This window comes from Stegodyphus dumicola, chromosome X1 (assembly GCF_044657685.1).
Source record: "Stegodyphus dumicola isolate Sdum_Otavi_A_Nest chromosome X1, ASM4465768v1".
Taxonomy (NCBI): domain Eukaryota; kingdom Metazoa; phylum Arthropoda; class Arachnida; order Araneae; family Eresidae; genus Stegodyphus; species Stegodyphus dumicola.
In genome coordinates this window covers 50,604,657-50,718,116 of record NC_140780.1, presented here as the reverse complement: position 1 = coordinate 50,718,116, position 113,460 = coordinate 50,604,657, and the positions used below count along the sequence as shown (strand labels likewise).

Below are 113,460 nucleotides of genomic sequence, written 5' to 3'. Positions count from 1 at the left end.
CATGTTATATTTAAAAAAAAATACAGAACAAAATTAAAAGTGGATTCTAATTTACGGTTAAAGCTAAGTGAAATATGACCAGACATAAAGAAATTAATCTCTCTTAAACAGGCACCAAATTTCCCAAATTTCAAAATAAATTTTAGAATTAAACATTGTAACTTAAATTTTGATAAAATAGTAAACAATTTTTAATCTAATATTTTTATGTGTGCACATTTAATACAAATAACCTACAAGTTGTGCAAATGGCAAAATATATTTTGATTTAATATTTCTATTGAGAACTTGAAAAATAGTCATTGTAAAATGTAGTAATGGTACTAAAGTTTTCAATTTTTGTTTAGATGATCCGCGTTAGTCAAAAGGTTGAGAACCGCTGCCTAGACAATTTCTTAAGAAAAATCCAACAACACCACCAACCTACTGACGTGTCTGTTAACAAGACCCCATTATGAAACATGATTAAAAAGACCAACAACACCACCAACCTGCTGACGTGTCTGTTAACAAGACCCCATTATGAAACATGATTAAAAAGACCAACAACACCACCAACCAGCTGACGTGTCTGTTAACAAGACCCCATTATGAAACATGATTAAAAAGACCAACAACACCACCAACCAGCTGACGTGTCTGTTAACAAGACCCCATTATGAAACATGATTAAAAAGACCAACAACACCACCAACCAGCTGACGTGTCTGTTAACAAGACCCCATTATGAAATATGATTAAAGATTAAATCCTTTGAGACCAACTGGTATAATGACAGAAGCATTTTTTTTCTACAATTGCTCAGTGGGTACTGCAGTTATAGAAAGATATCCCTGAGGAAATTAACAAAAAAAATTATTCTTAAAATGTTCGTTACTAATGATTTAAATGGCTTTAAAAGAAGGGCTCTGATGAAACTGTGATGATTAGAATTCAACTTCTGGCCAGTAAAGCTCCGTTCACACGGTGGTATAAATGTGAACTTGTTTAAGCCGAGCTTCGTTGCTAGGTAACCAGACCTTGCAAAGTCGCAAGAACTGGTTTAAGGATTTTCGCATAAAGTTCGAAATTTTCAACTCTCTGCCAACTTAGCATAAGAATAGACCAATCAGAGCGAACGCACGAAACTTATTGAGCTGGGAAACAAAGCGGGAAAGTTGTTCACACATCTGCGCATGCGCAAATTTAACCTCTCAGATTGTCTACGGTTTAGACTACGGTCTTGCATGTGTAGGCATTACAAGAGTCATAACTTCATGACCAGTGTCAGGGAATTTTAGCAATCAGTCTGTGCCTCTCGAATGCAAGGGGCTGAAGATGGTTCTTCAGCTCTTCTGATATCGTATTAATTACAACTCCCGCATTTTATACCTTATGACTATGTCTCTATGTCATTTATACCACCGTCTGAACGGAGTCTGATGACGCCACTTGGCAATACAAGAGTCATAACTTCACTACCAGTCTTACGAGATTTTAGAGATCGGCGCTGTGTTTGTCATCAAGGCCTCTTGAATGCAAGAGGCCGAAGAACCAACGACTCTTCAGTTCTTCTAATATCGTCTGCGAATATAACGATTCAGACGACTCAAAATACAACCGAAAAATTAAGGAGGTGTGACTGATTTAGTCTGTAGATTCTTTCAGAGAAACAGGTTAGAATGTTCTTGGATTCTCGATTAGAGAAACTTCCCAGTAGCAATATCCTCACATAATATGGACAATATTTATCTGCTTACGCATTCAGTGTTAATTGTCGTTACGTATTGTTAATAGACACAAAAATAGATGTATAATAAACGTGTTTTAGTTCTGTTTTCAGTAAATAATACGCAACGTAACTCAATGCAAAAACTTAGTTACCAATCTTTACACGGAGTCGCCCTGTTGGCGCAGCACACCAGAGACTATCATCACCCCAATTTGCGGCAGACCACACAAAGATAAAAAATTTGCGTGTGCGGTCCCCCTCAAGTCGTTATCGCCGAGCTGTTACAAGGTATGAGACGATATGTTCTGATATTTCAGAAGCAATAACTTGTTCAGTAATGCCCGCATTCGACATTACAAGAGTCATAACTTCATGACCAGTGTCAGGGAATTTAAGCAATCAGTCTGTGCCTCTCAAATGCAAGGGGCTGAAGATGGTTCTTCAGCTCCTCTGATATCGTCTTAAATTACAACGAATCAGAAGTTGTAAAATATAACCAAAAAATTAAAAAGGCGTGACAAATTCAGTCTGCAGTCTGTTTCAAACAGAGCAGCATACCAGAACGATGAGGACAATACTTATCTCTTCAATGCATTCAATAATAATTTTCAATTGTCATTATTGTATTGTTAATAGAGATTCTCTTAGATCTAAAATAAATGTAATTTTAGTTCTATAAGCAGTAAGTAATACGCAACCTAACAAATCAGTATATGGAGTAGTCTCCATCTGCGCAACGCATAGTCGCCCCCCCCCCAGTCGAAAGCATGGAGGTAGGAAGTAAGATGGAGTTGCCCTAAACAAGTTTCTCCCGTACCCTGCTCTGAAGCACCGGCGATCCCTACGTGGTGACCAAAACATTGGGTCATTTACCATTGAGTTCAATAGGATTTGAAGCGTTCGGATGTAAATATTTTGTAATTACGTCGTAAATATACATATAAATGTATATATTTTCTTTTTCTACAACACTTCAGAGTCCTAAGTATGTGAAAACAACATATTTTTAAACATTTCATTCTGAACGGAATTAAATGCTATACTTTTCACAGGACAGTTTTCTCAGAATGGTTTAATTTGAATGAAATATTTTCACAAGTTTTCGTTAATTACATTAGAAAAAAAAATTAAGGTAATTCGATTTTATTCCGTTAAGGTACAAAAATTAAGATCAAAGTTTATTGTATTATTAATATTAAAATTATGCATTATTTCTTTTCTATTTATAGAGCTTCTTCCTAAAATACTTTCTTAAATATGACATGATTTTTTGGCTTCTGGGGCATCTTTTAAATCGAAAAATGTAAGTCTATTTATAATTAATGCTCTGTTCAGTTCATTTTAAATTAGAGAATTATTAGGAATTAGCGAAATACTTTAAATAGTACTTGACTTTCTCTGAACATTTCTGAACGGAATGAAATAAGTTTTTTTTTTTTTTTTTTTAAAGTATTATTTAAAACTTGTAACTTGGTTATTATAAAATGTAAGGGGAATAATTCTTTTAATTATACTTATCAGATTTTTTTTACCCTTCATTTCAACAATACATATTCCAAAACTCTTTATTACTTTCTTAAGTGCGCATCTCATAGCATTTGCTTTACAATACCTTTTAAAAGATTGCTTTCCAATACGAACAATTCTTGCTTAAATAGTTTTATAACGTATTTGTCAACAGGATTTCAATTTATGTTTACTACTCAATATTAAGGTTATTATATATTTAGATAACATTTATAATCATTATAAATTAGATACATTTAATAATTAGATTTCTTGACAGTACTTTCACAGTTGTTTATAAGTGAATAAATTCTTCATTTCAAATACATTTATAAATAATTTAATGAATATTTATGTATTTTGTCAAAGGCAGATACATGCTTTTTGCAATAATATGCAACAATAACATATGGATGTGAAAAAAATTTGTTTTATTTAAAACATTTTGGCATTTGGAAAATAAAATAAAAGTAGCAAATACTCTATCAAGAGTATCGAAAGACGTATACAATTTTAAATGTACCGTAAGGTATTTTTCATTCTTTTAAGCATAACATTTTTCTTAAAATCTATATTTTTGTAGTTCAACAGCTTAGAATTTTATAAAACAAACTCATAATCAAAATCGCGCTGTTGTTAGTTATCGAAAAATAACCAAGATGTGATTTTTGCGTAAATGTCACTAAACTATACAAATTGCTATTATCCATCACACTATGAATGTTTCTTTCATGCGAAAGGGTCCCTTTTTCGATTTGTATGGAACTGTCGTGTGTCGAAATACTATCAGAACCGTGTCAAGCGAGCTTCTGAATGTAAACAAAGAACACCCCATATGGTGACCCAAGCTTCAAAGTAGTGCTTCACTTCTAGTGCCGACTGGCCCCTCCTTCCTTTCCTACCTCCATGGTCGAAAGTGACAGTAAAGCTGAAGAAGATAATTCAATAAATTAGTTTGCAAATAATATTTTATTATTACAAAATTAAATAACTAAAAGTGTTTTTCTATACTTATTATAAAATCATATTTTTTTTACCATTTTTTTAGTTTTCCAATTTTAAAATCCTGCTGTGTTTAAATACAAGGTTGGCCCTATTTTATTAATTTTTTTTTTTTTTTTTCAATTTTAAAACCTTACTTTGGTTTAAATTCGAAATAATATCGCATTTGTGTTCAGATAAAATATTAAGTAGCGAGATTTCCAATTAAAAGTTATAGGCCTTTAATTTGTTTGTGACTAGAGTTTAATGAGTGCCTAATTTAACTTAAAGATTAAAAGGCTCTCTTCAAAATATGAAAACAAGATAATTGGGAGCAATTTTAAGAAAATGTCGGGGAACGGGAAAGATAGACATAACTGCATATCGGATAATGTACTTTATTCTGAAAAAATTGTATACGCCTAAAAAAATTGTCCGAAAATCCAGAACTTTAGTATGCAAATAACAGAAAATTCACAGCTAGTGGAATGCATAGAGCGGTCCAAAGAGCACAGGAAACATGCATTCCAAAACACACATAAAATACATTCCTCGGCCGGTTGGTCATTTAATATCAAATGTTTCAACACAGCATCCATATAACTAAACGGGGGGCAGTGACAAACAACTTGTTGAGATATTCCTGCTTTATCTAGAGCTTCACTAAGTGCGGCGATGTTATCCGCCATTCAGCACCATTTGTCCTCCACTAAAGCATTTCTATTCCTCAGGCAAATAACCCGCGCCTGCTTTGCCACAATCCAAATAGTCCAGTCTAATTCAAGGCCATTTACCGTGATTTCTTCGACGTGTAATGTCACGAAATATTGTTATAATATGGCTGGTAGTCACTAAACTATATTGTCCTCGTCTGTTATCATTACTAAGTCCTAATCCCGACCAGGAAGTTTGGAATACATTGGATTGGAACCACATCATTTTTAAGAAGAACAGCGACTTTTGCTTATATTGGAGGCTTGCAGAATTCATCTGCGGAGGCAGCTTATTTAGTACTTCTTCTCCTGCGTCAGTGCAAATCGGCATACGACCATCATATATTTTGCGAAATCAATGGAATATGATACCTGGTTCAGAGCCGAAGCGCTATGGTTTTCAATGCACGAAGACAACTTGAAGATTTCGCGCCCTCGCCTGGTTGCCAAAATGTAGTAGAGAAGGTAAGGAAAATGCCTTTTGGATGCCGCGCTCGAGAGCAATTCTTTCTTCGCAAACACGCACGATATTTATCAGTCGTAAATTTGTAGTCTGATCTGTGGTCGTATGCCACCACTGTGTGTAACCGGAAGGCGAGTTGAGCTCGTTGATCACCACCAAAGGGTTAACAGCACTTTACCGCCCGCGAATACATCGACTACATTCTGCCACTTTATGACGCGTGTTGGGGCTGTCTTTCAAACAGATAACAGCCGTTCAAAACAAACATTCCCAGGAAATGTCTACGTAATGTCATATCTCTCCCTCAGCCTGCTAGATTTTCAGACTTTTGCTCAGTTCAACCAGATATGCGATCTATGCAAGGAGGTTAGAAAGCTTCCTTAAAATATTCTAACCTCCTTGGATCTATTACTATGCCGGTTACAACCACCTCGCAACGTATATTAATTGCTGAGCAATTACAGAATACCTGGCAGCAAATTTGGCAGGATAGCGTTCGCTATTTGAATAAGTCTGTGCTAGACCAAATATCCTCATGCATATGTAAAAATTCTAGGAGTATGTTTACTGAATAAATGGATCCATTACTATTCAGTTTAACCATTTCTTCTTCTATGCCTCCTCATTGGTCACGTCGAGTTGCATCATGATCGAGAACTTTTGCTATGGGAATTGATTTCTTAGATACAAAGTGTATTTAAATATAAAAGATATAGATGCTGAGAGAGCAGCAATTGAAATCAATAAAAAATGTGAAAAAGAAAGTACGAATAAAAAATAAGTCATTTCGTATCCAAAACACAAATTCTGCTATTGCTCTGAGAGGAAGGATGCAGTAATTTTCTGAAATGAGCACTGAAATTAAAGATAAATCTTTGGCGTGGACAAAATGTCTGATGTTTTGTTCTTGGAGTTTCTTCTGAGATTCTTTGTACTCTCGTTGCTACAAATAAGGATCATTCGTTTATAGTAAACTATACTAGAAGTGCCTTTGAGGGGAACGTTATAAAGGAAACAGCTTTTTTTTTTTTTTTTTTTTTTGTCACACAAAAACTTTATGCAGCTAGCCCCTTGAACGGCCGGAAATTGAACCCAGAGTGAACTCTTAGATTTTTAACGCTTTTGTTAACAGGAAACTATTATTCCAAATTTGCTGTTAAATAAGCATTCCGTTAAAAGCAGTGCCTACCCCTCTTCAGGAAGAACATCCTTCTATGTTAAGATTTTGAATTTAATTCTGGTTTCCCACTCTCCCAGTTAGTAAAACATCATGAGTTGAAATTTTTATAAATATTCATCTGTCAGATTAAAAATGTATTTTGATAAATCTAAACGAAATGGTTAAATCATGTAAGAAATTAATATCCAACAATGAAAAGTATCTAAAAATCTAGTAACGCCAAAGATTTATCACTGATCATACAAATTAAATATGCATCATATTAAAATAAACCCGCATACTCTCTGACTAAAACGAAGTGTATTATGAGAAATTAAAATTTTCATGTATCTGCTAAATGCCTATAGGCTAATTTGGAAAATTTTTAATTAATACTTTCTGAAGTAAATGAATCAGCATGCCATAAGACCATTTTCCTTACACTGAAGTATTTTTAAATACCTTAAATCTTCCTTTAAGCAAAATATTTTTTAAAGTTGCGAAAATCTGTAAGCATTTAAAAAAATTATAAAACTAATAAAATGCATAAGTACACCAGGCTTTCTTTTTAGCAAATTTTGAAAAAGAATAACTGAAAAAGTACTGTATCACATTACATTTTGCTCATATTATAAATCAAATCTAATTAATTGAATACAGTTTCAGCTTATAAATAAGAAAATATGTTAGAAAGATATCCGTTAGAAGCAACTCGCATCTAAAGAATAGTGTCCTTAGACCATGCTTCTGTGGTTATTCAAGTCTTCTAAATTTAATTATGAAACGTCTTACACAGTTTCAGGAAGAGATTAAGATACAATATGTGTTACAAGTTTGAAGATCATCATTACTGCAGATTTTATTTATTTATTAGCACAGAAGGGCTATTAATTTCGTTTTCGCATTGAACACTTTAAACGTCGGTTCACTTTTCAAATTGTTGCCACCAAATATTATCGCCTTGTGTTACATTTAAAGAAATTAAATAGTGGAAAATCTGCATAAATGTATGCAAGTTTCTCACATTGTGATAAAGCAACGGTATCTAAAGCCAACAAATTTTAAATACCGTAATCTTCCACCGAATATGGTCATCTGGAAGCCCTAATTTGGAATTTAAAATTCGTACATATTAATTCGTTTTACATATTTTGTAACTCTTCAACGGATTTTTGATTAACAAACTCAAGGATTTCAAAGCGAGCAATGGCAAAACTGTACAGAAAAAAAAAAAAAAAAGAAGAAGAAGAAGAAGTTTTATCTCCAGCGCGCGAGTCTGTGAATCGAAAATTCTAAAGATATGCTCATTTAAAAATTATTTTGCGATATTGCTGTTGAATTGAATTTTATGTTTTAAGTGTGAAGAACGTGATATTTAATAAATAAAGGCAACACACAAAACGTTTAAAAAAAAAACGCAACTTTGGGCGTAATGTAAAATCTGAAAGCTTTCAGATTTTATTTAATTTAATTTATTCAGGAATTTTTCGAAGCTTTTTTCTCTTTTGTCGTAAGTCTCGGTGCTCTGGTACTCAGAAGTAGGAAACGATACTCTTTTAGCAATACAAAACATGGAAGGAATGGCACATTTTAAATTCTCAAGTTCTGAAGGTGGAGCAGTCAGATAAGCTACAGCTTTTAGTTTCTGAAGAAGAGTAAAAATTTTCTTTTTTCGAACCACGCGATTATTGTTAAAGAAAATTATCTTGATGCAGAGACCGGAATTGCCTCGAAGATCGCCTCGGGTTTATCAGATAACGATAACTTGCTGAACGAAAGTAAAAGGAAATGAAAAGTTTAAAAAAAAAAAAAAAAGAAAGAAAAGAACTTAAGGATGTTGAAGAAAAAGCCATCATCAAAAGATAAGAAGTAGTTGACAAAGGATATTTCATACATTACGCATGCTCACAATATCAATAAATCATTGAATTTCAAACTATTTCTCCTTTGTTGTTGTTCGTCATAGCATTAACTTAATTTCGATCGGAGATACTTTAAGGTGGTAAATGGAAAAAAAAAACCCATTCAGAGGCCACTTTCAAAGGGTGGCCTTCTTGCAATTGTGGGGCCTTTTAGGGGATCTTCCCTAGCTGTTATTATTTTCCTTCTCCCAGGTTTTCGAAGTTGTAAAATGAAAAAAGAGTGGTATCATAAATAATCATCTGTTATCAAAGATTTCTTTTCTCTCTCTCTCTTCTTCTTTTTTTTAAGAATGCTTGTTTGAGTGCATTTTAGAGCAGCATTTCATAATGCCTTGAAGGACATTTAACGTTATATCATGTCAATCATTGTCTTAAACAAAACTCACTAGATCTTTAAAAAAATAATTGTATTACGTGCTTATTACGTAGTAATAAAAAATATTTCAATTAACATTTGTTTTCTTTCTTTCCACTTAATTACAACAATGTTTAGGTTTGTTTAAATTAGAATATGAATGAGCCCCTGAATATGATTCCCGATTTCTATAACAAATATATCGGTCAATTTTTGTTGTACGGGAGTTAGTCAAACATTTTTTCGTGTATTACTTTCTATAACGAGTACAAAATTTTTCTAAACATAAGTATAGGGATCGGAGGAATTTATAAAAAGTTAGATTTCTTGATTTTTGCAAAATTGATCTCTTTTTTTTCTTTAAATTTAAAAATACCAAAATAGAAATCTATGCATCATCTAAAACAATTTTGTAACTGAAAGTATATGTCTGAGACCAACGGTTGAGAAAATAAGCGCTGGGTGATGACTTTTATGAAAACGGGTGTGTATTAGGTGGAGTTGCAAATGCGGTCAAGAACGGGAGAATGACACTAATTACGAAAGGAAAAATAAACAGGTGCGTTAGGGATCATAAGGAGAGATATATTGTAAAAGAAATGTGTTTTTGGGTGTCATTCGGTATCAGTATATCAAGAATAAAAACTTAAATGGAGCTACAGAGTTCTCCTCTGTTCTTCACTGTAAGTCGGTAATGCGTAGAAGGATATATACATGGTACCAGAATGCAGACAAATTATATAGGATTCGAAAAGTTTTGAAGTGCACTTTTATGTATTATTAAGCAGGTTAATAATATTAGTATGCACTTTTTTGGATTATTAATAACATATATCTCCTTATAATTGCAAATTAAATTATAATTATCAAATTAATTTAATGATTATAGTGTTACGAATTTGGTATTTAAAAAGCTAATGTTAGTTCAATTATAAATTAAATGGTTTTATTTCTCGCGCAGTGCAGCGCGTGACGAATAAAACCATTTAATTTATTTGTTTATTAACATTTCATTATTATATTATTTTCGGCTAGGAATTTCCTTTTTTTTTTTTTTTTCCTTCTTTGAGCAATACACACATGTAAGTCACAAGGCTGAAAAGCACTGCTATAAATAAATAATCCGATCCAATTGCAGTTGAACAGAATTAATTAGCACTAATTGTTTTCGAAAAAGTTTATTCTAGTTTTTGAAAAGCTTCGCATCATCTAACATGAAATTAATTACTTATTCATCTTAAGAATGATTTTATGTGCTTATTTAATTGAATATGACAAAGCATATGAGGGTTGCCTAGGCATATTTCATTGAGAATTTTCTAGGGAAAATGGGCTTATATTTACATTACCTTAAGGAAATCCACGAAAATGCTTACACACAGTGGTAGGAAGCAGGAGGACTTGTTTAATCCATTTGTTAAATTTGCATCTAACTTTCAAGTCACCCTCCCCTTTTTTTTGGTTAGTTGATTCATTCAAAGGAAAATACATGTTACTCATTGAACTTCCCACGCTAGCCTGAATAAACGTTAAAACCCGATTAACAGTATATTTCTGTGACAAAGAGAGCTTTCTGACTGCACAATCTATTTTACATTTAGTGAGCTTGTGCAGAATAAATTTATTCACTACTTTATCTAATTTTTGCAATATTTTGTAATTATTATATTTTTGTAAATTTAAATTTAAATTTTATTTTTTCAAAGATATTTTCTTTTTATTCACAAATATTTGTATTTTCTATTTTTATAAGAAGTGAAACATTTAATTAGATTCTGATACTTTGTTTTCATAAGATAAAATACGAACCCTTTGTTGAAATTTTCATAGCTCACCGTAGCTTACACTGCAAGTCTATTCATCCGATTTGAAACTAGGAATGAATTAACAAATCGATCTTTCCCTTCATTGGTCCTAGCGACTTAAATACAGTGAGCCTGAATAAAAAGGGAAACATCTTTCGTAAATATAAAATCCATTATAAATGCATTTCTAAATAATAATTTTAAAATATGACGTTCCTTTCAAAAGATTTACACACTCATGTCCATAAATTAAGGATAATTCGGAGTCACGCGGAAATCGAACTCTAAAATAAATATATCACCTGTAAAATCACTACACACATCTTCAAGAATCATATGCAAATTTAAGGAAGTAACCAGATGACACCGATGGTACGTCACAATGACGAGAGTGTAAGAGAGTGATATATATAGAATACAGGCAAAGAAGTAAAATTGTTCGCAGGCGCTTTATAAGCATTTCAGTGCAATAACCGAATAGTTATGACACAAAGGACGCATTTGGATGATTTTTTACGTGGTAGAATTATCGGCCGTCTGGAATGTGGGCGTACCCAACTGGAAGCATCAGACGAACTTGGAATTGCCCAGAGTGTCATCTCCAGGCTTTGGCAACGATTCCAAGATGATGGTAATGTGAGTAGACGTTACAGCACAGGTGGCCTCAGAGTTACAACGCCGAATGAGGACCGGTATTTGGCAGTTACTGCCAAAAGAAACAGGCGGAGCACAGCCTCAGACCTGTCTCTTCAGCTCTATTCAGCCACTGGTACGACAATTTCAAGGCAGACCGTGTACAGACGCATAGGGCAGATTGGTCTATATGCTCGTAGACCTGTCAGATGCGTTCCACTTACTGCAACTCACTGTCGCCTGCGGTTAGCCTGGAGTAGAGAGCATGCATTGTGGACACCGCAGCAGTGGGCTTGTGTGATGTTTTCCGACGAGTCCAAGTTTAGCTTGCAGTCTGATTCTCGCCAGACTTTCATATGGAGATCTCCAGGTACCCGTTACCACCAAGAAAACATCATTGAACGACACCGTTACGGTGGTGCAGGGATGCTCGTTTGGGGTGAAATTATTCTGGGTTCCAGAACAGACCTGCATGTTCAAATTGGAACCATGACAAGCCAAATCTATCGGGAAGTCATTCTGAAACAACATGTACGTTTGTTTCGGGGCGCCATGGGCACACAATTTGTGTTTATGGATGACAACGCCCGTCCTCACCATGCAAACATAGTAAGCGAATGCCTTCAATCGGAGGATATCACCCGTATGGACTGGCCAGCATTCTCACCGAACTTGAATCCAGTAGAGCATGTGTGGGACATGCTTGGCCGACGAGTTGCAGCCCGTGAACCTCCTCCTATATGCCTACCGGAACTTCGGATAGCATTGCTTTTTGAGTGGTGTAATATCCCCCAACATCAGAGCAATAATTTGATACTCAGCATGCCTAGGCGTTGTACGGACTGTATTGCATCGTCTGGGAGACATACAATGTATTAACAATCATACCAACCATGTAATATTGGTTTTTTGTAAATAGGTTTTTTTTTAATTTGCTCCAGGGAGTAAACATCGTTAATTTTTTTTTAATAATATCAAACATATAGCATTTTTTTTTCTCTCTTTACCTTTTGTTTAATAAATAAGCTTTACAAATAAGTCAAATTTGTTTTGCTTCTAACTCTTCCTTTGCCTGATTTTGCATTATCCTTAATTTATGGACATGAGTGTAAATTACAAATATAAATATATATATATATATTGAAAACTACGAAGGAAATAACATATACGTATCTGTAATTACGAGAATAAGTATTTTCTATGCAATAGGGCTTGAAAAATTTGGATACATAAATATTTTTTCTTCAACTAATTATCAGAATTTATTTACTATCAGCTTTTCATCGACTGCCGGTATCTATTGCCATCAGCAAATGATGATATCCTGGGTTCAAATGAACGCCGAACAAAAGCTGATGGACTGCTGTTGAACTCTGAAGAGGGGTTTATTAGAGGGAAAATGACAATTAAAATGAATTAAAATTCCATTTAATTTTATTAAATTATTCATTTACTATATTGATTTATTACTAATTATAATGGATTGGAATATTTGAACATACATTAGCTGAATATTTAAGAAAAATATTGTGACTGCGAGAAAGAAAATATTTTTTGGGGGGGGGGCATGTTTAGTTTCTTGTGGAATGCAGATGACTTCATTTTTACTCAAGAAGAATTTTCTGCAATCTAGTTTGTGTTATTTTATTCATAAGTTTCAAATGAAAAACAATTTAATGTTTGTATGGCATTAGAAAATTAACCATAAAGCAGCGACCCCAATGTAGTTGAAAAACAGTTTCTTAGATGTGAAAAGGTTGAAGGCCATTTCAGTTAAGACTATTTTCTCAGATACTCAGATACTTCGCATACATGTAACATAGCATTCGAAATGCAAAACTGAATATTTACTATAGATTCATTGATGTAATAAATACTGTCTTTCTACACCTATGGCTTTAAAAAAACAAGATGTTATTTGCCTTTCAGTTTATCGTTCAATAATATATTTTCGTTGTACAAAATTGCATTCATTCGAAGAATGTTTATTTATTTATTTATTTATTTATTTATTTATTTTTATTTCAATGTGTTTCAGTTTGTATATAACTGAATGCAGAGAAATTTGATGTTTAAACGATCCCTACATTTTTCCACGACTTCGAACGAGATTATCCCCTCTTTTTCAGCTTCCGCCATGAAAAAAGGGGTTCAAAATTTATGACTTGACCGCATATAGGCAGCATTCGTGTATTAGGCTAAAGTCAAGGTATTAAATGTTGTTTAAAATTTAAGTTAGTAAATTTAAATAGTTAAAAATTGTTCCTTTGTACAGAATATTTTTCACAGTGTTTGCGTTGATCATTCAAGTACTATTTGTAAAGCATTATGCTTTACGATTGTCAGTATTAACTCTGAAACATCTAGATTTAAAGCCTAAATACTGCATCCTGGTTAATAATCTCATAAATTTCCTTCAGACTAACTGTATACAATTTTAGTTCTCACATAGATTTGCTTAAAGCTCTCTATTTTTGAAATAATTAAATTCTTTGATAAATACCTAGTGCATTTACTTAAAATAAATGGAAGTAACAGTATAAATTAATTCAAAATCTTGAAGGCTATGTTGTGTATTCTGGATGGTTTAATGTCTTAAAATTAGATTTCACTGATTGGAAACTTTAGTGGAAGACGATATCTGACTAAGAGAAATGATTTATTATAAATACTACGACTTACATTTGGATATTCTTATGTACAGAAAAAAATTTATGATAATAATAATAATAATGAGAAAAGTGTATTTTCTTTTTTTGGCTGTTGCACTAAGAATATTTTAATCAATTTAATTCCACTTATAAGGCCAAGTAGTAAACGGTTTAATTTTTAACTCAAATGCATTTTTATATGCAATTCCATAACATCTAGAGTTAAGATAGAATTTGGCCGGGCGAATGGTATTATAGCCATCATCAAATTTGTTTTGAACAATGCTTTAACCTGCCATCAAAAATTAAACAATTATCGTTAATTTATAGAAATGAAAAGGATTTGATAGAATTTTTTTCATAATCTCTTAATTGAAAGTTCTATCTCATAGTTATGTAAAAGTCATAAAGGTTATGTTACATTTAGATTTTGTATGACTTCCATTGCAAAACAATATATGTTTTATTTCTTCTATTGCAGTTTTATTTTTAAAAAGGATCAGATCATTAGTTTTTTCCCCCTCCAAATAGCTGGAAGCATAGTTTAATCTATATATATACTCGTATATATAAAGAAGAAAGGTATGTGTGTTTGCGCGCTAATAACTCAGTCGTTACAATAGCTATCGCCTTCTACCATTCCTTTCTGTGTCCTGTTATTTATAAAAACAAGATGTTATTTGCCTTTCAGTTTATCGTTCAATAATATATTTTCATTGTACAAAATTGCATTCATTCGAAGAATGTTTTTTTTTTTTTTATTATTATTTATTTATTTATTTATTTATTTTATTTCAATGTGTTTCAGTTTGTATATAACTGAATGCAGAGAAATTTGATATTTAAACGACCCCTACATTTTTCCACGACTTCGAACGGGATTATCCCCTCTTTTACGGGATTTCTGGGTCCTGTTATGGAAAAGGTCGACGTCCACTTTTTTCAAAAAAAAAAAAAAAAAAAGGCTAAAATCAGAGATATTAATTAAAAACTCTTAAAACGCTAATTTTCGCTCTCATTTTTCTGAGTGACAACAGTGCTGATATCAGCAACAATGGCTACAATGATTGTTGCTGATATAATGAGAGAAAACTGGTCTTGCCATTTTCCATCAAAATTTTTATGTGGGTTCCATATCACTCAAAATAATTCATTTTGCTCAAAATAATGATTTTTTTTTAAATTTATTTATTTTTTTTTATTTTTGCTGACCCAAATGGCAATTCCATGTGTCATATGGGTGTATATACCATATGATTTCTATGATTACGTAGTCAACTGTGGTACATGTATTGCATATTACTTTGTTTATTTGGCATTTTTTATGCATTACAATGGCGCATCATATTCCTTATGACGTGTAATATGGTAATATACGAATTTTCAAATGATATCATGAGTAAAACAGTACATTACTCTCAATCTAACTTAACTGGCATCAGGTATTTCCGCGAATTAATCTATAATGAGCACAAGTACTTGAATAGTTTGCTTTTCTTTATTCAGACACAAGAAAGATTGTGTACTACTTAATAATTACTGTTCATTCATTAAATGAATCAAAATTTATTAAATTTTTAATCATTGTTCATTTAATTAAAAGTTTATTTATTACTTCATAATTTCCTGAAAAAATTAATTTATTACTTTAATTTAATTAATCACATCCCGTTCAATATTTAAAAATTATAATTAGGATTTTTTGCTCTTATTATCATATGTGAGTATTTTTCACTCTTTGAATGAAAATTTTAAATGCATATTAACTAAACTGTAGCTCAGAAATATCCTCACTTTATAATAAACATATTACCATTTTAATAAATTTTGCTTCAATTAATAATCAGTTTGTTCTCTTTACACTTTTTCCCCACATCTATTTATACAATTTTTAGCAAAACTACAATCTTTATAAGTGAACTTTCCACATTAGTTTGATTCAAACTTATCTTACAGTTTTGCAAAGTTTCCATCAGCGGCCGAGTGGTTAAGCCCGCTGAATGCTGTCATTTTGTCCGTGGTTTGGTTTGGTTTATTTGATTATAGCAAGCATTCGAGGACTATCTGCCTAAGGAAAGAGGTGCCTTTGTGAAGGGCTTTCTAGCAGAAACTGTCTCGTATACACGTTAAACATGTCGTTCAGGGTTAGAGCTCATGTGAAATGGCAGACTGCATGTATACACACATTTACATTCGTACTTTCACATATACATTGCAAACATGAACACATACATCCATACATATATGCATACATACAGCTCTGAATCCGGTCCTGATGAAAGAACAGTACGCTTGTCCACGAGCGGTCGAGCGGTAAAAGCCGCTGAACATTGGTAGTTAGGTCCGGGGTTCAAGTCCTGACGAAAGGGCTGTCTGCATGGGCATTTTCGTGGTTTTCCCCATGTGTAACGTGGATACGAGACAGTTTCCTTAAAAAAAAAATGCCCTTTACTGGGCATCCCTTCCCTTTTGTGCAGTGCCTAGCGGCGAAGCACATAATAAAAAAATAATGATACGATACTTACGTATTAGAGCAACAATCTTGCCTCAGTTTGGCGATTTTTAAGAAAGGGGGTTGATGACAGAAGGAATAGGATGATGACTTTAACAGAGAGAAAAAAATTCTTCTGTATCTATTACATATGTATTTTATGTTTTATCTAGAAAATCAAGCAATAAACCTACTGACAAGCATGTCTATTGTTTCTTTTTTCTCATGAAAATGTCGTGGTGATCTGTTTAAAAACAGATCAAAGCCATTGTTTCCTTCAGCGATTTTGCATCAAAATACTTCATTCCTCCAAACATTTTATCGCATTTTCTCACGAAAATTTTATAATTGCATATTTAAAAACTGAGTTTAAGACAAAGTATAGTAATCTGAGTGTTAAAACCAATGGAACTTGGAAGTACAACAAAAAGGATGCGTATCAAAATAGGGATGCTACTTGTTAAAACTGAAGAACTGATAGCGCATGGTTGCCAGAGTTTGGCCCATTCTGAAAGTTTGGCGACTTCTACGAAAATGTTTACACTAATAGGGAAAGTACCCGTAACACATTTTCAATCTTGGATAAAGGTTTGAGAGTGTCTCTAAAAACATAATAGGGAAAATGGGATTAAATTTCTGATTACTTTTGAGTCGCGAATATTGAACACAAATAAAATTAGGAATGGTATTTAAAAATTTTGAAAAAAATTTCATAAGCTGAATGCCTAATTTATGAAAATGACTGCCTTTTGACGATGTTTTAGATAAATCCAAACAAAGAAAAAAAAAGAGCTAAGTTTCAAAGAAAGATAAAGCAATCATAACTTCCATAAAATCCAAGAAACAAGGTATAAGTAAGACTAAACGAGAGTAGAATACAAAGTACGATTAAAGTGAACCAGTGTAATTAGAATACCAATAACCTACTTAAAATTCTATACATCGTTTCAAACCCAAACTATTACTCCTATCGAAAGCCCATTTAAATTCAGGAAATTTCAGAACACAAAAAGAAACAATGAATTATTTAATTACTCATCATGTTAATTTCAATAATAAGTCGTTCAACTCTAATTTTAATAAAAAAAAAAGGATTTAAGGTAAATTCGTTTCAATCCAAACTTTTTATTTTCAAAGCTGATGTACTGAAAGAAAGCAGGTAAAATTTGTGCTTTTTTAGCGTATTTAGCTGAATACGGGAAGTGGTGCAAAGGCTGACTCATATTTCTGTCACGAACAAAAATATATATGCTGATGAAGTCACGAAACTCTTGAGTGATACTGTTGCATCTCTAAAATTCGTTCAGCTTCCGTTTATGTATACAAGGACTCAAATGAAAAGTTTTGGGATTTTTTATGTTTTTCTTTCCAGGTATTATACGTAGCAACCTCGTACTGGGTTTTGTGAAGGTCATGGATATGCTTGAATCTGCTGTTGGGCAGCTATGACCTTCACTGTTTGGTCACAATGTGTGGAAGTATAGATACGGATATGAATTATGATGTTGCTTTTGTGGGTTCAAACAAAGCCTTAATAAGCTATATAAGAAAATTAAGCCACTGAGGGCATATGAGCTAGCAGGTGAAACTCCGAGAACGATCATGAAAAAGTGTGGTAAAAATGGAGAGACCATAGTCTCTTATACTGCAAGCTTGTTAGTCAGGTAGAAAGCGATGAGAGATGAAAGAAATTTCAACAAAGCTAATTCCACTGTTGAAAAGATGCTCATTAAATTTTAGAAATTACTCTCATTAAGTTTCAGAAATTGATGAATTTTCAAGACATCATGGATCAGTTTGTTTCTAATCAGGTACTGAGCATTTATAGTTCTACTCAGAATCTTATATTGCACTATGGTATTCCGCATTTTGAGGCACTTATGGTATTCCGCATTTTGAGGCACTTATGGTATTCCGCATTTTGAGGCTGAGGCTCAGATGGAGATGTGTAGCATAGAATTGGTTTTGTAATGCATTGAAATTCTTCTCTTTTTGTTAAGTCCAGAGTAATTTCCGAGTAGTACAGAAAGGCGTGCTTAACATAAGTCGATGTGAGCCTATGGTTAATGATAAGCCCCAGATAACTTGCATTATTTACTTCGTTCACAATTTTTCCAAATAGGTAGAGGTTGCGTGCCTCTACCAAATAGGTAGAGGCACGCATTCAGAGGTGACAGCATCATGGTGGAGACTGGAATTTCAATGGGATATCACATCCAGCTGTACATCTTTAAAGATGTCCTGTGACGACAGCGCGGTATCAGGACGAACTCCTACACCTCCAGATTGAAACTCTACGATGCGGCAGTTGGTCTCGATTTTCTGTCTCTGCACGTTTACCTCTTTCCAATCAGTCTGAAAGAATTGAAAACTGGTGGATTACCTCATTAAAAGCATCGGAATTTACTATAAATTTTGTATGAAGGTCCGGTGTGGTCATGCAACTTATTAATATTTATTCGTTTGTTTCGAGTCTTAAACGTCATGTTATTAATGACTCAAATGTGACGTCATTATGTCCTATCGTCCAGACAAGGGGAGGCAGAAGGTACGGACCAAGGAACTGGTCTCCAACAACGCTGGCCCAAACATTGACAGAGAAACGACTTTGAACTGCACGTGTTCATCCAAAGTCACAAATGGACGTTATGTTGATTAAAGCCTCCCTCTCTTGTGAAAAAAGCCTCATCCGTGAATAATAATAAGCTATCTGCCGCACTTTGTTGAAGATACCAAGTAGCAAAATTCCTCCGGAGTGGCTAATCCGCAGGCTCCAATACGATCGCTGTTAACACGACCTCCCATTCAACACCCTCTACTCCATGACGAAGGTACTTCTGACCCTGCAGTGCTGTATAATTCCGAATCATCTTTGTGCCCTTACATCTCCTCTTAAGTTTGTCATATCGGTAGCGAATCACCCTGTATAACAGGGGTGACTAAATTTCATGCCGGTAAAAGGCACATGACTACATGAAAGTTCAAAAATGGTTCAAGTGAATTAATAACATTTCGAAATAAAGATCACTTATTCTTTGTTACTATCTCTTTCTGTTTCCCGCTTTTCGTCACTTTTTGGCCACTCCATCTTGGTGTTGTATTTTCAATGTCGGGTAGTGTACATCGTTTAAAAAATAATATGAGACAGGTGAGCTTTTGAAGTAAATTAATGAGAATTTCGAATTTTTTATGTAATTAACATGGTTACATATACAATAAATAAATAAATAGTATATCTCTTGCTGTATGTTCAGAAAAGTGCGTGCCAACAAAATATAAATTTGAAACTGCTGTACTAAGCAGTTAGGCTTTCTTTTCTTCAGACTGAAATACCAAGCATACTCTTCTGGTTTCCTTTATCCCCCTCTGTTTATAATCGTTGTTTGGTTTTACTAGAAGTAAATTGAAATCGGAAGAATATTCATTGGTCTTTATGAATATGATGATATGAAAAGCTTTTTATTTGAGTAAAGAATAAATCTCAAATTTAAAAAAGAAATCCAGTGTTTTTTTTTTTTTTTTTTATCTTTCTCTCCCCCTTTCCTTTTTTTTTCTTTTTTAATTTTAGCTTATAAGCAGTCTTTTAGAAAGAATACAGTAAGTGATACAGACAGCGCGCAATGCAGAGAAACTGTTACTTAGAAACAAAAAATAATTTTAAAATAAGCTATTAACTTTTTTAGGCTTTTGCATCAAAATTAATAATTTTGCTTTCTCACACATTTAACATAAGGACCAACATACTAAGATCAAATCTAACGTTGGATAGTTAAATTTATTCATTAGATGCGAACTGGATTATGAGTTATGTTGTGTAATTGATATTTAATTTTTGTGACGGATTGGCTTTCATTTAAAATGATTTAACAATAAGTTTTGATTTGAGCTAGAATTGTTTTATTCAATTTTAATTATTGGTAGCGACTTTTACTCAATTTTGAGTATTGGTGAAATTTGTAGCGATCAGGGATAGGATCGTAGTACAATTTAAGTTGTGGTACTGTGCTTTTGTGAAGGATGTGTAAAATGTACATGATGATTGAAGATTAGGAAGACCAAAAATATCAACAAATTAAAGAAGTGTAGTGCTGGCACCAGAGCCGGTGCGAACGATGCAGCTGCACTAAGCGGTAGAACTAAGGAACGAAACATTTTAGAGATAAAGGGTAACCAAAAGGCCTAGCCGACTCTAACCTAGTACGATATTTGTGTGGAGTTAGAGATTAAGAAGTTCATCAAGCAACAAACGAGAAAGTCGGAGGATAAAGCGATTTCACCAGCATCAGCATGCCGTATTTTGACAGATTTATTATTATTATTATTATTATTATTATTTGGTTGCATTGAAAAATTTGTGTCTAGTTTACTTTTCATTGCGTGATGCAACGTTCTTGAAACGAGGATTTGATGATGACAGGGAAGGATTTCCATATCGAATAAGGGCAACTGACAAAGCATGAATTAAAATGTTTGGCCAGTATTGGAATCGTTGTCAGTCCAGTAGAGAAGTCCATTCTTCCTGCGACCTCAAAAATTTCAAGATGCTGACCCCCCACTGATGAAATAAATGCAGATTTCTACCTAGGATTATTTGGGAAATTATAACGAAAGTTAAAGTTTCACGCGAAAAATGTGTTAACTACAGCATATTACTGTGATTGATTGCAAAAATTGTGACAAAATTGCATAAAAAATTACCTGACTTACTCAAAGATTCAATGACTGAATAAAAGTGGTACTCCACAAGAGATAACAAATTTTCCAAGCTGATCATGGCTGTTGCGAAGCAAAGGGAAATACTACGCAGAAGCAGAAACTGCCTGAAATAATAATTAGCCTGAGAGAAAAAAGCAGCGACCATTACTTTTTAAGGTACCTTCGCATTTGTATATTTATTTTGTGCTATTTTGATGGCTATTATCTACCTTAAAAGCAATATGGCGATGTCAGCAACTTGCGGAAATGGAATTTATTTGCTTTTTTTCTTCCCCCCCCCTTTTTTTTTTTTTTTTTTTTTTTTTCTTTTGGTTACTCTGGCGATAAATTTGCGGCGGACAGTTTGAAATCGATTGAATGATTGCGTACGCAACCTAGCTTAAGAAATTAAATATGTGTTTCACAAAGAAATGCGTCATTGTCTGATTTATGTTTCGATATGAATTTGTATTCTGAAGAGCAAACGAAACGTTTGATGCAAGCGAATCGCATTTAAGAGGCCAAAGTCCGCAAGTATCACGTGAGCCGCAATTAAGATACCGGATAGCTGCATGCAGCTCGCCAGCTGCACTTTGTCTAACCAAAGAACCCTTACGAATTCTTTAGTCGAACGTTCACCCAAGAACAGCGAATTTTATACTCTATTGTTAAACACGCCCTGCTGCGTTGCTACATGCTTGTACGTTACCTGTTTCTAATCATTTGAGTGTATAAGCCGCATCCCTGCCTTTCATCTCCTTTTTGAGGGAAAAAAAATGCGGCACGAAACTCGGTTTAAACACGAGATAATCCGGTAACATCTAATTTATTTCGTTTTTATTTTTTGAATAATGATTTACACTTTTTTCTAAACATAAAATTCAAATTGCAAAAATTTTGATTAAAGTTATTGATTAACAAAATCTATTGCAGTTAACATTAGTTTTGTTTCACTAAAGAGGACTGAACGTAGAACGTAATGTAATCAGAATAAGCGGAGGTAAAAAATATCTGGCACAGGCAGTTGAAAGTACATTTCTGTAAACATTAAAATATGAGTCTCCTTAATTACTGACATACTACGCCTTTAAAGTGCTTATTAAGTCACAGGTGATATCGATTTTTTTTCCCTGTCCTAAACAATAGCCACGCTGAAGCGCTCATTTGAAGAGGTGAAAACAAAATCGGATCCAGAAAATTTGTGTAGACATGAATAAATCGCGTCATTTGGAAGAATTTTATAAATCCATTTTCATAGACAAAGCTTGCGTTGAAGATTGTCGCGTAGTAATTATTGTAAAAGTTTCCTCATGAGCATAATTCAGGCAATAGGTGTTTAAATTGCCTTTTAATTTGGTCGTTGTCCCTCTCTATTCTAAAAGTATGCTTGTAATCAATCTCTCTGCAGTACATCATTTCAAAATTAATTCCAGTCATGTGATTCATATATGACGCTCACGACACATGTTCGTACCTAATGACAAAAGGTCTCTCAATCAGTAATAATATTAAAATCAATTCCAGTTACATTGTTGATCCTAATCACATAAATCTTATATAATGCTAACAAAACATGTTCTTAATAATGATAAAAGTTCTTTCATACAATAATTTTATTATAATTTGCAAACCAGAACCTTAAGTAACCAATGCAATTAAAACGAAATCATAACTTCAGTGTTTTTTATCTATTATTTTATGTAATCTATGCTCTTTTTTTTCCGCTTCCTGTATATAGCTGTGGTGGTATTGTTTGATGTCGCTCATATGATAATAACTGGGTAATTTTCAGATTGCGCGAAAAGTAAACTAAAGATCTTAAGTTTCGCACAATAGCAACACTTGCCAAGTAGCATGGACGATAAATGCATGATAGTGTAACGTAACGCAACGAATGTAATGAGCTAGAAATTTTGGAAAAACTTCTTTAAACTATTTCAAAAGCATTATGTTAATTTTATTAACAGTGAAATTTTGAGTTAAACTTCTTTCCTGTCAAATTCTTAACTTCAACTTACTACTTCCGGCCAGAACGTAGTTTTAGAGACCCACCAGCGGCCGAGCGGTAAAAGCCGCTGAACACTGGTAGTTCGGTCCGGGGTTCGAGTCCCGGCGAATGGGCATGGCTGCATGGGCGTTTTCGTGGTTTTCCCCATGTGTAACGTGGATACGAGCCAGTTTCCCTTAAAAAGACCTCCACGGGGCATCCCTCCCTTTTTGTGTAGTGCCTAAAGGCGGAGCACGTAATAAGAAAAAAAAAAAAAAGTAGTTTTAGATTCACGGCTGAATACATAATGATTTAAATCGCGAAGTTCTTCGGTCTAAACGAGAGAGTTACCAGGTATTCTGTCTGCACGCGTCGGCCTTTTTAGGCTTCTCTCTCTCGTAAGCTATTATTACGCTAGGCCGTACTTAAGTCCTTGATACCTTCGCAGTAAATTAGCGTATATATCTCTTTTAGTTTAGATTAGTTTTAGTTTACTTCTTAGCCTCTTAAGTTCAAGCCCAAGTGTCGGCTTTTATTGTACACTCCAAGACGGAGTTCTGTTAAATCTTATCTGAATAATAAAAAGTTGTTTACCCTTCCATCTTGTTGTTTCTTGTTGCTCAAACTCAAGCGATTAATCGCTTATCAGTTCTTAAGATTCTTCACGTTTAACTGTAAATTAGCATTCACGAAGTGAGGAACTCTACAACGTTAAAAAACATGAAATAAAAAAAAAAATGTTTGGTGGATAACGAAACCTTAGCTTTTTGCCAGAGAAAAATGCTATGAGAATTTCGGGCAGAAACACCTTTCCCCTCTCCCTAAATTAATCATACTTTTCTTTTTTCCTCTTGCCTATAATAATTCTGCTTTTAAAATATTGCGACTGGAAAAAAAAAAAAAAAAAAAAAAAAAAAAAAAGTGGATATTTTATTCTGAATCTTAATTTTACTGTAAAAAGCCTAATATACATCAGAAGTGGATATCTTCCGGTACTTTCCTGTACATACAGCAGTTAAAACGTGTCTTGAAGTTTTGTACAATACAACATTTTGTTTGGCTTCTATTTGGAAAGTGCGTCCGATAGTAATAAAAGGTTACTTAAAAAATGTAGTTATAATTATTCAAATTATCTCTGTTAATGGGTATGTAATTAAAATAGCACTGAACTTAAGTATAAGATTACATATACAAGAAATTTTTAATGCCAATTTAAATACACATTTTGAAAAATATTAATGTTCTTAAATACTAGGGCTTAAAATGAACTATTAATTACAGAAAATCCTTCTCGAACGCAGACTTGCAGAACGTGATTTTACGTATACGCATTATCTTAATTGCCCCCATTTAATTTGCCGAACGCGGTAATTTCGATTATACGCAGTACGTTGCAGAGCATCTGTTGCATCCCGATAGTCTCTATAATAGTTGATTTGAAAATTAATTTATTAAAGAAGTCGGATATTGCCTAGAAAAGCAAAACCTGAGCTTTAAAGTTCCCAAAATTCTCGATAATGCTCCAGCATACGGAACTGAAGCCCTTACAACATTGCATCCAATATTCAGAGTTTTTAATACCTTCCATCAAGCAACACTTCTTTAATCCAACCGATGGATCAAGGAATAAAAACATTCAAATCCTATTATGTCAGTCATGTTTACATTTTTGTAAATAAAGCACTAGAAGGAGGAAAGCATAACACACTAATGGCAGTTATGAAGTAATTCTACATAAAACATGCACACAAACGATTAAACTCACAGGGGAACAAGTGAATTCATCAACAGTGAATGCTTACTAGCCTCATCTCTGGCCACAAGTTGTCAACAATTTTAAAGGATTTCGATTGGAATGAAGCCAGAGAAATTGTACAAATTGCAAAAGCAGCAGGAGGCAAAGGATTTTCGGATATGGAAAAAAGAGAAATGAAAGAATTAGCAGAGGATGATCATCGCGAAGTGATAAATGAAGAATTGGATGATCTTATAATACTAGTAGACGGTGAAAGCATCGGTAGTTAAGAAGATAGAGAGCCTTTAACGTACGAGAAAAGTTAAACGAATCGTTGAAAAAAGGAAGTGTCTGATTTTGTAATGGAGATTGACCGAAATAAAGGAAGAAGAGGATATTTTATAAGAGGTTTTGAAAAACTTTGCACTCCTTACCGCGAAACGTTTAATGACTTGAGTCAGACATTGTCCCAAGCAAAAATCACCAGCTATTAAAAAAAATAATTGCATCATGTACCTACTTATTAAGACGTTTTAGATATCTATTCAATTCAGATTTGTTTTACTTTCCCTTTTTAATTACAATAATATTTAGGTTTATATAAAGTATACATACTTTATTAATCTGAACTACACTTAACTCGCGTTTTTCATAGAAAGTTAACTTCGCGGAACTCGATTTTGCAGTACGTGCAAGGTGTTAATGACGTCTCCTGCTTTCGGCAAGGAATTAACTTAATATTTCAGTTTTCGGGACTACGCAGAGCTTAAATTGCTTCGAAGCTCCGGTATATCTCAATTTTTGAGATAAATCGTAGTCTAGATGGAGCATAACGAAGCCCTCAACGAAAGCGGCTCCGGCACTTATTTAATTTTAATGGAAAAGGTCTTTTGATATTTGAAATTTAACCTTAATTTTAATGGAAAAGGTCTTTTGATATTATAAAATTTTATATTAATGATAAGTTATATCAAGCCTTGATTCTAACTTCTGAATGCATACCTAGGGAAACAAACCCTTAGACGCAGTTGAGATTAGAACTTCTGAATGTTGAGTTGAGATTAGAACTTCTATGTTTCCCTGGGAAACAAACCCTTAGACGCAGTTGAGATTAGAATGTTGAGTTGAGATTAGAACTTCTGAATGTTGAGTTGAGATTAGAACTTCTGAATGTTGAGTTGAGATTAGAACTTCTGAATGTTGAGTTGAGATTAGAACTTCTGAATGTTGAGTTGAGATTAGAACTTCTGAATGTTGAGTTGAGATTAGAACTTCTATGTTTCCCTGGGAAACAAACCCTTAGACGCAGTTGAGATTTTAAGAAAAGGAAAACCCCCTACTCACATGTCAAAATCTTTTAATCCAGGAGCGCAATAAATTTATGAGAAATTATTTAAGAACGGGCAAATATTTCTTTCCTGGAAATATTTCTAGAAGTGATCATCCTGATCGTGCCGTCATATACGCTGACTCGGTTTCCCCATTTTCAGTTACTCGCGATTTACAATAAGAAAAGAAAATCATTTAGTATTCTAGTAAATGCGCTCCAAATTATATTTAGTTCAACATAGTGAAATACTAAGATAAACGGCTCAAACACGTCTAATACTAGTGATTTCTCATGGTAAACCATGTAAAATATAGGGGATAAAAATGATCATTTGTAGAGAACCTTTCTTTTGTCATCAGCTTGCAGATCATCTCTTGTGATTCAGGGGCAATTTTCTCTCCTGTCATATTTTGCTTGGAAGCTAGATTTATATTGGCAAGTGGTTAGAAAGCGTTAGATTTTTCTTTGTTTTCATACCTACACTTCTCAGTTAAAATGTCCTTCTCTACCTCTCATATTATTTTTAGCATTCTCTCTACTCTCATTAGTGACGCTGTAACCGTTTTACCTTTTGTCACTAGTGTGATGGTAAAGAAACATCTTTGTTTCTGTCATCCCTTCAAATAGTATTATATTATACTGTATATTCAGCGCTTATATTCAGCCGGAGCCGTAAATAAGATGAGATTCGGTATTTATCTTATTATTAAATTTTTATCATTAATTTAATTTATTGAATTTTCATTTATCTCTTTTCATTTTATTAAATTCTAATTAAAATTATTTCATTCTTTTAAACATTAATTATTAGTACAAAGGGGCTTTGTCCTTGAAGGACTATTGTTTTCGTTTTGCGATTTTGCGTTGAATCACTATAAATGCCCGTTTCACTTTTCCAACAGTTGCCACCAAATGTTAGAATCCTGCATTATATTTGAAGAAATTAAATCATGAAAAATCTGCATAAATGTATGTATATTTCTCGCATTATGATAAAACAACGGTACATAGAGCCATCGAATTTTGAATGACGTAATATCCTCCTACGAATATGAGCATGTGGAAGACCAAATTTGAAATTTGTTTTATTATAGATTTCATATTTTGTAAAACTTTAACGAATTTTTTTATTAACAAACTCAAGGATTTCAAAGTGAGCGATGGCAACAACTCTACGAGAAAAAAAAAAAAACTTTTTATCTCCAGAGCGCGGAACTGTGTATCGGATATTCTAAAGATATTCTCATTTTAAAATTATTTTGCGACATTGCTATTGAACTGAATTTTATGGTTTAAGGGCAAAGAATATGATATTTAATAAATAAAGGTAAAATACAAAATGTTAAAAAAACGCTCCTTTGGACGTAACTTAAAATCTGAAACCTGCAAACTTTTTTATTCAAATTTTATTTTATTAGTTACTTTATTTATTTATTTCTGTTTATCTTTCCTAACAGCCTTCTATAGGGCTTCCACACTTAATAAGTTTTTTAGAAATTCAACCCTACGACGATGGTTAATATTTTCAACCATTCCTGAAGATAGTCAAAAGAATGAAAATTAGGCAATCAGGCTACCATAAATGTTAACAACAAAAACTATTCACCGTCATACCGACCGCAAAAAGGAATTTTAAGTGCTGCATGTGACCTTTGGGCCACCAGTGGGCCATCGAAAGCATAGTTTTCGGAGCCCTGGATTTACCCAGCTAAGACAGAAAAGTAATAAAAATCATGCTTCCAATGCAATATTCATGTGCCGTAAGTCTCTACCTGTCATTTGACCAACACCACTGAGTCCAACCATAGCTCCGGTCTCCGTGTTTAGAAAATCACGGGGGGAAGGCAGAGAGAGAGAAAGGGAAAAGCATAATCTCAACGAAGTTTTTTTTTAAAGCCGCTGCAATCTTATAATTCTTTAACCTAGCCTCCCCAAATTTTCATTTGCCCTTCTGTGAACTTTCTTACGTGCTATGAATGCATTATCATTTATTATGAAAAGAAAAAAGAGCCATCGGCAACAAACGCAAAAATTGATGAACAGCTAAAGGCATGTTGAAAAAAAAAAGGGCGATGTATTGTAGCAATCCGGTTCGTTCGAGTCAAAGATCAAGGACGGTCAAATTACTATGCAATAAGGTCAACAGCCGCATAGTAACTGGATTTGCAATTAAAGAAAAAAAGGCTACCTTTTTCCAATAAAGCATTTTAGACTATAAGTTAATCAAAATTCAAATGTTTTAAAGCTGAATTTCACCGTAGATGGGGTTTAATTACAGCAATGAGTATATAATAAAGCTTTTTCAGAATTAAACATTTTGTTGTCAAGGCATTTTTTTCACTACGTGCGCCGGCTCTTTTTTTGCTGCCGAATATATTGTGAGACCAAATTTGGAAGTGCCTGTTGGCCGCAGAGAGTGGAGATCAAAGTTGCTGGGAGTAACAAACGTCACGAATGCCTCAATCAAAAAAGAAAGTAACATGTACACACAGTAAACAAGATACAATTTGCTGCGGCTAAAAAAAAATGCACAGAAATGTTCTGACAGAATATGAAACGTCTCCCCCCCCCTTGGAAGGGCGTATGTATTGAGTGTGTGAAAAATCTCCCCACCTCTTCGCCTTCCCAAAAAAATAGAAATAAGAAGAAAAAAAAAAGGAAATAAGAAGGCAGATAAATTATAATTTAAGTACACTTAATTAAATTTATCTAACAAAATATAACTTTGAGAAATTTAATGGATGAAATTAAAACAGCCTAATGCGCGATTATAATAAAATTTATCAGAATTTTAACAATTCAAAAATTGTTTTATGAGTCTTTTTTTTTAATTGTTGTAACATATTAATGAATGAGTACTAGACTGGTGTGATAAAATTTTAAAACCTTTTATAAGAAATGAAATTATAATTAAGTTACTCTTTCTACTTAAGCCTACTTAGTTTCTCTCTCTTCATAATTAAAATTACAGTTGAATTTTAAGCCTAAAGTGTTTTGCTAAAGATGACATTCTACTCAGCACTTGTAATAGTTATTAAATTCAATAATGTTATAAGGTACTTCTTCCTAGCGTGCCTTCGTGGTGTAGTGGTTCTGCACGCTGGGCCGGTATTCCAGAGTTCCGTGGTTCGATTCCTGGCGAAGGCGTTGCTAATTTTTCATCTCTTCTGCTTCCAAAAAATTACCTAATGTCTCTACAATGTTTCTGATCTTAATCTTTTATTAATAGAAACATGAATATATTTTCAGGTTATTATCAATATATGATAAAGAAATGTATTTAGCTTTTAGCGATATAATACAATCAGGTGTATATCTGGCATGAATGAGAACAAAGGAACGAAGACCTCAGTATATTTCTTTTGGGATTTAACTTAAACACCCTCTTCCTCAAAAAAATTCTGAGCTATAAATTATTACTACCATATTGTAAGAAATTAAAGACATTTCTCCTCTGCGAAGCCAGAATATAGTTGCTAAAGGGAAGAATTTTATTTTACTAGTTGCTACTTTGAGAGAAATTTGTATACATCGTGAGGAGGCTTGCAAAATATTTTTGCTGTTTTCAGCTTTTCGGAGTGCTCTGAGTTTCATTCATAAATAAAAAGTGCAAATTTGAATTACTTTAATTAAATTTTTAATAGTTTTTTAAGGGAAATAAATCAGCTTATAAAGTTTATAAGGAATTATCACACCCACACACCCAGCAAAAGATCCATGGCTCGAGTTGCAGTGAGAGCATAATTAATTTTTCAAGTTTCCTGACTCCGAAAAAATATACAAATAAGCTACAGTGGCATTCGATCTAAAATGTGTTGGACGATAATTCATCCCCACCTGAATTTGGTCGACTGGGTTTCGTTCTCTCCTCAGTTGGCCTTTAACTGGGAGAGAATGTGTAGACTTATCGCATTTCCCAGTGCGTGCTGTCGGGTATAACTGGTAACACTAAAAGGTATTTCTCCCACCTTCTTGGCGTGCCTTCGTGGTGTGGTGGTCTTCACGCTGAGCGCGTATTCCAGAGGTCCGCGGTTCGATTCCCGGCGAAGGCGTTGCTAATTTCAATTCTCCTGCTTCCAAAAAAAATACCTAATGTCTCTACAGTTGCGCCCGAACTAAAAGGGTGTTGGATGATGGTTCTCCACACCCAGGATTTGGCGAATGAGTTCCCTAAGAAGCCCAGTCGACCTTTAAACGGGGAGTATATAAGGTATTTCTCCAGCCTTCTTCGTATGCCTCCGTGATGTGGTGGTCTTCTCGCTAGGCGCGTATTCCAGAGGTCCGCGGTTCGATTCCCGGCGAAGGGGTTTGCACATTTTTCATCTCTCCAGCTTTTCCAGTTAACCTAATGTCTCAACAGTGGCGCCCGAACTAAAAGGGTGCTGGATGATGGTTCTCCACACCCAAGATTTGGCGATTGGGTACCTTAAAAATCCCAGTTGCCCTTTAAAAGGTGGAGTATATAAGGTAGTCCCCCCATCTTCTTGGCGTGCCTTCGTGGTGTGGTGGTCTGCACGCTGGGCGCGTATAATGAGAAACGCAGAACTGATATTTCTTCCAATTTCTGACTCTGAAAAAATATAGAAAATAGACTCTAATGAGTTAATCTAAATTAACTTACATTAATTTGAGCACTGAAAATGTTCACTGACAGAGTCGCGAATCTTTCTGGCATAACTTTATAACTTTTAGCCAGTCGTAATATACTGACCATCTAGGATGAAGTAGTAACAACTAAAATTAAAACAAGTAAAAAATAGCAAAAGAACAATTGGCAAATGAGGAATAACTATTGAAATAATTCCAAGAATTAGCAAGTGAAGGAAAACAGTAGAAATGATTAAACAATCAGTAAATGGGGAAAAACAATGGATATAATGGACACAGTTACCAAATAAGGAAAAACATTGAAACAGCCACCATACGAGGAAATTAATGCAGGAGAGAAAAAAGTGCGAGACACAGCAGCAACCTTCGATTTATTCCAGAGGCGCTAATAAAGACAAAATGGGGTTACATGAATCGACGTAAACTAAAGCGGCTTCCCAATATAAATCAGTGAGAAGTTAATGACGTTCGTTCCTACACCCAAGCATTGATAAATAACATTAGACGTTTTCACTTTGAAGCAACACAAATATAATGCGATGAAAGAGAAAAAAATAGCGCGAAATCTATTAATCTTCTTCATTAAGTGTAATTCTTTCAGGTGATTGACTTTAACGCGCAGCATCTACTAAAACGCAATGTTTCATTCATTGACACGTAGAAAATCGCGTTATAAAAAGTATTCCGAGCCTTCCGCAAAGTTTTGCAAATTAATAACTGTTACAGTGCTGAGTAAGAAATCATGTCAGAATAAACTAGCATTGCCGCAAAGTTTTGCAAATTAATAAGTGTTACAGTGCTGAGTAAGAAATCATGTCAGAATAAACTAGCATTGCCGCAAAGTTTTGCAAATTAATAACTGTTACAGTGCTGAGTAAGAAATCATGTCAGAATAAACTAGCATTGCCGCAAAGTTTTGCAAATTAATAACTGTTACAGTGCTGAGTAAGAAATCATGTCAGAATAAACTAGCATTGCCGCAAAGTTTTGCAAATTAATAAATTTCGAGTAAACTCTGTATATTGCACAGATTAAATAAAGTTTTAACATCAAAGCTTCATTTACTAATTTTTTCACAATAATATTTATAGCACGTGTAAGGTTATTATAATTTGATGTAACCAGTTATTTTATGATTTAGATTTTTACTGTCTCTTCTCCTTTCCGTTTCGCTACCGAAATGCAAAGCTAATTGCAGAGTACTTAAGATGCGGTTTTGTGGATTGTAAGGTAAAGCGTGTTTCTGCCTTTCGAGGCCACGTTACTAGGTTTAGGTAGCTCTGATAAGATTTAATTCTTAGGTTTTGCATTATAGTTAGTGACATTTAAATTCTTACCCCGATGAGAAGTTTTTGAGCCAACTTCGCGTTAAATAAATTGTGTAGTCCTTGACTATTAGGCTTAGTTTTACATCGCTATAAGTGGTTGGCTGATTTGTCGCATTTATGTTCTAGTTCTGGTTTAATAAAAAGATTTGGACTTAGTTTATGCTACCAAACTCTGTACATGTTTTTAAAAATGCCGTTATTAGAAATAATAAAGTTACATTCATTGGTGCCGTTATAGGCAAGTGCCCGCAATTGGGGAAGGAATACATATTACTGTTATAAGGTATTTCTCCCGCCTTCTTAGCGTGCCTTCGTGGTGTAGTGGTCTGCATGGTGGGCGCATATTCCAGAGGTCCGTGGTTCGATTCCCGGCGAAGGCGTTGCTCATTTTTCATTTCATCTGCTTCCAAAAAATACCTAATGTCTCTACATTGTAATGTAATTAGTGCGTCAGAATTCTAGCTATGCGGATTTCAGACATTTGTAATTCCATTATCTGGATCCGTTGTTCTTTTTACTAGCTTCTTCTAATAAAAATTACACTTGTGGCGGTTAACCGTACTAGAGTTTTGAAGTATTATTTACTTTTGAACTGGCTATTTAACTGCATTATTTCATGTACCTAAAATTGTGCCTTTAACTGTAAATATGCAACTATAACTATATCTCAGCGAATAATGTAGTTTCGCGTCCCATGCAGGCGTATGCTTCTTGTATCGTTTTTTGATTGTAAAAGTTGTTAATACTCAATAGTTGACTGGTGATTTGATTTTTTTAAGGCTCAATTGAACCTCAATTTATTTTACCAAGTCTCAAAGAACTAACTAATTAGTCTCTGTAATCAATTAGTTGTCTTTCAGTTTAATGACATGTGTAGTGATCGGTTACCCGATACACTACAAACTAATATTTGATGCATTTATGTGTTTCTAGGTTTTTCATCGCTTTAACTAATATAAAACAATAATAAAGTGCGCTACGAATTTTTTTAAAATGTTAAGTTAATTTAACTGCATGTGGATCAGATACATAGAATAACTTGCAGTGTTGGCAAAACAAAACAGACAATCTCTTTGACCTAAATTGCTCACAAACAAGTAAGTTCAAATATTTAATAATAGTATTATTATATCATTTGTTATTTCACTTTATTAAAAAACTAATTCATTAGTTTCTTCGCCTTTGCCATAAATTGCTCGCAAACAAAGTAAATTCAAATACTTAATAATAGTATTATTATTACATTTATGATTTCACTTAATTAAAAAATAATTCATTAGTTTAATTTTAATTGAACAGCAATGGATTATATATTTTGTTTTGTGTAAATTGAAATTAAGCTATTCCATTAATTTTTTAAACAGTTAAAGCAAAGGCAATATTATATATTTGCCTTTAGATCCTGCATAAATAAAATTATTTCTTTATTTTATTTTAGATATTATGAGACTAGGCTGAGTGTTTATTTGAAAAGTGTTTTCTGTTTCCGAGAAATAAAAATATTCTAAATTTATGAGTGTGTAATCGTGTTAAAACGATGAATGAAAAAAACTCCTTCCCACGTATTGCCGTAAATGCGTATTTAGCTTACAGAGATAAGACAACCCATTTATCCAAATTTTTCATCCAGATGGTCTGTGCTCCTATTTAGCCTGAAAATACGGTTTCTACTGTGTTTCCCTTTAGACTGCATTTAGCATAGTTAGCAGTAAATTATTATTGAATGTAATTTAATTTAATTGCGTTTTATGTATTCTTTTTCCTTTCACCGCAATTTATTGCATTATTCGTAATATTCTGTTCCAAATTTAAATCTCTGCCTTTAATTCAGTAGTTTTTATTGGCAATATTTTGTATAGTACTTACTCTAAAAAGGAAATTTCGGAAAGCATGAAAATAGCGTTGAGATTTATTGTGCTATTATGGTTGGTCAGCTAAGGATTTAAATCAGTTTCAAGCATGGCAATCGTCACAGTGCTTCCAAGATTATGAGTTTACCGTATTAATGTGTTTTCTACAAATAGTAAAAGATAAGTAAAGACTTTATTTTATTTTATTTTATTTTATTTTATTTTTTTTTGAAGTCCTTTTTTTCTTTCTTTTTTTTTTTTTTTTTTTTCTTATTTAATTTTGAAATTGTAGAGTTGGGGTGCATTTTGCGCTAAAATGATTTGTAGGTCTGTTTTACAAGGGGGATACATGATTTGCCTTTGTGACAGGCAAAGGGTTTCTTGAATTGAATAAACTGTTTTTAGTACTATTATGATTACAATCCTTACTGCCGATATGGTATAGCCTCTTATAAAAATTAAAACTAAATATTTTTCTTCTACCCTCCCCCCTCCAAAAAAAAGACCAGTTCTTATGATTCATTCTCATACAGACTATAATCTTTTTATACCAACTGACATTTTATTGCGTGATATGTTAATAACTTTACAAAAGTCAACAAGCAGTTGCACATGTAGCTTAAAGGGAACGCTAATATCAAGCAGCAATTGAATGTTTATGAACGCAGGAGCATATCAGAACAGTACAAAAGTCGTCTGGTGGGGGTTTAATACAACGGAAGAGGTTATGTAGCTATCCTCTAATACCGTCTTTCTGGTACACCTAGCTGAGAGAACATTTGAGAGCGAAGTATACTCGTATTTTTAAATACGAGTACTCAGAACTCAGTATTAAATACTCAGAACAGCTGCACCAGCTTTGCACTGGCGCTGACTATAACTGGTAATCTATAGGATAGATTCAGTGCCCATGTTCTGCCTTAACCTACTCGTTTAATTAAATATTCAACTGAAATTTGCTAAATTACAGAAAGTACTTATTGCAGCAACTTTGCCTTTAACGAAGATGAGAACTAGATTTATTGACAAAAAAAATTGATGTTTTATGTTTTGAAAGGAATTATTATTAAAATACACTGAAAGTCCTTTCGATTACCAATTTGACTTGATACTTTTTAACTTAATTTGATACCTTTTTCTTTTAGAGAACTATTTTGATATAAATAAAAATAATTTGAAAAAAGAAAGAAATTCAGTTTTTGATTATTTTATCAGGAAAAAAATTTTTTTCGTATGAAAGAAATGAAATATTAATTCTTTGCTTGTTTAAAGTATCTGATTTTTTATTTAAAAAAGCAAAACAAAAACAAGATTTTCTAAACTAAGCCCTACACAGCTAAAGTCTATTCATGAGGAATCTAATCCAGGACGATTTATCAGTGTTCAGCGGTCTTATCCCCTGTGGAAACTCTGGGAAGGAATGCCATGCATGACAGAAAAATAAATAAATAAATAAAATTAATAAAATTATTTTTGCTTCTAAAAAATGGAAAATAGAAGATCTGTTCGTAAAAGTAATTCAAACATATGTACTATTGTCACCAATTCAGTTTCTCATTCAGATCTGGCAAATATTAGAACCGATTTTCCAACTATTATGTTACCTTTGAGAGCGTAACGTAGGTGCCCATACTATCCATATAACATTGCAGAAGACTAGATAAACTTAACAAGTACTATTAACACACTGTAACACTGGCGCAAACCTCAGGGCCATTAACCTCGTTTTGCTGCTTTGTTCAGTTAGTTTTACCTACAAGTTCAAAGTACGCTTCCGTACAGGTATCGCCCAGAGCCAGGTGGCCCATCTTCCTAAATTGGGGTCAGCGAAAGCTCGAGGCATATTCTGATACTTTCTCTGCATAGTTGTAAATTTAGAATGACGGCCGTCAAAAGAAGAGGTTAAATATGAGTGATTCAGGATTTGATTTTCCTCGATGAAGTTCATCTATATTAATGAAATATAGGTAGAACAAAAATATGGAAAAGAACCTCTGCAGGATATAAGGAAAGGCATAAACAGGTTTGCTACTAATACAGTCACTTCGGTGTCAAGTATTCATACATGCTCTGAGGAAACGTTTTCTAAGAGGAATACTAAAGTTCACAAATTAAGCCCATCTATTAAAATCACTCCTTGATGCAGTCATATTTCAAGAAATGAGATTTCATTCATATTTCAAAGAATGAAATGAAGACGAGTATGGATAAACTTTGAAGGAAAGTAGGTACAAAATACACTCATTTAAATAGCGACATAACTCGCAATTTAACTGCGATTAAAGACTACAAAGATTTGTTGTTTGATGGCATTAATTGCAGTTTCACAGCGAGTGTTCTGAGAAGCAAAGGATCATCATAGAAAAATAAAAAGGCTCAGGAATGACTTTCGAGTACAATAATTAAATATCAGGAATTATATATATTCTGATTTTTATAAAGAACGAACCAAAGCAAAGTAGCCATGTTAAGTTTCCCTTTGTTTCCTCTTTGCGTAACATAGTTATGAATAGCATTTCTTTAAAACCTCTTTCCCAGGTAGGTAGTATTCGTGAGTTATGTTCTAATGAAATTCAAAGATAAGTACTGTGGGAGTGCAGTTTCAGTCAGTTCGTCGTGTGCTTATACATTTAAATTACATCTTCAAGGGAAAAATCAAGTGCACCGAGTTTCGGAGAATTTCTTAACCAATGTGTAAGTTATATATTAAGAAGACTGTTAAAACAAAATTTATCTATACTTGGATTGGAAAAAATTAATTGTCTTAAAATCTTTAGAAACCTTTTTTAAAAAAAATTACTGATAAAACATGTTTTTTTAATGCAAGGCTACAAGATTATATTATGTGTACGCACAAGGTTAGCTTAATACTCAGAATGTTATTTCTCTTTATAGGCATACTATCAAAATAAGCGTGCGTTTCAAAGGAACTTAAAATAAGACTTAAAATAATCCTAAATATGCTTTAAAAAATAGCTAAGGTTTCTATACGAAACTTCAAAATCTACTAAACGTACGGTTTTAAACAATAATTACAGTCCTGAAGGGGGACTTAATTTTTAAAATGAAAAGTACCTGATCCCCTAATACAAGTAGAAGGCAATCAGGAACCTTGATTAAAACAATTAAAAAAAAAGGAAATAGGTAACGTCTGAACGATGCTACTGAATTAAAATACATTCTTAGGTTTAAACTCAAGTATGTAAAATAGAATTAACAATAATAAAAACAACTATGCTAATTAACGAAAAACAAATATATATTTTAAATCTCTTCATTTCATTTAATGAACCCACAGTCTATGCTTTTTTACTTAAATATTACAGCATAAATATTACCTTTTCGTATAAAGCGCAAATTTGACAATAAAATAGCTGAATTTAATTATTATGTTTGTTGAATGAAAATTATAATCCCTTTTATTTATAGCTTATCTTTTGATCCAGCATTCTTACCTAAATTTCGGTTTTTCTTTTGTTGTGCTTTTATCTATTTTATTCAGAAGCAATGTTTTTTAAAAATCTTTAAAGCTGATATTTTTCATCTAAAATTAGATTTTGAGTTTTACGATTAGGTTCCGTTTTCCAGTTTAATATGACATTAAGTTATTCATTAGAAGGAAATGGTAAGGACTTTCTTTTTCTGAAGTTTTTTCTTCTGTTTGTTTTCTGTCTGAAGCAAAGAAATGAAGAGTGAAGAAGTTATGAAACTCGGTTCATACGCACTAGGGTTGAAATTAAGAGTATGTCCAATGTTCTGAAAGCTGTCTCAAATATCTAATAAACATTATCAAATGCTGCAACATTAAAATTAATAGCGGCAGTTTCAGTACACCATTATCAGCATTATCAGGTGCCGTTTTTAAAGAAATCAAATACATTTTGTAGTATAATATTACGTTCTTTAATGTCAAAATGGGCTCGAAAATTCATCGAAATTGCTAAACGTAAGAATGGCAATTATTTAAATGACACGTAACGTAAGAATGACGATTATCTCAAACATCTTCATATATATTTACATGATAGATATTTATGTACGAAGGGGAAATAGCTATAATGACAAAAAAAAATATAAAGTCTTCGTCTTATAATAATAAAAATATTGTGTTAAAGTAAACATTATAAAAGCTCTAATTTTAAGCTTACCACAGCACGTCTTTAGAGATAAGCAAAATAAAAGACAAAAGTTTCGAGTGTATTATTTTTTCAGTCTCTTTTATAGCCCTATCAAATGTTTAACACGAATATTTCATTGTAAGAGTGCAATAATTATTTTATGCAGAAGGTAATGCAAGACTCACAAACTTCGGGCTTAATACTTTACATTTTGTCTTTAAAACAATTGTGATATAATTGTGATATAATGGTGCACATCAGTTATGACCACTTCACCAGAGAGCATGCGGATATTAGTATTGTCAGTGCGGCCCTCTTCTGTATTTAAATGTCCCTTCTCTTCTCTAAAACAAAGAAGAAAACGTATGGTCATAATTATTTGATCCAGCAGAAACAAATCTTTCTATCTCAGTTAATTCTTTCGATAAATGTGCTTTGTCACAGAAACGTCTTTTAAAAATGTGCGGCTAGGTGCGATTTACCTCTGGAATTCCAAACCAAACTATGATGATACTACCTCTGAATGATCGATGATGTCCTGTACCTAATTCTGTGTAACATTCTGTGTGTGCCTCGTTCTCTCCAAACTCTTACACTCTTAACTATTGTTTCCAGGGCAAATCCGGACTCTTCTGTGAGCAAGACATTTGCACTAATCTGAAACAGTCCAATTGAGATATTGACAACACTAATTTAATCTTACTTCTCTAGTCTGGGCGGTTAGCGGAACACAAACATTAGTATTCGGGTGTACAATCCCTTCAAATAAAGCCTTCGCACAGTACTGGTATATATCGTCTTACCAGACGAAATAATAGTCATAAATGTAAGTTGCGGAGGTCAATTTTGTTACAGTAGCAACATACCTGTCTTCGGAAGGGGTGATAACCCTTAGATATATCGGGCGTAGGTCTTCGAACAACTGTTCCCAACAGCACGGCGACGTCGTTATGACATTACTAACATGTTGCACTATGACAATCAAAACATCACAGAGACGTTGTAGGTATATCTTTATGTCCGCTTTTTGTGATGTCTCATTGCAACGTTCACTTGATGTCACACGCGACGTTTATGTGACATAATATTGTCATGTTAATGTGAAGTCAAATTGTGAAATTGTTTTAAAGCCACAGTGTGACGTTGATGTGTAGTCACACTGCGACGTTGTTGTGAAGTTACTCTATGACGTTGCTGTGAAGTCACACTGCGACAATGATAAAACGTCACACTGCAGCTTTGATACAATATCATAGACTAACATGAATGTAACATGAGAAAGTGGCATGAATGTACATTAACGATGTGAATGGATGTCCCGCAACACTGCATTATTTTTTAAATGACTAGTATAATGTCGCAGTACTCGTATTTCAGAGAGTTCCTTCAGTAACATGGATAACTACAACAATGTTTTATTAATCATAATCAGACAAGAAGTTATACTCTTTAAGGTAGTAAAATATTTCCGGAATATTAGAAATTTTTATATTATTGAAAACATTCAGTATACTCATGTGAAATTTTCTCATTGTACTAAGGTTATATCTCATCGCATTAAGGTTATATAGCTGTGATTCATTTATGACTTATTTACGTATCTGTATAAAACATAGTGTTTGCTCAGTGTGACAACTTGAAGTACAGGCACAGTGAAATTAAATCAGATTTCCTCTAATTTATCAATTTAATGTTGTGGTTATTGTTTCTTGTTTTATATTTAAATATTTTAATTGACTTTAGGTTATGGGCTTGTGCCCACAGTACTGTTGTAAAGTTTAAACAAACAATTCCTGTCATCCAGGAATGAATTATTCCACTTTGCATTAGTTCCTACAAAGAAAATTGTTTCGGTTTACGAACATTTTTGAATAACGAACGGCTTTCAGGAACAAATTAAATTCGTGCACCAAGGTTTCACTGTATTAGATTCTGTGGAAGAGCTTGCAGATCACTTTCTATTGTACCCGCTTGAAGCCTAACAGAAGGTAGTTATAGCAACGTACGGGATCTATATCAGTGTAGAATCCGAAATGCAAGCTGCCAAACTAAACTAAAGACCAGGAAATTTCAAGAAGATCCACGCGACTTTGCTACCAGCAATACCAGAAGTAGAAGAAGCGACAAGACAGCCCAGAGTCTAGGAAATTCTTGATAGATCTTAAAAACTCCGAGACATGCCGTGCCAAGAGATGGACAGCAACAAGCTAAGAAGTAGCCAACAAGCCCCAGGCCAGCTTTCCAAATGAAATAACAGAGGCAAATGAAACTGTAGATTGGGGCCAATGCGAATCTAAGAGACTTGCGAGAGCAAAAAAGACTGAGGAAATAACCTCCGAGCATGAACGCCACGAGAATGAGCCAGGCTAGAAGCCAAGATGCTGGATACAAATTAACAAACTGCGATGGCCTATCAAAGATAAGTTCGCAACCAAGCGAATGTCTCAGTGCAGCATTTGTAATGAAAGTAGCTACAAAAGAAAGATCAGTGAAAATTTATTTTTTCAATCAAATGAATCTTTATTTATTTTATGCATGTACTTCAAGTTGCTAGTTTATGTCTTACTTTAAGTGAGGATTTCTGAATTTTAGGTAGCAGTTAAAATGCATTTTATTCACAAGCTTTAACGTTTTCTCTAAAACTTACTTTATGTGTCGCCACAAACCTGAGTTTTCGTAATATTAATAACACTAAACAGTCAGAAATCTTATAATAATGCGAATAATAGCAATTTATTGTATGTAATGTTTGCACTGTACATGTGAAATTAGAAATTGGGTAAATGTAATGAAACACTTAAGTAAAATTGAAGTAAATTAGAAGGCTAATATGTTTAAATGAAAACATGTTAGAAATTTTGTGTTAGTGTAAATGAAAAGGCATTAAAATTTTAGTAGAATGCTCTTCAGAAAAATTTTGATATGATATTAAATTAAATTAAAATATGAAAATTATCCTAGATTTTAAGTAGTGTGTCAAGTTAGTTAAGCATGTAAGTTTTGAAATAAGTAGTGGAAGTTGTTTATGCAACTTTCTACTATGGTCCAGGATCCATAGAAGTCTGGGACTGAGTAAGTTTACACGGCTTTTCAAGAAACTGGAGAATGGAAAGAATTAAATTGCGCTAAAGTAAATTGTTACACACTTGTGTGCGCATAACTATCAGTGTGATTGAAATGGTTTATATACTGTAAAGACATTAGGTATTTTTTTTGGAAGCAGGCAAGATGAAAAATATGCAACGCCTTCGCCGGGAATCGAACCGCGGACCTCTCAACTACGCGCTAAGCGCGCAGACCACTACACCACGAAGGTTCGCTAAGAAGGCGGGAGAAATACCTTATAATACTTCACTAAAGTATTTTTATTTCCATGAAACCTGGAGGGGAATCCAGATATATCAGACTGAACCCTATAATTTAAAGAAAACAATCCTCCCCTGCCAATAGATGTAAACGCTCTGTGAAAGTTTTGGCTCATTCTGAATTTAGAATTATAAAACTCTCTACCAAGGCCACTAATACCTAAAATCTCGAATTATTCAAATTCCGTTACGAGCGATTGTAGGGTTTTGTGTCTATTAATCAACTGTTCTATTGTTTCTGCCTTATTAATATTTCGTTGGCTCTCAATAGCATGTAAATTAATTATTTATGTATTTAAAAGTCCTTGAACATAACTCTTGAGAACTGAGAGCTTGTGCCAGCTGTCACTGTCCACCTCACTATTATTTCGGCCAATGTTTAAATTAGTTAAATCGGTTTTAGTCTTGTCAGCTGTTATTGCTCCCATAAATTAAAATTCCCATACGGGCTTGAGCCAAAACTTATAGCTGCGCTTTGTCTTGTAAATCTTATGTTTTAATGCTTTAAATTTACACTGCCCTCCAAAAGTTAATGAACAGTATGTTTTTCGTGTCTAATTTGAGAATGAAGCAACACAGAAAGCAGAAATTTAGAGGACATTTTCGCTAAACAGTTCTTTAATGAATGCGACGTAGAGTATTTCTAAAGTTCAACACGAATATGAATTACAACAAAAAAATTGCACTCTTGCCGGAGAAATCCAGTCTTGGAGAAACAGTATATCACAGATTTTTAAGGAAAAATGGGGTGGTAACATTACAAAAAAATAGGTTCTAACAAGGAATACTTCCACCCCTAGCTGCAATACATTGGAGGCAGCGACGTTCCATGCTGTCAATTAAATTGCCGGTTAGTGTAATGGGAAGCAATGACCAGACACGGAGTAATCCGGAGGCACAGTGATGTTACTCCTCCTTCGGGCCGAAAGAGCTAAATAACGGTCTGTCGCAGGTGTTGTAACTCTAGGTCTGCCTGGAACATGTCTTCTAGACACAGAATCATCGGATTCAAACTGATTCCACAGTCGGTGGACTACGCTAAGCGAGATATTGTGACGTCTAGCAGCTTCAGCTTGTGACATCCCCATTTCCAGCCATCCGATCGTCCGCCACCTCAACGATTCGGGCAAACGACTTATCCTGGACATTGATAGATTCTCCCTGATATTGTCAAGGAAACTGCTAATAACAATTGAAGATCAACACTCATGAACAAAACTTACACTTTTTATTCAACTCCTATATAAGTATTCCTTTGTATAAAATAAAAGTGGTAGCTATAAGTATCATTCTTAACAGATTTTATTTTTGCATATATTTTCTTGAAGTTCGTTGCTATCATGCATATGAACTGTGAATTTAATTGTTACTAACATTTTTGTAATGGTGAGCCTTCAAAAACATGCTGTTCCTTAACTTTTGGAGGGCAGTGTACTTTAACTTTTGTTTCTGTTATTTCCGAAAGTTGCAGATTTAAATTACACAAGTTGTGTGCTGCTAGGCTAAAGAACTAATAAAAAGGTTTCTTTTAAACGTTCTTTACTGTTAGAGTGTTACTAAGAGATTAAGCCGGGCAAGAGGAGTGAAGTATATAAGTCGCCTGTCTTTCATGGACCCAGAGAATACCATTTAAAGAAGTTAGGTTTACTACAAGTGGACTCTTTGAAATAGAGTATGACGCTAAAGTTGCGATGTGTGTTACTAACAAGATTTCATTCATGCAAACTTAGAAAACGGAAAGTTATGAAGTCTTAAATTTTTGGACAAAATACGCAAAAATTTTTTTACCAACCTGCATCCCGCCAGCAGAAAATGACAGATTATTTTTGTACTCGGATGTTAAGTAAAATATGAAGCTAAATTCGTCAATATTTGACTTTTAATGTTTTTATATTTTTTACTGATAAAATGATTATTCTTAATTTTAAATGTGTATTTTAGAGGAAGATTTATGTGGGAGGTTCTGAACAATGCGTTTTATGTTAAGTAAAACTATTAACATATAGTGAAACAAATATTACAGTCGCACATAATAATAGTTGTAATTAATCCTTAATGTTAATTTTTAATTAGATACATTTTAATTAGATGAATTTTGTATTAATTATTCATGGTAGACCTGAAAACGTAATTTTTTCGTTGTGTATGTGAGATTCATCAGCCAGTTTTTACATTCTTCTTAAACGTAATCTATTTTTCTTATCGGATCGGATCTAGTGAACCAAGCTTTCGGCCCCATGAATTACATTGTGACTGGATTTGTCTGTATTTCAGAATCAAAGTCATATAAAAGGGAAGGAATATCTCGAAGGGCATATTTCAAACGAAAATTTTAGCTGAGCACTGACGCATATAGTACTATTTCAAAATAACACCTTAGTTAACTCCGAAGAAAGTTTACGCGCATCCTATTTTACAGTATTTTATCAAAAATAAGACCTAATCAGAAAATAACTCTTAACATGATTTTCCAGAATAAGCCCTACACAACAAGTCTAATTCAGATCAATACACAATAAGTCTAATTCAGATACACAATAAGTCTAATTCAGATACACAATAAGTCTAATTCAGATCGTCAGATAAATGGCTGCCAAATTTATTGCCGAATGGCCAATCGAAGTGGTGAGACAACACACATACCTGCTTGATAACAGATAATGTGCGCAGTTGTGACTAATTAGAACCTACATAATTCAGTGCGTCGTATATTGCGATCAGAGGCGTAGCTAGGTTTTCAGCGCCCGGGGACAACTGAAGGTCTTGAGCCTCTTTCTGTATGTCAAGAATGAAAAATGTTTCATTCTAAAATTTCGTAACATCAATTTGGCGAACCTGAATGCTGTGCCTGGGGACAGATGTCCCTCCTCCTTGCCCCACCCTAAATACGCAGCTGCTTGCAATGGATTTACTTCATGTGCTCGCGTGATATAGAAAGGTTAAATACCTCTACAATTTTTCATCGCTTTCCTATGGCCGATCATTCTTAGCCAGATTTTATTGCTTTCATAAGTGTTCAATTAACACTTGATCAGATAATAAATTTCAAGAGGTTAATTTTTGGATTCCCATACAAAATGAATAAAAAAAAAGGAGGAACTATTTCGTCGAGTATATAAAAGGAAGTCAGGAGGATTCCTTAGCACGAATCTTACAGTTTTCCGAAGACAAAAGTTTAATCTTCGAATGATTCGAAAACAACGGAAATAATGTATAATAACCTCAATGAACAGGTAGACGAAAGAAACGTTAAGAAGCTCGAGTGGAAATCAATTTGGCAACCAGTATATTCTGAATTGAAAGTTATCCTTTGTGAAAGATTTCATCACTTGTGGATGGATGAATAAGAATATTTCTGCTGACAGAAAAGCATGTTGCATTTCTGGATTGTATAACTTGGTTACAGATATAAACTGAAACTAATATTTTGTACTATACAAAAGATATTATCACACAAATGATCGATGGCACATAAAAACGAAGCTCCATTAATATCTGTTCTTGTTTTGACAATTGGGTGTAGCTTCAAAAGATCTTCAGGTCTTCTAATGCAGTTTGATGCCAAACAGATGAGCTGCAAAGGGCTTCACACTTTCAACATGGTCTGACCACTTTGGGCTATATATGCCATGGAGAGAATAGCTAGCATGATTTTGCAAAATTTTCCATCTCGTTGCCAACTGGAGCTAAACAAGTTGTAAACAATTTGCACAGAAAATCTACAAATTCTAATTGAAGTTCAGCTGGAACACTTTCGATATCTACCGAGGTAGGCGAGGAGAATGTTCTCATGAAAATTTCATTATCACAGAAATTGAAAACTCTGCTTTTGAATTCTATTCTGAGATTTGAAAGACACTGTACGTAATCGTCCGAGTTCTATGTTGTAGTTTTATTCGCCATTACTATCAAGTTTGGAAAGTAAATGGAATTCTTATTTAGCAACTGACTTTATCATAAGAATAATTTTGTTTCAAAAGCTTTCACAGAGTCATAAAGATTATGAACAAGTAAACATTTCCCCAGTGAGTGTATAAGGTATTTTCTCTTTACTTTCTGCATGCCATCGTGGTGCCAGCTCACTCGGTGCGTATTCGAGAGGTCCGATGTTTGAGTCCCGGCGAGGGCATCATTGCACATATCTTTAGTTTTTTACATCGAAAAAATCCTAATGACTATACAAGAGGTAGTTCAGATCATTGAGATGGCCAGTAATATTGATAAGAAATGCAAAGTGTTTTAACCCCTTCTCATCACGGAACTCGCAGATGGATTTCCTTTTGTATTCCATGGATTGTTGAGTTTCATTCCTCAAGGAAAACACTCGCTGAAGCATCTTCCCTCAGCTCAATCAAAATACTTCCACGTAATACACAACGTCACTGTATTCAGCTCTTAAATCACTTAACAACTGTTGAAAGTACCTAATTTCATTTTTCTATGCAATGTTGATGGACGGGATTTCCAAGGACTTGCTTATTACACCTTCCGCCTGAGAAAGGACATTTGTTCATACATTTAGACTTTTGGAAGCATCAGTTGTTGAACTTTTCAAGGACAGTCTTTTCTCAGTATGATTTCTGTACACTATTAATACCAAAAATCAGTTATCTCAGAAAGTCCTCTCAAGGGGTTGATGGTAAAAAAGAGGGGCAGGAGATCCTCGGACTAACCCCCCCCGGGGTGTTCTCCCTCAAAATTGGGGTGGAAAGTTTAACAGTTAGCTAGGTTCAGCAATACCTCAATTACCTGTGGTACTACGGAGGTGCTAGCCTAGTTTCTACCTGTACCTGGTGAAAGTGCCTACGATTAAGTCCTCTGAACCGGATGATATTAATCCCTTTTACAACAACAGTCACCACATGTTTAAAGTTTAAGAAGGACTTCCTGCACAAAAGTTCTTTGTGAATGATGCAGTGGAAAACAATTATAGTACCACATGCCCTCACACAGATTTAAGTAGCATTATTACTCCTATTTTTCTGTCCAGTCAATAGAAGAAGCACCGCCTCTGTTATGGCAGATATTTTGCTCAGGTCTAACTCACATTTAGCCAATGTTTTTGTCAGACTCGAATACAAATCTGATCACCGTGTTTTACCTTTAAATGCAACACCACTGATTTTTTCCTCTACAATCGTGATGTTTCTATCAACGCCACCAATAAAAATGACTCCTTGTGCAGTATATGTTGCATCCGTTGATTCATCCATCGCTACAGTATAAAACACAAAGTTCTTGCGTTTGGATTTTAACTTATAGAATGTATCTGCTGCCAAATTCTCCGCGTGGCTCGCTACTGTCACGCCAGACAAGCTAATGCTCAAATTAGCTTGAGCTTGTGACAGACAAAGCACATGAACTGCACGCTGAAGATATTTTTTTACAAACTCTCCATCAATAAAAGGTTTTCTATGTTTAGCAATTTTTCTGCTATCGTGTGGCTAACGTGAACACTATTTTCAGATTCTTTATCAGCTCTGTAGAAAAAGAATGTTGACAATTTAGCTTTAATTTTAATTCACTGACTTTATGACTTCTAAAATTTCCTTCAAATGCAGAATATTTCCCATTGCGCTTAGTATCATAATGCCTTTTGATGTTACATTCTTTCACTATAGTTGCACTCAAGTAAGACAAACTCCCTTACTTTTGTGCTCAAGGAAAAGTAAAGCGCTGACCATTTTTCTTAAAAAAGTGACACTTTTTTTCCTATCAGGCTTGGCATTGTGAACGCATTTTAAGACCAAAAACGCTTCTGTATTTCAGAATATGACACGAATATGAGTAATCTGGCTTAAGTCATCTGTACAAACTCTGCTTATCGCCAACCAGTTCCGATATTTACATCCAATGGTTCCTTTGCCAACATTTGAGAATGGTGGTTCCCAGCCTTTTTTCTTTCACATACCCCTTAATGAAACTTAATTAGTTCGCGTACCCCTGAATAAGACAGTCTGTAAATTATAAAGTATTAGCCTTCTTCTTAAGAACATATAACAACCCTGTATGCAGTGTTCTCGCGACATATCTTATAATGCTTATAATTAAATAGCATAAAGTTAATAAACTGCAAAGAATAAAGTCAAAAAAGTATGATCTGTTGCTCTTTTTCAAAGAATGTTAATTTTGAGGCTGTTTTAAACGAATTTTCATTAATAGGATCTGAAATCCAATTGACCTTCTCATTTCTTCTAGGCAAGTAATGTTTGAACGAAATCAGCCTATATGCGGTCAAGTCGTAAATTTACAAACCCTTTTTTCACGCGGAGGAGCTGAAAAGGAGGGATAATCTTGCTCGGGATCTTGAGAAAATATGGGGGTCGTTTAAACATCTAACTTATCTACATTCAGTGTTATACAGAGAAAGTACAAATTGGATTCCTCGAATGAATGCAATTTTGTACAATGAAAATGTATTATTGAACGATAAACTCTAAGGCAAATAGCATCTTTTTTTAAAGCCATAGGAGTAGAAAGGCAGATATTTGTCACATCAATGAATTTGTAGTAAATATTGAGTTTTTCATTTCGAATGCTATGTTACATGTATTAGGGCTTAATTTCTAAAATCAGAAGTACCGGATTCCTATTAAGTTCTAAAATTGGAAGCATCGGAGCCCTATAGAAGACCTCGAGGAAAGAAGGTCGAAGAATCAATAAATAAAATGACTAATGAAATCATTAATAATTAAAAAATTAAATCATTCATTATTAATATAATTAAATAATTAATAGTTAAAGTAATTAAATAATTAAAATTAAAATTTAATAAAATGCAAAGAGATAAATGAAAATTTAATAAGCAATTTTTAATATAATTTTATTACTAAAAATAAAATTTTCAAGATCACATTTCTTCAGAAATTGTTGTTCAGGTACATAAAAGTGCCAGGGCCTGCTTATTTAGGGCTCCAGCTAGAATTATGAAAAAGTACCGGTGAAACTAAGAAGTACCGGAGCCGGCTCTGGTGGGCTCCGGTGCAATTTAAGCTCTGACATGTATGCAAAGTAGCTGAGTATCTGAGAAAATAGTCATAACCCAAATGGCTTTCAACCTTTTCACGTCTAAAGGACCGTTTTTCAATTACATTGTGGTCGCTGCCTTTTGGTAACATTTCTAATGACATATAAACAATAATTGTTTTTATTTCAGACTTATGAATAAAATAACGCAAACTAGACTGCGGAAAATTCTTCAGAATGAAGTTAAATAATAATGAAAAATACATTATTGATGCACTTTTGGGTTTTATCTGTAGTAGTTAAATGGAATCCTTAAATTATATACATATATCTATGTATATGCATATATAAACGAAACAAAATATAGAACAAGGTATAAAATACCAAAGAAAAATATCTTTATTATACAATGTTTATTACCATACGTATATTTACGTAATATCAATATAAATGGTTAGATAGGCTTCGTACACATATAATTTATTTTTATATTTTGTATTTTTTGTATTATATTCAGTATTGTATACGTATCTGAAGTTTATTTTATTTGTTCTCCTTTTGGGTTACGACTTTACGTGATAAAGAATTGTTAGGGTCTTCATAGGGACTAAATTATATACAATCAATTAAGATCCGACTTTTCCTTCCTTTTAATAATCATATATATTTATATACTATTTTATAAATATACATAAAATGTAGCAGTTTGTTAAGCTACATATTTATATATCTATTGTTTGGTCTGGTTTGTTTGATTATAGCAAAGCATTCGACGGCTATTTGCCTAAGGGTAAGGATGCTTCGTGGAGAACTTTCTAAGCAAAAACTGACTCGTATGCACGTTACACATGGGGAAAAACCATGAAAACGCCAATACAGCCATCCCCGTTCACCAGGATTTCAACCCCGGATCGACATACCAGGGTTCAACGACTTTACCGCTCATCCGCTAGTGAGCCACACACACATCCACACATATACATTAAATCATATTTACATGTCGTTTATAAAGTATAATTGAGTGCAATTGAATCATAAAGAGTTAGAAAATATTCTACGGAATTACTTCGTTTCGTAGACTTTTTGTTTAAGCTTCAGCATATTTCTTAAAGAGAATATCAGTGCTAGTTCCATTTCCAAGCCGTTTATGTACCTTATTTTTTATGCTTTGAATTATATTTAGAGAATTATTACACCTGATTATAGCTGAAAATGCAGTTTTTGTAGTAAAGAATTTAAGGATAAGAAGAGAATTAAGTCGTTTTATAATTATTCTTGAAGCATTTAAATTAAAAAAAAAAAAAAAAAAATGGCACATTAACAGGGATCACTGAACTGAGGTGCTCGATAGAAGACAGATTAATTAGCCACTAAATTTTGATTTTCATCGTGTAAAAATGAATTCATCTGCATTCTATAAGAAAGCAAATATTCAAAAAATGTTTTTTATATTCTCGTAGTCATAATATTTTTCTTAAATATTCAAGTGATTCATATTCAAATATTCCAATCCATTTTAATTAGTAATAAATCGATATAATAAATAAAAAATTAAAATAAATTAAATGGAATTTTAACTTCAAAACTTTTCGCATCCCATATAATTTGTTTCCATTCTAGTACCATGTGCATCCTTGTATACTCGTACATTACTGACTTACAGTGAAGAATAGAAAACTCTGTAGAATACTGAATGAGACCTAAAAATTATTTTCTTTTACAATATATCTCCTCGTATGATCCCTAACGTACCTGCTTATTTTCCCCTTCGCAATTAAAGTCCCCCCATCTTGACCGCATTCGAGACGCCACCATTTAGATGCACCTTCCTTCTCCTTTGCTTAGCATCAAAGTGTAGCTACTGACGACATTCGCAGTTAAAATCTTGTCCTAAGGTCAAAGTGCATACAGTGAAGTAAACAGCACAAAGAATCTCCAGGTGAGGAGAAATCACTCAGCTAAGGTTATTGTTATACTTGGCATAAGAAAAGCAGATTTTGGTCTCTATCGATGTGAAAGTGTTAAACACATTTCGGATAGTAGTATTCATATCGAAATTAGTCAAAATGATTCGCTTTCAAAATCAATCCTCAGATTTAAATTTTCTGAATACTCAGGCTGATCGGCATTTATTATAACACTTTTATTTTCTGCTAATTACTGATAAATTTTTCTCTTACCCCTGCCCATGATATCACGTACCCCCTCCCCGTACCCAGGGATTACGCGTAACACAGGTTAAGAACTGTTGTACTAGAACAGTGGTCGGCAAACTTTGGAAGCTTCTGCGAGATACCATACCCTTTTTAAATCCTACTGTTGCGCTACCCCAAAAACTACCGTCTTCTTTTTAAAAAAAATATTTTATTTGTTTATTGCTTATAAACTAACATTTCTAGTAAATTTGAAATCAATTTTAATTAACATGTATATAACAAAAAGAAATTGAAATTGAATTGTAAATAAGAAACAAATTGAAGTGTAGTTAGTAATAAATAACAAATGTAATAACAGACTTTTGTCCAAATGTTCATCAGTGAGTCTATTATGTACTTATTTTTAATAAATTTCATACTGGAAAAACATAGAGATGAACATTGCCTTCACTTCGAGACAAACCTGGACCAAAATTGGGTACTTTTCATATGGAAAGAGGCCGAATATTTTCATGGCTTGAAGAAAGGATTTTTATAGATAAATCATTTTGAAAATCAATCACTTCTAACTCCACTGCAGCAGTGTCTTCTTTTCATCGTCAGCTCAGTGGAGGAATCAAGGTTAGACACCGAAGATGTCACCGAACCGAAGATAAGGTATATGACCGAACATAGCTGACGCGATCTACCGAAGTCTATGTCCTCGCAAGCAGAGATCAACGGTTTGGCGATCACTGACCTAGAATATGCAGAAAGAGTAAGATTTGCTGCCATCTACTGGCAGTATTTGATACGATAAACGCAAAATTTGATTAAAATGTTGTAATCTAAAAGCAAAGGAATGAAACCTTTTACTCTCACGATGGCTTTTAAATTTAGCCAAGTGCTCAAATACAATCAAATTCCGATTATCTAATATAAATAGACTATTCAGTCCTACTGTGGTTGAAAAATACGGAAATAATGAAAATAGGTTATTACGATAGTCCCGCTAAGCAAAAAATATTTTATTACGAACTTGAAGCAATTAGAAATAGATATAATTCTACACATTGCATTCAGTACATATTTTTATCTTTGCATGCTTGGAGTAGTAAAATTATATCATTGGAAAACTGAAGCGATGTGATTAAGAAACAAAATATCCCAAATAATTTTCCGTGTCCATCAGAGCAACAAATTACAATTTTTATATACATGTAAACATAAAAAGTAATAAGAAATTTAATGGAACCTCATTATAAAGATCACAAAGCACACAAGCGCAAGCTAACAGCAGGAATAATCGCTTCAGGCGCGTCCGTTTCGATATACGATGTTTTATATAAAAACCAAGAGAAAAGAAATATATCGTAATAATAAATAATAGACAATAAAAGCAAAATAAATAAAAAATTTAATAAAGGAATAAGCATTCCATAAAGCTGCTTTTCAAAAAATCCCATTGCAGATTTAAAAAACTGGTTCCTTCTTTTTAAAAGTTTTGAAGTTATTTATTTATTAAAGGATTTAAATTTTTCTTTTAAGTTAGCTTTATTACTAATGATAACAATATTAACGTTTAGTATGAATTAAATTTCCACAATATATCAGATAAAATTGAGCGTAGGACAATCGGCACTATTCCTCTGCTGGACTTCGTAGATGAAATAGGAGGCCTTTTTAGGAGTTTAAATCCACACAACGACTGAAAATAGAACTGAAAGCATTTTACATCACTTATTTATCGAAAGTGAATTTGTTACAGAGATGAATTGAATCAATGGGCACGCATGCATTTATACATACGTACCAGCACAGTTTAATACCTGAAGTAAATCTCAGAACTGCGCATTTAAAATACAGTTTTAGCACTGTCAGCTGTGTCAAGCTAGTCTATTTTAATTTTGACCCCCCGTCCCCTTTTAATTTTTTTATCTGAAGCAAGTGCTGCAGTTATCTGAAATTCCTTATGGCTCTGTTAATATCAAGATTTGAGTAAACATTTCATCTCGCGGTGAATTGCGGTGATGACGAGTCTTCGACACCTAAGGCCTTTACCCCACAATTAATGTCCCTACGGGGGAACGTCGTAGTGAAAAATAAAGTCCACTTTAAATAAAAGTGGAAAATTATTGAGTTCTAGTTGCTTGCTAAACTTCCACAGTGAAGATAGATGTGGCGCCATCTACTGAACATGGCTAAAACTATTGTAGAAGAAGTCAGCTATTGAGTCGCCATCTGTTGGTAGGTAGGATAAGCATAATTTTGAAGAAGCTGAGCAATTGATGTATGACATAATCTAAATGAAGATAAAAGCAAAATACATAAAATAAAACAATATTAATGTTGAAAGAAGTCCTAAATAAATTGTAGAGTCTTTGAAATAAAGGGTAAAAATCTGTTGCAGTCCGGCCAATCGAAAAGTGCAGAGAAGTCACGTGCCTCGTATTCAAAGTTCGTCGCAAATGCTACTAACAATTAAACTAAAATCTGAACATTTGAAAATAAAGAAATAAACATACATAAAGAAAATAAACTTAATTTTCTTCAGCAAATTTCAACATAATTTCAACTGTTCTAAATGCTAATAACATTTTTTTGAGTGGTACTACGTGAGCTACGAATTTTCTGTGCTGTTTCAGTGAGAGTATTGACGAGTCGAAAAACTTTGCGGTCTTGAAAAATTTGAAAGTTATCTTTAAGTTGATCTTCAGGTCTTCAGGATTAAATTTACTTTGCAGTGTAGCATTGTAGTTAGATTTAGGAGTCTTGAAGGATTTACTATTTTTTGAAGAGGTTTTAGGAAGTGTAGATGGAAAATCTTCTACTGTGGGTGGCGGTGGGACAAATTTAACATCTGTTTTTCTCAAATCTTTTCTTGCAGATCTTATACCCACGATAGGAACTGACGTGTTCTTCCGAACAAAATAGACACTTGGGTTTCTGATTATCTTTGAGAGTACAAGTATTGCTTCTGTGGTTTCCTGCACATTTAACACATTTTACTTGCTTAAAACATTTAGCTTGAGAATGTCCAAACTCTTGGAAGTTAAAACATTGTATGGGGAGCTTTCTGGGTGTATATTTTTCTATGATGATATTAAAATCGAATATATTATTGAGCTTGTGAATAAAGCTGTTCAAATACTAGTTTGTATTCAGAAAGTAGTAAATGTACAGTGCATAAGCAAGTGTAGATTCTACCATCAAAATAATAATTTTAATCAGGGCTTATCGAGGCTTCGGAGACCAGTGGACAACGGCTTCATTACTTCAGGGTTCTTTGGTTAATTTTAAGTCTAGCCAGAGCTCACCGAGGACCGAAGGGAAACGAGCTCCAATACTTTCTTGTTCATAACTGAGTAGCAATTTTAGCAGAAAATTCTTTTATTATTGCAGCATTTTATGTAACTGTTAATGAATTGATATTGTGGGGAACTCTTTCTTATTATTATTATTTGTCCGCTGCCCCGAGAGAGGGCGCTACCAGCTTTCTCCCTCTTCCTCTCTGGAGGAAAATTCGAACTGGTTATTCGGTTCCTGGCTGCCGTCGGTGAAGCACGCACTCACCTCTCTTTCCCTCCGTGATGTTATCGTAGCTGTAATATGACTTTCTTGATTTCTACTCATGCGGACTTGCGAACTGAAAAATGCTCATCTTGTAACTACATGCAATGTGATTGTGTATAAGTGAATATATGTTAAAATATATATCATCCTAGAATTAAATATAAATGTTAATATTACCGAGTCATATTTTGTTAACATTCAACGTGCAATCAAAAATGGCATCCATCAACAACAGCCATAAATGGTGACTCGTCAAGTTAGTGAACACGTGCCTCCTGTGACCTGCTTGCATCCTCAAGTTCTGTGATTATGATGTGCTATGAAGTGAAAATTATTTCTGTTCATGCAAACTACTAGCGTAATCCATCATTATTTTCGTGTCATTAGCAATATAGTGTGAAAAACAGTTGTGCCTGCTTAACAACGTGCTTGTGAATTATCATGTGTCTCATGCAAATCGTCAAAGTGCTTTGAAGTGATCTCCATATAAATCGTACAACGCGGTTACATATCATAAAATAAGTTTTTTCGGAATATTTTTTCTATAAGTGAATTGTGTTGTGCTGACTCAGCAAATATTTCTCGTATAATTCGGAGGTAAGCCACGCAAATTCTTAGTATTACTTATGCTTATATTCGGATAGCTTACCTGCAAAATTGTTTCTCTCACGTTAATGTTTACATTAACTTAATTTATTTTGCACTAGTGTCGTATGTGACTGATTATTGTGTATTTATTTGTGTCATATTGGCAATATATATTTGTTTTTGTGAATCATGGCTCCACCACAACCCATCGCAGACGATCTTAATATTTCACATGTTTCCGTCAAACCTCCCCCATTTTGGAAGGTCAACCCTACTTTGTGGTTTGCACAACTAGAGGCCCAGTTTGATATCGCCGGAATCACTGTTGACTCCACGAAATTCAATCATGGGATATCTGAAATCGAGTCTTATATTCTCAATAGCGTTTGTGATATCGTTTTACACCCACCTGTGACTGGCAAATATGATACACTAAAAAACGCTTAATTGAATTGTATTCTGAAAGTGAGGAGTCAAAGATACATACACTTCTTCAAGGGCTAGAACTTGGCGATCAACGCCCATCACAATTATTTTGCCGTATGCCAAACCTCGCTGGAGAGACCGTTGGAGAACCTTTGTTGAAATCCCTATGGATATCTCGTCTCCCGCAAAATACACAAAGTATTCTTGCTGCCTTAAGTGATGATCTTCCAAAACTAGCAGTTGTAGCTGATAAAATTACAGATCTCACAACTCTCCCGCACATAAATAGTGCTGCTACGGCATCTACCTCTCCCATTGAACAGCAAGTTGCAGAGCTGACAAAGCAGGTAAATGAACTTTCGCTAGCCCTCAAAAACAGCCGTGAGCGTTCCTGTGAACGAAGAGACTATTCCCAACGCAACGGTAGGCGTCATAGATCTAGTGGACGCTATCGACAGTATAAAGAACCGTGCAACAACATCTGTTTCTACCATACTAATTTTGGTTCCAAGGCACGAAAATGTGTTTCTCCGTGCAATTTCCGGCAGTCGGAACACTAGATCGGCGATCGTTTGGCGGCCAACGTTGCGACCGCCACATCAATCGAATTCTTTTGGCCGATTCATCCTCAAAGCTGACTTTTTTAATTGACACCGGAGCCGATTTATCTGTCATTCCCAAGAGTTACAGTCAGCATGCGAAAATACCAGCTGCATTGGAACTCTTTGCCGCTAACCGCACTAAAATTGCAACGTATGGCACCAAACTTTTGACCATCAATTTAAACTTACGTCGCTCATTTACTTGGCCTTTTATCCTGGCAGACGTCAATCAACCCATCATAGATGTTGACTTTCTCACAAAGTTCAACTTACTCATAGACGTTAAAAACAACCGTTTAATTGATGGACAAACAAAACTATATTCTTGCGGTAGACTTCCTAATGTGAACCCGCTCAGTACTAGCATTCATATTTTGATGGGTAACTTAAATTTTAACAAAATTCTTGCCGAATTCTTACCCTAGCTTGATGAATCCTTCACAAACTTTTGAGAGGCCACCAATGTCAACGATTTTCCATCACATTGAAACTAAAGGACCTGCTATTTTCTCCAAACTTAGAAGATTATCTCCAGAATTACTTCAAGCTGCACGTCAAGAGTTTGATTTTCTCCTATCAAGGCATCATTCAGCCTTCAAAAAGTCTTGGGCAAGCATTCTTACATGGTTCGTAAGGCGACTGGCGACCGTGCGGGGATTATCGTCGCTTAAATGCCGTTACAATTCCGGATCGCTATCCCGTACCCCATATTCAGGATTGCACTCAAATGTTTTCAGGAAAGAACATATTCTCAACACTTGATTTAGCACGTGCCTATCCTCAAATTCCTGTTAACCCTGCAGACATTCCGAAAACTGCCGTCACAACCCCTTTTGGTCTTTTTGACTTTTTGGCTATGCCGTTTGGTTTACGAAATTCAGGCCAAACTTTCCAACGTTTTATACATGAAGTTTTATTTGGATTGGATTTTTGCATCCCTTATTTTGACGACATCCTTATTGCATCGACTAGCGAAGAAGAGCACATCCGTCATCTTCGTCAAGTGTTTGATCGTTTGAATAAACATGGTTTGACATTAAACCCTAACAAATGTGTACTCGGAAAACCATCTGTTTCATTTTTAGGTTGCCTCATTACTGCCTCAGGTGTAAAACCCCTGCCTGAGAAAACAAAAGCAATTGCCAACTTCCCAAAACCTACCACTATTGTCGAGCTCAGACATTTTTTACCCATGGTAAACTTACCAAAGGCAGCCGAGACCTTTGCTAAGACTTCTTACCAAAGGCAGCCGAGACCCAAGCTTCACTGAATGAACTCTTAAAAGACTCATGTAAAAATGATAAACGCCCTGTTCCTTGGAACGACGAACTTAATCAGGCATTTGAAAAACGTAAACACGACCTTAGTAATGCTGCAACTCTCTCCTATCACTCTCCTAACCAAAAGCTGAGTGCTGTGGTCGACGGTTAAACCAAAAGCTGAGTGTATGGTTAAATTATATAGCTCAATTCAGCACTGATATTCAGCATATATCAGGTTCCAGCAATGTCGTCGCGGATACTCTCTCACGTATTCAGGGCATCGATGCCAATGCACCACTGGATTTCACGCTTATTGCTCACTCGGACGCCACTGATGAGGAGCTAAAACGTCTGAGTGAAGACCCAAACTGCTCGCTGAAATTCCAGTCATTACAACTTACTCGGAACCTCCAACTATTGTGCGATACCTCCAACAACAGACTTCGACCTTATGTACCACTTGAGTTCAGGAAAAAGGTTTTTGACTGTTTTCACAACCTATCGCACCCAGGTATCCGGGCTTCCAAAAAGCTCATACAAGAAAGATTCGTTTGGCCATCCATGCTAAAGGATATTGCCAACTGGACTCGTTCCTGCATCATGTGCCAACGTTCAAAAGTTACCCGGCACACACATAGCCCTTTGAAAAAAATTGCGATGCCATCCGAACGATTCGACCATGTCCATATAGACATCGTCGGTCTTCTGCCACCATCTGACGGTTATCGATATCTACTCACCTGCATTGACAGATTTACTCGTTGGCCTGAAGCTTTTCCCATTCAGGACATCTCTGCTGACTCTGTGGCTCGACAATTCATCACCGGTTGGATTGCACGATTTGGTGTACCATCAGTTGTGACTACTGATCAAGGTCGACAATTCCAGTCACACCTTTTCGCTTTTCTGACATCTATGCTTAGAATACGCCGAATTCGCACTTCACCATACCATCCTTCCGCCAACGGCTTAGTGGAACGCTTACATCGCGACCTGAAAGCAGCCCTGAAGTGCCGTAATGACACCCGTTGGACTACTTCACTTCCTCTTGTGCTTCTTGGTTTGCGTTCTTCTTTCAAGCAAGACCTCGCAGGTACATCCGCTGAACTTGTCTACGGCACACCCCTTCGATTACCATCTGAGTTCTTTCAGCCATCCTCTGCTCCAGTCGATCCAGCATCCTTTGTCCAGACTTTCCGAGAGGCGATGAAGAAGCTGTCTCCGACTCCTACTTCGTGCCACAACAAATCTGCCCCTTTCGTGCACCACGCACTGAGCACTTGCACTCACGTGTTTGTGCGAAACGACGCGGTCAAACCACCACTCACTCCTCCATACGATGGACCCTTCAAGGTCTGTGCACGTAACAATAAGCATTTCACCGTTCTCGTGCGCGACAAAGAAACCGTCCTGAGCATAGATTGTCTGAAGCCTGCTTTCTTCGAAGCTTCAAACACTCAGGTTCCTGTGACCAGCGATCCTCCTGACTCCCCGGATCCAACTGCTACTCCGGATACTCCTCCTTCGACCGACCTTACGCTTCCTCCCAGTGCTCCACCAGTCGTCACACGATCGGAAAGACGTGTGCGCTTCAACACCTGATATTTGTGAGCTGATTTTCTTCATCGTACCTTTGGTACTCGGGGGGAATACTGTGGAGAACTCTTTATTATTATTATTATTTGTTCGCTGCCCCGAGAGAGGGCGCTACCAGCTTTCTCCCTCTTCCTCTCTGGAGGAAAATTCGAACTGGTTACTCGGTTCCTGGCTGCCGTCGGTGAAGCACGCACTCACCTCTCTTTCCCTCCGTGATGTTATCGTAGCTGTAATATGACTTCCTTGATTTCTACTCATGCGGACTTGCGAACTGAAAAATGCTCATCTTGTAACTACATGCAATGTGATTGTGTATAAGTGAACATATGTTAAAATATATATCATCCTAGAATTAAATATAAATGTTAATATTACCAAGTCAGATTTTGTTAACATTCAACGTGCAATCAAAGATGGCATCCATCAACAACAGCCATAATATTTATACGAGATACTGAATGTATCTCTCAATTTCCCTGAAAGCGGGCTTTATTTTTTAAATAAGAAATGCTAGAGTCCTATAGAAGGTGATCAGGAAAGGAAAATAAAATATAATAACAATTAATAATTAAAATAAAGCGTGAGGAGATTTAAAAAATAATTAACTATATTAAAACTAATTAATTATGGTATCATAACAAATGAAAGTACCAGAACTCGCCTTTTGGGTGGCTCCGGCGTGAGCTGCAGTTTCAAACAAAAATTCAAAACTGCCTGATTCCGGCTAATTTGGTTGGTTTTGTAGATTATGGCAAAGCTCACTAGGGCTATCTGTTTATGGAGAGGGATATCTTCGTGCAGGACTTTCTAAGGAAAACTGGCTCGTATGCACGTTACACATGATTCTGGCTGAATGTAAACCTCTCTGGGAAGAGGAAAGTCTACGGAAAATGTTGAGTAACAGGGGAAGAAACACCTATTCGAAATGCCATCCCTTTTAGATAGAGTTCTTTTAAGCTTTATCCATTTGGTTAAAAAGACGGGCTATACTCCTCTGATCAAAAAGGCTTTAAATTGATAAGAAATAAATTTTAAAAAATTAAAAAATTATCTGGTCTCAAAGTATACTCAAATGCTTACTTATCTTATTCTATGTACCATACCTTGTGACTAAACTTACACAGCTGATACAGACACATTTGTTTTACATTCCATTTAATTTTGTTGATATCTTTTTAATTCATTGTTAATTTACTCACTTATTTTCATTCGCTCTGTTGTTTTATTTAATTTTCATGGTATTTTAATTTAATTTTCACATGCTCATTATTAACTTAATTCAACTTTTTTATATTTACCTATTTAATTTTAATTATGTATTGTTTATTATTTTTATCGATTATTATTTTATTTATTTATTTATGTTCACCTTTCCTGATAATCTTTCAGGGGGATCTAGCGTTTTGAATAAAGTAATTCTAGATTTTAATTGTAAAAAGATTAATATAAATGCATTTTTACAATAAAAGACACATTGTATGTTTTCGTTTACTTACTCTATTCTAAAAAAAGGTATGTAGAAAAGAATTGCCTACCAAATACATATACTCTAGTAAAGAAAAGCTGTACACATGAACTGTCATTAACCTTTAACAGTTTTATTTTCATTAGCTCTACACCGTTCATGACCACTCGCCGCCATGAATTATCTAAAAAAAAATAGCACAAACAATTCTCATATAACAAGACTATCCAAGTAGCTCTTGACACGTGCGCACACGGAACATACCGCCTGCCTTGACATGATATAATCATTCAAAATTCCAAACTTTACAATAACAAATTTTACGCAGTGTCACAAAGGCCTGCCTGTGGCTAATTGGATAAAGCCGCTGAATATTTTAGCTTGACCCGGCTTCGAATCCGTGTGAACGGCTGGCTACATGGGTATTTTCATACCTTATACCTATGTGTAAGGTTAATTTAAAATAAACAAGTTTAAAAAAAAAAATCTGAAAGGTTTCAGATTTTTAATTACATCCAAATAGTCAGTTTTGTTAACGTTTTGCGTGTTACCTTTATTTATTAAATATGTTCTTTGCACTTAAACCATAATATTCAGTTCAACAGCAATGTCGCAAAATAATTTTAAAATGAGCCTATCTTTAGAATTTCCGATACACAGTTCCGCGCGCTGGAGAAAAAAAGTCCCCCCCCCCAACCGGTAGAGTGTTGCCATTGCTCGCTTATAAATCGTTGAATTTGTTAATCAAAAATTCGTTAAAAATTTTACAAAATATGAAATCAATAATAAAAACAAATTCTAAATTTGGGCCTTCAGATGCCCATATTCGCGGTTGTCATTCAAAATTGGATGGCTCTAGGTACCGTTGTTTCATCACAATGCGAGAAACATACATACATTTATGCAGATTCTTCATTATTTAATTTCTTCAAATATAATACAAGACGATAGTATTTGGTGGCAACGATTTGAAAAGTGATACAGCCTTTTAAAGCTTTCAACGCAAAACGAAAACAATATTCCTTCAGGGACAAAGCCCCTCTGGACTAATAATAATTTTAAAAAATATATATATATCTGAAAGGTTTCAGATTTTACATTACGCCCAAATGAGCGTTTTTTTAACGTTTTCTGTGTTACATTTATTTATTAAATATCATGTTCTTCTCCCTTAAAGCCTAAAATTAAATTCAACAGCAATATCACAAAATAATTTTAATCTTAAAATTTCCGATCTCGCGCGCTGAAGATAAAATAAGTATGTTAAATTTATGGGTGATTGTATGTTAAGTATAGTGTATGATGAGGGTGTACTGGTTCCTTCAACAGAGGCCTGTAATTACCTCTGTACCAGTTGTTCCTTTTACTCTCTTCATGCAAGATAATGTTGGAGGCTCTCATTTTATGAATGCATGTAAATTTTTTATATTATTATTATTATATTTTTTTATTATGGAATGTATTAGTGCAGTTCTCAAAGGCCAGTTACCTTAATGCAAGGAACGGAGGCCTTTTCAAGCAACTGCCTAGGCACCCTGGGCCACCAGTGCATAGAACACACTGGTTGGCTCAAGAGGACAGCCCTATTGATGGATATGTTTGTTTAGAAGTATTGCGAGGCTTCCAGTTTGGTAAAATCAGGAATTGTAAATGAAAGATGATAACAGTGAAACTATAAATTCTGAAAATCTTAATCCTATTATATGGTATTAAAATATAATTTATCAATATGAAAATTAATATCATAAATATTTATGTGTATTACATTAAATTATAAGTAATGATTATGTAAAAGTTTATTTTGTGATATTCTGCGATAACAAGAACCTTCCCCGAAGAATTATGATTATGTGAACTCTCAAACAAAAAGACTTTTGGACTGAAATGTTGAAAAATTCAATAGGACTCTAAAAATTAAGAATTTATTTTAAAAAAATTGATATTTATGAATAATACTTTACAGGATCAAAATTTTATTATTTATTTATATTTTTTTTTTAATTTGCTAGTGTTTTAACTCTTTCTCTTTAAAAAGGCTTCTCTGTCGCTACGCCTTTTTCTTTTTGAAGGGGGGAATATGTAAGATAAAAATATATGAATCAAAATTAGAGATTAAACTATAAACATTAATTCTTCCTCTCTATTCTAAAATCGTAATAGCTTCTCTGCATTGCGTCATTCAAATTAATCATGCGATCTTACGTAACCGTTAATACCAGATGCCTCTTGACAACCAATCACCGAATTGTAAACCAAAACTTTTCTCTTCGCGTGCTTCTATCTTTCATAACTACGCACTTCAGCTTTTGCCCTCTACTCTGCTAAGATGTAATTTCGCTGGCTTGCTTTCTATCTTAACAATATATAAAAATGTAAATCTTCTGTGGAAAGGCACGACTAGAGTGCCAAGTGATTGTGGCCACAAATATCAATTGGAAATAAAAATGGAATTAAAACTGCCTCGACTGCCAAGTTCTTTAGATGTTACCAAGTTAGCATTACTAGCATACTATGCAATCAAAATCTTCTTCGATATGGATGTAAGCACGCATCTACAGTGTTCCGTCGTTTCCTGTGGTTTTATTATGGCAATTATGACAATTATTCTACACTGCTCCGGCTTTTCCTTTCCTTGTGCTTTTAATATTACATATATATATCTGAAACCTTTCAGATTTTACATTACGCCCAAATGAGCGTTTTTTTAACGTTTTCTGTGTTACATTTATTTATTAAATATCATGTTCTTCTCCCTTAAAGCCTAAAATTAAATTCAACAGCAATATCACAAAATAATTTTAATCTTAAAATTTCCGATACGCAGTCTCGCGCGCTGAAGATAATTCCCCCCCACACACCTTACAGTGTTGCCATTGCTCGCTTTGAAATCGTTGAGTTTTTTAATCAAAAACTCATAAATGCTTTACAAAATATGAAACAGATAATAAATTCCAAACTTGGGGTTCCAGATGCCCATATTCAAGATTTGATAACTCTAGGTACCGTTGTTTTATCACAATGCGAGAAACATACATACATTTCTGCAGATTCTTTACTATTTAATTTCTTTAAATATGACACAGGACGATAATATTCGATGGCAACAGTGTGAAAAGTGAATCAAAGCAGAAAGTGAATCGACGTAAAATGCCAAAACGAAATTAATAACCCTTCTGAGCTAATGCTCCTTTGGGCTAAAAAAGCCAATTTCATCAGAAAGCCCCCCCCCCAAGAAGGTATCATTTATTTTAGTCACATAGCCCTGTACGCATGCTTTGAGGTTTTCAACGGAATCGTTATTGTCCCCTTGGAGGTCTATGGAATTTTAAAGGGGGGGGGTCATTGATAATCAAAGGAGTCAATAGCTGAATATGCACCGGCAATTTATCAGCATAATTAAGATTCCACTAATTACAAAAAATATTAATAAAATTGATAATCAATTGTGATTGATATAAAGCTGTATCATACAATGAGAAAGAAATTGTATAAAATAAATGTACCCAAAAAGTACTTAACATATTTTAAAACCCAATAATATTTTTTTTAATGTATACACGTTTTATGCAGTAAGTACAACATTAAAAAAAATCATAGAAAGGAATTCAAGAAAATACAACCCAAAATTATTAAGAAGGACGCGAAACATGCTCAGGAGATATTCTGTTATATACAAGGCACTTGCAAAATTTAAAAGAAAATTTTAATCGTCCGCTTTCACGACATTGAAAATTTGAATTTGCTAGTATGGCTCATAAAACTGCTAAACTGCGATATATTTGAACTTGATATTATGATTCAAAAATGGTTGATTGCACTGAAGGAGGCTGTTCAAACAAAAATCTTATTCAAAGCACATAGGTACGCTAAGTTTTATAATTTAAAAGACACCAGAGGCAAATATCCCAGAATGAAAGTTGTTACCGAACCAATATTATTGATTTTTCCCTTTTCTTTACCTAGTTAGAAGATGCAGGTTTTCGCTAAATCAGTAGTCTGAATTTTTTTTGAACGAGGGGATTAAACAAATGTTTGCGAAATATTAAAAAAAATTTCATCAATACATCAAGCTAATGTGAAGTTAAAAATCTGTGATTTTATTTCTGAAAATATTATTTATATCCGCAAAATTAAGAAAAATAATAAAACATAAATCTAATAAACCATTTTTTTCGAAACTTTCGTTCATATTCTTAGTCTCCTTATCTTTAAGTTATTTATGCGCAATTATTTGTATTACAATTATGTTGTGTTCTGCATATTATAGAGAAAATTGTAAAGAGTTTTCGATGCAAATTACTATTCTTTTAAAAAGGGGTCGATGTAAGAAAAGGGTTGGAACCCTCTGGACTAAACACGTCCTGCATCCACTCGCACCACGGCAGAACAGAACAGTGAGCGATCGTGATCAGATGTCACGGAGGACTGTCTGTAGATTTTACGAAATCGTTTTAAAAAAAACGGAATTTTTTGTTTTTTAATTCGAAAAAAATATTTAGTGGACATCTTAAAAATACTTTTTTGTAGAATATGTAGCTCACAAAAAGATTTAATAACATGCGTCATTCATTAGTTACAAGTTCGATGAAATTTATGAACTATAAGCATGAATTACTATGAATTTTTAAAACAGTATGAATCATACAAAATACAGTTAAATATACCTCACTGTTTGTAAGTTCCTTTTATATATATTATAGTCACCTAAACATTAAATGATTAAAAAAATTTCTCTATTTAATGCATACGATACCAGTAACTAATAAATCAGAATTATTTAGTTTCCTGTTCCGAATGTGCAGCCGGTTTAAGATTATGATTGAATAGACACCGCCCTAATTGCGAAACTGAAAGACATTAGCATTTTATCAGAGGTACTGTATCTTTCACTTGCACACTTCCTGCTCCTGCTTCCCATAAGGAGTGGAAAATCGAACGAGGACGTTATTTCACGTACGTCACCAGGCCAAGGAGAGAAAGAAGAGAAAAACCAATTATATGTTGTTCTCACTTCACTCTTTGAGTCTCAGAGAAAAACATTTCACAGGGTTGTCACAACTACCTTTTATCGCCCTTAGCATTACTTCTTCCTTGTCATGTACAACATGCAGCCTTCTCAGTTCGCTTGAAGAAACTAAGCATTCTAACCGAAAAATTATTGCTATATCTCGATATTATGCATGATTTATTTATGTAAAGAAAATCAAAGTTGAACAAAATTTTTCTAAAACTTATATTTTTAAACTTATATTTAGTTATGGACCTATATAGTTATTTTAATATAGAAGTTCATAAAAAAGTGTATTTATTGCAGGAGAGAAATTTTTGTGGTTTTGGGTTAAAATACATCTAAATTAAAAGTTTAATTTTTTTGCAGAGGAAGTATAATTACTATTTCATCCTTTTTCGTGGTGCATTTCGTGGTGTCCTACATATGTACTGTGTGCATCAAAAATTGACATAGTTTTATTAAATTATAATTATGTTATTAGGTCCCTTATCTCACGTATTGTTAAAAAGTACAAAAACGATCAACATATACATTTTAATCAGTGTTATCCCTATCCGCCATTTTGCCCAATCTGATAAGACACTAATCCAATGTGCTTGTCATAATCAAGTCTACATGTTGTATTATTTTTATATGTCAGATAAGTACTCAGTGATGATTACAAGGTGTACACAAACATCGTTTATTCTACATTGCTAATCTACTATTCTATATTACAGTTATGACATACAGTTACATATATAACATCTCCCTTTTTTTAACAGAAATAATGATAATAATAAAATTATACATATTCTTTTAAATAATGAGGTTTTTTTTTAACAGTCCTACCAAATCGAGTAACGTAGTTATATCCACTTGAAAAATTTGGTGATACTATACCTCTTTCAGTATTTGGTGGCACAGCACTTCTGTTAGGTTTTGAAGAACTTACAGGTACATCTAAATTTAAAGTGCTCCTGCTATTCTCAAGTATCGCGGGTTCATCTATAACTTCATTCTCATGACTTTTCATTTTCATAGTTGTTTTGTATTGCATACTCTTTCTGACTAGTTCCTTTAAGAATGTCTCTTCTGTTCCTTCCTACAATTCTACCATCTGTTCTTATAATCCTGTATTCATGTGATATTTTTATATGTTAGTTAAGTGGTCAGTGATGATTACAAGATGTACACAAACATCATTTATTCTACATTGCTATTCTACTATTCTATATTACAGTTATGATAAATAATAATAGATACAGTTGCATACATAACACATGTGTAGAATTTCTGCATGTCGTTTCTTAACACTTTTAGGAGTAATATTTTAATAAAATTGTTATATAATATTTTTATTTCTAAATAGTCTCATATTTTCTTTGCATATGAAGACTAAAATACATTAAAACTGCATAAAACATTTAATATTTTTGGGGGGAAAAATGTAAAACATCAAACTACTAAAATGTTTCATGGAATATTTTTAAATTAAAATAACTGATTATTAAATTATTAGATGACTATTAAGTAAAATGTTTCATAGCTTGTCATATGTTTTCCCTGGACAAAGTTTTATTTCTCTTCCAAATTTTGTTAAAAAGCGAGCAATACCTATTGCTCCAAATATGGTGCTACATATTCTTCGATCAGTTAAACTCTAAAAACCTTTATTTTGCATCACCGCTTGGCAATACGTACCTTATAACTAATATAAGTTGATCAATGTGTGGAATGCTAGATATAGAGTCGAGTATAAGGCAAAAGTAAGTTGCCGATTCAGCTTCTTCTGTAATATACACTATTAAATATTTCTGAATGAAGCTGTTAAATGTCTCACAAGTCTCATGAGACAAATAACTTACATTTGGAATTCCTTAATTACCCGTTCTTCTAAATGGAGATATAAAAAACTGTCATATTCACTGAGATACTAACCATGTAGAAATAGTTTTGTTTAATGTTTGAAGTCTGACTTTTATAATTTGCTAACCTTAATCCAATTAATAATTTTATAGCTGATATAATTTATAATTCTTTTCAATACTTCTTTTTAATACTTTTCTTCATATTCTGTCTCTTGCAATAAATCAGAATCAACCCTGCTTGGAATTTCCTTAGAGAAGTTAAGGTTATAGATTTCCAGTTTTGAAAACCACTAATTAATTTAGATTTTGATATAGAAGATATTTTGTAAGCGTAGTAATATAAATATTTGCTTGTTTCTAAAAATATGAGCCAGTGTCTTTCCTTTGTGATTCCATCCGCTTTTATATGGTAAAGGATGAGCCCTCTATATAATTCTGATCCTTATACATCGATCATATATATAGTAATAATATGTAGTCATAAATAAAGAAATAATACTTATAATCTCTAGAAAAGACGTAGTAATAATATCGTATGTACCCATAATATATTTACGAACTACGTTTTGCTAAGGTTCTGAATGCTAAGCAATAAACTTAATTTAACTACAAACTTATTGGTAAATCATACATATATTATGCCCCGCCCCCTCTTAAAAATACCCTAGTTTTGCCATTTAAAAAAGCAAGATCTTATTATTAAAATGCACTTAAAAAGGAACGAAATATATAAATCAGTGATAGCCAAATAGTTTTCTGCTGATTCCAGAGGTTTGAAAAACACTTTTACTCATTCAGATTAAACTATTGACAGTTCCTTTCACATCTGGTGGCCAGAATAATATTACAATCAAATTGTTGTACCGTATGCATAACGTTGGGTGCTAAAATATTTTTATATTCCCGAATTAACGCATCCTATCTTCCGACTATTCTTGTCTTCCCCAAAATTGCTAGAAAACAACCCGTAGAAGTGATTAATTGTGTGACTTATCAGATGGGGCAAAATAGGGGTGGGGGCTCATACTAAGCTTACTAAAATGTATGTTAGTGTTTCTTGCACTTTTAACATTACAAGTAATAAAGGATCTTATACCATTACTATAATTTAACAAGATTAAAACTATTATTTAGTTTTAAATTTTGATAGACGCATATACAAGTAGATAGTATTTACATATAATTTATATATTGTAAGGATTATGTTAATTTTATTAACAGTTAAATTTTAAGTTAAAGTTCCTTTCCTGTCAAATTCTTAACTTCAACTTACTACTTCCGGCCAGAACGTAGTTTTGGAATTTCCTGAATATTTAATGAGAAGGAGCGGTATTTAAACCACGAAGTTACTTACTGAGAGAGAGAGAGAGAATCAGAGTTTCTGAACTACGCGCGTCTGCCTTTTTAGCCGCTCTCCCTCTCAAAGCTGTTTTACGCTCGGCCGTACTCAGGCCCTTGCTAAGCTTCGTAGTAAAATAAGTTAAGGGGCCAACTCTCATTGGACCTTGATAGCTTTGGCTATACTTAGTTAATCTTAGTTTTAGTTTAATTCTTAGTCTTTTAAGTTCAAGTCCAAAGTGCGGACTTTATTTGTTCACTCCCAGGTGGAGTTTTGTTAAATCTTATAGAAATAATAAAGGGTTATTTACCCTTCTCTCTTGTTGTTTCCTGTCTTCGAACTCTAGCGATTATTCGCTTATCAGTTCCTAGGTTCCTCACTTCCAACATTAACTTAGAATTTCAAGTGAGGGACCTTACAATTGGCGCCCGAAAAGAATTCTAAACGGACCATGTCGTTAGAGTCCGGGAAGTTTACGTTGACCCCTCCGACCTTTCAGATCTCTACAACATCCACGAATCCAGTAGAAGGGTTTGGATTCCTCGTGGAAACGCTGCATGCAGCCATGAAACCGACAGCCACTTTCGATGGCAAGGGCTCAGTCCTGACATTTTTGGAGCAACTAGACCTACATTTCACCTTACACCCTGTGAATTAGCTACAAAAAGTGATCATCGATCGGCAGCCTTAAAAGGTCAAGCCCTTAGCTGGCAGAAGAGTATAGGAAAGTTCTTGTTGGGGGACCCAGGATCTGAATCATATAACTGGGAAAATTTCAAATCTGCATTAATAAAAGCATTTCCAGTGGTTAAAGACCATGCGAAGCTTGAATCAGAATTGTATAGTAAATACCAAGGCGGTTTCGAGGATTTGACAGAGTTCATTTTAAGAAAAGTACATATTTTTAATCTATTATACGGGGAAAAGGCCCGATAAAGAAATTATCGAACTAATTCTACCGCGTCTTCTACCGTCAGCGCAAGATTTTTTCGAAGTGCGTAATCCGCAAACGTTGGAAATTCTGTTCCAGCTTGCAATGAAATTTCAAAGTAGAAGAAACGCAGAGAAAGCGCGTGCAAGTCCGTTTGGCCAGTACTCAAGATTTACTCCCCAAAAGAAACCACAAGTTCAGTACAAGGCATATCGGCAGACGGGAAAAAGGTGAAAAGTTTAATAGCAAGAGCGCAGATAAATCTAAGGGCGGTGGATATAAAAATCAGCGAAAAGAGGTGACAGGAAACCAGACTTTAAACGCAAACCGGTGATCGAGAAGGGGCAACGGTCACCGAGTGGGACAGAAGACCCCTCAGAAATTTGTCTAAATACAGTCGTAGTACAAAATCTTGCTATGCCGGAGATACAGATTTTGGTAAATAATGTACCAACCACTGCACTTCTGGACACAGGGGCACAATGTTCATTCCTATCGGAAAATTTTTTCAAAAAACATTTTCGTCGTTACAGACTGTTTAAAGCCACGGGACAGAAAGTAATTGCCGCCCAAGGCAAACAGTGCGTATGTTTGGGGAAAACCGCACTGCATATTCAGATTGAAAACGAGGTCCTAAAAATTAATTTTTTAGTCGTGAAAAATTTACTCACATCAGTGATATTGGGGATCGATTTTTTACACGCATCCGGCGCAAATCTTAATTTTCAGAATTCTACGTTTCAGGTGCACATGGACCCGGTACAAGAAGGTGAAGTTTCCATGCCGGAATTGAATCTAGAACATTTGAAGTTAGAAGAGAAAAAGAAGATTGAAGAATTGGTAAGAAAATTTAATTCTTTGTTTAACGAAAAAACTGGGTTTTGTCAGGTAATTAGTCATTCCATAGACACTGGGAATGCCCCTCCAGTCCGGTCAAAACCTTACCGGTACGATAAAGTAAATGAAGAAATTTTGGAAACCCATATAAAAACTATGTTAAAGAATAAAATAATTGTACCAAGCACGAGCCCTTACGCAAGTCCGGTGGTCCTTTGTAGAAAAAAGAACGGGCTACCGCCTGAACACTCGGACGCGTATAGGTTTGCAGTTATGATCGTAAGTTAAACAGTATAACAAAATATCCCACATATCCCCTACCAATAATTGATGAAATCATCAGAAACATTCGCTCGACTAAATTCATGACAACCCTAGACCTCACGTCGGGTTACTTTCAAATAGCCGTGAAGCCGGAGGATGTCCAGAAGACCGCGTTTATAACAAAGTCAGGCGTCCATGCCTTTTTAAGAATGCCCTTTGGTTTGAGCGGTTTGGCGCCAGCTACGTTCCAAAAAGCTATGGACATAGTCTTAAAGCCAGTTTTAGGTAAAAGTACAATAATTTATCTCGACGATATCATAGTTACCAGCGAAACATTAGAGGAACATTTGAAACATCTGGAAGAAGTTTTTTCTTTACTTAACGAGGCCGGTTTCAAAATAAATGCAAGAAAATGCAAGTTTGCGGCGAAGGAATTACGATACCTCGGGTACAAAATCTCGAATAAGGGAATAGAGACTGATGATTCAAAAATTAAGTCAATTAAAAGTTATCCTCCCCCAAATACGGCTAAGAAATTGTCTTCATTTTTGGGCTTATGTTCCTATTATAGAATGTTTATAAAAGACTTTGCGAAAATAGTTGAGCCTCTTCTAGTGCTAAAAAGAAAGAAAAATAGATTTTCTTGGACAGCCGAAGCAAACACCGCGTTTCAACAATTAAAGAATGCCCTAATCAATGCCCCAGTCCTTAAATTCCCAGAAGGCGAGCAAGGTCTAGAAATTTCAGCGGATGCATCCGATTATGCAGTTGGAGCGGTGCTCTCCCAAAATGGGCAACCTATAGCTTTCTTTTCGAAAACCTTGAATGCTACGCAAAGGAACTATTCCGCTACTGAGCGAGAAACGCTCGCTGTGTTATTAGCAGTTCAGAAGTTCGGGTCTACTTCGGAAGTTCATCGATAACGGTCTACTCAGATCATGCGGCAGTGGGTCGCTTGTATTCAGGAAAAAATTTATCGCCTCGCTTGATACGTTGGACTTTAAAATTACAAGAGTTCAACTTAATTATAAAACATACTCCGGGAAAGGAAAACTTGGTCGCCGATGCCCTTTCGCGAATAAAAATTGATGAAGAGGGAAACACAATCAAGTGTGCCATGCTCACCTCAAGAGTTATTGAGTCCCGTGAAACGATAATCGAAGAATTAAAAAAGGACCCAGAGTTTAAAGACATTTACGCATACTTGGAAGACCCTGAAAAATTTGAACATATAGATTTAACAGCTATTCGCAATAGGGCACAGCATTACGAAGTAATCGACAAATTGTTATTTTACACAAAGGTAACTAACGAAAATCAGGAAAACAGACCAGTAATCCCAGCGAGTCTACGTTTAAGTATCTTAGAGGAGTTGCACGATCTACCTTCTGCAGCACATTTCGGGATACGCAAAATACTAAAGAGGGTACGCGAAGCGGTTTATTTTCCGCAATTACAGAAAGTTGTTACGGCGTATGTTAAGTCGTGCCATATGTGCCAATTAATAAACGAGGTTAATTACAGCCCGGCCGGGTATTTAAAAAACATAAAGACCACTTTTCCAAACGAAATAGTTGGAATAGATTTGTCAAATTCTTAACTTCAACTTACTACTTCCGGCCAGAACGTAGTTTTGGAATTTGCTGAATATTTAATAAGAAAGAGCGGTATTTAAACCACGAAGTTACTTACTGAGAGAGACATCACGTGACATTGGTCACACCCCCTGCATCTGCTATCCTGTCTCCACGAGAACTACGTTCGGCATTTCCTTACCTGCAGCGCTCCTAGAAGCACCAAAGTTCGATAGCCGGAACACAACCTGCGATTTAGCAGGTTAATCGCGGCAAATAAAGCAAGTTGGAGTTGGAGACTGAGAGAGAGAGAGAGAGAATCAGAGTTTCTGAACTACGCGCGTCTGCCTTTTTGACCGCTCTCTCTCTCAAAGCTGTTTTACGCTCGGCCGTACTCAGGCCCTTGCTAAGCTTCGTAGTAAAATAAGTTAAGGGGCCAACTCTCATTGAACCTTGATAGCTTTGGCTATACTTAGTTAGTTAATCTTAGTTTTAGTTTAATTCTTAGTCTTTTAAGTTCAAGTCCAAAGTGCGGACTTTATTTGTTCACTCCCAGATGGAGTTTTGTTAAATCTTATAGAAATAATAAAGGGTTATTTACCCTTCTCTCTTGTTGTTTCCTGTCTTCGAACTCTAGCGATTATTCGCTTATCAGTTCCTAGGTTCCTCACTTCCAACATTAACTTAGAATTTCAAGTGAGGGACCTTACAATATAAATGTACTATTTCTATATAAAGTGAGTAAACATTATCTAAAACGTTAAAGACGCACAACAGCATTCTGATTTATAATAGTCAGTACCTTTAAGTTAAAAAATGAGGAAGGTCATTTACTATGTAATGGTCCAACGATAGCTGTTAATGAAAGACTTTCGGTGATTCTGTCAAACCACCAATCGTTTAGAAACCTTTCACAGAGGCTACGTCCGTATTATCTGAGACTGACTATCTGAGACCATTATTTCTCTGAACACGAACTAGTAAATAGATTAAGCGCGTCAATTGTAGTCATTTTCTCTAAGGCAATCATCTCCATGGGAGCCCAAAATTGCTTGGAACTACACGTGGCCTATTTGCGAGAAATTTTAATGCATAATTTCTAAGAACAGAGAAAGAGATATCAGAAAGTCACAAAATTTAGAATTTCACTATCTTTCTCGACTTGTTACTTTTACTAAAATGGATTGATACATGTATTATTTTATTGAACTAACTGTAGTAACAATTTTGACTGACTGTCATTCGTTAATCAGAAAAAGCTTATACTGCCAGACTACTATATGTGTTCAGGGAGCCTCTTCGGAATTCAGGGCCCTGACGACCGCCAGGTCCGCCAGCTGCTTACCCCACTCTGGGCACCAAAAGATTTCTCATCGCATTCCCGTAGAATGCATCGTCAGAACTTCTAAGATGCATATTCCTTGGCATGATGCAGCTAAACGAAAACCGAGAGAGAGAAGAAATAAAAAAATGAATAATAGTAATAAAAAAAAAACTGGTGAAAACATATGTGGGAGCACCAAAATTTTTCTATTGCTTAGAGCTTCTAACAGTCTTAATCCGACTCTGTCTGCTTGGTCCGGAATATTTATAACTTTAGTACCTACGGCTTGCATACGGTAAAAATAACTCTACTGCAATATTGTTCTTCCCAGATATAAATATGAAAGTAACCGTGCGTCACGTGTGAAAGTAACTGAATATATTTTGTTTTCAATGCGTAAAATGCTTTTTAAATCTTTGGGAATTAGTAGAAAGCTATTTGGCAGTAGCCGGTTTATGCATTCTTTTTAATTAATATGAGCAACAAAAGCTTGGTTTTTGTCAAATGGCAAACATGGATATAATCAAATGTATTTTTCTTTCTTTTATTTTTCTTTTTAATGTTTTATTTTTAAGAGTAAAAAAATATTTGTGCGGTTTTCCTGTAGGTCTGTATTTTAAGAAAATAAATCGCTTAAAACTCAATATTTTAGCAATACCTACTTAGTTTAAAATTTCTGCGTTTTTAGTTAAACTTAGTTTAAACTTCTGGAATTAATATACTATATTCCTAAAAGAAAAAATAAATTTTTGTTTAATTAATTAATTATTTTTATGCATAAAAAGACACGAGTTAAGATATCTAATTATAATATATTACTTGGGACATTTCAATGGACTCACACATTTCACATTGCAAAGAAAACAGCTTATGACAAATACTAGAATTTGAAATATTAGATTACAAGTTTTTTCCCTTACATGTGGAAACATATATGCTTTTACAAATAGTATATTCATTCGCATAAACTACATCTACATAATATCAGTTTGTTTGTTGTATTGAAAAGCGTTAATATAAGCATGCATAGAGCAAATACGTTAAGCTTCACTTTTTCCTGCTAAATATGCCCCATAGAAACCAATAAAAATTTGTATGGGTACTCATAGAATTCTATGGGTTTCTAATGGTTTTTATTGATCTTTACTGGTTTTTCTTATTAGTATCAAAATTTCCCATAGAAACCAGTGAAACTTACTACTGGTTACCTATAGACTTCTTCTGGTTTCTACTCATTTTTACTGGTTTGTACTCACTTCTGTGGTTTCTGTTAGCCTCTGCGAGTTTTTTTGCTGGTATCAATTGACACCCATATAATCTGCATCAATATCAACAGTTTCTTCTGGTTTGTATTGGTTTATATTGATTTTTACTGATTTTCTTATTGGTATCAATAAAATTATATTGAAATGAATAAAATGATTGAATAAAGTTATATCAAAATGAATGTCACTATACCTCCTATTGGTTCATATGGATTTATACGAATTTTCTAACTGATATCAACAGACCTCTTGTAAATAATGAAAGCCAAGGGAAATTACTACTGGTACCAGGCAACCAAAATTCATTGATATTCATTTCGTCTACTGATTATTTTAAATTATTAATTTATTTTTATTTTATTTATTTATTTACTTATTTGCTTCTGTTGAGATAAGGTTATTCCTCTTTTGTAACCAAAAGGAACGTTTAAAGTTTAAAAAAATATAATGAACCTTCTCGTCCCGACCACTTCTCTAAGACGACCGCCTTTGGAAAGTGATCAGCATCTCTACGAATATAAATAAACATGAGCAATATATATATGAGCTCTTTAAAACGATCACTATAACCTGGAAAAGTAAGCAGTTGTCTTAGATACTCGTTTTCATCTTTATCTTTTATGAACTTTTATCGAAAACAATAAACAATCGATTCTTATATAATTGTATATACGACCGCATACAATGAGATCGTTCTAATGTGACAGGCCACAGGCCCAGAATTTTTCCTTTGTGGGTGGTCGCCTTAGAGAGGGGATGTTTAGTACCAGTATACGCTTATGTTCACAAAAATACTGGTCTCTTTTAGGGGCGGTCGTTTTAGGGAGGGGTTCGTCCCGAGTTGGTTCCCTGAATACGCACACACATATGTTATATACGGATATATCAACACTTTTAAAAACACAAATAAACACTAATATTGAACATCATCTCTCTAACTCGACCACTTTCACAGAAAACCAAAATTAGCTATAATTTATGTCTTCTGGGAGTTGCCTCATTACAGAGGCCTTAAAGAAGTGATATTCAATGCTAATGTTTATGTTCTCAGTAATACTAAACCCCTTTAAATTTGGTCATCTTAGAGATGTGATCGCCATGAGAGGGTTGGGTGTCTGTATAGTGAATACTTCCTAAGACGACCCCCCATGATTTTAGACACTTTTTATCAATAGTGGAAGTGGTCAGGGACCACCTTTTCTTTATTCCTTTTCGGATAAAAAAATTATATTGTAAGGCATTTGGTCTTTCTCTGTTTTAATGTGTGATCGAACCTCAATAAGACTGTAAACGACTTATCGCTATATCTTCAAAGTACTACAAAGATTTGAGAAGGGTGTAAAAGACCCTTTATTTTAAAACTACGTAAGATGAACAGAAGGCACACCTGGTACTTACAAATCAGATAACATTTATGGCGAGAACCCAGAATAGAAATTAAGTGTAAATCTAAATAGCTAATAGGCAAAGGCTACGCAGAGTAAATTGATAGCGAATTCGGCTCTTAAAACTTCACCGGGGTGAGATACTTTGAGCAACTATAATACACGGCCTAATTAATACTCTTATATTAGAATAGCACACCTAGCAACGTGGCCTTCACTAGGTGGAACAGGCTGACTTTACAATTTAAAACTTTCACTTAAATACACACGAGCTTAATTTACATTCTGGTGGGAAAACGGAAAGAGAGATGTGACAGTAAAGATTCAAAACATTAAAAAAAAAAAAAAAAAAAAAAAAAAAAAAATTGATTAAACAAATTAAATAAACCCTACAGTATATTCAGTCTCTTTAAGAGTGACGGTTTCAATTTTGTCACCGAAGTGGAAAATGTCCTGAGAGTAAAACAATTTTTTCCCGTTTTAACGCTGAAGTGAGGAAAACAATTCCCCTTTCCCCCTTCTTTCAGAAATAGAAGTTGGAAATAAACAACATGAAGTGGTTCTTGTTAACGTTTTTATGGGACCTTTCTATTATTGTCTTCAAGGAGATAGTATGCTGCAGCAATGCAATAAATAATATTTTTAATATGTTGTACTGTTTTATACGTTTATAATGAAAAATCAAATTCCAGCATTGCATGTGAATGAGAAATAATATGCAAGGGAGTGGCAACACAGCCCTGCATGTGTAATTGAGTCTAATGTTTGAGTGAACTTCGATTCTTCGGTGATCTTCTGTTACACAGAAATTATTATTATTATTATTATTATTATTATTATTATTATTATTATTATTATTATTATTATTATTATTATTATTTGCTGACAGTTGAATAGTTCTGAAACGGAGTTTCGCCAATAAGAAGAAACTAATGCTTGAACTTGATTTTCCATCTTTACTTTTATCATAAGAAACAGTATGTTTTAAGACTGAAAAATATTTCAAACTTGATAATTTGAATCAATATGCTTACAGCAGATGCACAAATGTATATATATATATATTTTCTGTTTTATTCAAATTCTATTTTTGAAAATTTGTTTTCTGATTATGATTTAGAAATCCTTTTAAATGCGTTGTTGATGTAGATGTTTTATCATTTGAATATTATGTACTAATAAATTTGGGTATACTTGACCTGAAATTAGAAAAGTTCTTTCATGATTCAGTTTTTTTAATTTTTCGGTTAGTACTAACGAGATGTGATGGGGCAACAGAGCTTAAATTGCGCCGGAGTCCACTGCAGCCCGGGTCCGGTATTTCTCAGTAAAGATAAACCTTATTTCTAGCTGGAGCACACCACAGCCCTTAAGTAAGAGGGTTCCGGCACTTCTTTTACGTAACTAAAGCACAAGTTCAGCAGAAAACGGCTCTGGAAGGCTCTGGAAAACAAATGGCTCTGGAAAACAAGCCCTTTGATGATCAAGTTGAGAGAACAGAAAAGCCCCCATCCACATGTTAAAGACTTTTTCTCCAGGAATTTACAATGAATGAGAGCGGAATTTTAGTTCCTAAAAGTGCTAGAAGTAGAACTTTTGGAAGGATTAATTAAAAACTAGGACGAAAATTTTCTGTTACACTTACTTTTATTCTCAGCTTACGTCTCAGCCCTGTCACATTCTTCTTTACAGCTAGAATTAAATCGGCGGGGTTCATGTTCGAAAAGTGTTGCATTCTTCTTTCTTTGTTTTCACACCTATATATTTGCGTTCAAATTTCCTGTGGCCATGCTGTTTCGCCCCCACCCCCGATTCTTCCCCATCTCTGGTAATACATTGCGTATCCTGCACCAAAAAGCCTTGGCACCAACCTAAAAAAAAGCCCTGACACCAACCTCCTTCTCGCGATTCTCTCTTTCCTTTTAGCTTCTAGCACTGCTTCCCTCAAATCCTCCATACCCAGGTCGCATATAAGCATTCTGTACCGCGCTAAGCACATAGGGGAAAATCCATACTTGTGATTGGACATACTTTCCGATACCACCGTTTTCTCTTGGCGTAATGACGTTTAGGCGGGGTTCTTACGGTTTTCGTTGAATAACGCGCATGAGTGAAACTGAAGCGCAAAAATTATCGTTTGTTTTCTTTGAAACAAAAAAATTTAGCTGCAGCGTTCTACAGATGGTTTCCTGTTTCATGGAATAATAAAATTATAAAATCTTTCAAAGATGATGTTAATATCAGAAGCAATCTTACATGCTCAAATTATATAAATAGCTGAATGAATTTAGTGCAAAAACCAAAACAAGACGATCTGGATCCAACTGTAAAGGCATTGTGTGCTAGTAAGTATATTATTATTATTGCACTTTTGTTGCATTCTGTTTCCTTCACATTGCAGAAAATAGTTTCTTTGTAAATTTTATGTTATTTTCATGTTAATGTCCATGCCATTCTAATATATCTGTTGCTTTAAATGAAAGAAAAAAGTGCATTCAGTACTGTCGCTAAATTTAATACACGTATATAAGAATATAAGAAAAGAAACCTCCTTCTCTGACAAACACTATTTTTATGCAAAGCTACAAAAGATGTTACACATTAAAAAACGGCAATATTCATAAGGTAATATTATTCAATTTAAAATATTTCTATTTCTGTGTTCCAAATCTATATTAGTCTAACCTAAAAAAAAAAAAAAAAAAAAAAAAAAAAAAAAAAAAAAAAACTTTTTTTCAAAGTGATTATAAATATTGTGAATTTATTGTGTACCTGTATAATGTTAGCTCCCAACGTCGTTTTTGCTATTTCTGAAAACTGACCTAGCTCATGCTTTCGCAGATTACATCGCCCACCAGCGGCCGAGCGGTAAAGTCGCTGAACACTGGTAGTTCGGTCCGAGGTTCGAATCCCGCGAACGGGCTGGCTGCATGGGTGTTTTCGTGGTTTTCCCCATGTGTAACGTGTATACGAGCCAGTTTCCCTTAGAAAGTCCTCCACGAAGGCATCCCTCCCCTTAGGCAGATAGCCCTAGTGTGCTTTGCCGTAATTAAATACACCACCAACACCACCGCAGATTGCATCAGCAGAGAATGGATATATAATGAACATGAAATAATTAATTAATAATCACAGCATCTTTTTTTGAGGTGATCATCAACAAAAGGTATGGAGATTAAGGGTTTTAAATTAAGAATACGCTTATTAAAAATCTCTGCACTTAATACTAATACCCATTTAAGGGTTAGCACAAGAAGAAATACTAATACTTTTTCTCTCTAGGGAAAAAAAAAAAAAAAAAAAATCACTACAGTTTTTATATCAAATTCACCAATCTACTGTGTTGTATGAAGTGTAATCTCATAATAACAAAAATACAACGCACGTAATAATATTTTGGGTACTGTTATCAAAATGTAAACAAAAGGTATGGAGGTGTACCCTCGAGCCCAAGCAAAGTGAAGAGGAAATGATGTCATCGGAAGCCGTATCCAATCACGCGCAGGGATCTTTCTCTATGTGAGTGGCGCGGTACAAAATGCTTATATGCATCCAGGTCCAAAGTCGTAGCTAGGGTTTTCAGCGCCCAGAGACAACTGATGATTTCTTGCCCCCTACTGCTTGCCAGGGATGGAAAACATTTAATTCTAAAATGTCGTAACATCAGTTTGGCGCCCCTTGGATTCTGCGCCCGGGGACAGATCCCCCCTTGCCCCCTCTAGCTACGCCCCTGCCCAGGTCACTTTTAATTTCCCCTCTCCCTAACGTAAGGGATATATCTCAGATAGTACTCACTAAAGCTGCTTCTACTATACATACAGCTTTGATACTAACCATTCTAACCTCCTTGGTACTAACACCGTCTCGAACTATCTACAAAGAAGGTGTTGGCTCAGGCCTTGTGACTATCTAGAAGGAGTTGCTTTGTCACCAATTCTTGAATTCGAGAGTATCTGCTTAGTTTTCTTAGAACTTTTTCGCATAAATTGTTGTACATAATAACACAAACCAAATAACTGTATTCTATATCGTATTATTATGCGCTGATTATGACTATTGCACTGGGTTATGACTAACCCAGGGCTTAATTTCTAAGATTAGAAGTGAAAGGAGCCCTATGGGAGACAGTCAGCAAAGAGGAACAAAAGTAAATAAATAAATAAAGTGACTATTAAAATCATTAATAATTTTTAAATTAAATAGTTAATTATTATCAAATTAATTAATAATCATTTAATTAAATAAAAATTATTTATTTATTTAAATAATTAAAGATTAAAATAATTAAATAATTAAAATTAAACAAAATGTAAAGAGATAAACTAAAATTTAATAAACGATATTTAATGTAATTTTATTGCAAAAAAATAAAATTTTATTTTAATAGTTATTTTATTTATTTATTTACAACTTTCTACTGAAATTGTTGTTCAGTTACATAAAAGAAGTGTTGGATCATTCTTATTTAAGGCTCCCGTGCGCTCCGGCTAGAATAATGATTTATCCCAAAAAACTAAGAAGTACCGGAATTTAAGCTCTGGACTGACCTCTATAAACATGAGCAATGTTTTAAAATTTTAAGTTATTTGATAATTATCTGCTTGTATAAAGCATTTATACGACTTTAGGAAATAAAGTAGTATTATACGATGTTTAATTAGAAATTTACACGTTATATTAATAATAAGAAATGCTTTAAAAATGTCAAAGTTGAAACCTTCCATAGAAATTAAACTTCTGTTTTTGATAAAATACCGGGTTTACATTATAGCTGTAAACAAGGGGTTTTAAATTGTTATTCTTTTAAGATTCGCGTCTTCTCCTTATCTCTTAAATATATATAGTTTTTTAATATAAATTTTAATTAAGTAGAGTCAAGCTAATGTATAGCAGGAGGACCCCAATAACCTGGATAATATTAAATCGTACTAGTAAAAGTGTATATGACCCAAACAGTTGCATAGGGTAATGAAGGCAGGATTTCCATTTAAATTAAATAAATAAAACTATTAGAGTACTGTTTAAAATTTTCGAAATATATTTATTACCAAAACATATTTAATTTTTGCAAAGCAAAGTCATTCTTTCAAAAATAATTCATTATCAGCTAATTTAATTGAGAATTAACTATATAAATTTTGGAAGAAGTGATTTAAAAGAAATGTATTTTTTATTTGGTCTGGAGTGCTGATATTTTTAATCCGTTTATTCCCCTCTCCCTTTTTAATCCTTTAAAAGAATTGCAATGAAATAAATTATAGCAGACCTTTCTAGTTGGCCTCGAGATTGATAAGCATTTTTGATTCCTGCTGAAAATTCTTCATACCTGTTTTATTCAAAAGAAAGAAAAGTACCGTCTCTTTCTAAAAAGAAGGGAGCAAAGATACATGCCGCCAGAAACTGTTTTCCCTTATTAATAAATAAAATCCATACACTACGCATAATCTGTTAATTGACTTTCATGTATTTACAACATCTTCAAAAGAAAAAACTCGAATGATAATCAGGGGCGTTAATCTATTACTGAATTTTGGGAAGTTCAAACCATTAGTGGGAAAAAGGCCGCCAAGAGTTTCATCTCCGGCTCGTTAAAACGAATGCAGTAACCATGGAAAAACTTGCAACCTCGTGACTTCGTATCTTTCCAGTTCTGTGATTGGTACAAAGGCATTAACCGTATTTTTGAAGTTCTTTAGCTCTTTCGAAGGTGTGCATTGAGCACGTTGGATATTTCGAATACGTCCTTATTTTATTTGTTTAAACGTTATTGAATTTGAAACATAATTTTGAAATAATGAGAGAAATTGTTCACATTCAAGCAGGCCAGTGCGGTAATCAAATTGGCGCGAAGGTGAGATATTTTTCATTTTTTAAAAACGTGGAAGCAAAGAACCCAAAAATGATCCGTTTTCATTAAGCCTATTAAAATCTACTAATAAGATATTTTTTTAATAAAATAAATTAAACATATATATCTAAGCATGCTATATTTAGTAACTATGTTGTATCTATATTCGAATTGATCGCTAGTTTCCTTTATTTTACCTAATTTTTCTGTCAGTATCAGATTTCTCAGTTGATTTGTATATTACCATAGGCCAAATCTTGTCACCTCTTTTAAGGACCTGCGGATTAATTTCATATTATTTTTCTTAGTGGTATAATAGCAGTGCTTTATAAAATGCTAAAATACAACTGCAGAAATGTTCCTAAAAATTCTCGGCATTACATTACAAAATTGTAGTGAAATTTTTTTAAAGTTTATCTGTTAATGGTTATGGATATATAATTACAAATGTTTTTATAGCGTTATTTTGCAATGTTTTTTAAAAATCATATTCTGTTGAAATTAATAAGTGTTTTTAATGTATGTATGTATTATGATTTTTTCACTGAAGAAGCATTGCAGCATTTCTCAATAAAAGAGTATGGGAACTGAAATATTTTTCATAAGTTTCATTATCTTTTTGCATTTAATATAAAATTATTTTGTGCAATTAAAAATAGAAGCATTTTTAATTACATGGATGTGAAATTTTAAGTGACCCATTTTCAAATTTTGCTTACATATGGTATTCCAGAAGAAAAGAAGGAAAATTCAAAATAAATTAATATTTAAAGTTTAATTTGAGCAATGCATTGCATAAAATGACTATAAATCTATTTCTACAATTTAAAATATAAAAAAATCAGATGAAAATTTTTAGTTAAAAATTTAGCAAATCAATAAAAATAATTTGTCTTCCACTTCATGTCAAGTCTGTTACCTTGAGAATATTTTACCCCCAATTACTTTGTAAATCAGCCTAAAGAGGGGCAGTACATATTCAAGTAGTCAAACTTAGCTTGACTAATCTATATCACTGAATATGTACTGCTCCTTTTAGAGAGATTTACAAACTAATTTTGGATAAAATAATCTCAATGTAACGGTCTTGACATAAAATGGAAGGCAAATTATTTTTCTATTGATTTGTTAAAGAAAAAAAAAAATTTTTTTTTATGTTTTAAATTGCAGAAATATATTTATAGCCATCTTTATGCAATATAAAACTTTAAACATAATTTAACTTGAATTTTTTTTCTGGGACAGCAAACGTAAGCAGAATATAAGAATGGGCCAAATTTTAATAATGTACACCAGAATAACTATTTTACTTAATTAAAATTGCGATTTTATTATGTTATATAAAATATTCATATTTTTCATTAATATGCCTAAAATGTGTAGTATAGCTAGTTTTTGAGCAATGATAAAAAAGAAATATCATACAAACATGTTAGTGCAAATTCTGTTATTAGTATTTACATATACTGATTTAAAAAGCTTGAATTAATGCTTACATTATTTATATTACTGCCAACTAAGCTAGCTGAAATTAGATAGTTATAAATTGATATACTGGTATTTATTAATGTTACTAAGATTTTTCGAGCTTGTCACGATTTGGTATCTGATTTGATTTGATTTGAAGTAAATATCTAAAATTATTAATTAAATGTTGCATGATTATGACCAACTTTCACATGAATTATGGATTTTGCATTTCATGGCACCTTCCATTACTGAAGCTATCTAAGTTGCCAAAATGGGCTTTGACCTCAAAATATATTTCATTTTGTGTAATTTTGAATGTATTCTATTTTATAATATAACTGGTTTAACAAAAGGAACAAAATATTTTTTCTATAAACAAAGAAGAAAAATATTTTTATATCATTGGAAAATATATATTAATAAAATATTAAGTGTAAAATGATTTTCATATACGAAGCAAACATATTGTTGTAAAATATATATACACACCGTATATTCTGGTGCATAATGTGCACTTTTAATACAAAAAGTAAGGTCACAATTTATGAGTGCGTGTTATACGCCAGATAGAAAAATGGTAGATTAAAAATAAGGACCAAAACAGCACACAAAAATTAGATTTTTACATGTACCTAAATGCTGTTTATTTAAAAGAAATGACATATCTTATGAAGCTAAAAATTTTTATTATCGGATAACATGGCGTCATGTTCATCTACTGCTATATCTTAAGGCACATCATCTAATTCAAATTCATCTTCACCATCATTGTAACTCTGATACATAAATAAATAGTCATAATTTGTTTCATCTTTCACCAATACCACACACCCTTGCTGTTGCCCAGACGCTATAGTGGTTAGGGGGGCCTTACTTTGGTACCAAAGGACCCGGGTTCAAATACTGGAGAAGATGTAGATGTTTGTAAGTGTATAGTGTAGGTGCAGTATGGTGCCACTGTAAATACGTGACGAGCCAAAAGTCTTCTCATGTGGATTGGTGATAGTGGAGAGGGGTATAAGATCCCTGGATCCCTCCTTCAAAATTGGGGGTGGAAAATAGAATTTCAACCTCTCTTTGGAGTAGGCTCCGGCAACCATTGTTCCACATAATATGGACAAGACAACTACAAACACCCTTGCTACTGCATGATTTCCGTTTTCTTTTGCAAACTAAATAGCTTTGCATTTGCAACCACCATAGTGTTAATATGGCTGGAGCCTTATTTAATACTAAAAGCAACACTAAATCAACTATTTCAAATGAAGCAAATGCATTTATTAAAGCCTTCGATGCTCATTTTAATATCACGGCTTCAAACGACTACAGAAAGAGGAAACATCTGAATTTTAATTCTGTGAATTCGTTCAGGTCGGAAGATCATTCTTATCCTGAATTTTTTTCCCCTTTTCTCAAAAACGAATCATAATTCTTGTGCCCAGCTGCACTGAATACAACCTCCACCCTCTTTGCAGAATTATTTTCTCCCTTAAGCATTTACTAGTACACACATATTCCTCTTATCGCTTGTCATTTTAGTACATCATAGTTCGAATGAATGGTTTCAAAAAATAAAAGCATCACACACACGTTTCTTTGCAAGAAAAGAGTGTGCCTTATATGGAGAATATACCTAAAAATTAATGAATGCAGTTTGAACTTATAGGTGCTCGTTATACGCCGGAATATACAGTAGTTAAAAAAGTCTTAAGCGTAAAGCGATTTCTATATACAGAGCAAACAGTGATTATAGGGTATTTTAAATGGATAATAGCTATTTGATATGTTTTCTAGACGCATGATAGTTGAAAACAAATTTAACAAGTAAAAGCAGCATTAAAAGTTTTGTCTAATCTTTGGAATATGGTAACTGGTAGTTTGGCGACATTTTGGTAAGGCGATAGAGGTTACTAGCTAGGACTTTAGCAGTGTACATGGATAAAGTCAAGAGTGTGCACAATGCCATTTTTGTGCAATTCTGGGATTTTTTTTAAGTAAAAATAGGTCGACGTGTACATGGATACCGTGTATAGTCAATTCTTAAAACCGCGGCATGCAGTTTGCGATTCTGCACTTTCTCCCAATTTCGCACCTAATCTTCATCATGATTAAGCACCATAAAAGTACTAGCATAAGCATAATTCGGCTAGCAGATTGTTGGAAAAAAATTGCCGTCGAAACAAAAACTAGCAGGTTGCTGTAGCAGGGTTGGTCGCCAAAAAATTGCCAAGTTACCATAATCCAAAGGTTAAACCAAGGTTTCATTTTTATAAAAAAAAATATGAAAAGTTATACCGGTAAAAGTATAGTTTATGGTACCCTTGGCGATTTTTGGCGGTACATAGATACCGATTTTGTGCAATTTTTTGACTCGTTATTTTGGCTTGCAAATCGCTGCTACACAAAGCCAAAATAACAAGACAAACAATTGCACAAACTCGGTATCCATGTACATATCGACTTATTTTCACTTAAAAAAAAAATCCTCGAATTGCACAAAAATGGCATTGCGCATTCCTTTGACTTTATCCATGTGCACGTCGACCTATTTTCACTTAAAAAAAAATCCCCGCATTGCACAAAAATGGCATTGCGCACTCTTTTAACTTTATCCATGTACACGTCGACCTATTTTCACTTTAAAAAGAATCCCAGAATTGCACAAACTTGCATTGCGCACTCCCTTTGTCCATGTACACATCAATATATTTTCACTTACAAAGTCAAAGGAGCACCAAATTCTACAATATAGGCAAACAAAAATACATAATTTCAATAAAAACATTTTAAACCAAACAATAAAATAACATAAAAAAGGAAAACCACGTTATACATTTAAACACTACCAAAAGCAAATATTCACTTACCGTGATTTTCGAATTCGCTTTGTACACCCAGATCCACGTAAAAATCAAAATATCAATCATACTCAAATGACGTTTTTCAAACGAGGTACTCTTTCTGATTGAATGCTTCACAGAGTGACCATCTGAACCTTTCTTCCTACAAACCCATTCAAATCCATCTAAACAGTTTTTATGTTCGACTAGACGCATATCCTTCCTACATACAGGACACTTATAATGGCTACTAAGTAAACCTTCATTTACACACCAGTCAATTAAAGCTCTTTTTCCCTTTCGCTCCAAATCTTACAGAAACTTCAAATTAATCTTACTACACTTGGCCATTCTACCGTCTAAAGAATCAAATCAACATACACCACAAAAATACTTACAACACATCCCATGATTCAAAATTTCCAGAATCATGCACCTGATTATGTCACAATAGGGTTTCCATAGCATTGAACTATTCAGGCTACCATAAATGAAACAACAACTTCACCATAATGCAAGGGGTACCTTAAAGTCTACTCTACCCAGGTATACCTTTTGGAAAGGTAGATAATTAGCAGTGATTTTAATCAAATTTTAAAGGAAATTCGATGAAAATGCATAATACCCGGCTTTTAAAGTGACTAAAAGCACAAAAACTGTATGTATTCATTAGAAATGATTTAAAGAATACTTTTTATATTGATTCAAAAATTAATGTTAAATTTGCAGAAAAAATTACCTCTGTTAGTCCTGAAATACTTAGTATACTTACTGAAGCATAGGTTTTTAGCTAATTCTCTTTTTCTCTAAAATCTATAATGGTTCAAATAAAAAAATTTAACTTACAAAATATCTGTCAAGAGATTGTCATCATTTTCAAGTATCAGAATAGTGTTATACTATTGTGTGTTTTATCGTCATTCATAGCTGCCAATCAGAAAGTACCCTTTTTAATTTTTAACAACTTATGTCTGTACCACATTTTACTGGGAGACCTGTAGGAGTGGCAAAACTCGTATAGAAGATTTTTTTTAATGTTTAATAATAAATTGCATGTAATATGTAAGGGCCTAATAAAATGATTGAAAGCTGTTATAATTCAATTAAAATCTGTGTAATCTCACCAGGACTATGTAAATCTTGATTGTAATTGATGAACAAAAAATTATGATCAGAATAAATAACAGAAAAAATTAATGCTTGTGTTTAACCACAAACTTTTGATATACTGACCAAAGAATAAATTTACTGAGCTGTCTGTCATAGACATGTTTTATCTGACCGAAGAGGAGAATACAAAAGACGGAATGTTTGCGCTATAGGTCTTCCACTTCACACCATTTAGCAGCTGTCAGTTGCACTGCGATATGCCTTGATCCATATCCTAGTTAACACGTTGCAGCACTATATTGAATCCTTGTCAGCCATTTAATAGCTGTCTGTAATGCACATAATGGTTAAATTCCAGTTATCCAAATTGGCTAAATCTTTTAAAATTAAGCTTGTTATTAATTCAGAGTTGCCAACCTGATTTGTAATATATTTCTCCAGACTTTCTTTTACTCTAAAATTTCTCATGATTTTTACGTAGCTTAATACTTTGTTATTTTGCACCCCAAAAAGTGATGCTTGTTTTTCTCTAGATGCATATAAAATAACAATGTCATTTCATTGGCAAGATATGGTGCGTTTCTGCTTTGTGTATGAGATTCCAAAAATATTGTGTTCCAGTTCTCTAATGAGAATCGAGCGCTGCTGTAGGCTATCTGGCATATATTAACAATGAGCAGAAAGCAAGATCGAGGTTGTTTATTTCCTTTGTCTCACCAGTGGGCAGCATAAGTTTCACATGCTTCCCAGAAACAGTTTAAAAAACTGCAATCGTTTGTCTTAGTTATGTCTGCAAAAAATGTAAAATACAGTCAAAAGTCGTTAATCCGGACTCGTCGGGACTTCGGCGATTCCGGATTATAGATCATCAGTTTAAATCTGGTAAGATGGCATGCAGAAATTATAAAATTAAAAATATGAAACCGTAATTTATGAAATAAAGAACAATTATGATCTAAAGGGTATCAAAATTTACAAAAAAAAAGCTTAATATTTATTTGTTTACTTTATTAAACATTTCTTTCAATGTAAGTTGTTTAAGTTGCTTCATTTTTTATGTGATAATACTTTCTCTTTAATTCTATAAACAGACATAATTTTTTGTTCAGTTACAAAGTTCCGCTGTTCAAGTCCTATAATTGCTGTGTCGAGAATACCTACTAATTTGTCAATCGAAATTTTTTCGTTTTCAATAACATCTGTGTCACTTTCTTCGCCATCAGAAGCGAATTATAATGACGAGGAATTTGATTTAAATCATATCAAAGACGGAGTACATCGAGATGAAATACTACATTTAGTAAGGAATTATAAGCCAAATAAAATAAAAACATCTGCCTTAAAGATAAGGATAGTGCTGACAGATCAACTTCGAATTCCAATCTGTTTGTTTAATAGACTTCGAAACATACTTTTGCTTTGTAGATCCTTGCAAAAAATAATAAGCCGGATCCATTTCGAAGATTAAGGAACAACGCAATCTGCAACATTAACTGAATTGGATAATTCTTAGCTTAAACTGTCCGTTACACATTAAATGCATATTCGTAAATGTATTTTGCACATGCGCACACACATATTCGCAGCCGTAAAGGTCTGCGTATATGCGTGTGCGCATGCGTCAACGCGACACATGTGCAGAAAGTTTGTAGCTTTGAGGTCCGGATTATGGGTATCCGAATTAACGACTTTTGACTGTACTCATGTACTTTTTAAAAATAGTACACAGATGACGACTTTCCTTCTATTATTTGTCAGGGAATTGCTGTGTGTATTGTTTGTCATTGCAATTTTTTTTATTTCACAGGGTGGAAAGGTCGGATGTTCTTAAACATTTGCGTTAATGTGAGTTATACTGGAAAAAATTTTTTCTCCGTGGAAACAAAAGACCAAAATGTTACTTATGCAGAAAGTTTTCTGCCTTTTTACTGCAGCACAACCTGCCACTGAATGCATTGAATCATCCTGCAGGTTTTTAGAAAGATATTTCCCGGCAGTAACATCACTAAGAAATACTCAAGTGGCAAGAACAAAAACGGCTGCAATTGCAGAAAAAATTGGTATGAAAAATACTAAATCTTCAGTTACTGATTGCATTTAAGCAGTTCCATTCCATCTGTCTGTAGATAGAAGCAGTAATACTGAATCAAAACTGTATAAGTTTTTTCTAGTCTAAAGGGGCTTTGTCCGTGAAGGGCTGTTGTTTTTGTTTTGCGATTTTGCGTCAAATCATTATAAATGGCATATCACTCTTCAAATTGTTGCCACCAAATGCATTTGCATTATTATTTGAAGATATTAAATAATGAAGAATCTGCATAAATGCATATGTTTCTCGCATTGTGATAAAACAACGATATCTAGAGCCATCCAATTTTTAATGATGTAATCCTACTGCAAATATGGGCATCTGAAAGTCCAAATTTGAAATTAGGAATTTGTTTTATTAACGATTTCATATTTTGTAAGACAGTAACGAAATTTTGATTAACACACTCAACGATTTAAAAGCGAGCAATGGCAACACTCTCTACAGGGGAAAAAACTTTTTATCTCCAGCGCACGGAACTGTGTGTCGAAAATTCATTCCTCATTTTAAAATTATTTTGCGACATTGCTGTTGAACTGAATCTTAGGTTTAAGTGCAAAGAACATGATATTTAATAAATAAAGTTAACACAAAACATTAAAAAAACACCTCTTTGGACGTAATTTAAAATCTGAAACCTTTCAGATTTTTTTAATTCAAAATCTTCTGAAATTGAGTTTAATTTACTTTCTGTTCCCTCAATTTAGAAGGAGATTCGAAGTGCACCAGTAATTGTAGGTATGAAGACTGAAGGCATCTTAAAGAAAAGGAAATTCATATTTTAAATTATGAAATGAATCTTTCACCTCTTAAATTTAGCAGTGAAAAAGGGTCAGCTTCTGTATTAGTAAGTGTGGTTGAATGCATTGTTGATATTTATTATCTTGGATAAATTGCTAAAAGGAAGGAGAAATTGAAACATTTCCAATGGCTGCATAATACTGAAATAAGAAAAACTCTGAAATATGTGTTACATGCTTGGTTATCTTTAGAGAAATGTTTATCTAGAATCCTCGATCAGCGGAACTCGCGTCTTACATTTTTAAAGGTAGAAGTAAATGCTTGTAGAGTTAAAATAAAAGGCTCTGTTGAAAATTATAAAATAGCTTAAGTAAATGGAGATGTAGTTATTATTCGACTATTAAAAATAGATCTGAGAAAAATTAAGTAATTTCTGTACCTGCGAGCAATTTAATTGGCAATTTTCAAAATAGTCTAAAATATAAGCGTAAAGCTCTCCCAAAATAAAAAATGGGACACATTTTTTTATTATTGTAAGTTTATTTTGTGAAGAATGAATGTTTGGTTTTGTCTTTGAATTATAACAAAGCTTTTTCCCCTTTTGTATGCTCCATTTTGCCATCGTTCGATATTCTTAACGCAATTTTACAGTGCAGAATTATTAATTCATGTTTTGCAAGCAATGATTAATGATTAGAGTATTTTTATGTTATTAGAAGGTACATGTAATAAAACTTAAAAAAACAATGTAGATATTTTTGCATTTAAGAAATAATAATTGAACTTTCAAATATTAATTAGCTACTATTTAAAGTTAATTCATTATTAAAAATATAATTTCATTCTTTTCATTTCATATTCACTTATATCATTTCATATTCACTTATATCATTTCATTTCATATTTTTATTACATTATTTATTTTTATTATTTATTGTTTTTCATTAAGAAAATTCTCCTGATTTCTTAGAAAAATCTGATTTTTGAGTGTCATAGGTTGGCAGGTATGCTAATTTATTTATTAAATAAAGTTTGCTTGCTATTTAACCCTTTGACGCGTGCGATATTATTTTTATAATTTTTTTAACTAAAAACTCTAGAAATTGAATATTATGATCCTAGAGACAAATAATATATGAATTAAAAAAAAATCTACTCTTGCCCATTGTTCTGTGGGTGGTGGTCGCACTGTGAAACCACCGCGTGTGTAGGACTTTGAAACTTACTGATGTAGTAGGGGAAAAAACTTACCATTTTCCGTGCGCGTTTCCATCAAACGACGAAATTTACGGATTCTTAAAAAAAAAAAATGTATGTAAGAATTGTATTATATATAATTTTTTTTTACATTATTTTACGAAGTAAATCGTCAGAAAAAATTAAAAATTAAACATTTATGTAACTTTACTATAACAGTGAAAATATAAGTACCTACATAATAAGGATATTTGGATAAATGGATTAAAAAAACTCAATAAAATAAGGATAAAAAAGAACTCAGTGCTTTTTATTTTAATTTCAAAGAAAAATTGTTTTTTTTGTGACATTGTTCAAAGCATGTTTTGTCTTTTTGGCACATGCATAGACCCACACTGCACGTTTCGCACATACATCTTGTTCTATGAGGTTTCTTCCTTGTGCTACAAAAATGTACGCTGCCTGGATTTAAATTTCACTGGTATATGTTGAGCGTTATTTAGTTTCTTTTCATCTGGCACATGAAATTTGTGTTTTTTTGTTAATGGGTGGGGGGCTTGGTCTTTTTGGCTTTGTACGGATCGTTCGTTTCCCATTCATACTTATTTTATTCGTATTTCGTCCCAAAATATTCAGAAAATATTTTAAATTTAAATAAAACTTTTACGCAATTTCTATTTTTAATTATAGCAAAGTATATTTACATTAAATTTAAATCACAGGAAATAATTTATAAAATCACAATACTAGCTTGGGGGTAAGTGTGTTGATGTCAGAGAAAGATATTTGGAAAAGAAAGACCCTTTTTCCTGGGCAGGTGCATGTATTGTTTAGTAATAAAATAACTCTGTGGTTTCAAAGCCCTTTATCTATATCCGGGTAAAAATAAACATTCCTATTTGAAAAGCAAGCGAACGCCATTGAGAAGCAAACGCCTGTGGTTTTCAAGGCGCGACCACCGAGCCTCTAGAGGATTGTAAGCATTGTTACACAATGCTCTAGTGGCGCAGTGGTCGCGCCCTGAACCCACATAGCAAATGCCATACATATAGAGGTTTTTTTTTATATATGCAGTTTAATTACTGCAATTTTTTATTGCTTATGATAGAAATCCTGATGTGCGATGACTAACTTTTGAAATTTAAAGTTGTTTATATTAATAAAGGAAGTTATTTTGTCTCATCGAAAACGAATTTTAAAAGGCATCAGATCTGAAGTATTAATACCTAAAACATATATGATTCTACAGTCATTTTGTGTTATTTAGATGTAAAAGATGAGTAATCAATTCATTTTCATTAAAAAATTTCCAAAAAAAGAGGAGAAAAAAAAATTCGGAAAATGGTGGTTTCAGGGCGCGACCACCGCACGTCAAAGGGTTAACAAACAAATACATACTGCACAGTTTAGTGATAAAATTGTGCAGTATATATTTTTAAGAATTATTAGATTTTAAACGAGTGACATGTTTATTGTCTTAGAATAAAAAGTAAGTCTAAGCCAGTAAGCATATCATACATATTCATCTCCTTTAATTCAATAATGAGTTGTAAATGTGTAAGATACACATTTCAAAAATGTGTATCTTAAAAGGGTCCTGTTCTATTATTGGGGGCCAGATTCAGAAATTTATGAATGTATGCACGTGTGCATGTATGTGTAAATGCATACATTCATACTCCCATATATACATGCAAATATGAACACATACATACATGCATGTATGCATACATTTCTGAATCCGGTCCTGATAACAGAACAGTACCCTTAACAGCATTAATGGAAAAGTATTTGTATACTTAATGTTTTTGTGTTATCTAATCAAATAATTATTAAATATCCATAGCAAGTACTTTTCCCAAAACATTAAACATCATGGTGACATTACATGTTCTCTCTCCTGGTGAGAAAAACAAGATTATATGCTTAGTTTTAGAACCTACATAATCAAAAATTAATATATTTGTTTATTTGAAACAGAAAAGATTTGAGTGCATGGGCAAGTAAACTATGTCATGGATCAGTTTTGTCAAAATAAGTGTGGTGGATTTTGCTTAGCAGAAATAACAATATTTTTTTCTTTTCAACTGCTTAAGCTCTTTTCAAGGAGGATAAACAAACAAAAACAAAAAAAGATTTGCTTCACTTGCAAGTAATTAATATATATTTAACCTGTCAAAAAAGATAGCCTTGTTAACTTGACAAGTTGCTGTCTCAGTTAGGTCGGATATTTGATACTTTTGTGTATGAGAGCTAAAGTGAATCTGAGCTATAGGATTAGAGATTTGTTTAGATTTCACAGTTTTAGTCACATGTTCAAGCATATCTTTTCACAGATAAAACTTTAAAGTTATAATTTTTGTATAACTCAATGCATAAGAATTATCTAATCGTTGCCACATGTTCTATTCAAATACTATAATAAATCTTAAAATGATGTATAAAAGAAATTAGACAAATAAAAAAAGTTTTCCACAGATGATTCAGCGGTGCTTACCTAATGCACATGCACTACTCCTAAACATTCTCCTCTGTCCGAGACAGACTAGCGACAATATTTCCTCCTAATATGAATCATTTAATTCGGTTCTCACTTCGCAGCAAGGCAAAAATGCATGAAAATTCAAAATAGCTTCATTAAAAATTGAAAGATATAGAAAAAGATGAAACATCAGATACAGTTAAAACAATTAAAAAAACAATTTTTACAATTAAAATTGGTTTCTGCACAAAAACAAGCAACTTGGCCAGCAGGCAAAAAGGCAGATTTTTCGGCGCAAAAAACTAAATTTCCTGATGGTCCCACTCGGTAAAAAGACACTGAAGGTAGAGAAAGACTCGATTAACTATTCTGCTCAAATGTCAACAAATGTGGCTGCTATGGTAAGAAAAATTAGGCTTAGCCGCGCTCAACCACTTTTAAATTGTTGATAATTCTACAACTATTGCACGCAGATTAACTAAAGGCATAAAAACAACATAATTCAATCATTTTTAAAGCAAAAATATGCAGTTTACCAACATATAAGGATTAAAAGAAAACTGAGCTCATGGAGCCAAGTAACAGAGTAGGTGTATATATATTTATATAGTTTTGGTGTGATCATTTGCAACCAAAAAGGGAGGTGCACATCTACATGTTATAGCAGTCTTATATACAAAATTTCAACGTTCTGAAGCTGCTCGTTTTTGAGTTACGTGAAGTACATACATTTGTACACATGTACAGATGCCATGAAAAAAATGTAGTCTGAATCAATTTTAAATTAGTTTTATAATTTGTTTGGGGAAAGAGTCCTTTATTCTATCCTTACGTATAGATGTCGCACAAAAACATTGTTAAATTGCATTCGATAGTGGTCAAAGTGGATATTTTCGTTGAAATGCGATACCCGGAATTTTTCTGGATTACAATATTTCCTTTACTTCGTACAAGGAAGTAAAAAATATTACAGTTAAATTGAAATTTAAAAATCAATGTAGTTATACCCTTGCTATAAACTGTATTGCAGGAGATAGATTTCTTCTAAAATTTTATTGTCCTTTTTATAGTTCTGGGAAGTTATTTCTGATGAACATGGCATAGACCCAACAGGAACATATCATGGTGATTCTGATCTCCAATTAGAAAGAATTGATGTCTATTATAATGAAGCTTCTGGTAAGCAAGAATTAAATAATATTCATTGATATGTTATGTGTTAAAACATAATATCTGTATTGAAGTATCTTTCTTGTTTTTTAGCTTAAGACTATTAAAATATTACATTATTTTCAGGAGGCAAATATGTTCCCAGAGCTTTATTGGTGGACCTTGAACCTGGAACAATGGATTCTGTTCGATCTGGGCCATTTGGACAATTATTCAGACCAGATAATTTTATTTTTGGTAAGGTTTCCTCTTGTAATTAAGAGTAACTGTAATATTTGAGCACAGTGTATTTTTATCCTGTTTGCTGTTTTTTATGTAACACAATTTACCCCTTTCAGTTAAGGATTGGCAAATAAGAAAATAACTATAACTGTTTATTCACATTAATTTGGTATTAAATAATTATGATTTTTTTTCAGAGAATTAAATGTTACTAGCAGAAGTTTACCTTGAACTCGGTATTATATTAAATTGGAGCAGAACATTATAACATCTTTTATAAATATATCTATATATGTTTATTCTGTATTAGTAAGTACTTACAATAATTCTGTATAGAATTTATTCAGTTATAACTACAATAAAATTTGTAGACTTCACAGAGTGTCACTAGTTTTAATGAGTGGATTAAAAAATTGATTCATTTTCATACCTCAGTTTCAATTTACTGCTTGGTGTACTTATATTATAATAAAATATAATTTCATTCTACATATTTTTATTACTTAAAAAATCTTTTTTGTCATTAAGAAAATTCTCCCGATTTCTTAAAAAAATCTGATTTTTGAGTGTCATAGGTTTGCAGGTATGCTAATTTATTTATTAAATAAAATTTGCTTGCTATTTAACAAACAAATACATACTGCACAGTTTAGTGATAAAACTGTGAGGTATATATTTTTAAGAATTATTAGATTTAAATGAGTGACATGTTTATTATCTTATAATAAAAAGTAAGTCTAAGCCAGTAAGCACATCATACATATTCATCTCCTTTAATTCAATAATGAGTTGTATATATCATTTGAAAAATGTGTATCTTAAAAGGAACATTTGAAACACAGGGTGCACCTGGCTGATTTACAACTTAAGGCCATTTATCTTCGTTCCTACATGTTTATTTTTAACTTGCACATAGTTAGTTATTTCTAAAGTAAATAGTGCATTTAAGTTGCATTACTAAATTTACAGAAATTAAGTTCATTTTTAGCCTGAGAACATATAATATATCAAATATTATGTGTTAAAGTGTCACTTGTATAAATTTTAACTTCTACAGATTCATTGTTTGCTAACTGAACTTTTCATTTCAGTTTATTCATGTGAATTTATTTCTATCATTTCGCATGTGTGCCGTGATTTCTAACTCAAGGTGTAGTTATGTATTTCTAATTGTCGTGTTGTATTGACAATGCTGAGAGGACAATTTTGTTTAATGGATACTTATTTAGGTTTTTTGCATTCAATTTTTCTACATTTCAGTGCTTTGTGTCCTTTCTCTTACAATTATAGTGCCTGAAGTCTTTCGCATCCTTTGACTTTTCCCATTGCTGTGGTAACTTAATGCATCGTGCACTTTGCTTTTTTTGTGTGTTTAAATGGTCAGCTTTTAGATTCTTCTAGTAATTTCATTTTTAAATGTATTTTAGTTAAGCACTTTTTCGCAAGATTCTATTGTGATTCTGAAGTTTATGAATTTTTCGGTTACAGTAGCAAAAATGTTAGCCATTCTGCTGGAATTTCAGATCCTGTTTCTGCAAGTTTATCTACAGTTTTAAAGGAAAAAGGTTAAGTCATCCTGCACTATTTCATTTTCATTTATCTTTTTAGAGATAAGTTGCTTCGTAAGACATACTTTAGTTATAAGGCCTTTTGGCTGAGGAATTTCATGCAGCTTCATGCTTCAGATGAAGTTTTACACTTTTTACTGTGTTTTACCTGAGTTGATTTCACACTCAGAGCAGTAATTGCTAAAGCTTTCTGATCCATTTATAAAGTTCAGCTTGGTTAGCTTTGGTAGTTTCTAGCTTAATTAACTGCCTACTCAGGACGTCCAAAAAGCTTCTGACTGGATTTAAACCATTTTCACTTGGGAGCACCATGTTTCAAAGTTACTTTTATCCAGTTTTTCTGTTTGTATAAGAGGGTTCATCATTTTTATTAGTAACTCAGTAAAACCAAGGAAAAAAAGAGTAATCTTTAGATGTACAGGGTGATCTTTTTTAAAGTGACACTGTTTGGAGCGCCCTGTAGCCCGATCTAATAGCCGAAATGGCACCAAACTTGGTATTTAGACTAATCAAGACATACAATCGTACAGTTAAATTATTAATGTTTATTTACTACATTAACTTCCCCAGTGAGGAATTAGACCACATTCAATGTGAGCACCATTCTCAGAAATAACACCGTGCATTCTGTGCACAACGTTCTCCATAGCCGTATGTAACATATCGCAAGGAATATTCCGCACTGTCTTTTTTATGTTCTCCTTTACAATAGACAAATTTGATACTCCACCAACATAAACTTGAGATTTCGTATAATCCCAGAGCCAAAAATCGCATGGCGTGAGATCAGGGGAACGAGGCTACCATGCAACTGGAAAACTGCGTTTTATGACTCTATCATCAGTGAAGTTTTGGCGCATTAGCTGCTTTACCTTATTACTAATGTGTGGCGAAGCACGATCCTGCATAAAGATTGTCTGTTGGAGACGGTTTCTTTGCTGAAGTTGTGGAATAACAAACATTTGCAGCATTTCATGGTACCTTTCTGCATTTATGGTGCACATTTGGGGTCCTGTCGGAGTGATGGTCCAAAAAACGAATGGCCCAATAACGAATTTGGAATTCGGCTGTGAAATCACATCAAACAGTGACTTTTGGGGAATTTAATGGGATTTTGTGCAAGGCGTGGGTCTGCTCAGAAGCTCAAATTCGACTATTTTGTGTGTTTACGGACCCATTGAGATAAAAATGGCACTCATCTCCTCACAGAATGTGCCATGGGAAAGCATCATCAATTTCTACCCTGGCAAGAAATGATAGAGCGAATGTCACTCGCTTATCATAATTACTTGATTTCAGTTCGTGCAAGTGGCTGGTTTTGTAGGGGTAAAATCCAATAACATGCCGTAAAACTCTCCATATAGTGGAATAATTCATGTCTAATTGTCGTGCTACACCCCGGGCGCTGCTAGAAGCAATGGTTCCTTGCGATCCTTTGACAATTGCAGTTGCCACATCAGTTATTACATCTTCTGATACTGGTTTACGTCCTCTCCCAGCACGAATGGTCAGTAACCCCATTTCCTCGAACTTCTTAATCATTTTCTTAAGACCATTAAGCGATAAAGGCCCCTTTCGTAATTTTTTTCTGGTTCGAAATTCCCGAAGAGCTGCGGATGCATTACATTGATTCATGTAATACAGCTTCACCAGTAACATGAGAGGCATGTCCACTGGAACTCGTTTACTTCAGCTGAGATTATTTGTCGGAGCTGTATATTACTTGCTTTTATAGCACCTATTACTGGCGCTGTCATCGCACAACATTTGCATTTTTCTTTGGTACATGTGTTTTATGCTAATTCTCGTTATTGTAAGCTACAGCAGCGCCACAAAATGCCCTAGCAGCGATTTTTGGAACTAACACTTTTTTTCACGGAATCCTTTTTCCCATGTCTTGATTAGTATAAATACCAAGTTTGGTGCCATTTCGGCTATTAGATCGCACTACAGGGCGTTCCAAACACTGTCACTTTAAAAAAGATCACCCTGTACATCTCTAATGTATCTCTTGGGCATATAACCCTCTGATGTTTGGGGGTGTTGAGCTTGACATTACACATGGTGATTTTGTGCACCAAAGGAGAATATTAGATGAAAGTACTATCAATAAAATGTTTTAATTGGAACTTTTCTCGGATTTAGCAGAACTGATAAACAAGGCTTGTCAATTAATAACATATGAAAAAACAAAAAAATAGCTGGATGAAAAATAGCTACTATTTTCATACCTATTGGATCTGCTTGGTATTAGGTCTATCCCAGATACTTGTGTATGAATCGATGCATTGCTTCACAGTAGCTATGACCTGTACTGGAATCTCACTTTCTAAGGGGCTCCTGCTACATCTGTCTTCGACGGGAAATCCACATCAGCATACCATGCATCACAGCGCTGTACCACAGTGGAGAGAAGCTTGACGATAACCACACTGGTAGCCACATGAGGATGATGTGTAGTTCTGGCTTCTGCAGGCAATTAGTTTATAGCATTGCACTTCTCACTGTTTTCAGCAGTGCCCAGACATCAGGTGAAATGGAAATTTCCAACCAATTCCTAGACTGTATTTTGATACCACGCTTCTTTAATTTGGTATGAAATCAAATTTCATAATGGCAGTATCATCATTTAACAGGTTATCTGTATGGCTAGACATTGGAAAGAAAGGAATCCATCTGATTGAAAAATTTGAATCGCAAAAAAATAATTGGTAAAATTTTGTAAGTGCATGTTTATTGACTTTATTGAAATGTTTCTCATACATAGTATGATTGTAATTAAGTATCATGCACTCATTCATTTATGCTTTCCTCACCCATAAATTTATATTTTTGCAGCATTAAATATTTAAAAATTTATTCTGAAATTGTAAGGAAATGAGCTTGAATGAGTTTTTTCGAACATGTTCAGAAATGTCATTTGTTCCATAATGTAAGGAAAATCTTACAAATTTGCATGAATAAAAAAAAAGTTTTATTTTCACCAAAAAAATCAATTATCTTCTTACAGATAAATTTCATTTTCATACATCCAGTTTAAGGAAATATGAAAAAATATTTCATTTCATATTGTTTTCATTTTTCCTTAAACTGGAATTCATTCTAGGGCCCAGTTTAAGAAAATATAAGAATCAAGAAATAAGTTTTAATAGAAAAGTGTATAATAAATCACAGAAATGCAAGAACATTTTACTTGCAGTTTCAGATGCATAGATTTTATCATAATTATAAAATATTTTAATAGTTTCAGTAATTAACACTTTTTTTAACTAAAGAAAATTGTCTCTGATCCTTTACCAGAAAGTACACTTGATGCAAAAAATTTTGAAACAAGTTTGCAATAATTACCCTCATCCGTGTTGCAACCATATCTGTCTATTAAAAGTACTTATAAAATAATGAGGGTGTACTTTTAGTTTTTAGAAATAATTTATTTATAATCATAATAATGTATTATTAAGAGAACTGCTGCAATTAGAGAACTGCTGTACCAGCATAGTTCTAATTTCATATATCTCTATTCAATATGTTGCCAATTACAAGTTATTAAATATTAAATGTTGCCATTTACAAATTATTAAATATTACATTTCCGTTTTTTTTAAAGAGTTCAAAAGTTTCTTTTTTTTTATTAAACAGTCTAAAATCAGTCCAAATACATGGCCACTTTCTAATCACTCTCCCACTTTGCTCACCATTCCTTGTTTCTGAGTTAGCAGAGTTTGGTAGTTGATCTTCTAAACTTTGAGAATATCTGAAATAGTATCCTTTTACATGTTTTCTGTGCATTAACTCCTTGTTCTGTTTTTCTGATATTCTCTTCAACAGCTGAACTGTTTTCTCTAATGTCTTATCTATTTCTTCTCAAAACTGATCCAACTGATCTCAGTATATATGATCTAGGCATTTTATATACTTCTACAACTGCTGGTTTCCAGCGATTATCTTGATATATCCTAATACAATCTCCTTTGTTAAGCAATTGTAATGTTTTTGTATGATGTTCATAATATTACTTCTGCTTAGTTCTTTCTTGGTTGATTTTTTTTTAACGTTTTTCACAACTTTGAGGTTTTAGTAATTCTTCGGATGTAGGAAGAATCGTTCTTGTTGTTGTTCTTGTAGGTCTTTGAGCTGGTGATCCTAATATCTATTAGTTGGAGTGTTCCTATGAGCTAATACTGAAAAAGAAAGCTCAAGCAGATCATGCGGATCCTTAAACAATTTCTTTGCCATTTGTACTGAACGCTCTGCTAATCCATTCGACTGTGGATGGTATGGACTGCTTGTTAAATATTTAAATTGATATTTCTTTGCAAATTCTTTACTTGCAAACTGAGGTCCATTATCAGATATCACTATCAATGATATACTGTATCTTGCAAAATAAGTATACATCTTTGTTAATCTCAACTAAATCTATTGCAACTTTATACCAAGTTTTATATATTCATGTTGTATCATAGGCTCTGTTATGTTTTTATTCTAGTATTCATTACATATAGGACATTTTGAAATTTTATCTGCTTTTTCATAAGTGGCCAAATCAAAACATCTCTAGCTCTTTTCTTACATTTTTCTATACCAAAATGACCCTCATGAATTAAATTTAACATCTCTTTTTTGCATAGATAAAGGAATAATTACCTTTCCTCCTTTGAAAAATAAGTCATTTTTCCATTGTCAGTTCATTTTTATAGTCCCAAGATCCTTTGACTTGAGGTTCCACCTGATGTTTCCTTTCTGGCCAACCTCTCAGAATATATTTCTTTAAGCACTGTAGTGTAGCATCATATTCACTTTCTTCAGTTATAAATTTTGTCATCAAATGCTGGAATCAGCATATAAATTTCTTTATCTTCATCATTATCTTCTGTTGTATTCAAATATGCTCTACTCATCTAAGTATCCACTATTAATAAGTCTTTTCCCTTTTTGTATCATACATCTAGATCTAATTTTTGTAAATTTAGCAGCATTCTTTGCAATCACTGTGGTGCTTTGAAAGAGGTTTTTTTTAGTTATGCTTTCTAATGGTCGATTATCAGTTTCAACTGTAATACATTTGCCATATATATATTGATGAAATTTAGAACATCCAAAAGTAATAGCTAAAAGCTCTTTTTCTGTCTGAGCATAATTTTTCTGACTTTTCGTTAGGCTTTGGAAGCATAAGCAGTTGGTTGATTTTCTTGGAGTAAAATAGCACCTAATCCTTCAGAACTTGCATCTCCTGAAAGAGTTATATCCTTATTAACATCATAGAATTTTAATACGGGAGCTTTTACAACCAGTTTTTTAGTGTTTTGAAAGCTTTTTGATGTTTTCAGTCCAGTCCCAGAGAACATTTTTCTCAAGTAACTGTCTTAATGGTGCAGTAATAGTAGTTAAGTTAGGAATTAATTTGCCTAAATAATTAATCATTCCCAAAAATCTTTGTATAGAAGGCACATCTATAGGTTCTGGCATTTTAACATATGCTTCCTCTTTACAAAAATCAGGTTTTAGTCCATGTTCATTTAACTTATGCTCTATATAATTCACATGATTAACTTTTATTTTACATTTAGCCTTATTGAACTTCAGATTATTTTCTCATGCTCTGTGGAATACTTTTTTTTTAAGTCGTAGCTCATTTTCCTTTTCATTAGATTCCCATATTAAGATATGTATAATACATTCAACGCCTTCTAGACCTTCAATTATTTGGTTTAATTTTCTTTGGGAAATTTCTGAAGCTGAACATATGGCAAAAGGTAATCTTTTAAATTTGTACCTGCCAAAAGTTGTGTTGAATGTACACAAACTACTACTTTCTTTGTCAAGCTGAATTTGCCAAAAAGCTCTATTAGCATCTAAAACAGAAAATATTTTTGCATTTGGCATACAAGTGACAACTCATCCTATGGTTAACATAGGATAATGTTCTCATTTTATAGCTTTATTCAAATCTCTAGGATCTAAACTATTCTTATTTTGTTAGGTTTGACAACTGTGACCATTGAATTTACCCAGTCAGTTGGTTCTCTTACTTTCTCAATAACATTAAAATTTTTCATTCTTTGTAATTCTTTCTTCACTTTATCTCTTATAGCTATATGGGTATTTTTCTTGGAGGATGAATTACATATGTTGCATCTTGTTTTATCTGGATTTTATATTCTCCATTCAAACAATCTAAGCCTTCAAAAACATTTTTGTATTCCTACAGTAAGTCTTCAGTATAAACAGACATCACTTTTTGAATCAAACCTAGTTGCAGACATGATTTTAATCCTAATATAGAAGGTACTTTTTTGTCAATAACTTGGAATTCCACAACATATTTTTTCCATATTGGCAGTTAAGTACTACTTTTCCTAAAGTATCCATTTTGTTCCCAAGAAATGTAACTAATCTTTTAATTTCAGACTTCTGTATTGGAACATTTAACAATTTCACTTTGCTTTTAGAAATAACATTGCACATTGCTCCAGTATCTAATTGCAGATTTAGTTTAGTTTTATTTGCATTAATGTCAACAGTCCATTTCTCTTTGTTATCTGAATTTTAAAGTTTAATGTACCTACATAAAATTCTAACTCTTCCTCAGAGTCATGATTTATTAATTTCTTTCTCTTTTTTGTTTACCTTGACTGCTTCATTTTTTATTTTATAGCTTTTACACTGATTTGCGAAATGATGATAGATTTTTCCATATGACATTTACGATACTCATGAGATGTTCCACATTTAGAACAAACTTTTGACTCGTTTCTCAGTATTTACCTCTTTGTATGTATTCTTATTATGTTTACTTAGTTTCTTTTTTACCAAGTTTACACCCATCAGGAGCTCACTTTTGTGAGTATGGGTGTGGCAATCCCGAGGCACCCTAACCCTTCAGCGGATCATCTTGGTGAGACGAGGATCACGATCCTGGAGCTGTAGTGATCTTTACTTCTTTCTTTTTCATCTCTCCTTATCTATGCTAATTTCTTTTCTTCTGCCCTTGTGGTTTTCCTTTTCGGAGGTTTGGGCTCAAAGTGAGATTCTAATACATATCTTTGTTTCTAGTTTCTCACAGAGAGAAAACTTGCTGTGCGTAAGGCTGAAGAGGAGGGCCCTGGTAGTTGAGGGGCGAGGTACTGTCCCCAACACACTATATATATTACAGTACTGACTTTTTGTGTTTAAACTTGATAAAAAATCATGAAACTAGCAGGGCACACATAAGCAAACACAGGGAAGTCTACGCTACAAGATTGTTGACAGTATATGTGCAAAAACAGTAACATAAATTATTGTCAAAAATTTAAAAATCATTACTTGATAGCTTGTTCAGTATATTGGTCATTCTTGATGTAAAATGTGAATTTTGGATGTTGTCTTTTAGTGGACATTAAACATGATCTGTAAATATACTATTTGTTATCTGTTTTTGCAATAAATTTTAAATTATTCTCAGGTCAAAGTGGAGCAGGAAATAATTGGGCTAAAGGTCACTATACAGAAGGTGCGGAACTTGTAGATAGTGTAATGGATGTTGTGAGGAAAGAATCTGAAGGGTGTGACTGTTTGCAAGGATTTCAACTGACTCATTCTCTTGGTGGTGGGACTGGATCTGGAATGGGTACTCTGCTGATTTCTAAAATAAGAGAAGAATATCCAGATCGTATAATGACAACATTTTCTGTTGTTCCGTCTCCTAAAGTAAATAAATATTTTCTTCCTTTTTAATGTATTTCATCAAGAGCAATCTCATTGTAGTGTTTCTTGTGTATAATTTCATTCATACTATTAAATAAGTCTTTGAAATTTTTATAATTTATTCTTATCTTTTCAGGTATCAGACACAGTTGTAGAACCCTACAATGCTACTTTATCTGTACATCAGTTAGTTGAAAACACTGATGAAACCTTTTGTATTGACAATGAAGCATTATATGACATTTGCTTCAGAACGCTTAAACTAACTTCTCCTTCATATGGAGATCTGAATCATTTAGTTTCAGCCACGATGTCTGGTGTCACAACATGTTTAAGATTTCCTGGCCAATTAAATGCTGATCTGAGAAAATTAGCTGTAAATATGGTACCATTTCCACGTTTACATTTTTTCATGCCAGGTTTTGCACCTCTCACCTCTAGGGGCAGTCAGCAGTATAGAGCTCTATCAGTTCCTGAACTTACTCAACAGGTAAGATTTTTGTTATCATATTAAAATAAAGTTTTAAGTATAACCTTGCATTAAAATAAATAAGAGTCCAGTCTAAATCAAGAAATTAAGGGGGGAACCACTCATTTACTTAAAATCAAAGTAAACTGAAAGCATTGCTCAATCGGTTTTGCCTGTGATGCAGCAGTAGATAATTATCCCTACAATAAATATGCAAAACCTATTTTTACCTATATTTATCAAACAGGAAAAACAAAGAAATTGCAAATGCTGTAGAAAAGGAATGTTTCAAGTAGTTATTAGTCTGTTATTTAGAAATCGGGAAAACAGATATTGAAAAGGGAAATAGACCTATAGTATGATCGTTGCAACCATGAGTCCAAAAATGCAGGCACGATTTGGACTTTTTTTAAATAGAGAGAATGGGTGTGCATTAGGGACTTTCCCTATCTTCCGTATAAGTTATGAAAGTTTTTTTTTTAAACATAATGCAATACAAAGTACATTAAAAGAGTGCACTCAAGTCGAGTGCAGTCTGAATACTCTGAATTCAGCTCTGAACTAACAACTAATATTCCGAAACTTACTCTTTCCACTCTCGCATAGTTTTCCCCAGGCCAACCAGCGACCGAGCTGGTAAAGTCGCTGAACACTGGTAGTTCGGTCCGAGGTTCGAATCCGCAAATGGGCTGGCTGTATGGGTGTTTTTGAGATTTTCCCCATGTGTTACGTGTATACGAGCCAGTTCCCCTTAGAAAGCCCTCCATGAAGGCATCCCTCCCTTTAGGCAGATAGCTCTCAAGGCTTTGCCATAATCACATACACACACACACACCCGGCCACCAAGGAATCTAGTACTTCTTGAAATTACTAGAAAGCATACGAGGACTCTATACAGTTACGGCTACATAGAACATCTATTATAGTTATTCAGGTACAATGCCCATTACATTTATACAAGAACCAGATCCAAATGGTCACTAAGATTGGCAATTTTTCGCCAAACTTAAAAGACAAAAATTGGTTGCCAACATAATGATATCTCGCCAGTGAGAGATAGCCATTTACCTAATGTTAAATAGACTTGCCCCTGTATTCTTATTTTTCTGGCAAGCTTGAGTTCTTTAGATTTTCCTCTTACATTAAACAAAAAAGTAGAACAATTTCATTAAACCTATTTATGTACAAAGTTAGTAACAATTTTTTAAAAATAATTTTAATGTATGTACAAGTTCCTAGACTTTGGTTTCTGGTATTCTGTACATTTCTGATTTTTAGATGTTTGATGCGAAAAACATGATGGCTGCATGTGATCCAAGACATGGAAGATATTTGACTGTTGCAGCAATGTTCAGAGGACGAATGAGCATGAAAGAAGTAGATGAACAAATGTTGAATGTTCAGAATAAAAACAGCAGGTGAACATCTTTGCATATTTTAGACAGCTTTTTGCTGTCATGGGTTAGGAATAAAACTTGTAAATGGAAGAAAATTATGCTTTTGCTATGAAAAAAACAATGCCGGTAATTTTTTTAGATCAGTTTAAAAAAAATGGTAGAATTCTGCAAATGATTTATATACTTATTTATTGCTTTAGTGTGTAATATGAAGCATTATTAGATTTGCTGAAGGAATCTAAATTACTTTGCTTGCACCCATATGTACCCTAAGAAAAAAATATGCAGTTTTATGGTTACATTTTAGATGAATATATGACAAAATTTTATTGCAATTTTCATGTCTTGAAGGAATGAATTAGGATTTATGAGACATTTGGTAGAAAAGTCATAATATAATAAGTAACTTTTATGAGTTTTGAGAATGCTGTAAAGAATACTATCAAAGTTTAAAGAGGGTGAAAGAATAAGATGTTAATTTTACCACAGAAAATGAAAGCAAATCTTACAACAAAATTTATGATACTTTGTGAACATTTCCTTCCCAAGATATGCAGTTTCACACCCGGGAATTCATATTAACTCCAAAAATCTTCAACATTTTGAGTAAAATTTAGCATATTATGAAGCAATAATGCAGATAAGTATTTTATTACTAAATAAGCATTGTATGCATATTTTTTAAATAATGGGTTATTTAAAAATTCTGGTTCATTACTCAAGATATTAATTTGTAAGTGGTTGGCATTTTGATACAGTATAATGTTGCAGATGTACAGAATCCCCCTTTTATTACTTAAGCATTTGTTGATATGAAACACATTTTATTTACAAATATAGTTATAAAATGGTTGGCATCCGAAATACTAATGTTCCGACACATAATAATGGTGTTTTTCTGAGGTAAGAAAAACGACCTTAAATCTAACAAATTTTTTTACACAAATTCTTACTACTATAAGCAAAATTTGCATTTTAATTGAACCACACACATACAGTACATACTAAAAATATATAAATGTGGAAAATAATCTAATAATTACAATTGAAAAAATTAATATGCTGTGGTAAATTTACTAACCTTGAGGTACCATGTATTGCATATCATCAGCAGACTTGTGTGACTGGACATCCTTACAGAGAAAAGCCCCCTCCACCCCCAAACAAAACTTGCATAAAGATGGCATATTCAAGTCTTTTTCTTTTTTTAACATCTCATATGTTAGGTTTATGTATAGCATAACTGGCAAAACTTTCATGTCAGTAGGAATTGCACATTAAAATTCTGCAAAATTAAAGAGCAGCAGCTAAATTTTCCATCTAGATATTTAATCAGTTTAAAACTAGTAGAGTTTTTGAATGCTGAGAAATAAAAGAAATTGACAAAGATGTTGCATTTTTAGTTAATGCCATTGTCACAAATATACATGCTTTTGCTATGTTTTCAGTTTGTTATGCTATGTTTTCAGTTAAAGTGTGTTTCTTCTAATAGTAAACTTTAGTGTGATGTCCTGAATATTCAGATTCAGACATTTTCAGATAGATAGAATTTTCTTCAGATTTTCAAAAGTGAAAGATTTTATGGTCGTTACATTTTATGGTTAAAAAAATCTTTCTATTAATGGAAGAATAATTGAGTAATTTGAAAAACAGAACCACCTCGTCCTCCCCCCTTTGTTCTTTATCCATATGCAATCCTGTGAAAACAGTAAGAGTGAGGTGGAAGAGAATGTACTGTGGATAAACTGCAATCCAATTACCAGAATTATTTTTAAAAAATCTCATTTTACTAGAGCTTTTATATATAAAAAAGTAGTTCCTCCCCCTCTTGCAATGACCATAATCTAAAAATCAAATCTAGCAATTGTAAGTTACTTTGAGTGCTATTTAGTAGGATTTCAGTTGCTACTAATCGGTTCCATGTGTTAATGTATTTGTCTTCTCTATCTTAACAGCCCTTACTTAATCAAAAAAATAATAATCCTACAATAGTTTGAAAGGGGGCTATTTGCTTTCTGCACATTGCTTTCTTCCCTGAAAATATACAATACAGTATACTTCCTGGTCAATCTAACAGTTTTGTTATAAATTCATTTTTTAAGTGATGCTTATTGAAAAATCATGCATGTATTTAGAGTTTTCCCTTCTCATAAAATGAAAAAGTACTATTTTTTAGTTCAGGTGCTACTAAAAGTTAAAAATGTCAATATTTTTTGTTAATGAGCTAAGCTGTTATCAATCATAAATGCTGCTGTGAAATGTAATTTGATATAGTAATGGCAATTTCAATGATACATTCAAGACTCATCTCTGCAAAAAATAATATTGCAGCTATTTGAACTGAGTACTTCATTATGAATAATTCATTATCATGGAATTTTATAGCATACACTTCATCTGCAAATGGCCAAAGAATAAAATCTACTATGGTTACTTTTTCAAAATTTTGCATGGTAAATATGTCTAAATCAAAAGATATTGACACTATGTTTGCATGTGTAAGGTTATATTTGGTGCACATGCCCACATTTCAGCTGCTGCCCTATTAATAGAAGACTGTTAAAATGTTGAAATGTTAACATGTTGAGGACGGTGCAGATTTTGCTATATTGCACCACCAGATGGCAGTGCCTTAAGCTGAATTGCTTTTAGATAAATCAACGAATTTATGTGGTTCTGCAAAAGTAAATAAAAAATTTCTACCAGCACAAGCGAAAAAAAAGCAAGGTGGCATTGCGAGTGCTGAAAATCCTAAAGGAGTTAAATTTCTTAGATGGACAGACAAATGGTCAGTTTGCATGTTAACTACTTGCAACAATCATATTTGTACTATGATTGAAAGAGCAAGTGGTAAACTAAAACCTGATGTTATTTTTGACTACAGTAATGTGAAAAAAGGCGTTGATTTATGCAACATCAATTGTCAGTGCATTGTATATTCGTAAGAGGTGGGATACCAAGCATTTTAATATTTTAAAATTTGGATAAAATATTATTGATTGGCTGTTTTCCGTATACAGAACCACAAACACCAAAAAGAACTACAACAAATTTTTCTTGAGAAGTATTCTGGAACTGTGAGAAAATCGCAAAAAGGATGCCTTGAATGCTATAAATCCTTATCTGCTCGACAAGGTAGAATCAGTGTTGCAAATAAATTGAAAAGGGTTACAATGTTTTGCTGATTTTGTGAAGGTGAACCACCACTATATCTAAAATGTTTTTTTAAAAAAACCACAAAAACAAATAAATATGTAAATACATTAAGTCTATTATAGGCTACCTGTAAAAATAAGCTTTTCATTTTTTCAGTAAAGTTATTTTTAGCCACAAGAAGTTTTTTCATCTAACAAAATTAATATTATAAAACTAATGTGATCCACTGGTGGTACACGTTGCCAGATGAACCATTCGTGTGTGAGCCACCGGTGGTACACGCTGTCCTCAACTTGTTAATATAATCTTGCTCAAATAAAACAGTACAGAGTTAATCTTTATTTACAGGTGTTATTTTAGCATTTTTTGATTTGAAAAGTAGCTAGATTATTTTTTTTTCCATTTTTTTCACTTGCATGTATTAACATCAGAGTTTGGTTTATGAATGATAGCCAAATCCTCAGGAGCTAGGTGGAGGAGGAGGAATACCTTAGAAGACTTTTCAGTAGAAATAGGCTTATATGCTCTCTGTACCGAAAACTACAAAAGCACCTCTCCATCAAGCCTGTTCTACTATCCCGAATTGATTACTGGTAAGAATTACCAGTGTTGGATTGCAAGTATATTGTAAAAATTGCTACTGATAGATATTGACAATCAACACAGTAAATCATGACCTGTATATACTAGATCGTAAGATTAAAATACAAAATACGAGCTAGTATGCCATTTCTCCCGAAAAAGCTATCTCAAAGGAAAATAGTCATTACATTTTGAAAACTGCCTGAATATATTTTGGTGAAAAATATAAAAACTGCATTTTTTATATCAACTAACAGCAGTCCACTAAGAAAACACTTGTCAAAACTTACTGTTAAAATATAATTATTGGTTCCTAAGGCTTCTCCTTTTTTATGTTGTAAAAACATTTAGAATTAAAGTTTTTGTCAGCATGCTGCAAAAATAATTATTCTTGTAACACATTAAACATCATAATAGTACTAAATTTAATTGTTTTTCAGTTACTTTGTGGAATGGATTCCAAATAATGTGAAGATTGCAGTGTGCGATATCCCTCCTCGGGGTCTAAAAATGTCTGCAACATTTGTTGGCAATTCAACAGCTATTCAAGAAATATTCAAAAGGATATCTGAACAATTCACTGGTAAGTCAAATGCTAAATTATCATGTTTTTCATTACATATACTCAAGAGCCAAAACACTATGACCAACCCTACATTTTGTGATGAACGCGCCCGGATGACGTGGAAGGCACGTGATCAGGTAGAAGTGGTATTTAACTGCTGCAGGAGAGTCTGAAGAATCATTCTTTCACTTACTTCTGTGTGTGATGGGAAAGGCTGCGGATTTAAGCGACTTTGATAGAGGGCAGATTGTAATGGCTCGAAGGCTCGGAACTAGTATTTCCGAAACTGCATGACTCGTGGGTTCTTCGTGATCTACAGTTGTTAGTACGTATGAAAAGTGGATGAATGACGGTGAAACCAGCAGTAGACGACATGTTGTTGGATGTCCACACGCTATCAAAGAAAAAGGTCGTCGGAGACTGTCTCGCATGGTGAAGCAAAACCGGAGCCAGACAGTGGCTCAGCTGACAGTCGAATACAGTGCAGGGCCAAGTAAAAAAGTATCGGAGCACACTGTTCATCTGACACTGTTGGGTATGGGGCTATGCAGCAAACGTCTCACTCGTGTGCCTTTGCTGACCAAGCGTCATCGCCAACTGAGCCTTCGCTGGGCCCGGGCACATCGCGACTGGTCCATGGACTAGTGGGAGAGAGTTCCCTGGTCAGATAAATCACGGTTTGTCATTCATCACGCCGATGGCCGTGTCAGGATACGTTGTCTTCCAGGCGAACAGTTGTTCTCTCAATGCACAGTAGGTCATACACAGGCCGGTGGTGGCGGTATTATGCTCTGGGGGACGTTCTCTTGGGTGTCTCTGGGACCAGTGGTTGTGGTAGAGCAGACCATGCAATGCCACAGTATCTGAACATCATTGCGGACCAGTTGCACCCTTACATGGCCTCTGTTTTTCCAGCTGGAAATGGAATGTTCCAACAGGACAACGTCCCGTGTCACAAAGCTACAATTGTGTTGGAGTGGTTCCAGGAACATGATGCTGATTTCCAGTTAATGTCCTGGCCGCCTAACTCACCGGATCTCAATCCGATAGAACACATTTGGGATGTCATGGGACAGCACCTCAGAGGTCAAAGACCACCAATTCACAATATCTCAGATTTGCGTGACCGTTGCTACAACATCTGGTACAATCTGTCTCCGGCCATCTATCAAGGACTTGTGGTATCCATGCCAAGGCGGGTTGAAGCTGTGTTGCGTGCCAAAGGTGGCCCAACTCGTTATTGACAGATGGTCATAATGTTTTGGCTCTTGAGTGTATATTGTGCTGAAACTGAAGTTAGTGGAACTGTAAGAAATTTTTCATTCTAAAAATCACTTTGATTGAATATGCAAAAAATTTTTCCATATACTGTTAGCTCATTAGATAGAAGAGAGGAAATATTATTTGAATCATATGCTGCCTATCAATTGTATTATGCAGTAAGATGCAGAGAGATTTTATTATTTAGCAAACAAAAGTAAGATCATATCTTGATAGAAAGAAATCTTCCTGGTAGACTGCTAAATTAACCCCATAATACACCAATAAGAATTCAGAAATGGTCTTTTCTCGACCAATTCTTTTATTTGAACTCTAAATTTTAGTGGGTATAATCTGTTGTATTCATGTCTGAAAAATTCTTGAATGTGCAGAAATAATTCAATTGGGTGTACTTGAGTTAACTCAAATGAGTTGAATTAAGAAGTTAATTGCTGTGTCAAGAATTAAGAAGTTAATAGATTTATTAGTGCTCTAAAAGAAGTCAAAATATGATTGCTAATAAGTGGAAGAAATACTATTCCATTTAGCAGTAGTAGTATGTCAAAGATGCACATAAACTGGCTTTATGACAGCTAATGTATCCTATGCTATCACTAATATTTTACAAATAAATGCAAATATTAAATATGTTAAAATAAATTAAAATTATATGATAACTATCATATGACTAAAAGTTTAAAATTGAAGAACTTAAAATCATATGGCATGGAATATGTGGTAATATATTAGAAAAGGTTTGTTTCTCAGATGAGAACAAATTCTACTTCTATAGTAAATTAGATGGTATTATGTTATTGGGATTTATGGCACTAAAAGTATGCACAAGTTTTCAGAGGAGGCATAGATTGATAATGCCAAACTCAATATTTCATTTTGAAAAGTAACTGTTTTTAATCATTTGTTAAAAAAACAGTAAACCTAATTTTATTTTCAGTGGACTGTTAGATGATTACCGTATTTGACGGCATATAAGACACACCCTTAGTTAGACAGCCACACACAAGGGAAAAAAGTTTCAACAGCATGGTTTCTTTTAGTTCTCATGTTTCGTAAAAGCCAAATAAACAATTATTGAATGCAATTACCTTCACATAAAAATGCAGGTAACGTTTTTGAGACCAAATTTAGGAAAAAAAGTGTGTCTTATATGCCGTCAAATACGGTAGTTTATAAATTGTCCCCTTCATATATTTCTTAAAAAAGTAATTTTCAGGTTACAGTCATTGTTCATTTTTTTATTATTATTCTAGCAATGTTCCGCAGAAAAGCTTTCTTGCATTGGTACACTGGAGAAGGTATGGATGAGATGGAATTTACTGAAGCAGAATCTAACATGATTGATTTAGTATCAGAATACCAACAGTACCAAGAAGCAACTGCAGATGATGAAGCAGAATTTGAAAATGAAGAAGAACCTGCTGATGAGAACTGATTATTTTGTATTAAAATATTGTATTTAGTTTTTCAAATTTTTTAATGCCTATAATGAATAAATTTTTCAAACCTGCAAGTTTTGTTATGCTTAAATGACATCTTACAGCAGATTGAAAGAATTAATGGTATAGTTTAAGACTTTAGTGTATGTGATTTTTAATTTTTCACGTAAAATTATGCAGCTTTAGGTCTAGTGTATTGCCCAAATTTCATGTTATTTTAACAGCAGTTGAGTAAATTGCGCTAATTGCTGTTCTTTCCCCTCTCCTTGATTTTCAAATTTTAAATGCTGTTTAAAAAATTGAAAAATTAAATATGTAAATGCGGTCCCCCTTTTTCTTTGAATGTGCT

The 113,460-nt window shown here is 33.6% G+C and overlaps 1 protein-coding gene and 1 long non-coding RNA gene across 2 annotated transcripts; one reads left to right on the top strand and one right to left on the bottom strand.

Annotated features, from left to right (window-relative positions):
- Nucleotides 1-3,627: 3,627 nt before the first annotated feature.
- LOC146993145 (uncharacterized) lies at nucleotides 3,628-64,971 on the bottom strand. Its single transcript, XR_015038733.1, has 3 exons — nucleotides 64,684-64,971; nucleotides 10,620-10,747; nucleotides 3,628-4,145 (listed from the first exon to the last, which is right to left on the bottom strand). It is a non-coding gene; the product is annotated as an uncharacterized LOC146993145 (long non-coding RNA).
- A 16,503-nt stretch (nucleotides 64,972-81,474) lies between these two features.
- On the top strand, nucleotides 81,475-113,185 carry LOC118180906 (tubulin beta-2 chain-like). The gene is made up of 8 exons (XM_035349981.2): nucleotides 81,475-81,650; nucleotides 94,647-94,755; nucleotides 94,873-94,983; nucleotides 103,984-104,228; nucleotides 104,362-104,715; nucleotides 105,973-106,112; nucleotides 110,270-110,412; nucleotides 112,926-113,185. The coding sequence occupies exons 1-8, from the start codon at nucleotides 81,594-81,596 to the stop codon at nucleotides 113,105-113,107; spliced, it is 1,341 nt and encodes a 446-aa protein (XP_035205872.1). The 5' UTR covers nucleotides 81,475-81,593; the 3' UTR covers nucleotides 113,108-113,185.
- The last annotated feature ends 275 nt before the right edge of the window (nucleotides 113,186-113,460 follow it).

Coding starts and splice junctions, on each gene's coding strand:
- LOC118180906 (XM_035349981.2), top strand. CDS start 81,594: ATGAGAGAAATTGTTCACATTCAAGCAGGCCAGTGCGGTAATCAAATT. Junction 104,229..104,361: donor CTGTTGTTCCGTCTCCTAAA/GTAAATAAATAT, acceptor TTATCTTTTCAG/GTATCAGACACAGTTGTAGA. Junction 104,716..105,972: donor TTCCTGAACTTACTCAACAG/GTAAGATTTTTG, acceptor TCTGATTTTTAG/ATGTTTGATGCGAAAAACAT.